General features: G+C 41.5%; 6 protein-coding genes across 11 annotated transcripts; 2 read left to right on the forward strand and 4 right to left on the reverse strand.

Annotated features, from left to right (window-relative positions):
* Window positions 1–350: 350 nt before the first annotated feature.
* EGR1 (early growth response 1) lies at window positions 351–3551 on the reverse strand. Its single transcript, XM_005523727.2, has 2 exons — window positions 3167–3551; window positions 351–2862 (listed from the first exon to the last, which is right to left on the reverse strand). Exons 1-2 carry the CDS (start codon window positions 3399–3401, stop codon window positions 1565–1567), a joined length of 1533 nt encoding a protein of 510 aa, XP_005523784.1. The 5' UTR covers window positions 3402–3551; the 3' UTR covers window positions 351–1564.
* Window positions 3552–21932: 18381 nt separating this feature from the next.
* On the reverse strand, window positions 21933–34677 carry REEP2 (receptor accessory protein 2). Of its 5 annotated transcripts, XM_088063646.1 has the most exons (10): window positions 34567–34627; window positions 34148–34220; window positions 32035–32092; window positions 30492–30568; window positions 29266–29334; window positions 28942–29062; window positions 28282–28395; window positions 27782–27929; window positions 27339–27496; window positions 21933–25382 (listed from the first exon to the last, which is right to left on the reverse strand). In XM_088063646.1, exons 3-10 carry the CDS (start codon window positions 32083–32085, stop codon window positions 25308–25310), a joined length of 813 nt encoding a protein of 270 aa, XP_087919772.1. In that variant the 5' UTR covers window positions 32086–32092; window positions 34148–34220; window positions 34567–34627; the 3' UTR covers window positions 21933–25307. The 5 variants fall into 5 exon arrangements, with proteins under 5 accessions (XP_087919772.1, XP_087919771.1, XP_014108628.1 ...); XM_088063645.1 differs by lacking the exon at window positions 32035–32092 and having other exon boundaries at window positions 34567–34677; XM_014253153.2 differs by lacking the exon at window positions 29266–29334.
* Window positions 34678–39266: 4589 nt separating this feature from the next.
* KDM3B (lysine demethylase 3B) lies at window positions 39267–88581 on the reverse strand. Its single transcript, XM_005523725.2, has 24 exons — window positions 88341–88581; window positions 84573–84740; window positions 82015–82128; window positions 81474–81579; window positions 79897–80021; window positions 78479–78547; window positions 76973–77554; window positions 73361–74603; window positions 72796–72997; window positions 71259–71473; window positions 70066–70218; window positions 68992–69099; window positions 64060–64187; window positions 63119–63398; window positions 61834–62090; window positions 57916–58182; window positions 49719–49890; window positions 46542–46632; window positions 46325–46455; window positions 44907–45026; window positions 44281–44420; window positions 43782–43958; window positions 43085–43219; window positions 39267–41116 (listed from the first exon to the last, which is right to left on the reverse strand). Exons 1-24 carry the CDS (start codon window positions 88503–88505, stop codon window positions 41036–41038), a joined length of 5229 nt encoding a protein of 1742 aa, XP_005523782.2. The 5' UTR covers window positions 88506–88581; the 3' UTR covers window positions 39267–41035.
* A 1981-nt stretch (window positions 88582–90562) lies between these two features.
* LOC102106499 (C-terminal-binding protein 2) lies at window positions 90563–101048 on the reverse strand. The gene is made up of 9 exons (XM_005523724.3): window positions 100920–101048; window positions 100184–100338; window positions 99948–100092; window positions 97868–98074; window positions 97043–97257; window positions 96133–96263; window positions 95792–95919; window positions 95131–95251; window positions 90563–94096 (listed from the first exon to the last, which is right to left on the reverse strand). Exons 1-9 carry the CDS (start codon window positions 100966–100968, stop codon window positions 93925–93927), a joined length of 1323 nt encoding a protein of 440 aa, XP_005523781.1. The 5' UTR covers window positions 100969–101048; the 3' UTR covers window positions 90563–93924.
* A 5911-nt stretch (window positions 101049–106959) lies between these two features.
* LOC102106436 (GDNF family receptor alpha-4) lies at window positions 106960–118818 on the forward strand. The gene is made up of 8 exons (XM_005523801.3): window positions 106960–107051; window positions 110464–110739; window positions 111429–111521; window positions 111942–112287; window positions 112361–112470; window positions 113633–113767; window positions 114725–114855; window positions 115162–118818. The coding sequence occupies exons 1-8, from the start codon at window positions 107009–107011 to the stop codon at window positions 115294–115296; spliced, it is 1269 nt and encodes a 422-aa protein (XP_005523858.2). The 5' UTR covers window positions 106960–107008; the 3' UTR covers window positions 115297–118818.
* A 13968-nt stretch (window positions 118819–132786) lies between these two features.
* CDC23 (cell division cycle 23) lies at window positions 132787–141348 on the forward strand. Of its 2 annotated transcripts, none has more exons than XM_005523723.3 (16): window positions 132787–132915; window positions 133398–133470; window positions 134338–134475; window positions 134712–134754; window positions 135120–135225; window positions 135308–135440; window positions 136433–136610; window positions 136697–136794; window positions 137010–137091; window positions 137656–137809; window positions 137936–138055; window positions 138404–138479; window positions 138749–138810; window positions 139666–139744; window positions 139837–139956; window positions 140827–141348. In XM_005523723.3, exons 1-16 carry the CDS (start codon window positions 132788–132790, stop codon window positions 140995–140997), a joined length of 1761 nt encoding a protein of 586 aa, XP_005523780.1. In that variant the 5' UTR covers window position 132787; the 3' UTR covers window positions 140998–141348. The 2 variants fall into 2 exon arrangements, with proteins under 2 accessions (XP_005523780.1, XP_014108494.1); XM_014253019.2 differs by having other exon boundaries at window positions 136697–136788.
* The last annotated feature ends 1003 nt before the right edge of the window (window positions 141349–142351 follow it).

Here is a 142351-nt window from a genome sequence, read left to right on the forward strand (position 1 = left end):
ATCTAGTGAGATTTCTGACTATCTATGAACACAGCTGAGATTCTAATTTTCTGACTTTAATTTCAGCATTGGAAGAATTGTTTTTCTGTCTAAGGTTAGCTCTGGAGAAGCCAGAAGACAGTAACTGTGGCTACTTCATAAGAGCTGGTGATGCGCCTAATGCAAGGACATGAGTATGCCATCCATGCTTTTTGCAAGCAACTGGACATAAGATTGATTGCCTCTCCTTTCTTTAAACAGGTATTTTTTTCCAGGAGACAGATGGTACATGTGCCTTTGAAGCAACTGAAGGAGTTGGGATTGCTGTGGTGCAGTCTTCCTAAGTACTAATTTCAAAGAAAGTCTAAGTCTGCACAATTTGACGTTTTATTTATTTTTTTTTTTCTGAAGGGTATTGTACAGCAAATATCCCAATGGCAGGAAAGCGCATTCAATGTGTTTAGAAGCCAAACAGTCACTTTCATTTTAACAAACACAATTACAAAGTAAAAATGAACCACAAAATAATGAACTGCATGTTCATAACATACAAAATTTGCTGCCTACTCAGTAGGTAACTACAACATTCCAACTCCTGAATATATATATATATATATAAATATATATATATATATATATATATATATATATATAAATTTACATTTTTGTAACAAAAATAGATTTTAAGAGGTGGTGGGGAGAGGGTGTGGGGGTTCTCCTGTTTGGTTTTTTTGGGGTGGTTTTCTCGTCGGTTTTTTTGTTTGTTTCATTGGCTGGTTTGGGTTTTGGTTGTTTTTTTGGTTTTTTTGGTTTTTGGTTTTTTTTTTGGTAGTGCTTTTTGCCTGTTGTTGGTTTTTGGGATTTTTTTGGTTTTTTGTTTTTGTTTTTTTTTTTTGCTTACTTCCATCCCCTGGCCTTTCCTCTTGCTCCTCTCCCCACCCATTCCCTGCTCTTCCTTACATTCTTTGAGAAACATACCTTCCACTTTAAGGCAAGATGCAAAGCATCCACTCACACAAACGCATGACGTCAGCAAGGCTTCACAAAAAGGCACCAAGACTTGTAACTTTTAAAACAAAACTTCTGCCACATGTGAGTGTCTCATCAGGTGATATTTACATAGCATCACTCCAACATGCTCAAATACAGTAAGTGCTGTTCCCAAAGAAGTTTGAAACTCATTATAGCATTGCCACTAAAATAGAATTAACACTTACAAAATATGGCCCTTCAAACTCCAAATTATATAATATGAATGTGCAAAGATTTTTTTCCACATCAATAGTACCTGAAGGAAAGCAAAACCATGGCACATGTACAATTTACATCAGCTAGATACTTAATCAAAAGTCCTTTCTTCCTAATAAAAGACTATTGTTTATGGGGAAAATTATATTGAACTTATATCCACAGTCCATGCAAATGAAGTCATTCAAGAGAGGTGGAAAACTTAAGCAGCAGTTGATTCAGGCAGCTGATGTTTAAACTAAATAGCCTTGCAACGTATGGTGTTGTGGGAGTAACTGGAAACTCCATGTCTGATAACACCAGTGGAAAAGGTGAATTCTCCTGTTCCAGAAGTTACTCAGCAGATCTCAATTGTCCTTGGCGAAAAGGCTGAGTTCATGTCTGAAAGTGCTGAGGTCACCTGTGAGCTGAAATTGTTGGCAACTCCTGGAGATGAGAAGGAGGTGGCCACTTGGGTCTGAAAAGTGGCAGAGCCAGAGGGGTAGGTGGTTGCTATAGAAGGGGATGGGAATGTGGTGTGTGCAGGGGAGGGATAGGAAGAGGGAGCAGGAGAAGAATACACTGTGCGCACTGGGGAGGGGTAAGTGGCGGCCATGGAGGAGGGGTAGGACGTAGTTACAGAGGATGAATAGGCAGGAACTGGGGAAGCAGTTGAGGCTGGAGCTGCCTTTTCCACTTTCTTGTCCTTCTGCCTAAGGTGGATTTTAGTGTGCCTCTTCCTCTCATCACTTCTAGCAAACTTTCTGCCACAAATGTCACAAGCAAATGGCTTCTCTCCTGTGTGTGTGCGGATGTGCGTAGTCAAGTGGTCACTCCTGCTGAAGTTCCGCATGCAAATGCGGCACTGGAAAGGTTTCTGTCCCGTGTGGATGCGTATGTGCCGCGTTAGCTCATCCGATCGTGAAAATCTCCGGTCACAGGACTCCACTGGGCAGGCATAGGGACGCTCATGAGGAGGTGTCTTGCTGGGACGGTTTGGGTATTTCCTCATCCTGCTGGGTTTGATCAGCTGGGACTGATAATTAGCGTTGAGGGTCTTCAACTCTTGGGAGCCAGTCTGCGTAGCAAATGCCTTAATAGTGGACAGTGGTGTGAGGGAAGGCTGCTGTGCTCTGGTCTCAAGGGCTGGGAAGGGCTTCTGATCAGCTGGAACAATACTGAGTTCACCCTGCTGCTGAGGGAACAAGTAATCCGGGATCATTGGCACCTGAAAGTTGGTTTTAGCAGTCGGATAAGCTGGAGGTGGATACTGTATGGGGGCTCCAGAGGGGTTGGGGAAGGATTGGGTCTGGGATTCAGGGAAAATGTCAGAGCTGGAATTAGGAAATGTTGGTGCAGCTGAATAAATTGGATTGTTCTCGCTGGCTTGGACAGAACAGCTCAATGGGGAGCTCTGCGAGGAGGAGGATGATGAGGATGAAGTAGGCGTAGAAGTGGGTGGTGCATTAGCCATGCCCACCAGCCCACTGACGAGGCTGAAGAGGGGCTCTGGCCATAGTGGGTTGCTGCTGTTGGGGGCTGGCTCTAAGGAGAAGCGCCCCGTGTAGGTTATCGGTGGCAGTCGCGTCGTTTGGTTGGGATAGCTGGTTTCTGGCAGGGTTTTCTCGTTGTTCAGGGAGATTTCGGGGAAAGTGTCTGCAAAGAGAGGAATAGCGATTAATTCCAGCAGCCACTGCAGCTGCTGCCGGTGCTTCGTGAGCCATCCCTCTCACAGCGCAGCCCCAAATTCTGGTTAATTACTAATTGAGCGTAACATATTGCAGCGTCGCTGGCAGGTCTCCAGCCACAGCTAGTCCGGAGCCGCTGACGCACGCAGGAGAATCCCCCCGCGCGGCCGCCGGGACAGAAGCGACGCTGCAGCGCGGAATTCCCGCAGGCGTCGCTGCCCCCGCTGCAGACCGGGACTCCCCGCCCGCCTGGGCGAGGTCAGAGCGCTTACCTGCCGCGAGATGTTCGAAGTGCTGCTCTCCGGGCTCCCCGGCGGCGCCGAAGCCTGCACTCTCCGGTGCCCCGGACGGGGCGAGGAACTGGGGGCCCCCGCCGCTGAGCAGCATCATCTCCTCCAGCTTGGGATAGTGAGTGTCCATGGCGGGGGGCGAGTGCGGGAAGGCGCCAAAGGGGTCGGAGATCTGCAGCGGGGGCAAGAGCTGCATCTCTGCCTTGGCCGCGGCCATGAGGGTGCCGGGCTCCGACTCTGACGGGTGATGGCGCTGCCGCCGCGGAGCCGGCGGACGGGCCGGCTGCGGCGAGGAGGCCGGCGCCTGCTCTGCGCCTTGCGCCGCTGTCGCCCCGGCGCTGCCCGCTGAAAGCGCTCGGCTCCCCGCCCGCCCGCCCGCCCGGGGCTCCCCCCGGCTCTGCCCGCTGGAAGCGCTCGGCTCCCCGCCCGCCCCGACACTGCCTCTATATATCGGGTCTCACCGGCCGCAGCCCGCCCCGGCCCTGACGTACATGGCCATATATGGAAAGCAGGAAGCCCTTATATGGATGCGGGCCGGAGGACCCCTCCTGGCGTCAGAGCCTGGCACCGGGGAAAGCCGGGCCGGGGGGCCCCGCCCGCCCCGGGCTGAGGGCCCCACGTGTGGTGCAGGTCTGACCCCCGCCACGGGCTGCGGCGCCGCAGCGCCGCCGAGGCATCGCCGGTCCCGGGAGATCGGGTCGCCGGCCCCCGCCGGCCCCGGCCAGCCAGCCGGAAGCCCCCGCCGTACTTTCCATATTAGGAAAGAACCTTATAAGTCGCGATTCCGGCGGAGGCTTCCCTGGCCTTATATGGCTATTCCGGCCCCGGGTTGGGGGGGCGCAGAACGAGTCTGCAGCCGGGCGCGCGCCCGCCCCCAGGCAACAGGAGCGCGCGGAAGGCCCGGGCCGCGGAAGAGTGAGGCTGCTGCCCGGGCGGATGGCACAGGAGCCTCGGGGAGCACCCGGCAGATCCCGGGGTCGCCGCTGTGTTTTCGTGGGCAGACGTCCCCCTCGCCCCCGCCCCGTTTGCTCATCTCGCACTACTCGACTCCCCTCCGTCTCCGCGGAGGAGCCAAGCCCCGGCGGCTCACGGTTAGCGGCGCCGCGCCCGCGGCAGCCTCAGCGTGGAGTTCTCTGGGTGCTGGCAGCGCGCCCAAGGCAGGAGCTGCCCGCTCCCAGGAAAGGGGACTCTCTGGGATTCCAGCGGCCTGCGGGGCTCGCCATGCTCCGTCCGCTCCCGACGAGAATGGTGGGGGTCTGCCCGTAGCGCCAGACCGTGCCAGACCCCGGCTCTGTGCGCCTCCTTCACGTAACGGAGAACGAGGCACTGATAAACAGAGAGCCCCAAGTGCTACACGGCCGCAGCCGCCACTGACTTCAGAGCGATGAAAAGTGACAGCGCTCGGGACTCTGCTCTCGCGGCCTTAGGACTGTCCCCTGACACGTCAACTGCTCTTTCCTGCCCTCCCCTCAAAGCGCTGGCTGCGCCCTGCACCCGGTCCCCATGGAACCATAGGCCGTCTGCTCGACTCAACACGTACGCCGAGAAGCCGCGGAAGAACGCTCCCCGGGCCGGGGGAGCCTCCCGCGCTATAAATAGTCGCTCGCCGCGGCCGGCGCTCCGCCCCGCCCCGGCAGCCCCGCCGCCGGCGCGCGGGGCTCCCCTGGCTCCGGGCCAGGCGGCACCGGCGACGCAGTGCGGCCACAGTGCGCGTGCGCGGCGAGGGCTTCCCCGCAGTGTGCGGGGCTCCGGGGGCGGGGCCGCAGCCGTCGCCCGCAGCCCAGCGCTTCGGCGGGTCAGATGCCGGTGACCGGGCCCGAAGCTCCGCGGCGCACGGCCTCCCCATCGCCAGGTGCAGCGGGGGGCTTGCGGGGGGGGCCGGCTCGCCGCCGTCCGCGGCCCCATGTTCTGCCCCGACGGCGCTCTCTCTGCCGCGGAGACGGAGCGTAACGGCAGGCGACTTGGTTCCTCTTCTGGTCTGGCCCGGTTCGTTCGGGGCACCGACCGCGTCGGGGCGCGTCCCGCAGCGCCACTCGGGGTCGACTGCAGAGCTGGCTTTTCTCCGCGAAAATCCTGGCGCCGAGCCGAGCCGGGCCGGGCCACACAGCGCTTTATGCCAGGCGGCCTTCTGCCGTGGGAAGGCAGCTGCGTAAACCGCTAGGCTCTACCGCCTTTGTGATTTATATTCAAGTTGCGAGCAACTTGAGAGGCCTCTGTCTGCTCGCTTTTGTAGAATATTTAGACTTTTGCCACGTGTACGGTTTTTAACTGAGTTCCTATATTTAGAACCGTGCCTTGTCAGTAACGTTGTGCAGTGCCTCTTACACTGATGCATTTCCACCTTAAAATTGGCGATGGGCTGCAGCAACACAATGCCTCCAGGAAAAACGTAGATAGCTTCTGCTTATCTGCAGCTGCTATTGCTCAATGGTAGCTACTACACGTCTGTTCTTTGTTACTTACATAAGGAGTTACTTACTCCTTAAGGAGAGAAATCATACTAGTTTTCACTAGTTTGCACCAGGCCAAACCTCTATTTTGAAAATGTGATTTGGAACTTTTCCTTTTTTAACAGATACCTGCTGCAGGTTTTGTGATGTCCCATACAGAATGATTTCAACTAGTCTGATTTTCATCAGCATGTCACAATATGGAGCTCTGTTAGAAAGGGATGAGTAGCAGAACTTTTTCTACAAACAGCATTGTTTGTTTTGGCTTCTGAACACCTTACTGACATTGCATCTTCCTTGTCCTCTTTTTTTATTCTATTCCTTTTCAAGATCAGAAAGAGGAGCCTGATTCCTAGATAATTTAATTCATGTACTCTGTATATTAAGCCAAATATTCCTTTACAGATATTGAAGGGCATGATTCAGACAAAGTTGGTTTATTGTCAAAATCTGAAATCACAGATGGAAAATCTATTCCTATTTTTTTCAACTACCTTCATTTTTATCAATGTAATTCTAATTTATAAATTCACATAAGAGAAAGCAAGAGACCTGATGTAAAGTTGCAGACAGAGTAGTGTAACTAGCTTCAGCTGCACATAAGTTATAGTAATACTGTTTTGCAAAAGACTGTTTTGGAGCAGTTGCACCATTCTGGTGAGGTTTGCTGATTCAGGGAAGTACTGGAGAGGCCGTGGATGACGTAAAACCTGTGCACCGAGCTAGGAAATTGCCTGTTGTTATGAGTTTTCCAAACTCTTCTTCTGTGTTGCATTTTCTTTTTCTGAATACAACATTAGGTATGTAGGAATTACATTAAAGATGTTATATTTTTACTGTTGAGATCTGTGGACCTGATTGTCTCTCAGCCTGAGGGAACTGCAGGCTGTCAGTGGCAAATCTGTTCCCAAGAGAAAGTTTCTTGGGAGATCTTGCACTCAAGGACAACACTTGTTAACCATCTTGCTTTTCAAAACAGTTCTGCATAACTGTAGATAGCATGATTTCCTCTTGTCCCACCAATGGGACAAGAGGTGGTGTTTCCTTACCCAATCATATTAACCCTGTAGCGTAAGACCCTATACAAACTGAAAAGTTCAGAGAATAACGGCCCCCTATTCCTAACAACTCGTGGTGTGTGTTCTGTGAACCCACACTGATACATCGTGTCCAACAGCGACAGAGATCCCAGATCTGTTTAGCTGATGTAGCCAGACATTTGGGTTTTTTCTAGGTAGTATGATTTGCATGTCCAAAGAATTTGCTACTATAGACCAGTATTTTAAATTCAAAATCTTCCAAAATGGCAGTATTTTAATAAATTTGTAACACTTCCCTTAACGCTCCTGGTGAAAGCACAGAAATGTAAGACACTGCCACTGGATCAGTCACAATTTTATTTGAAAATATAATGGTTCTGGCTCCGATTGTCTAGTGAATAAACATGTGTAATACACTAAGTCCATCACTGTCAAATGTATTTGTTGTCTCTCAATATATTTCAGTGAGAGGGGTCCTATTGCAAGGACACAGAGTGCAAAAACGCTATGAGGTCAGGGAACCCAGAGAAGAGAGAATGGTTCCAAAGTTAAAAATTACCTGAGACGAATCCTTGGTTTTGTTTTGCTTGCTTTATTAGTAGAGGCTGGTACAAACTATTTTATATTCAGCCTCAGCATAACTTTCAATGTTTAATTTTTCACTCTTTTTTTTTTTTTTTTTATTCAAACTAATCTATTGTGCCAATAAAATAATCACTATGCCTTTATGAAATGTTTCCACACGATTACAGATTTATCTCTCAGTTACTTTTTGTTAACTGCTGCTTTCATGATGAGCTTACTTTCAGGTCTTTGCAACTCGTACTGTGACTAAAAGTAAAAAGGTCACTGTTACTGTCGGCACTGAATTAACTAAATTCACCTCTGAAAGAAAGAAAAGTTAGCCAACTTTGTAATTTGCCTGGTGTTCTAACATTAATTTTGTTTCAGTTAGATGCACTTTTCACTTTATCCACGAACATAGTTTCTTTGTGTCTGGAATGTCCACTGACTTTTGGCAAAATTAAGCAATTTTCTTTCAGAACTGTTGTTTTTACCTGGATATGTAATAATAACAGCAGCAATCATAATTTCTCTAGGTCTCTTATTAATTGTTCAGATACACATGCCTCAACTGTCTTTATCCAAAACCTCCGATTACCTCATTCTGTTCTCTTCTCTGCTTTCCCAGGGTACTGGTTTTAATACTCCAGACCATAAAACAAGCTCTATGTGGCTTTTCCTTTAAAAAGATTCATTATTCTCTCATTCTGTAATTCTCTAGTTATTATGTTGTATTACTCCAAAAGCCTGAATAATTAGAAATTAGGGGGGATTGCAGCTTTTTTAAGTAATGCTGCAGAGTTGTTTCTTCCCTCTCATTCTTCACTCCAGAACCAAGCCATCTGACTATAAAAACTGTGACATTTCTGTGTATTGTAATGTAAGATACTCTAAAGATCTATGAGATGTATTTATAATTAATTTTTTCTTTCTGTTCAGTTGCATTCATTACAATTAAAGTCTATCACTTTTACATGGGACATGGAGCGGATACAAATGAACTAAAAAATGAGAAAATACTTAAATTTAAGAAGCCTTTTCAGTCCTATGTGGTGTGAAAACCACATTTTTTTCAGCAATTTTTGAATGCATGGCTCTGATCTAATGAGTGAGATTGACGGCCCTGTGTTTGCTGCAGAATTCTTCCCCCATTCTGGTCTGTGATTCTGTCTGCTCCGTACACAGGTCCAAACTGTGCTGCTCCCACTGGCCGTGATGGTGCTGTCTATCTGTGAGAGGGAACTCTTCCCTGGTATTCAAGAGCAGTGCTTGCTCTACAAAAATTAAATCAAGCATGGAATGTGTAAGAATTGGGCTGCTTGCTTGTTTTTTATCTTAAGCTCAGACATTATAGATGAAAAGATGATGTCATCAATTTTTTTCAGCAATCTAAAGCAGCTGAGGGCTTTCCTCTCAGGCTTTCATGCTCTGATTTAAAGAAACCCTATAAAAATAGTTCATTTGGGATGCATGGATTAAGAAACTTCAAGAGCTTATACAGTACTTGAAGTATTCAAATATCACCCCAGGTGCCAAAGAGCACCTCTGCTCTGCTGAACCTTCATCCTCCAGTTTAGGTAATTTGATTGCAATTGCCAAGAGACAACGCTTACCTCCATTTGCTGTTAGACCTGTGACAAATGGTATTAAGTCTCCTATGGTATCAGGGTGAGTTAGACAATTCACCATATAAAAGGCTGTCCTCTTTGTCCCTGCAGAATTAATACATACGAAGTATTAGAAAGGTAAAGGTAAGAAAGTAGCGGAAGAAAGGCAAAGCAGGTAATGATTATGAGCATTCAACAAATGCTATCGATGAACAAAGAAAACGGATGTCTCTGTCAGTGCTGGGTTTTCATTGCTACTGTTACACAGGCACTCATTTTCTTCCTTTGGCAGTAATAATTTCACATGTTCACGTTGTGCTTCAGAACAAAAATCACTGATGCCATTTACCATATGTATCTTTAGAGGTGAAGGGTTATTTAAGATGCCACGCAGACTCAGTGGTACTGAAGCTGAGGAAGTCTTCTGACTTCATTAAAAAGGAAACACAAATTATAAGCAGATTAAAAGCAAATTATATGCTTTTCCTTGCCTAGCACGACCATTGCCAGCAATCCTATAGCGTGCCGGATGAACATATATGTGGATTGCTATTCACATGGAAGAAAAGACCATAGGGGTTTTATTTCTCTGCAGGACTTTAAAAAACTTTCATAGGTATTACAGTTACTTTCTGATCTGATCTAGTAGTTTCTTTGTAGTTTGACTTACTGAGGAAAAAACAGTAAAGTACAAAGGAAAAAAAAAACAAACCCACAAAACTACATGGATTTCAAAGCCAGGTTGACAGACTCACAATTCTGTAATCAGACACTATGTATACCAGTGGTGAGGAACCTTTATCCAGAACTTCCACAAGGTATGTAAACTTTATTGTGCAGCTCCTATTCATGTATAAAGATTAACTGAATGAAATGTAAGGAATGTAAAAACAAGGGAATGAGAAACTGAGAGCTTTGGTACCTTTTCAAGATTTGCTGTCTGTATGAGGATAGGACAACTAACATCAAAGCATGTGGCACTTAAAATTCCTCACAAGCTTTCACGGCAGAGAAGACCGATTTTCAGGAAGACTGACGGACTGGTAGATAGGAAGTTCTGTGAACTTTGAGTCTGAGCTCTTTTAAATTAGCTCAGTTAGATGGATTGTGTAGGTTGCTGCACCACAGCACTTTAAGAACTACTGCCTACATGAAACTGTATGCCTTGATGTAGGCCTTGTATTCTGTAGGAGAAGTTGGACCGGTGCTAGCGACAGACAGAAAAATGTTTTCAAAGAGAAATTTAATTGTCTGTTTCTAGCACAGTACAGGGAACTCATTCTGCAAGTAGTCTTACATAACCCAACCTTGAGAACAAGCACAACTCTGAGAGCACAGAGTGCTACAAGTTGTGTTTATTTACACGATACCACAAAACCACAGAGGCAAACCAGCCTGACAACAAAAGATTTGGGAGACAGGCAGCAAAACACTAGAAAATTCATCATGGAAATACCTATGAACTCTTTACTGTGCTGCCTTTTTACTTAACCTGAAAAATCTATGCAGAGTACTCTCCCTCTTATATGATAGCTCACTAAGAAACAAAGCCGAAATGCTCACTACTGTGTACTCAGCATGTTATAGCAAGGGTAGCAGTTTATGGTTTTGAAAGTTTGTCTTCTAGTTTTAGAAACCCCATGAGTCTGTTTTTTTTCCCACTGTCACTGCTGGATATAAAGTACATAAAGGATATAAAGTAACACCAAAAAAAAAGACTGTTATTACAACAATCTACCTCGCATTTGCTCCAGCCTGTAACAAGAATTCAGATTGGAGTTTCATTCTTGGATGCATTTCCTAAGAGATTAAGTCTGTCACTTAGAGAATGATCTCTCTAAATTCCCAAAAAAAAAAAAAAAAAATAGCATTTTTTTCCTAATATTTGGGTCTTTCCAAACAAATAATGGCTTTTGTTTTGCTGTGTTTGCTGATGGAGCTGGCCAGGATCTATAAATACCGTTTTAAATAAGTCAGCATAAGAGGTTACTGGGAGTTTGATCGGTAAGAATATGTTTTAGGGATTGAAAGACATTCCTAGTTATAGTGCTTTCCTATTGATGTTATCAGTGTTCATTCTGTGTTTGATGGACTGCTACATGGTGCAAATAAGGTGGTGAATTTCCTCAAATTTGTATCCTATGGCAGATAAAAATACAGTGCTAGTAATTATTTTGAATCAAAAGGGATTTAAAAATGCACATAATTGCCAAATATCTTTCTTCCTCTCACGTGTTTCTAATGTGAGTACATGACCTATCGCTATGTCTGGCAGTGAGCTTAAGACTAAGAACTATAATTTGATGTTTCTATACTGTATTTTTAATTGGACACTTTTTTCTTTCAGTTTTCTTTCATGACTGCTAATATACACATTGCTGCAATCACCTGGGTGAACATCTATGTTTAAACCACTTGGAGCCCTGTACTAGAAAAGGTACTCTGCTCTTACTGCATCCTTGATTATAAATCTGTCCTTACAGACCCCTTGCTATCATCCTCAGTGACTGTCAAAAGTTCAACAGGCTACAGCCTTTCTCTTCCCCTAGTTTAAATATTTTTTGTTTTATTCCTAATTGTGCAAGTCATTTATATTTCTTGTACACAATTTTCTAGGCTGCTAGTGAATAAACATTTCAGGGGACAGTATTTTTTGTCTCTAACTATTCATCAAATGTCCATCTGTCTTCAAATTTTTTATTTAAAAATACAAAATACAGAGCAGGGGGAACAGGGGGGCAAATCCTCCTTAGGAAGCAAGGTTTAGAGAAACTAAGCTTGCAATTGCTGTGAGTGTCAGTGCTGCTGCTGGCTCAGTATCCATGGAAACATGATTTCCCATCTTGCTGCAGGAATTAATTGAAAATCCCAACCCTCTTGCTTAGGGAATCACTGCGATATTAACTCATATCCTGCTATGAGGCTCACTTTATTAGCGCAGATACTCTTTTCATCAGAACAAAAGGTTCAATTAGCTTTCACCGACTTTAAAAAAAAAAAAAAAGAAAAAAAAGCCATGTAAAACCTTTTGAGGCAGTAAAGAGAGAACATAGAGGCTACATCTTGGAGAGCTACAATGTCTCAAATGAAACTTGCCCAAAATGTCAACAACAGGAGAGGGCACAGAGTCAGGAATGCTCTATGCAAAGACCATTAATCTAACCCTAACCCTGAATCTCATGTGCAACATCATATAGTTAGCTGTATTTTTCACCTGTGCTACTAGCTGTATTAGCTTGGGGGGAAAATTCAGACAGTCCTTCTGGCATATGCTGTCCATTCTTCAGTATCAGAACATAACTTTGTCTTCCACAGTAGGTTCTTAAGAGAAAATGGACAAAGCTTCAAAGAGAATAAGCCAAAAGGGACTTTTGCTAGGGATTATTGTTTCCAGCCTTCTCTTTGAAGGCTTTTCATTAATTACAAACATATGCATGTCAAGTTCCCTCTAGGTCTGCTTCTGGATCAAACATCTCTGATTATCTACCTTTGAACTTTCTTTCCTCCTATTTCCTGTTGAATTCCCTAGTTGCTGCCATCATTCCCTTTATTTTTTCCTGATCTCCAAATCATCTTATCTGCTCTGTAATCTTTTCTGTTTGATTTTTTGACATTGATTTTCTCCATTTTCATCTTTCTGATACTTTGTATTTAGCACCTGGTCCTTTTGTAACCATGACAACTACATAATGGTATCAGCAAAGGATCTCACTATTATCTGAGGAACCAGATCTCATTAAATGCCAGGGATGCTGCTTGAACTGATGTTTAGTGTCCTGTACCCAGGGGAGAAGTTTTGTTTGGAGTTTTCTGTATTTTATATGTGAGCCAGGAAGGGCCAATTTCTTATGTTAACTGGTATCCTTCACACAATTGTCCTCCATCTTTTGTTTCCATTATTGAGACATAGAACCTCCCACAAATGTGAACCACTGAAGGAACGTTATCACAGGAACATGGATGGCGAGGACATTATCATATACTGACCATGAAGCCTTTGGATTAGATCAAAGAAGTTATGCTGTGTTGCTCTGTTACATCTCCAATGCTGACAGTTTATAAGCCACTGCTCTCAAACTGTTAATTCCAGGTGCTGCAAAAACTGCATGTACTTGTTACAGAATAGTTTTGGATTTGTGGACATAGCTAAACACCACTGTTTTCTCTGAATGGTAAATGCAGGCAGGGGAAAAGTTTAAGTAATATTTTGAGCTGACTTGGTGGTAACTCAAGACACATTAGATAAATGGTTATGATATAGGTAATCTATATATATCTATAAGGCATGTATTATATACCTTATAGGTAATCAATAAGGTGTATATTATCTATGAAAGTGGTAATAGGATGAAGAAATACCATAGACCAGTGGAAGATTACTGAAGTACAAGGACACCAGTATTCTTAAAGGAAATAATTTCCCCTTCTAGCTGGACTTACATGTTGTGTTTTATTGTTACTCACCACCAAGACTGAGGACTCTATGTGTGGTTAATCACAAACTGAATTTCATACAATTCTATGAAATGCTGCATTATGTAGAGTACAAATATGCAGCAATGCATCCATAGAGTACTACGTGCATGCTGGACCCGGTCTGTAGCTCAGACCAGGTAATGTTGCTTCCAGAATTTCTGCATTTTGCAGGTGAGTAGAGAAGGGAGGGAAGAGCAGTAGTTGTTTTCTTGGATATTTTTGCTTTATCATTTACTATAGTATTTTCAGTTACCATGTATGCTATGATACAAATCAAATACTTGCCTTATTCCCAGACTAAGGAAGCCCAAGGAATTAACTTGTATAGAATACAAGAATTCGACAACACCTCCTCTTGTACTTCAAAAATAAGAGGAAATACAATGTGCCTAAATTGAACTCACTCTGTTAACATTCCCATTTGCATTGCCTTTTATTTTTAAATTTTCAGCTTCAGTGGTAAATGAACGGGAGTTTTTTTTGCATTGCATTCAATAAACATTAAATCCTTTGACAAAAAAATGTCACAGACATATTAACTACTCATCTCCCACCCTACCTCTTCAGTAACTTATTGTTCCTGAACATACATATTTTTTACCTTTTGTTTCTCAAGGCTGATCTGTGACAAAAATTTCGAAATAAAGCACAAGTCTTGCTTCAAAGAAAATTTGAAGGCAAAGTTTACTTCAGAGTTTTGAAAGCTAAACCAGTGCTTAAGTACATAGTAAGCTAAAATTTGCAATCTTCCAATACGAAAAGTCTCACAATAGTTAGAATAGTGGTAGACTTACAGGGTTTTCTTCGTCTTGATTCCTAACACTGAGGAAAGAAGTGTGATTGTAGTAACACACAAACACATCAATAGAGGCAAGGTTCCCCTCCTACTTCATGACTGAAATAGCCCAAATCTGGACTGTACTCTTACCTTGATTTTGGATTTGCTTAAACTGTTCTATTATCGAATGCTAAGAATTCTTAGTGGAAGCTGAGCAAGAACTTTAAAATCAGCATGACTGAAAACTCTCTGCTGCTTCCTCATTAATATGCCAGAAGGACTGTCTGACATTTCTGTGGAATGTCTGTGCTCTTGGGACTGATGATTCAGTGCAGAGATGTTTGGAATTTCTACAGAAGTTCAGCCCTCCTCCCTTCTCAAATGGCTTAATTTTACCTATCTGCCAAGAAAAACTAAAAATAATGGGTTTGTGTACAATTACAAGGGGAAAGATGGAAATTTCGGTACACAGTGTATTAGCTAACTCATTAGAAAGCAGAAACTGCAGTTTCAAAAACAGTGTGAAATATACCTCCCATGTTTAACTTTTTTTTTTTTCTACAGTTAGAAACTATGCTAAAATTTTAAGGTACATAATACTACTTAAGCTAAAGGAGGATGCAATTTAGATTTCTGTGAGCTCAGTTTAACAAAAAGCGTTCTTTGCTTGTCACAGTTTCATGAAAGATAAGGAAAAAACTGCTTAGGGCTAGCAACTCATAAATTCAGTGGTAATTTCCACTGGAGCCTGCTAGCCCAGGAGGAGAAGAAGATCAGCCTCAAGAGTTGCAAATGACTCTAATGAACAGGCAAACTAAAAGTCCAAACCCAGTGCAGCTCATTAACTGCTCCTGTAATCATTCTGCACAGGTCAACTGCTGTTGGAGCGAGTGGGGATATGAAATATTACAGACATATACAAAGAGGAAAATAACCGCATAATTTTCGCATATGCCCAGAAATTTAGTCAAACACTTTCTATTTACTATATAAACATTTCAGCTTTCATCTGCTGAGTTTAGGAATGGCCAATCTGAGCTGGCTGCAACAAAGGAAAATTTGCTTCCTTCACGAGGACATCTGCAAAGACGGAAGGCTGGCAGCAGGGGTTGAACTAGATGATCTTTAAGGGTCCTTCCAACTCTATGATTCTTTGATTCATCGCATTGGCAGGAAAAACTGACAGCAAGGCGGTAAAAGAGAAAGGCTCCACCTACACAAGAGTCTACTTCGGGGAGGAAAAAAAAAAAAAAAAAAGCTAGGCTGAATTTCAAAGCCAAAAAGGATTTCAACTCAATCCACAACAAAGACTCAGTCCACTACTGCTGTTACAAAGTTCCAGGTCGAGACCACAGTTCATCAGCAGAACACCAAGTAAAAAGATGCCACTAGAACTCTGCCACTAGCTGACTTCCTCTCTCATCCCAGCCACTACAACTGCTAGCTCCCCAACTACCCACTTTAGCCAATAGCTGTGTCTGTGGAAGACCAACTGTTACTGATAGCTACAGTAGAAAAATTCTTCTAACAGCCCATTTTTAACTTGCAATTTCACACCCTTTCTGTTGTCTGTACCACAGGTTTTCCAGTAAGTAAACTGAGTTCTTACTACCCGCTCTGCAAGACAGTTATTATTTCCTGACCGCTCTAATGTTTCATGCCTAGGTATAGTAGCTATGTAGTACTGACTAAACATTTGTGCTTCTGCACATGGATCCAGAAAAAGATATTCACCATTCTCTAACTTTGCACACATGAATGCTTTCCAAACTCCATGTTCCCCAGAAGTTATTTGCAATTATACAATTCAGGTAGGTCTCCTAGATGCTTAACAGCAACAGTATTTTATGCTGCAGGAACAAAAAGGCCACCTAACAAATACACTTGTGATACGAATCCAAGTACTCAGTTAACAGCTGGGAAGAGGACACAGCCTGAGAGGCAATATTTAAATGAGGAAACAGTGCAGGACAAAGCAGAATCCCAAAATTTGCCTTATTTTTACATAGCAGAAATAGCAGGACTCTGTATGCATTTTCATGTCTTTATTCATTCAACAATGGAGAGGGGGAAGGGCAGAAGACTAAACACGTAAGACATGAAGATAAACTAAAATTATTTAGGAGCACAATTTGAGAAGATAAAACAGCATTTTTAAAAATAATATCCACAGGCATCAGTAGCAAGGAACTGGGGCATGAGGTGGGAGAAAGGTATGTAAACTTGCTAGCAAAGAACAAAAAGCCATACCTTCAACTCATACACCTATAAGCCTATTCGAATGACACATGTCGATTTAAATTCAAAGTATCTGAGACATTTATCTGTCAAAATAAACTGGAAACAAAAACTGAATAAATAACCTCCAGAACCTTTATCCCCCACCCACATTAATAACTAAACCTTATCACAGCAACTTTTTCTTTAGAGGTGCCATCACAGACTTGTGATCAGTTGTGCTTGGAGCACCACTAATCAGAGAGACCCACATGAGACAGTAGCAAGAAGTAGGGCTCAAAATTTAGTCCTTAGATGATGCCTTTTTGGTCTCATCAGCAATCTTAAGCAAGTGGATACAGCCTGAATACACAGTATAATAATGAGCTTTTCCAAGTACTCTTTAACCCAAACAGAAGGGCTGTCTTTCCATGTTTATGACCCTGATCCCTCAAAAGGGAACTTAGCCAGGAAAACCACTTCTAGTGGAAATGTTAAAATAATTGAGAAGAGAAATAAGGATTAGCTGCCACCCTAAGGAATGAGGGCACATCTGCATTGATAAAACTTTCTATATTACACTCTGGATAGAAACAGAAGATAAGCAATGGGCCCTTTAAAATAGGTTCTTCAAAACAGAGAATGTTAAAAGATACCCAAGAAGGGTCTGGGTATTAAAGCAAACACAACATGAGATTTAGGTTTTGTACATTTAAGTCATTATACTGCAGCAAGTGACCAAACTTAATGAGTACAAAAAATTAGTGACAGAATTCAAACAACTCCCCCTCCCAGGAAAACTCCATTAACCCAGTCATTTAACACCACTGTGCTTCAGCACATGGGTGAAAAGGTGACAGTGTCATGATGAGGTATTTTCCACCATGTGTTTAATTCCAAATTACCCTCTGGTCATCAAATAGACTGAGCAGTAGCAGAGACAGAAGACTACACTAGCTGAACCAGTTCAGTTTGGGTTGGCCTTTTCTCTGCTTGCCCTTTTCAGAGGAAATAGCCTTCCCACGTTACAATGGCTCCAGGCGTCAGTTACCATATTCTTGCGGTAAATACAGAATGGTCACAACAGCTGGCTTTTACAAAAATTAAGCTATTAAATGCTGCTTAATTCTATTTAATTCAATATATTCATTGCCCCAAATAAGCAAGCGATAGCAGCAATGTTATAATTGCTATTCAGTTGCTAGATTCCCCAACAGAGCCTAGAAAAAAGGAAAAGCTTGGAAAAAATCTGTGGTTTGGCTTTGGCTAAACTTGTATCCACACTCTTCCTATAAAACTGACATTGAGTGTTGTCAGTAGAGAGCCTTTGCTCTACACTGGCAGACATAAATACACTAAGTACAAGGCTTAGCCACAAATACCCATTTTTAACTCCCTCAATAACAAGTTAATTTCCTATAACTCCTTAAACCATTACTAAATGTTTTGTAGAATGCAGTACATGCTCTTGGGATGGGACACACCAGGGCAATCCACAACTTGTGCTTGAAATTTAGCACCTGCCCAAAAGTACTGTGTTGGTCTACCTAACTCTGATCATATGAAGGAAAAATAGAGACATATTAATTACATTTTATTCTCCTTGTTTTTCCCTGAAGTCTGACACTGAAGAATCCCCAGGACTACTCTAAATTCTATTTTTCTTTCCTACAGAAACCTCCTGGTATGTCTTGGATCCTCCTTCAGTCTGCAAGTCTCCATCTTTGCTGTTTGTAAGTAAAAGGTTTTCATAACATTGGAAAGAATCTCATACTGTTACGTTATGTCCCTACTAGGATTTCCATGTGTTTTGAGAGTGAAGGTAAAATAACCTACGTTCCTCTTGCTACTTCCAGCCAGTCATCTCAGTTTTGTATTGCCAGGACACTTGCTGACACTTCCCCATCATTAATGGAGAGAATGGGCCTAACCCTGAGGTATGCCTCTGAGTAGACTTTCTGGCACTGATCTGCCCCCTTGGGCATGGCCATTAAGCCAGTTTTTTTCTCCACTGCACTATCTGCTCATTCAGATCAGCTCTTCTATGTAAGAATGTTAAAATCCCTCGGACCCATATGCTCTTGTATGGTTAACAAATACTAAAAGTCAGGTTCTTTTTGTGAAATGAGTGCACCATTAATTAGGTCATTGACTTTAAAAAAAAAAAAAACCAAAAAACCCAACCACATCTGTCTGCCTGTTCTTCAGAATGCTAACTCTCTGTTGCCATGGTCACAAATTACCATAGTAACATCAGATAGATCTGTATTTTTAGATTAAATTTGCTTCTCTTTTCACAGAAAATAAATCCAACTGAAAGAAAATACTCATCCTTACCAGGAAATACTACTAAAATTCAGAGTATAAAGTAGAACAGCACACAGCAATTGGTTAATTAATAAAAAGCGGGGGTGGGGGGGGGGAAGGGGGGGAGCCCCGTGGTGGGGGCTGGAATCACAAACATTGCCATTTTCAGAGCTGCTTCCTGCAGCTAAAAAATGGTTTGAATGTAGAACAAAAGAAAAAAAGTGGGGACAGTTATTCTGTAACACTATTGTCTCAGTGAGCCGCATTGGATAGTGGCTCAATTAGAATGCCCAGAAAGCTTAAATAGCCTTTTCAGTCAGAGGTTAACAGCAGTATTATTTCATATTTCTCCATTAGAGCCTCAGCTTGTTTTGCCCCTTATCCCCAAGTAGGGCCTTCACGCATACCTAGGAAACATTGCTGTTCAACTGTCATAATTGAACTAACCGTTGTGAGATAGTCAGTGATTTTATGTTCCGCTTATACCCTCTGGTGGACAAAGAGTAATCCACAACCCTCGTGGATTAGCACTATGCTAATGGGGACTTCGACATTAAAATGCTGAGTCAAACCCAAGCATCTCTAATTTGAGATTAATTTCAGAAATAATCTAACAGAGGAGCCAGAAATAAAGAGTCCCTTAACTCAGTGCTTTCCCAAGTAAGGCAGCAGCACAAATACAGAAGGTTTATATTCAATACTAGGTTTGATGATCAGGAAAATTCCTCTCCATTTAATAGTCACCAAAATTTTTCAACTTCTTTCTTTTTGGTAAGTTACTAAGCACTACTTGTGATAAAAACTCAGTTCCCTGATATGTAAAACTTTATATGCTTGCCATCCAGATTGACTTTCCTCCCAAACCTGCTACAAAGACCACGACTGAATTTCCTACCTTTCTAAGTCAGTATAGCAATGTATTTCCACTGCTGCCAGAAATGCTTTAGTGTTTTACATAGTCTCAGACAGATATATTACAGAAGACTTGAGCTTTTGCTCCTTTAGTGATCACTTATTGTTGCAGTATTCCCATAAATGTTACTTCTAACATTATCTGGTTAAACACTGACAGAATGCTCTTGTCCAAAGGGTCTGCAGTAAGCACATTTCAGTCAGAATTCACTGCAAGAAAAGGGAAATACGTCAAACTATGCTATTTGCAATAGATGCTCACGTTCCACCTGGGAATCCGGCCTTAGGCCTTGTTGCACAAGTTACATGTATTAATCTAGGTCATAGGTTTAAATAATGAAAAAAGGCTATATTACAGCTCTAATACAGTATATTTCAAATCTCCACAGTCAGTAAAATGGAAGCCAGTCCTTGCTTAATAAGAGTAAACATTAAAAACATAACCAATTCACAGAACAGAAGCTCAGAAAGAGAGCAAGAAAGTAACACATAGCTTGCAAGGGGCTTTAGGCAAAGATTTTAGGCATGTAAATAGCAATGACCTAAATTCACCTGCAAAGTTGCAGGAAAAAAACCCCACCAATTTGCCACGGTTTCTTTTCACTTCATATTATTTTAATTCCTGTTATCATCAGGAATAGAGCACTAGAAATTCTGACACTGAATTTTGGGATTCTACAGATCTCAGTGTGTGAGCACAGCTAAGTCCAGCATTTGGTTCACCAAAAAATGCAGGCTTTGGCAGGGAGCAGAGGGTAGAATTTCTGGGGCAAACATATCTTCTGGAGCTTCCTGCTAGTACTTCTCCAGCATAACACATCTACAAAGTGATGACAGATACTCGATATTCATCTGGTCCTCCCTGCAGATCAGTTGCCTGCTGAGGTAAAAGTCAAACTTTATTGTTCTGAAGGGATGAAAGTTTGAAGAATCTCAGTGTATGTAGCTGAAGCCCAGTTTAGAAGATTGGGGTTGGGGAGGGGGTGGAACGAAAGGGGGAAGGGAGGGAAGGAAACAGACAGAGATTGACTCTAAGAGAGAAATCAGGCTCAAAAGAGAAATCAAGCTCTCATCTGTAGAATGCCGAGTTTAAGTGCTGCTTGAGGCTCAGAAAGTTAGCAATATTTACTGGACAACTCTGTACTATACACAGCTCATTTTCTACTCTAATTCTATCTATTTATGTATCTCATAAGACAGGTTCTTAGCTGCTATGCAATTATTGCCTCCATCTACTGTTAAAACCAACTGTTTTCACAACTTCATCTTCATACCTCTTAAGATATTTTTTGAGGCCTCCAGGTGTTTTAACAATACCTGTAAGGAACATAAGAATGAGTTATGTTTATAGTGTCTTGCAACGGAGCCAAATACCAGATGAAAAGTGACCGGGAAACATTTCTCCTCAGTAACACGAAAGCACATTCTCATGCAGTATATGCATTTCTGCACATACTATCAAGGTCCTAAACATTAAACTCAGTAGATTCTAGACCAGAAATAGCACACAGGAACTGGCAGTGGGCAGCCCCGACTGAGTTGCAAGGTCAAACCAGAGGACCCCCAGAGGCCCCTTCCAACTCTGACACCTCTGTAGTTCCACAAGCTCACGTAACTTCGGAATACTTTCCTGGTTTTTCATGTATCTGACTTTGCAAGGTAACTCACAAAGTAGCACCACAACCTGCTTCAGCCAGACAGCACATTACAAATTCCTAGTGCCTAAAGCAATAAAAGCTATAGTACAGACCAGTTACATAGAGATGTCATTCAGTATCTCCCCAGCAAGCAGTAATGTGACAATACAGTGCCCCCATAAGAATACAACTTTTTTCCCTAGATTTCTCTCCTAGGGAACAATCCACACTTTCTAGCATTACATGCAACTTTGGAAGACAGAAAGAAATCAGCTCAATTCAACAGCTGCTCTCAAGCATACAATGACACTTCACAGTTACCTTGTGAGCCTTCTTAATACAATGCTATGTGTAGATCAGAGAACCAGCAGAGTTCTCCATATAAATCTTACTTTTCTCCTAAGGCACTAAATTTCCTGCTGATTAAGATGGCACAGAATAAATAATCACTTCTGGAAAGTTGTGGTTCTCTAGAAATCTTGCTTTCCAAGAAAGTCTGTTGTGAGGGAGTTGTCCTTCCAAGAGGGATGTATAAAAGAAAGCCCAGCACTGCAAAAGTACAATGAACGGAAATCAAGTCATTAAAATGAGGGAAGGTGAAACTTCCCCAGAACAAGCTTTGCAATTTTAAGAACACTAGCACCCGTCTCTTCATATATGCTCTACCTACCAAGGAAATTATTCTAGTCTAAAAGAAACCAGTCCCAGAAATGTAAAGCCGGAGAATCACAAACTCAATTTTTAAGAAGTAAGTAATAAAGATATTTAGGTAATGTATAAAGGTTTAAAACCTGACAGTTGTCTCCCCTATATTTTCACACTTCTTACTCTCCACGGAGGATTACTGCCAACAAGAAAACATTTTTCCCTTTTATGCAACAAATCATTAAGTTTCTCAGATAGGAAACCGTATTTCACTATTTTCTTATCCAACAGCAGAACACTGACTCATAATACTACAAAGCATGGAAAACATTTCTTTTCAAAAGGCAGTCATGGCTTCAACTTTGTATGTCACGGTACAGGTATTTTAGGATAACTTATAGGCACACAAAGTTTGACACACCCATACCACCCTCTTCAGCCCCCACCTTCAAGAATCATTTTCTCCTATTACACTTCTCTCCGTGGCCAGGCATATTAGGAAAAGGCTCTAAACATTTACCGAACACAATACTGCTAGGTGAAGATTTAACCATTTGCATAATTGCACAATGAAGCCCACAGATGACACTGAAGAGAAACTACATTCCAGCATTTCCTGCTGAAAACACCAAACAGCAGCTGATAAAAGCGTTTTATCAAAACAGCACATTCAGCGCTCTCATTAACAAGAGAATTTCTATGCAAGACAGTGCCATCCAATGCAGAACTGTATCTAGAAACTCACTAAGAGGTCACGTGGGTGGTGGCAGATCTGCAGTGGCTTTGATCAAGCAAAGCACAATCTAGCAGTCACATTTGTACTAGAAGAACAAAACAGTATCCGTGCTAAGACATTGCTCTTGCTCTGGGTAAGTTCTGCTGCTCGACATCATCAGCTTTATACCGCACACTAGATAGTCCCTGACTCTACTGCAGACTCACTCTTGCAAACAAAAGCCAATTCCCCTTGTTTACCCACAAGCTAATGACATCAAGCATCAATGCTAAGTAAAAGCTGCTTAGCACAGGACCTAGCTTAGGAAGACAAAGATAAATCCAAATACCAGAACTGAATCTTCAGAAATTCTTCCTGTGCTTCAAAGCAGAAAAGCCACTACAAATAAATGGATTCTAGAGAAGATTCTGGAAAGCAACTCCGTGGAAACCTAGTAACCACAGACTATCACAGCAGGCACAAGGAAAGGGCGAGAAGATCAGTGCAAGGGGAGACTTGGCCTCCAAGTCAAATCCCTCACAACGATTTACATAAATAATTCGCTATGCAAAATTTTGATTAAAAAAAAAATCAAGAAACATGGTCATAGACATACTTGGTATATAGAGAAGAATGATGCTTCTCTCTTGCTCAGTACAGTAAAATCTAGGAAAGCGATTCCTCATGACTGGATCTTTCACATACCCATGAAAGATTTTTATGCTGTTTGGAGAGAGGAATTTCATTTGGAAATAGGAAGTATTCCTACTTCATTTGCATGCATTTGCATGTGCTAGTAAGACATGAATATGAAGTTTGCTAATAAACCAAAAAAGAGAAAAATAATTGGTTTTTTTTAAACTCAGAATCAAGGATTTCCTACTGGCTTCTGGATAAGGCCATGTGGATAATTTAGGAGAAATATTTCTCACAATATGTAAGTTTCTAACATGGAGTGTAAAGGTTTTTAATTCTTTAAAAGCTATGAAAAATAGTAAACCCAACTTAATTGGCTTCCTGAAATAACTGGTCAATTCAAGAGCAAAAAATTTGCCACCAAGACAATGGGAAATAAGAAAATTTCTTATTTCCTAATCTTCAACTTTATACTTTTGAAAGGCTACAGACATACTTGTGGAGCATTAGTTGCAGAAGTGCTTCTATAGCTTGTCAACAGCAAAATACTGGGCTCTCTGTGAAGAATTCACTGTAATTTTAGAAATGTGACAGCAAAAATATGGGACAAAAACACCTGTATGCAGGTTCCTGTGATAATTAATTTCAGTGAAAATTAAGACCATCTAGTATGCATTCAGACACCCATGTCTATAATGGTGCACCTTCATTATAGATCTTAACAACAAGAACTCTACTCATATATCTCATAAATTTTCATTGACTCAGCTGGCATGTGTACAGGGGATCTCCCCTTAACAACGTCCAAGAGATTAGTATGGCTCGGCAAATTTTCTCTGCAGCACTGCAATTTCACTCCCACAATACATATTCTACATTCCTTGTAGTTTTCTGTCCCAAGTGTTAAGTATTGCTTGAGTCTCAGGACACTGATAAACATGGCACAATGTCAGACAGAAAATCTGTGCAAGGGCTGCAGCAGGATAAAGCAAGAGGACTGATTAATCACAGTATTGTGCCATAGTCCCTGCTTTTTATCCCCCATAAACGAAATCCTGAAGTTAACGGAACTCAACTGTTAATAAATCAACTGTTTCGGTTTTCATGTCCTGAGGATTGACTCTCCTAAAGCTGAGAGGTGAGGGCTTCTGAAATTCTCAAGTATGCCCGCAGACTATTTTGAGACAGATTTTCCCAATCTTCTAGAATAAAAGAATTTGTCTGAAGCAGCAAGCAACACAATGGCATGGGTTCAACCACCAAATGGCAAAGCGAGTATGCTTTCCATGGAACTGCATGGGACCTACTGCACGTGACTGACCTCATTCTGATGCTCTCACGAAGTCAGAGTAAGCATTAGAACCTGAAATAAAATCCAGCAGCTTCAAAAAGAGCCAGAATCTTAGAGATGCCAAACTTTCCTTCTCAAGAGTAACTCTTAACTACTTCATCATATAATGTGCATCTAATAGCACATTTTCTTTATTAGTTTTTCCAATTATCTCCCTTCACCTTCCAGAAAAAATAAAACAAAAACCAATCTCTTCATCTTCCAGTATGAGTAACAGGACTCTAGCATATACCTCCCATGAGCCAGTCCTTTATGTTCAAAAGCACTCAGCATACATGACTTCAGTCACTTTCTCAAAGGCGATGGACATATTAGGTACAGTCAATTCTAAAGGAATATGACTCATGGTGGGCACTTCTTAACAACACACAGCTGCAGGAGAATACCCAGAGCAAGATAAGACATTTTAGAGAGCCACACACCCCGTGGAACTCCAGTGTCTAGTATTTTTCCAGCTTCTGTGCAATGGATGTCTCTAACCCTAGTCGGTTTTTCCAGCAAAGATTCTCAACTAGAGTTAGTTATACAGTGGGAATTCCGAAGCAACTGGCTATGTACAGACATATCAGCATTCCCTCCAACAGAGAGATGAAAAGGAGAAAATTCCTGAGGATTTGTATCCTCTACTCTGCTTTCTGAATCCCAGCCTCCCCCTTGCCTTGGAATGAGCTCTGTAAAGCAGTATCTATTATGTACAAGAATCTCAGCTCCCTTCCTTTGGAGAGTTTCCCCATGAAAGCAAAAGGCAAGTCCCAGGACAGAGACAGGTGCTGGGCGGGAAGGTCGCCTTAGGATGACTCGCCAGAAGCAAGAGAGCCAGGAGCTTTCTTCTTAGGGCGGGCTTTTACACTTCTCACTGGAAGCTGAGGAGAAAGAGAAAGAGGCATCTTAGGCTAGTTTATTTTAACATCTAAATGTCTAACAGAAAGATGCAAGAATGCAGAGTGAAAATAGGACAAAACATGATGATGACCCTATTCATGTCATCTGTTGTCTGAAAAGGCTATTTAACCATTCCTTTTTTTTCATTAAATAAATCACTCAACATATCCATCAAATAGCAACCAGGAGAAGACATTCTAAAGCAGGGTATGTACAGTAGCAAAATCAAAGCCAGCTGTCCAAACAAAAGGTTAAGCACAGATATTTCTAACTGGTAACATTCACATAACATTTCACTACTCTAACTTTTCTGCTTCTTAACTTCCATCACCAGTGCAGTTCTCTGAAAGCTGCAGAAACATCCTGAACTAATCTGCACACTTTACTTCTGTGTCCTTCATTCTAGATATTGGCAAGAAGAGCACATTTAGTCATCCATGATGCATTAATCCCTGCCTGGCAACCTCAGAGATCTCAGTCAAAGACCTCCTACAAGTCCTACATCTGACCCAAAGATCCAACCGTCTGAGCATAAAAATCAATATGCCTGCAAAGGGCTTTATCAGTATTTCTGTATTCACAATGAACAGCATAGAAGAATTCAGTCTGTCTTTTCACAATTTCAATTTGAAAAGTCCTCACTAGGAAGCTTTGACTCAAATTTCGAGCCTCTTGTTTCCTTGCTCCTGTCTAATACAGTAGACAAGAAAGAAGAGGGGTCAACTCAGAAATAAACCACAGAAAGATCCAAATTAAATTAAAATGCATCTGTGGACACAGATGTCCATCCCTGGAGATAATCAAAAGCCATCTAGGCCTGGGAACTGGCTCTACATGAGCAGTGGGTTTGAATCAGATGAATTCAGAGATCCCCTCCAACCTCAATTATTCCGTGATTCTATTACAAGGAGCACTTTAAGCACATGGAAAGTTTTCCACACACTGTAAAATCAGATTAGCAGTACAACTTAAAATCTAATGCTCTAAGCAATTACTTTTCTTCAAACTACTTCATATTTAGCCTGAATATTTGACAATGTGCATCAGTTATATAGCATTCTTTATCTTAGATAAAAATAGTAACATTAGAAATCCAACTTTAATCAAGCAAATAGGACCCCAACTTCATAAAACGGGAGAAGCATTTTATCATGTACAACAAATCTAACTATAAGAAACACTCAAGTAAGAGTCGAGACCTGGAAAGCAGCACCTCAAAAAAGCATTTTCTAGAAAATACACATGAAAATACCTGAAAAAAAGATTGCTAAGATTAAATGATTCTTGTACATGACTGCATTTACTTTCATGTATGGTTTATTTTAATAATAAGAAATCAGGCATCTCATGCCCCATCTGAATGGCTGTAAATACCTTGGATCATCATGTGAACATAAGAAGACAACTGAACAATCACTAGTTACTCAAACTTCAAGAAAAAACCCCAGGAATGGGGTAAGTGGGGAGTGGTGTAATTCCCCATACCTAATGTGTAAAAGCCAAGAGAGTCCTAAGAGGGTACACAACTGCTGCATTTAGATGATGAAAAAGAAAGTGAAAAGTGATGAAAGTGACTGTCCCGGCAATAAATGTCACTGTTATAAATTCAGACCGCAGCAGACAGGAGAGAGGATATTGTCAACAAAACACATTAAAAATATCTCATGCTCCACCCTTTGACACAAAACCCAAATGAAAGAAAAGCTGGGTTCTGGCTTATCACAGAGGCTTACAGGCATGATAAAAATGCAAAAGCTAGAGACAAGTACAGCAAGTAGACAAGTCCTCTGACGTAGGACTCATCTAGCAAAGACAGTCCATTTTATAAACAAAATTTATACATACAGCTTCTACATGCTGAGACTATAAAGCTAGAGCCTTCCAACCAAGTTCACAAATCAACGTCAGTGCTGGAAATTATCTGTACACCAACTCACCTCAGCTTTCATCACCTTTTTAGGAGTTTTGAGACTCTGGGTACGTTTAGGAACTTTGTCTCCTGCATCTTCATCTGATGGGTCTGTTCTAGTGTCTGATGGGGTTCCATTAGACCGATGTGCCATACTGCTCTCCTCTCCCGAGGAGTAACAGGAAGCTAAGGAACAAGAGCAAAAGTTTTCGCAAATCTTTTAAAAAGAAATCACGAGGCTTAAAATGGCCCATCCTCAAGGAACACATGACAGAGAGATGTCAACCATCCTAAATAATGATAATGAGATAAGTACAGGGATGTATTAAATGAGAAGGCTCTAGGAAAGACAATGCAACTTCTCCCAGATGATCTACAATCTTGTACTCCTTTCTGAGACCCAAGGCTCAGGGAAGCCCTCCTGGCTCACCATCCGAGGTCTCATAAAATGGCCCAGCAGGTGCTCTGTACCTGAGTCTTCAATAGGTTCCAGAAGACTCGCACCAGAGCGGTGCAGCTGTGGATCACGGCTTCGCATATGCACAGTATCTTCATCTCGGATCAGAGTGAGATCCTGCATGCTGAAACTTCGAAGCTTCTCAGACAAAACTCCCTGGCCCTAAGAGGACATAAAATTAGGGTGAAAGGCACCTCATCAAGATCATCTCACATGGGATCACTCATTCAGAAGAGGAGCCCTATTCCCCACTAGGATTCTCTGAAAAAAACAGAGAAGGAAAAATGTATGCTCCCAAGAACAACTAAGATGTTAAAGCAAAATCCACTCCACTACCCTTCTACTTTTTCTAAGTCAAGGATGGAATCACCTGCAGAGCAAACTGGAAGGAGGGGAAAGTAGGTTGGTGCCAAACAAATAGTAGTATCCCTAACAGGCCCGTAACACCTAACTGCTGCTACACAAAAATAAATTGCTGGAGAAGTCCTGAATGTTACAGATGGCATTGCATTACCTTTGCAGCTGCAGTAACTGCTGCATTGGCAGCAAGGTTTAACCCTCTCTTGCCAACTCGCATCATCGTTTCGTAGCTCTTGTCACAAGCCTGAGTAATGTATTCATCAATTTCCTAGGAATGGAACATGGCATTTAGCTCCTCATTACAAACACGATCAAAGTTTCCCCATCATCACCCTTAAAAACACAAGGCTCATCTGGGCACTCTTTATTCATTGGTGTCATTGATGATATAACTCGAGTTTCTCTGCTAATTAGAGAAAGTGTGTAAATGCAGCTTTAAATTACAGTACAGTATTTCCAAATGATAACAAGTGAAACAAAGCAGTTGCTTACACCAACAATGCGAAAAAATAGACCGGCTACAGAACATGCTGCTCCTATCACGATTCAAAAGGCTTAACTACTGACAGTGACTGTAAGGGCTCATGACACTGGGTTAGCCAAGCACACTTTCTACGCATTAGGCAAACTATTGGCTACACTGCAATCTTCAGTAAGCTGCAGTATGACATCGTTGTCAGACACAGAAACATTCTGCTTTCACTAAGGTCAGCACAAGGAAGATTCACTGATTTCAGTTTTTATCGTGGCATAATTAAGTTACAAGTCAGTCAGTCCCCAGACAGGTCCATATCTTCCAACAACAAGCAAGTACCTTCTCCTTATTGGAGAGCGTTGGGTGCACAAACTTCCTGTAGAGGACACTGGAACCCTTGGTGTAAGGGGAGAGCAGCCAAATCACAAATGCGATTTTCAGCTCGAAATAAAAGGGAAACCTGAGAGAAAGAGGAAAGAAAAAAAAAGGAGAAGAGAGAGAAAGATGGAGAACTGGAATCAAGATCAGCACAGAGACAGATGGAGGTAACTAGTAGAGAGCAACACAGGCGGAAAGATTGTAGGCAAGGTAAAGGGCCAGAAACAAGAGAATCAATTATCCAGGTCAGAAAAGCAGAACCCTTTTTAGAATCCTAGGACATACCTTCTTCGAGTATCATTTAGTCTTTCATCCATAGCCATGAAAACTCCATAAACAGGGCATCTCTCAGCCCTGCAAACACACCAAATTACAATCTGATAGCTACTTTCATAATTCTGAAGTTTCTTCAGAGAGCATCCAGCGGATATGTTAATGTTACATTAATTTCCCTTCTCAATTTCCAAACTTTTCAACAATGTGTCTTAATAATGTCATATTCCTGCTAAAGCTGAATGGACAGTTTCAGGCTGTTTCTGAAACTTCCAACAGCTACTCCTCAGATAAAAAAAGCAGGCCCAGTGTAAAAGAGCAGGCAGAACACAAGCCTGGCATCTCTAACCCTCACCCAATAAAGTCTGGGAAAATTGTATAGCAGAGATTCTTCAACCAAGTGAATGCAAATTCTGTACTGACTCAATTAGAAGGAAGAAACTTCTGTTTTCATAAGTCCTTTATGTGAATAAGCTAAAGTTCTTGTACTTTTTCAATCTTTGCTCTTCAGATTTTATACAGGTAGAAACAAAGCTGCTGAGCATTTTTGTAAGGCATGTGTAGCAATTCATGACTCTTTAGAAGATGCAACTCTAGACCAACATTGTTTCAGAGATGCACCCAAAGCTCAAACACTAAAGCAATGAGGCAACTGAAGAAACCCTGTTTCATAGGTTCAGTTGAAGCCTTGTAACAATGAATTATCACTTTTGGAGGCCTCCATACTGCCAAGCGTGACACAGAGCACTGAAAGGAGTAAGAATCTGCTTCCTTCTATTCCAATCCCTAGTGGAAGTGAAGTTCATTGTGCAAACCACTCACAGCACAGACATGCATGTGATCTGCTCTTCCACATAAAAGGCTGTCAAAGCAAAATAGGTCCCTTCCTTCTACCATTTTTTTAAGGTGTCTTTTAGACTATCATTTTTCAAACCGTACTAGTTCATATCAACAGCTTCTCAGAAATATTTCAAGTTATAAACAGATGAAGATCCTTTTACAGATACTGTGCATTTACCCTAACTTTGCAAGCAAAGGATTTGAAACAGCTAAGATGGCAGCTACTACCCACAGTATCTAGAAATCTGCTGACTTTTCACAGGGATTGAAAACTCCTAAAGGAGACACAGTTTATTCTTAGCTTAAAAAAAAAAAGGCTTAAAAAAGGTAAAAAAAAAACCCAAAAGAAAGACACAGCAGGAACAAAAAAACCCACAACATGCCACCAAGGAACTCACCAAGAAAGAACAATGTCTGTGAGTGTTTCTGCAGTGGTGAAAAAGGCAAACACAATCCAATACATCATCCACTTCACCTGCAAAACAGCAGTCACTCAATGGACATACACCAGAACCCAGAAAAAAAGTTAAACGTCATCTCAGTATAAATGACTCATCTCCACACATTAAGACGGATTCAAAAAGAAAGCATATATAATCTGTAATGGAGATGGACACATACTAAACGGTACATTTCAGTCTGAGAAAACATGTAGGATTACTGTGCTCTAAATAGAGAAACACATACAAATACATTGATGAATGCATGCCCTGGAGCAACACTATGAGGCAATAGTGTTAAGGTCCCAAATGACTTATCCAAAAAGATTTATCAGTTCACTTTAAGAAGTTACACTCTTCCATATATCATGAATACCGTAAAAAATATATATACACTCACATATGCAAAAGTTTAAGTTTTAACTTAAGAATTTTAAGGGAAATTGCTAGTTTTCTATCTTGTTGAGAAACATGGATATGAGAAACATACTTATGTTGAGAGCATAAATAGCAGATAAATGAAGAGGACACCTTAATTAAAAGCAATTTAACACTCTTAGTGTCATCAAGAATAGGAAAAAATAACTAAATTGAATCAGGTAAATGCCACATATTAAATCCACACATTAATCCATATACTAAAACACATGAACAATTATGTTCATATAATAATGACATCTGACAAGCCTTGTTACAGCAAATACAATAAAAGCAGGTATTGCCCCAAACCTGCAAGTGTTGGAAAATTTGGTGATTTGTTCTTGAAAGACCCTTCACAAGTTCTTCATAAAAGAAAATTAATCTGCCTCCAGCTACTCTAACACAGTGAACGGTTTAGAAAATAGGGGTTAGTAATCCAAATTATTTCCACTTTATTGTAAACTTCCTTTTTCAGAACAGAAAATAGCAAAACTTGTATTTTATGGCTCTCTCCTGCCTTTTTTTTTGTTTTTGTATCATCAGTTTGGACAAGACCAGGCATTGTTCAGCTGATCTAAAGCAACTTTTCAAAATGAATGATTAAGTCCTCGATGCAGCAACATGAATCAGCTCTTGTATGAAGAAGTGTGTGAATAATGATAAATCTAAGTTTGCAAAAAGGGATCCAAAAGGGTGAGAGATTTCAGAAAACCTATACACCAGTAAATCTTACTTCAGCATTAGGAAAAATGAAGGCAATAATAGCAACAAAAGCAATTAGCAAATACCTACATATATGTAACAAAATTAAGATTATGGGGTTTTTTTCAGAAAAAAAAAAAATTCACAAGTGTAGCAGAACACTTAGGTTTCCATAAGCCTGTGCTAGCTATAGTGCTTTCCTTACAGGGCAAGGGTATATGAAGCCTCTAAGTAGTTTCTAACAGGTCTATACAAACACTTAAAAAAACAAAATCATCAAGGATAAAAATGAAGGGACTACTGAGGATTAACAGTTAGTTAAGAAAAGGAAACAAAGGATAAAAAATAAATGGCCACTTTTCACAATGAGGAAAGTTACCAGTGGAATCCCACAGGAATCAGTGTTGAGATCTGTGCTGCTCATCTTCATGAAACATCTGGAAAAGGTTGTGAATAGTAAAATGACAAACTGTGCAGAAGATACTTTCCTATCCAAGAGATTAGGTAGGAGTTGACTAAAGAATTTAAAAAAAGGATCCTGATTGATCTCCGGCTGACATTTTGTCCCTAAATGGGATTAAATACAAAGCAATGAATTTACAGTGTCTGCTTTTTCTTAGTGAAAATTATTGCATTTACATATATTAGCAGACGTCACTCAAAAGGGGTCACTGTAGGCAGTCTAAGCTTAGTGTTCATTTTTCACTCTGCTAACAGAAGGCTCAGGAGCATGAACTGAGAACAGAAAACATTGTTTTGTTACTGTTTAAATAAACTTCACGTTCACATCTTTGATACTGGATGCAGGTCTCTTGCTTTTGTCTCCTTCTGTCACCCTTCACCCTATGCTCTAAAGCCAAAGAAAAAACGTATAGCTCCTAAATGAACTAGAAGGATCCATCTTTTAGTTCCAGAAGTCCCTGCAGATGACCCTGCAGATGCAGAAACTAAAAGAGCAGAAAGCAGATGGGAAGAAGCCCTATTTTTTTTTTTTTATTTATGACAGATTACAAACACCTTCCAAAACTAAGGGTTAAATAAGGCTGCATGTTTCTTTTCAATCCACTAAAAGGAGTCAGGTTTTTGCTGCTCAGCCTGATGATCACCAGCTTCAGGTAATGGAACATATATAGTCTCCCCAGCTTGCACCAAGAACCTAAAGGAATTCGGAAAATGCAAAAGCATAATTGGAATGTAGACTTGACCAACGCTGAAGACGACATGTAAAAAGGAAAGAAAATCGCTTTTAGGACAATGTGAGCTACTAGAGCAGTTTGCCACAACTGCTGGAGGATTTATCCTGAATTTTTATCACGGTAGAGAAGACAAAATTTGCACTGTATTCTGGTGTCACTGATGGACTGTTTGTGGTAGCTTGGTCTCAAGTGTCAACTCAAGCTTCAATACACCACTTTAGCACAGAAACACCTGTAAGACCTTTCTCCACCACCAAACCCTAACCAGTGTTGGTTCTTAAGCACTATGAGCAGGCAGTAGTACATAAAACAGCTGGATTTGAAAATGGGCAGTACAGCATTCAAGTTTTCTGCTGACTTTTCACATGAAGAACAGTTTGAACAGATATTACCCCTTCTGCTGTTTCCCCCCCATCTTTTCACTTGTGTTGAGAAGGAAGAGAAGCGCTTCAAATGTAAGTGAATTAGACAGACGCCAGTCCAACACCTAACTGCTTATTTCTGATGCAGTCCTCTCAAGGAGAAATAATTAATATGTAAGTTTTAGCAGTTCAAATACATTTTCTCGAACCACTCTAGTATTTTCACTGAAACTAAAAACAAAATTATATTTCTTGCTGCAGCAATCCAGACTATCTACTTCAGGAAACCTATGCCATTGAATCACTACACAAAACTCCAAAATTAATGCCATACTTTTCCACATCATAGGTCTTGTCTCAAGTGATCCACTTAGAACATCCCTTCTTGTTAGAAGGCAACACGCTACATCACAAAAAAAGTCTGTTGTTTTAAATATGGCAATTGTAGCAATGGTGTAGACGGAGAGAGGGAAACAGTTCCAGAAGGGAAAGAGAATGAAGTTTTGACCAACATAAAACACTGATCACAAGCAAAATTGATAGGAAGCCACAAACCAAGCATCCTTTTGGAAGAAAACAAAAGTAGTACTGAAAAAGCTATAAAGGACACAAATAAGGACAAAGTTACAAGAAAGAACTTGTCTTAGACTTGCATATGCTTCCAGACTGCACTGTTTCCCCCGCTTTCCCTTCCTCACACAGCATCTCCTGAGAAAAAACAGCCCAGGTTTACGGGTTGAAAACCTCCCATTTCAGTGAGCACCCATCCTTGGCAGCTTTTCCAGAGACGACTGGAGCTGCTGCTCGGGTGGCCTGGCTGACCCGAGCCCCTGTGGAGCCGGAGTGCCATCGTCCAAGGGACAGGCCGGGGGCTTGCGAGGCGGCCGCGTAGGACGAGGCGGGCGCTGCGCCGGCACGGCGAGCCCGTACTCACATATTCCTTTACGTTTTTCGTCTTCACGGCCTTGTAGGAGGAGTACGCGGGGTAGAGGGTGCCGAAGATCAGCCTACGAGAAGAACAGACCCCTCAGTGCCTCGCGGCGCCCCGGCAGCGGTGGTGGGCACTGTCCTCAGGATGCCGGTGCGATGCCGGTCTCCGGGCGGGGCTCAGCAGCCCTCACCGCGGCGCCTCCCGTGGGCCGCAGCAGCCGGCGCGGACCCGCCCGTCTGCGGCCGCAGCCACCGCGAGGGCCTCCGCTCCCCAGCCATCCCTTCCCGGGGCGCGGGGTCCCGCAGGGCAGCACCGACGCCACCGCCAGAGCCCCGCGGTGGGCCGCGGCCCCCGAGGCACCACCAGGGAAGGGCCACGAGCAACGGCCCGCACCTCCCCGCGCCCCGGCCGCACGCACTCACACCACGAGGCGGGAGATTATCCAGGAGACCATGGCGGCACCGGGCGCGGCTCAGGGCTGAGCAGCGGCAGGAGGCGGCTCTTAAAGGGCAGGTTCCTGCAGCAAGTGCAGCTCCGCCCCGTGTGCTTGCATGGGAGGAGTCGACGCGGCGGAGGGAGAAGCCGCAGGGCGCCGAGCATCCCGCCCCGCTGCGGAACCCCGGCGAGCCGCGCTGCCCGCCCCCTGCTAGGGGAAAGCCCCGCGCTCGTTCGCAGCAGGTCGGGAGGTGCGGCGGGAACCCGGGAACGGAGCCCCGCCAGCGGAACGGCAGCAGCGAGGTAGGCATGTGGCGTTGCTGGAACGATGGCAGAGAAGTGAGCAAAGTGAGGAAAATTACAGGAGAGTGCCGAGTTGAGATCACGGGCACTTGGGAAGTGATACAGTAAGAGAGGCCACAAGAAGCCATCTTCCCTCCAGCCGCCTCCTCCAGGGAAATCAAGACAACAGCTATTACATGCTGCAAACAAGGTTGCTAGGTGTAAAAGCGTTTCAGATATCCACAGCTCCGAGTTTCACCCAAAACAGGATGCAAAACGAAACTCAGCTAGCCGATACTGACGTTTGCGTTATCAAACCAGAAGAATAAAGTGTTACTTGTAGTTTCCAGGTAAGATACTCCTCCTCGAAAGCTGAGAGGTCAAAGATTACTTTGTTAACTGTACAAAGGTGAACAGTGTATGTGGGAATATCCTTAGTGCAGGGTGGGAAATGTGTATGCTTAAACATACTGGAGTGCCGGAAACTGTTGTATTTTAACAGCTCACCAAGGAATACTGTTAAAAGAATCTTCCTCCTCAGTCAATGCCAGTTTATTACTGCGTCCCTGGGACCTGTATATATATTAGTCAAGGATTGATTAGGCCCCTTACATAGATCTCTGAATCACACTGAGATATCCATTATATAATACATATATTTACAAAAAATACACTTTTTAAATAATAATAATAAAAAAAATCGCTAGAAATCGACTATGGTTCTTCAGCTAATTAAAAAACAAAAAAACAACCAAAAAAACCCAAACCAAAACACACAAAAAAACCAAACCCGCCCCCCCCCCAAAAAAAATCACCACCAAAACAACTCACATCCACAAAAAACCCCCAAAACAAACAAACAAACAAAAACCCCAAAGTAAGACATTGTGGCAAAGTCTCATTAGTTGCCGATAGTTGCTAAAGAGCCTTTATGAAAAGGAATGCGACCAAGGAAAGAGTCAGAACAAAAACAAAGAGCTGTTCAGGAAGAATTTTCTCATGAATGCATGAAATTCAGTATAATGAGCAGTGATGACAAATACAAAACATTGACAACTTCCCATTACATGCAAGAGATGAAAACACAAATGTGTCTACAGACAGTGACAAAGAACATTTTGTCACAGTCTGCTTTTGGATCTGAATGTCCACAAAATGACTGCATAAGGGACTGCACAATTTACACCGATGGCAAAACTGACCTACTAATAGGATAAAAGGAATCTGCTTTCACATCTCCAAATAACACCAAACACGCAAAACCTTCAACAAAATAACTACATCTCTAACTGCATCAGTTTCCTGTTGTGACCAGCACAACCAACAGGCCTGTTACTTGAGTAATTTGTTTGTGCCCAGATGAGTGGAAGATGCAAACAGAAGAGGGAAAATGCAGAGATCCGGTGAGTAACACATATGACAGTGTGAGAACACTAAATAACTGCAGCATGGGTAATTGACACCTAAATAAAATGTGCCTTAGTGTTTTAAGCTACTTCATGTACCACGGGGCAGTATGAAAATCTACAGTGCATTAGACACAAACGGTGGTAAGAACAACAGAATCTCATCAGAATCAACATCAGTAGAGAAGGTGGTGTTGTAAATGTAAACGGCAGCTCACTGTTAAGTAGCATGTTGAGCTCTAGAACAACTTCAGAAAAGGTATTTTAAACTAGCAATTTATATTTAACAATAAGAAGTTAATTTTTTTTCCCATATAATAAATAAAGATTAATTAATTAACTTACCTTTCCACAAGGAGAAACTACTGGTAGTTTAAGGGATATTTTTGGAACAAAAGTCAGCTAAAGGTTAAGTCAAAATAAAAATATATATTAGTAGTATTCTTTTCATTAAGTTATCAGTAATATTGTATAATGCTCTGTAATAAAGATCTTATGACCTACCCAGGAAAGCAATTCATCAATTGTTTTCAAATTAAGATTGTATGGGGTTTTTTTTGCAGATATGCTACTGCCGAAACAACTCATGATAAACTTGTGTTCTACAAATGATCCAAATAGGCCCCCAAATATCTATCAATCTGCTATGGCTAAGCAATTAAGCATGGAAATCAAACAAGCTGTTCCTCAAGTAGAGCAGCTTAAGCAAAGCTACATTAAGAAAAATGCCAGGTCAGATCCAGAATTCCTGCTGAAGCTGAGGTTCAGGCAGAAGCTGCTATGATGAAGAGGAACATCAATTCATCAGGGCTCAAGAATATAAGATTCCCTCTGGAAAAGTTTAGCAGACTAAATATGAGTCTTAGGAGTAAAGGTGATGTGGAAGAGCACAATGGGAACCCTCTCTGAAGCACAAAGGTGCAGATTGTAGTGGAAGAGTATCAAAAGCTGAAAGAAGTAAGGAAAACAGAAAAAGAGCAAGCTGACCGCCAAAAATGACATTGTAAGAGCTATGGCCCCTAGAACTAGAAATTGTTCTGAGAACATTTCTTTACTGGTTTTGCTTTGTGATTGAAAGCTTTTCTCTTAGAAGACAGTTTCCTAGAGGAAACAGCTGTAATTTGTTGTATCCAGCTCTTGAAACTTTTATAACCATTTTCCTGTTAGACAATATAAAGTCAGTGATAAATAAAAAGCTCCTGCAAGGCAGGGGAATGAGGGAGATAAGAGAGAAAAGATGATTTCTGCCTGGTTATTTTTCAAATGCCTGTTGGGAATGTGCAGGTCTTTTTCAAAGGTTGAGAATAGGAATCTTGAAGACACTGCCAATTGAGAGGAAAGAAGCTGATTTCACATTCTGAGACGCACTGGAAGAGAGTGACCACAAGCGGGCATTAGCATGCATACCAGCTATCTGGATAAATTTGGGGAAACACTGAAGTTGACAATCAGAAGGTAAGATTCTTTACAGTAACCAAAACTGGGAAGATGCACTGTCAATCAGGTTGTTCTATGCTATGTTTCACTCACATCACTACATGTGAAACATGTAGTTTCACAATCATTTTCCACTGAATTAATGCTTACTAGGTGTGCTTGATGCATGAATAAATCACTAGTGTGTCATACACCCCAACCAATACCTCTTAACTGTAGAAGCTCAGAGCTATCAAAGGGCTATCAGGAGTGAAGAAGGAAATTATACATGCAGGAGAGCAATAGTTTTAAATAATATCCATGCCTTGTAACTCCTTTCATATTATTTAGATTGTAGATAAATTCAAGTTACTGCTTAGCACCTAACTTCACTGCTCCAATTCTGATTCCACATCCTCAGGTTTTACAAAAGGCCGTCTAAGAATCTTTCAGAGAAACAACACATGGAATGTAACTTTTGATGTATTAGGTACTTATTTTTTTTCCTATATTTATGTTGCCTTATACAGTTGCCTCAGAGTAAAGATTTAGGGTTTGTAAAATTAAAACTTGCACGCTGTTACATTTTTATTCTGTACCAAGAAAATGAAGTTTTTTGGTTGAAAAGAAGTGAAATCTTCAGAGTGGGGACATTACGCCTTTGCACGGCTGAGCAAACACCAACCTTCAGTATTGTCAATGCAATCTAAATTCACTAGGGCAGGCCAACAGCCATACATTCCTGAATTCTTACTTCATCTTGTCTGTATTTACATAGGACATTGGCTCAAAGACAGCCAGGGTTTAAAGCCGATACTCAAAAATAGTGCTGCCCACTGTCTCATGCAACTCCATTTAGTAATGGCAAGAGAGCATTAGGTAGAACAAGCGTGATGACCGTAGCAAACTATATTAAGACATGTAACTCAAGTTTTTATTCTCCCTCTGCTAAAACCCCTCTGATTTATGATATCTGCTTTAATCTGCTTACATTCTATATAACATACCAGCTGCCCCTTAAAATCTTGAACTAGAAAATACTGTGATAAAAACTACTGATTATATATCTTAAGCCAATTTTCTAATCACTTTGGTTGGCTACTTGTGGTATGACCTCTATATGATGTATGTCAAAACAATTTGATGATCTTTAAGATCTCTTCCAACATAGACCATTTTATGACTCTATGGCACCTCTTAATAATCCCTCTGATTTTGGCTGAATATTACTTCAGGCTGATTGTACTCCATGATTAATAAAAAAGGAAATTCAAAGAGACAGAAGCAGTACTTGATAGACTCAAACTAAACAAAGGTTTAGAATGAGTTGCAAAACTCTCATTGTAGATTATTGCATTCAAAATTACTCATGCTACCGTATTAAATAGAGCCAAGTCTCTGCCTTTTTGATCTTTACCCAATTCTAATGTTTATAAACACACATACACACACAAATGAGAGAAACATCTCAGCTATAATTAATCTGTATGCACAGATAGTGCAAGAGAAGTGCACAAGAAATTGTACGCAACAGAATACAGTGAAACTAAATGATTCGTTGGTCTGGAATAACCCTTTTTATCTCTAGCAGACTGAATTAGCCCGTATTCATCACAGGATAGCTGTAAGGGAACAGGCAGCAAAAGCCTGTGACTGGACTCTGCACCCAATAACCACACTGAGAGGCTGCTAGAATGCTGTATGTCGGTGAACAGAACTGCTGCTGCCATCACAACCTCCAAAGTCAGAAAGCACAGAACTTTTACCACTCCGTCCATATCTCCAGTGGAGAGGGCATCTCTGGACCCCAACCTGTTAGGAAGATAGAGATGGGGAGCACAGTACAAGAGGTGTTTTTTATGACAAGACAATTCCTCTACCCAAAATACCTCGAAGAACCAAGAACTGGTCAGCAGCTTGGTGTGCTCCCAGCACATACTTGACATGCCAAGCTAAACCACATAAGCCTTCTGGTTAAACACAGCAGGTCAAAATTAGTAGGCAGCCTACACTACCAGGTACAGAGGCTGAGACAACCTCAAGGCAGGAAGATCAGTGTACAGGTATGAAAGAAACTGCCCAGGCTGCTACAGTAAATGACTTTTATTTTTTAAAAAATGAAATAACCGTGAACATATTAACAGGCCTGCAAGTGGCACTACAGTACAGCTGGAGATAAGGTCAATACATTTCCCCATGTACCCGGACAATGAAATCCATTGCATCAATGCTGACATTAGTAATTCTGAATACAGTTCTATCAAGCAGGAACATTTTACTTAAAATAGTTCTGGACAAAGTTGACACCAAAAATTAACTTTTCCTTCACTTTGGAAAGGATAGATGTTTTATAGATGTTTTCAGGTAGCACTGGTATTGGATGAATATTGCCTGCAGTCACCAGCGCAGGGAGAGATGTACAACATCTCCACGTGAGAACAGAGTTTATACTCCTTTTTACTTCTCATACTGAGGAAGCAGAGTGGCATAGAGAGAGCGGGGAAGATAGGTGAGGTAATATGGGCAAGGGAGGTGGGATGTCAATTTCTATTCAATTTTCCTTTGGCTGTTTTTGTGCTATTTTAGACTGCTTTCTAAAAATCACTTCTTGATTTTATTGAAAGGAAGACTAAATGTAATACACCTTTCCTTGAAAATCCAGGAACAATTGTGGTACTTCAAAAATACTAAAAATATCTACTTTCATGAAATATTAACTGTTTCACTACAAACCTATTTTTTCACTAAATACACAATTCTCTTATTTCTGGAGTCTCCCAGGGGAAAAAAAAAGTGGGTTCTCCCTTTAGTTCTGCAACTCTACAGTGTATAGAGAAACGGCTAGAAGAAGGGGAGTGCAGAGAATAGTTTTATCCTTTTCCTTGGCCTGTATCTCACACGGGAAGTTTGTTTGAATTTCTGCAGTTGGGCTACTGGTGGTCACATTTTTTCAGCAGTTATCAACCAAGTCTGCAGTAGGACAACCCACCTCCAGCACGTTCTGTCTAACTTTGTGGAGATTAACTAGGCATGAGGGAAAAAAACATCCACACTCTTTATAACATTTCTAATCGTAATATGCAGGAACACCAAGTGGTTTCCATGTTCTTTCAATTTGCAAAAGGCCACAGGAAAGGGATATGGCACCTTTTAGAATCTGGAATTCTGTGACCTTTCATTAGACCTTCAGTGTTGAGGCAGCGTAGAAAACAGTGGCTGAAGAGTGTGTGTAATACTGACCACACCAGCTCCCAGTGAGAAGCCTCTGCTCCTGCAGAAGCAGTTGTGTGCAGTCCCTGTATATACCATGAGCAAAAGGCCTACTTGACAGGGCATTTGGAATTAGCCATTCCTACGATCTAGCTAGTTTGGATTCATGAGCTTTCAGTGTGCCAACAGCATCTTTCACTGCATGGTAGATAATGTTCTTCACCTGCAACAGGAAAAAAAAAAATCAACTTCTACAGACTAACAAGGAGAGCCTTACATAGCTATGCAATCAACTTTGACAGCCAAATTTGTAATAGTTGGCAAGTATACACAAAATATATACTCTTTTTGCTTCAGGATACCAATAGCACAAAATTTAACTGTCACAGATGACAAGTATTTTAGACACTGCACTGATTTATTAACTCATTTTCTGGTCACCCAGCGACATATATTTACTTGTGTTATTTTAAAGTAATTCCTTCTCTTGTGAGAGCTAGGAAGAAGTGCACGATGAAGTTATATATATGAGTTTATTTTGAAAAAGTCCTTGTAATCCAAGTCACTTAGAGATTCACATGAATCAAATCTAAAAGATGTAACAAAATCATATGGTTTAATCCTGTGAAAATTAAGATGAATCATCCTGTTGTCTTTGCATGGAGGCTAGAAATTCTTCAAATTTTTGAATCATGCAGAGAGACAAGCACAAGGTAAGAAATACACTAGTACTCACTGCTATCTTTTTCACAGTTGCTTATCTGAGAATCAACTTTCTGTCTCGTTTCTGATTTTTTCTGATCAAAGTTTATTTTAATTCTGTTTCCAGGTGTTGAAAGGAATAGTTTCACCTCCTAAGTGAGCGGCTCAATTGCACTTGCTTAACTGCCAAGCACCATGATCTTTTCCTGATGTGCATGTGACCTCATTTTTTTGGTATCATTTATGTGGCTGTTATTATCTCTGTGTATTTTAATATATAAAAATATAGACAGAGGTTTATATAAAAATATACATTAAAAATAACAAATAATAATAATAAAAAAAAAAAAATCTGAGACAAATACAACCCAGTATTCCTTTTTAAAGGAATACTGAGTTGCACTTTGTGGGTTTTTGTTTCTTGGTTCTTTTTTTTTTTTTAATAATTAGCATTTTTCATTTCCAGCCTCTTAATTTACAGAAACACTTCTGCATTTGTGTCATTACAGCTGAAGAGGTACAGTGTTAGATGCCCGAATGAGAGCTGATCCTACTTCTGCTTTCCTTTATAATCCCATGGAAATCCACATAGAAATTTATAGCAAACTTCCACTGAAATGGTGTGAGAGAATTAACATGGTAGATTCTGACATCCTTGGGTGACATCCTGGAGAGTGACTATATACTCTGTATTTACTTTGATGAGGACAGACATTCTGCAGATTTCCACCCTCCTTCCTTTTACATACATATGCTTACTGTTACACAAAAAATGCTGACAACAAAATTTGCAAACTGATACTACTGCTTCAGAAGTGTTAGACAAAATCCAGCAACATCTCCTATGGTCTTCTGTCTGTAGAACTTACTGTCTTATATCCAGTGTACTTGTGTACCTGTTATGTTCTGTGCATAATTACTTGAAGCAGTCACGCTTCCTCAAACCAAAACACATTTAATTTTCAGACTAACATATGTTGGATAAGACCTTTAAGACCATTGAATCCAACCACAAACCTAGCACTGCCAAGTCTACCACTAAACTATATCCCTGACTTAAATAAGCCAGCCTTCACTTTCAGAGGAGTTTTCCTTTAGGCAATAAAGAAACAAACGTAAGTGTACTTGGTCAAATAAACATCTCTCTTCAAAACAAAATACTGCTCTTTCCTTTTTAAGAGTGTTTTTTTCTTCTCATTTGCTCTACTCTGCTGTCATTAAGATTCAGCCATTCAAAAATTTATTAATACCAATGCATGCATTAGTCTAGTGGAGGAAAGTTCTCTGGAAATGCAGAAGTCTATTACTAATTTCTGTTTACATAATACTGTAGACAGAAATACTTAAAAATTAAGTAATGTACCTATCAAATGAGAACCTCCAGATTTGTGGGAAGTTGTTACTCTTTCCTTAGACATACATTTCTAGTACTGAACTAAGCTGGCAAAACACAGGATGTATTTTGTATTTACTGACATAAAATGGTTACCTGCAGTTTATCCTCATGGTTTGTATGAGTATTAGACAGATGCCTGAACTCCTGTGTCAGACGGAAGCAGTGCTTCACGTGTTCAGGAGATACAAAATCTTCTGCCACTTTAATGCAGCTGTACAAATTATGGACCTAAAAACCCATATCAAATGACTGATATATCAAGACAAGGAACCATACAAAGTAAAACAAACAAACCCTCAAAACCCAAAGGAAACAACAAGAAAATCCACCAAAAACCAAAACCCCCAAAACCCCCAGTACCCCTCAATGTTTTAGGCTCTGCCACATTTACTCATCAGAACCAGAAATTGACAGAATTGTATCTAGTAGGAAAACCAGAACAAAATACATGATATCTAACAGGCTTCCTATTCTCCCATATACATGAGTGTTCGCTAAAGCAAGTTCTCGTAACTTTTGAATTTGGTTTCCTTGGCGGAAGTTTCACTACATGGAAATGTTTTCCCTCCATTCACCCCAGCTTTTTTTTCCCCCCTGTAATTTCATCACAGTTCTGTACACACACATCATTCAGATATTTTCATAACTTTTAGTAATGTAAGAACTGCATATGTAGAAAAAAGAAATCTTAAGTGTGCAATATCAATTACCAGTTATTTTAAAGCTGCAACTCTCTTGTGCCCCAAAGTAAATTCTATTTGTCAATATGGCCTAGAGTTGGTATAGTTACCTGATGGGGAGCACCTGCAGGAATGAACACAGCATCGCCAAGGAACTGCACTATTGCCCAGCCTTGCACACCATACTCATCATAGAGTCTCTTACGTAAGGTCTGGTCCAAGTACCAACTTTGGTCGTGAATGGGGTCATGATCTGGAGGATTTTCTTGGCCTTGTTCTTCTCCAACCTAGGGCCAAGATATGGGGTGAAGGGAAACCATGACACAGCTGGCTCATAAAATAATCTGTACCAAAAACCGTAACAAACTATTTCAAGGCAGAACATTGTTTCCATTAAGGTATTTTAGGTCTTAAATAGCAATATGCATTAATATGAAGATTCCAGACCAGGCTGAAAACTTGCGAGCACAATAACTATCAATGCCCTCAAAGACAGAAGTGCAATACCTATGCACTTGATGTTGATAGCAATTTGTAACATTCAGCTGCTATAAGCAAGCTAGTCAAGGAACCCTGTAAGCTCAAGCTCTCTTTGCGTAACCAGCATACCTTTCGGAGAAGTTCCCGTATCTTTTCAGCATCCTTGGCAGCGTAGATGTGCCACAATGCTCCAGGTTTCTCTCTTCCTTCATGGATTCGCTGCTTTGTTACATCATCAGCATCTCCCTCATCAATTGTTTTCAGAACCTCTGAAAGGGGAATCCGTGTAAAAGCAATATGATTGCAAAGCTGCTCGTTTTTGACGTAGATAAGAGGAGCTACTAAATTCAGTCACACTGCAACTGCTGCATCATACAGTGCCCTAAGCTCATCAAGCTTCATTTTAATAGAGTTCAGGGAACCTGTCAATTGACGGACAATCACAAAGCTCAGCCATTTATTTAAACTGAGCTACAATTATTCAAATACAAGGAGAAGACAGGGTATTAAGTTACTCTTTCTCCTCCTTTCTTCAGGAATGTACTAATTTCTAGCAAAACTCTGCTGCTCCCACAGTTGGAAACTAATGAAGCATCACCGCACTTTTATTTACGTGCTGCGAATGTAGCAAACTACCTCGTATACTTGAATTATATCATAGATATGACAAGCTTAAACAATAAAATACACAGTCTTCTTACACACACAATTGATTTTTAGTGTACAGAAAACAGCTTTCCTTAAGCATTAATTACCATCATCATGGGTCCCTTCCCCAATGGGAATCCCAACATACACCATGACGTTAACAGCATCGGACACATCCAAGTGCAGGTTTGTGGTACCAACTCGTCTGTCTTCTGCAGTAATTAAGCCTATAACAGAGTGCAAAATAAAACCAAATTCTGTGACTAATCTCTTATAGAAATAGCCTAACTGAAAAATCTGTATGGAAAGCTAACTTTTTACAGCAATGAGAGCAGAAACCAAAGACAAACAGCAACTGAAATAGGTATGTTCATGTCATGTGTAGCATAAGCAAAAACTTCACTTAAGTAAGTAGTATTTTAATTTTACAGGAAACAGAAGTAACAAACCTAGTTTACCCAAGTCATGAGAAAACAAGCATTTTAACACCAAAGCCAGAACTTGTAGTTTACAGTTTTGTCTTTCTGAGGGTCATTTATACAGTCTGTACTACAGAACTTAGATATGATAAGCACAAAGCAAGTCTTCCTTTGCTTGAAGGCATGAGAGAACTGCTTTAAGTGACATCAGCATCCTACTGTGTGCAGCAAGTTAATGGACTGTTAGAAGTATAAGCCTTCAGCAGTTTTTTATTTTCTTGTACTAATCTGTGAAATCCATGACCAGTTGAATTCACAGCAGTTAGTGATCAACTCATCATTTTCGATTCAGATTACAATTCAGTAAGGAAAATCTCCTGCACACTCAAGTGCTTTTACCTTTGTACGTTGAAGGAATTTAAACCTCTCAACTGACTGTAAGTAATGGAGAAAGATTTCAAATGTTTGCTTCTTAATTATTTGACCTTCTTATTAACATGTTCCCTTTTTTTTAATCTCTTGCACTTCAACAGCAACCTCTCTTTCTACTTCTGCTTAACCATCTCTAGCAAGTAACATGGCAGAGAATTAGAACATAAGAAGAAAATATCTTTGTATCAGCAAACACTAACAGAAGTGTGCCTCTAAGAGTTTTTAGGATCACCATTTTATTTATCTATTTTCTGTTTCAAATACAAGTTTCTGAAGTTAAGAACTCAACTCACTGAACAGTACCTATCATAACAGGCCAGAAACAGATCAAAGTGCCCAGAAGGTGGATCATTTTCCTCTTTAACACTTCAGTTGCTCTGAAAAAGATATTAACTTTTCCTTGAACCCTGTATTGGTATTATGCCTGTTATATGTATTAATAATTGTTTGCAAACTTACTGTATGTACACCTCTTAGATATACAAGGCAGAAAAGAGCACATCTGACAGAGAGAGGGCAAATGTAAGAATAGATTTGAAGGACTAAATGAAAAAAAAAGTAACAGCAGGCTCTGGGATAAGCACTGAGTTTTGACTAATGCCGCAGCCTTGTATTTGCTCTAAGTGTAATTAAGAGTCACAAAAACCAGCATCTGCAGAACAGTACTCACATACCATATGCATTGTACATTTTGGGACCCAAGTCAGGACGGACAAAGTAGCTTGGCAGCCTAGAAGCCAAATTCAGTCTGCCATCTCTCTTGGTATATTCAGGAAGAGGAAGATTTTCCATCAAGTCCTCAAACCTAAAGAGCAAAGACAGAAAAAGGCAGGTTATCCTCCTGTAGCACCTCCAGCAGTCCTGTCAGCACTAATACTAAAGGTTACTTACCTCGTAGGCATCATATCTCTGAAGTCCTCCCCTGGAGGCCAGTCCTTTAACTTTAGTACCATTGGCTGACCATCATCTGACCTGAGCCGCTCTGCAAGAAACAAATTAAGATTTCTGCACGTAATATCTTTTTACCACAGCCCACTACCTTGTTAAAGCTGTAAGGGTTTTTGTACCTCTTACAATGCACAGCAAAAGGGATCCTGGTTTTGTTTTGGGCTTCCACGAAATATCATAGTATGACCAACAGCAGTTTAACAACGATAGATAGATGACAGATAGATAGATAGATAGATAGATAAGATAGATAATCACCTACAGCAGAAGTTTGACAGCACTTGTACAGATGCTAAGTTTTAGAATAGTTTCTATTCAACTTCAAAAACAAGCCTTTCCAAAGCATTCTTCCTTACTCCTTACTCCTTTTTACCAAAGTCCAAGGGAGTTTTATCTTTAATTTCAAGAGAAGTGGTATTTCTATAAAATTATTGATTCATGTTCTGAAATCAGCCTTAACTTCAGTGTAAAGCAAGAAACTGGGGTACACCACATCCAAAAAAGCTAAAGGGTAGATGGTCACAAAGAAAGAAAGCCTTTCGTTTTTTTTAATTCTTCTTTGCTGGAGGCACTCAAATTAGAAGAGTGCCAAAACCAAACATTTGTTCTTCAACGAGTCCTGACTTGAAACAGAAAGCAGGCAGCACAGAAAGATGGCATTACACGTGCAACAGTGGATGTATTCTATGACAGCACTGACCATATGCTGTTTTACCTCAGATCTTAGGGCTACCTTAGATCTCAGGGCTAAGACAGTCTATCTGGAAGCGGTACATGAGTAGCTCAGAACTCACTGTAACATTTAGAGAAAAACAAAGTTCGCTCTTCTACCAGATTTTTCACAACTCTACATGAGGCCACCAATTGAAAAACTAGGTCTATAGCAGTCTTAGCACTTTAGCATCCCCACTTCCCCAGAGAGTAAGACCCTTCACTGCTTCCTACCTTACCAAGGATTGTCAGCCAAACTGATCTAGCAGAGCTCTTGACAGCATTGGAAGAGATAGCATATCTAAGAAATTAGGACTTGGAGACCTGTAAATCACATCTGCATTACATATCAACAGGCTACAGAACACAGACTGAGTTTGCAATATAAAAAATATTTTACTGAAATTGAAAGGAAATAAGAACTGCAGATATGCAAACTGAAGTGACTGATTTAAAGATAACTAGCTTTGATTGGCTGCAGATTTTAGAGAGGCGAGTGAACTGAAAAGCTCAAGGACTTGAATTTAAAGATGTTTCACAATTCCCCATACTCAAGATGTTGAACTCAGCAAGGATCTTTGCTCTAAAAAAGAAGCAGCTTGTAGGGAGGCTATTCAGAAGGGAGAGAGTGAAGAACTACCTGGATGAAAACATATAGATCTGACAAATTACATGAAACTGGACAAGCCCTAGAAAATATCTCATCAGCAAAGAAAAGCAGGTGTAAGAAGGATTAAAACAAAAAGTCAGACCTTTCAGAAGTCCACTTTGAGCCCAAAAGTATTAAAAGAAACAGCAAAATATTAAAATTAATTAAAGTATCATACAGAATAATCTCAATAACACCTCCAAAGTAAGGGGCTGTTCTACATCTCTTTAGTAACTTAATGTGAGAGTGGTAACCAGCCACGTATTTCATAAATTTAGAATTCATGTAATGCAGAGAAGTCAGAGATATTAGGTAATTTGACAACAGTTTTCATAAGAATTAGCATGTGAAATCTCTGGACTAGTAGCAAATACTCCTCTATATTAGAGACTGAACATAGCTGAATAAATTCTAAATATAATGTACTTAAAAGGAACTATCAAGAGTGATAAGGTTTGCCAACCTAGGTCACTAATTTTTCTCATGTATAGTGAGATAAAGGCTTTGTCTAAAAGAAAACCCAAAGCTGATTTTGCTGAAAGAAGCTTAGCTGCCTGGAGACAAACTACAAGTAACATTTGTCAAAGGTAACTTGACCCATACAAATTCACTATTTTCATGAATGACTCCAGCACAAAAGTGAACAGTTTGTGAACTTTCCCAATTACTGTCAATACACAAAGACCACACCATTATATCCTCCAAGGCCATTTATTCCTGATTAATAACAAAAACAGTATGAAATTTAACAGTACAAAATACAATCCTCTGTACTAACCATTTAAAAAACAAGTCAAAAGCTGAGAATTTTTTTATTAGAAAATAACTAGGAAGGGAATATTCTTGGTCTGCAAATCTATGATTTCATTGACTGTTGAATGAACATTCCATTAAGTCATCCACCAATCACCACCATCACCGTTTCTGCAATATGCACACAGCAATAAATACAGAAAACATTTTATATGCAACTCTAAAATCAGCAAAAATGCAATGAACTTTTACAGCTCTAACATCCGTAAGACCATTAAGATCTAGGTATATACAATCTAAAATGGAGCACTTTGCTTTTCAGAAGCTCTTTAACCTTATGTGCCCAGAAATTTTAGCTGGTTAGTTTCTCCATCCACACTTGACAGAAGATTTTCTCAAAGAACTAGAGCATTAAATAATGTGTCATCATGTGAGGCATGCACATACATAGCATTGCTATTCATAATAGATATAAATTTGTATTTGTACTCACAGATCATCTACTACAAAAAATAATCTGCAGCGTCAAATTTACTTGACTGATGTATTCCACCAAACACAAGTTTTAGTATCAAAAGTCTCCATCTGTTTTAGCTGTGCAGGTTCCCTTTAATTTTACAACAAAAACTGAGGTTGAAAGGAGAGCAAAGGTAGACATATTACTTACTGTCTTAGAAATGGTAGCTGAGGATTAATTTCACAGGGAAAAGTTAAAAAAAAAAAAAGTACCTTCCCATGAAATGGATCATTTTTTGACACATGAAAGTAACAGACACCAACACAATGCAGTACAGACAGCTCTCTTGGACAGTCCTGCCCTAATCTTCAACAATAAAGCATTTTCTAAGGTGTGCTACACATGAGGAGCAATGGCTTCTTTGGATGAGACTGACAGGTATTCGGATTTTTTCTTAATTTATTTTTTAGGAGAACAGGTGGAAAATGAAGAGTTGAAGGTAGGAAGACAGACTGCTCAGGTAAACTAGTCAGCCATAAATATTACTTACTAGATATTATCTCAAAGCCATCCCAGAAGTCACGCACTTTCACGTCTGAAATTATGGCACAGTTCCTGCAGTTCACCAAATCTACATCTTGATCTCCAAATTCCAGGCTGAAAGCTTCTGGTTTCCAGAGCTCTGACTTCAACTTCTTATGGACACCAGATACCAGCACGGGCTGAGAATACAAAGATGAATGCTTACTCCACCATAACCAAATTTCTTACACATGCAGCCAAACTATCTTAAAAGAGCCAAGACTCCTGGCTACCACCATACAAAAGACACCACAAGTCTATTTTCATCCACGTCCGGTTTTTGTGCATCAAGCTAATAACCAGAGTCCAATAACCACGCCATGTGCAGTTCCCTTAGAAGTGGTGCTGGATTAGACTTGCCAAGGCAAGTGCATCAGGTCTCCATGGCAAGGTGTTGGCAAGCAGGTGTAGGCTCTGTGAGAGGAGACTGGGAGCTGCCCCTTGGTTCCACCTGGCTCAAGACCCATCACTGGCCAAAGTTGAGCCCATAGTTGATGCTTGTGGCATCTCTGTGATAATGAGAAAGGGTGAAAAGTTCTCCACAGCTGACACGCATGTGTGTGTGAGAAAGAGATGGGGGGACACACAACACATGAACAGCAGGCAGGGAGAAGGGAGAGAAACAGCTCTGCATGCACCAAGGTCAGTGATGGAGGAAGTGCTCACAGCCCATCAAAGAGCATGGTGAGGCAGGCTGTCCCCCTGCAACCTGTGGAGGACCATGGTGAAGTAAAGATCCACCCGCAGTCCACAGAGGATCTTGCACTGCATCAGAGGGATATTCCCTGGAGGAAGTCCATGGAAAGCCCATGCTGGAGCAGGCTCTGGCAGAAGCTGTAGGGAGAATCCCACTAATAAGCAAGTGTTGTGGCAAAAACTGCTCACTGGGGACCCACATTGGAGCAGCCCATGGAGACAACTCATGTCGGAGCCATTTGTGAAGGATAGTATCCTGTGAGAGGAACTCCACACTGAAGCAGCAGGAAAGCGTGAGGAGGAAAGGGCAGCAGATAGAGTGTTATGAACTGACCACAACTCCCATCATCCCCCCTGTGTCACTCCAGGGGTTGTGGTGGGAAGGAGGTAGAATAGTCAGAGATGAGAGAGTAAAGTTGAGTCTTTAGGAAAAAGGTGAAGTGAGGGGGAGAGGTAAGGTGTTTACTGATTTGTCTTTTCTCTACCATCCTACTCTATTTTTAATTGGCAATAAATTCAACTCCTTTATCACAATATAAACCTGTTTTTCCCATGACAGCAATCACTAAGGGATCTCCCTGGTTTTATCTTGACCCAGAAACTTCTTCACCTGATTTTCTTCCCCTGTTCAGTTGAGAAGGGGGAGTGAGAAAGTAGCTGGGTAGAGCGGTCTGGCAGCCAGACAGGGTGAATCCACCTGTGGTAGTAGAGTAGGTGCAGAATCCCACCTCCTGTCCTTTTTCTCAAGCACACGTGCAACTACCACTAGAAATAGCATTTGTACTGAAGCTTTCTCATGTGAAATTTTAATATTTTAATATGAATTCTTTAACTATTTTACTTGTTATTTATGTATAATCACAGATCAACATTAATTCTGTACGACAAAATCACATAGTGGAAAAAGGTTGCTCATCTGCAAAAGGGAAGATGCTTAGGCTAATGATGTACATATATTCCACACAGATATTTCAGTGGCCTCTCCCCATAAACACTCAAAGCATTTGCTAAACTGACAACAGATGGGAAAGATATACCAGACAATCCTTCCAACACTGCCAAAACTTTTGTTATGTGCAGTCATAGGCTGGAGACAGAAATCACGACTCGAGTCTTCTTGATCATGAGACAAAACAGCATGTTTTATTGTTTGGAACCTTCTTATATAGTGAGTTTAAAATTCCCAGGTTTAGACAACTGATTGGCCAAGGTTTTAGCACTGCCCAGCTCTTTGATTAGTGGTATGTCTGCTTTCTGGATTGAACATGATTGGCTGAGGTCCCTGCTTGAGTTCGCATTTAACTCATCCCTGCGCCATCTGGGGACTTGTTTTACTTCTATGCTGGTTGAGTTTGGGGGTCCGATACAGCCAAATTTATTGGTAGCTATAAGCTAGCTGCCACTGTGACACAAAACCTTTTCAGTTCCTCTCACCCTACCATCTCAAAAGAAAGCTACCAAACTTGAGAGAAAACAAAGAGGGTATGAAGTCAACTTGCACATGGACTATTCCCACTGCTACCTATATTCAAATGGCAGTTCCCATGGCTACGTAAGTTTGAATTAATTCCAAACTGTGCCCTATAAGTTAACAAGGATCTGATAGTGGGTCCTGGTTTATTCACACAAAGAGCTCAGCATAACCCTGAGAAACACAGATGTCCCTAGATGTAGTATCCATGTGTTAGGCAAAGATACCTACAGAGCTATATACAAGCAACTTCAAAGTTATGCTGCTTAAAAACAGCATAACTCCAGTAACTAACTGCTGCTTCCTTTGTATTGTTCAATGGCCTCTAAAAGGCCTAGTTTTGATTTTAGTCCCTAAATGAGGACAACTATTGATTCAGGAATGAATGGAAAAAACTCTGGGGTAACAGAAATGGCTTTGTTTTTCAAATACAATATAACACAGCCATTAAGTTCTAGAAGGCAGCAATGAAACCTCAACTCCAGAAGAGTGAGATTTAAGAAAACAAAAAGGGGTTGTTACTTTACTCCTGTGAATTTCAGGGGAATGAAAAAAGCAAAAAAAACCCCATAGAAACAGTTAGATTGGAAATTATTACCCTCACAACGAGAAAGAGTATTTTCTTGTGTTGAAGCTGAACTTCCTGTACCTGCTCCCACTCGTCCTGTCAGTGGCCACTGACAAGAGCCTTGCTCCCTCTTCTTAAGATTTCCTTCCCACACTCTCCTTAGCCTTTTTTTCTCTAGGCTGAACAATCCCAGTTCACTCAGCCTCTCTTCATCTAAGTGATGCACTAAACCCTTCATCATCTTTGTGACCTTTGCTGGGTATCCTCTAGTAAGTCCACAACTCTTTTGAACTGGAGAGTCCAGAACTGAACACAGTAAGGGGAACCATCACTTCCTTCAACTTGCTGACAACTCTCTTTGTCATGAGGATACATTCTTGGCTCATGGTCATTCCCTTGCTCACTGAGACCCCAAGATCCTTCTAGGCAAAACCACTTTCCAAACAGTTGCTTCTCAGCAACTGCTATAGGATGTTATTCTTCCTTGATGCACAGGACATTACACTTTTCCTTGCTGAGCATCACCAGATTCTTTTCAGTCCAGTTCTCCAGCCTGTTCCGAATAGCAGCACGACCATCTGCTCTAGCCATCATTCCTCCTAGTTTTGTACTGTCCGTAAACTTGCTAAGGGTCTACAAACCCTATCCCATCTAGGTTACTAATGACATGACATGACAAGTACTACTCACCCCAAAAGTGACCCGCTATGATATACCACTAGTGACAGTGGTCTCACACATCTCTGGCATTTCAGTCAGTTTTAAGTCCATCACACTGCTCACTTACCAAGTATGTGCTTCACTTTGTCTGATGACATTATGACAGTGTAAAAAGCCTTTATTAAAGTTAAGATTAAAAACATCCAGTACCTTCCCTTCATCCATCAAGCCAGTCATCTCATCGCAGAAGGTTACAAGGCAGGTTAAGCATGATCAACCAGTATTCCTGAGCTCCTCTTTAAGACCATATCCCCATGGGATTTTTCCAAGCAAGTATCTGAAAAGGTGAAAGCCTGCTCTCCCAAAGCCCAGATTTGTGATCATGATTTTTTGCTTTGCTCCCTCCTCTCAGAATCTTGATCTGAATGCCACCATCTAATAGTCACTGCAGCCAAAGGTGCCCTGTATCTCCACATCAACCAGTTCTTCCTTGTGTGAAAGCGTGAGGTCCGGAACAAGTGCTCTTCCCTAGCTGTTTCCTTGATCAGCTGTCTCAGGACACTGACATCAATGTAGTTCAGAAAATTTCAGGACTGCTTGTGACCTGTTGTGCTGTTCCTTCAGGAGGTTGTCAGGGTGGTCCCACAAGGTCCAGGAAATGTGAACACAGGGCTTCCGCCATTTTTCTGAAGATGGCCTTATCATGTTTTTATGGACAGTTGGCCTGCAGCAGATACTTGCCATAATGTTGTCCATGTTACTCTGCTCACTGCTTCTGGCCCATAAGTTCTTGGATGGCTCATCATCAGTTCCTACACAATTCCAAGCACTCTAGCTGCTTCTTCACAAAACAGCAATGCTCCCTCCTCACCTTCCTGGCCCGCAATTCCTGTGTTGTCCTTCCTGAACAGCCTCTACCTATTCCTTCCCATACTACAGCATACTACATGAGCTATCCCACTAAGTTGTCATACCAATGAGACCACGGCTGCAAAACTGCACACTGATTCCTCCTGTTTGTTCAATGTGCTGCATGCATTAGTGTACAGGTACTTCAGAAAGACACCTAGTCACGCTGATTTCCCAGAAAGCGTGAGAGCTTTCTTCACAATGCTGTGATGCACACATCCTTACTTACATGCATATGCTTGAGGTGGACATCTTTCATCCTTGGTTTCTTGAGTATAGGATTACTCCTGTTCACATCACCTCACACTGCTTGCTTGCCAAATCAGTCAACTAATCCCTTCCTTGATCACTGGTCATACTCTCCTTCCCTCGTTCCTGCTTACAGCTCTCCTCTCCTAAGGTTGGCCAGTCTGTTGGCAAAGATGCTTTTTTTTTTTTTTTTTTTTTTTTTTTGCTTAGATGGATCCTATCTCTTCCAAGCAACCCTCAATCCTCACAGAGGTTTCCATGATCATAAAAACTCTCTTATTTAAAACCAACTAAGGCTGACATGCAGGATCTGTCCACTCCCCTACCCCTCACTGGCATGAGGGCTCCATGGCCTTGATTAATACTCCCAGACCCATGCAGTCACTCGATTTCCCCAGTAGTACTGTTTGTACCATTACAGAAAAGCAGCAGAGGGCACATGTTTGAGGGACAGGTAAGCTGTGGTAGTCTTTCCACTATGTCCCAAATGTGACACCCTGACAAGCAGCAAACCTCCCTAAGATAACAAAGCAAATACAGCAATCTCAAATCTTAATATACTCCCTCATCACAGCAAAGAATGGTAACATTTAAGGCAATAAAAAAGTTTAAGCATATTCTAAAACAAACACTAGGGATCATGTATGAGTAAAATAACAGTACCTTTCACAGGATGTGTAGAAAGCATTACCTGGTAGATTTCAAGCTGATGGATAAACCAGCTGTCTTCAGAACAGAAAAATTGCGACATTTTGATCCCTGTTGTATTCACTTGACCACTTGTAAACAGCAATTAAAAGAAAGCCCAAAACAACCGAACTACTTAACTTAGTAGAACCCTTCTGGCTATTAAGCAGCAAATTTGCCATGGAAGAAAGAAAATATTCTCTCTAGTGAAGAACAGAGATAGGGCTCCAAGATAAAATGACAGTGGACTTGCCTGGTAGACATCTCCTGCCAAATCTGCTCTCAAACTACAGATAACAACAACAACAAAACTCCAGTACTATACCAAATCCTAGCATGAAAATTCAGAAAATAACAGGTTGCTATAGGGTGAGAATCCTAGCATACCCCCAGATGAGCAACGGCCATCTTCAGGAGAGCAAAATGCTCTTGAAAAACAACTTCAGCAAGAATTACTCTTGTGGTCTCAGTGAATTCTGGGATATTTCTAAGATATGTCAGTGAGTTCTGACAATTTCTAAGACAAAGGACACCAGTGTTTTTCAGTGTCGCTCCTTTGGAGTGACACTGAAAAAGTGCCATTTATTATCTAAGCATTGAGGGAAAATAATTTTCTCTTTTAACAATTTGGGGTGCCACCATAGATCTTCACATAGTACAGACCTAGTATCCAGTGTGCATTTATTGTGCCGGGGAGGGTGGATAAGGGGTTTTTTCCCAATAATCTTTTCCAAACCACAAAACAAAGAGGATTTGGGAAAATGGTGGTAGAATTAATGTTCTTTCACTTCACCTTTAAAGGTGCAGCTAGGATGTACAGGAGGATGTAAGCCAAGAAAGAACTGTGACAGAGCACAGTTTCTTGAGAGAGTCAATGCTTGAAGAAATTCTGTTTAAAATAACCTCGTTGAAACCATAACGCCTGCCTGGGTCACATGCTCTCTCTTATGCAGGAACAAGGGAGGTTGTTCCATCCCTTTTCACATTTCAACAGGAAACTCCAGTGACTGTAACACCACCTCAAGGATTGCTGAATGAGCAAATGATTTGCCCAGTCTGTTCCTACTCAAGGGGTCCTCTGAATGATAAAATGACCCAAAATCATCAACAGCATACCTTAGGGCAAAGCCTAAAATAGCGGGTCACAAAGAGTACAAGAGTATAGCAGTTGTAGCCAGAGCCTCATGGTGTGCACCAGCTTGGAAGGCGATGCATACTGCAAGCTACCATCGGACACAAGATCCATAATCATATCTCTAGATTCCTCAAGCAGTCTCTCAAGACCCATTAACAGTCAAGAACTCCACTGTCACAAGCAGCATCTTGCACATGGTGATTAACCAGTCTCATTGTCAAAGAAACTGACAGGCATATTTTTTGCAGGCATTCTCAAGATATTTAGGATACCCCTAGGAGAGACAGTAGTATTTCCTGACAGAATGGGTTGAGAAAATTATCAAAGTATACTAACCAGAGACTACGAAGCTCTTTGCAAAGAAAAGCAGATTATGGACACCACAGCATTGCAAAAGAATGATCTGAAATCCCTTGTAAATCAGAAAAATACAACAGGATGTAAAATAAAAAAAAAACCAGAAACAAGGAGATTCCTATGTGCCCCAAAAAAGTCAGGACAGGAAGGCAACTGCACTTATTGGGAAGCTGGCAATGAAGTTTCTAGTCAGACAAGCGAAGGTGAGCTGCACAGTACCGTCCTAACTATTAGGAGCTGGCCAGAGGAATCATGAACCGGAATGCAGCTGGTGGCACAACAGTCATGTTTGCAGCTCTCACAGCAATGTGCTAGTTGTGCTTGTGCCCAAGGAACCCAGAGAATGTGCAGTTCCATGGGACAGGCTACACTTAAATGAAAAGTACTCCTGTCAGGAATGGACTCTGAATGCCAAAAGAGGTATGTGCAGCCTGCTCCTCCACCACACCTCAGCATCTTGTGAACAGCCACAAATAAGTATAGAATGTGACTTCCAAGTGCATTAGCACTGTAACAACAGACTAGCTGACAAGTACTTCTCCAGAGAAGATGATGAGGGACCTATAGGTCTAGCTCAAATGGTCTCAATTCTGAGTTGTGAGTGAAGGTAAGTGTATCAGAGGCACCTACAGAACCAAGTGCCAGGAATACAGTTTAAATAGCAATGGACATCATGCTCTGTTGGTACACTTCCTTTGCAGCAGCAATCACTTACCCGTTTTTTGAGATTCAGGTTGTCTGACCAGGCTGATCTTACCGACTCTCTGGAGAAGTCTGAGCTGAACCCCTACAGACTGACATCTGAAAAAATGGCTATGCTGAGAGTAGGTCTAAGGTACAGTCTGTTGTCTGAAGGCCTAGTCACTTGATGGCACCTCAGACAATCCACTAGAGCGCTATATACGTGAGTTGTTGAGCCCAGAACAATATTGGGTTCCCACTGGCTGTAGTGCTCAGGGTGAGATCAAGTACATCCAAAATTCAGTAGACTACTGCATGCAAGATTTTCGGTCTTGCACATTCTGCAGCTGGAAGGAATGAACCATTCCCTGAGGCTATAAAGCATGTATGTATTGGGGGGTAAATGCTAAGATGCACACAGGAAATCAGAGTGGATTCACTACTGGACTGTACTAGAGCAGAGCAGGTTCAGCACAAAGCACACTACAACTAAAAGGGCTGTCACAGCAAGCACTTTCGTGATAGTAAGCTGAGAAAAGCTCAATATGCAACAGTGTATGGGCTTGAGTCAATACAGCATACAGTGACCAGGGCTGCTGTGTCCCCTGTTTATAAAGCTACAGTTGAAATATTCATTCACCATATTCACTCAGGAGAAACTGGCCAAAGTTTGAATAGACTGTTTTTACCAAGGTAAAGACTGCAATTTCTGGACACTTATAAGCAGCAAGGGTAGGATACTTATCACCCACCTGGCCTTGTTTCCAGCATTCCCTGAAGATCTTCCAGTTGTTTTTGTTGCTGGGATCATGAAGGCAAAGAAGTCTACCATCACACAGCCAAGAGTGGGAAGTGTGTGGATCCAGCACATTTAATCCCATTACCATTTCCTTCACCTCTCTCTGTGTGTCAGCTAAATTACTAGCTCGTTTTGCAGCATCAGACGTCTTCTTGTTTTCCACCACAGAAGCAATGATATGGTCCAAGAAGTTTGGCAGGCTGGCTTTACCTTTGACCCCCTAGAAGACATAAATCGGGAGGTGAGTTTTGTCTTGCAAGAGTATAAGTATTAATGTATATCTGCTCTCCTTCAGACTTTAGTCACGAACAACCTTGCGCTACTAGGAGAACATGCATCAGAAACAAACTGGCTCAGAGACAGACTTGTATCCAAGTAAGAAAAGAAATGGCTATGGCTCTGTTTTACAATGGTAGAAGTTAAAATAACCGACTAAAGGCTACCTAGAAAAATATTATGCAGACATAAAAGAGAAAACTTTAATGATCTAAATTCAGCTACATAGATCGTATAAATAGTTCATATTTTTCCTAACTTCATTAATATCCCAACTCTATTTGCCCGTTTTCCTCATCCCATTACCAAGGAAGTGAATTCAACCTTGGGACACGTAAGCTGATGGATATGCGAACACTAAGTAAACACTGCTAGAGAGAGGAGAAAGTGCTTCCTATATGTCAATGGAACCACTAGTAGACAGACTCTCTGGTTCAGATTGCCATGATCCTCAAGGGACATTTAAAACTCAGGGGGTGTTTAAAATTCCTACCAGGTTAGAAACAAAATCTTAAATTATCTTTTAACTTAAAAAAATAAAAAGCCTGTCTATAGGCATTATTTATAGCAAAATACTTAGGACACTAAATGTATTTCATATATTCAACAGAAGATGAACACTTATTGGATCTTTATTCACACATTTGTTGGAGGGGTCAGGGGTGTGACAGATTTCTGGTAGCAAAAACCTTCTCATTGAAGTGAAAAAAAAATCAAAATAAACCAATCAACACCACGCCCTCCCCCCTCCCAAAAATTCTAATCTTCTTAAAAACTAAAGTTCAACAGATAAAAATTTATCATATACAGAGCTATCAATCTAAAACATAACATTATTCATTACTGAATATATTAATTCAGTAAAAAATAGAAGTAGAATACAGTACAGAATATATTAATACAGTAAAAAATACTGTAGAATACTTGTAGAAGAGTCTAGGTCTAGCAGATCTAGAGATCATATGATGTAAATTTCTGTTGAAATTAGGTTTTGTTCCCCTGGGCTGAGTCATACCAAACTTTAACTTTATGGGGAAGGAGATGAATTCACTTCTCAGGGCAGCCTATTCCATTGTTTAAATGTAAAGGGAGAATTTTTTTCTTATATCCAGATAGAATTTCTCCTGAAGCATCTGGTATTGCCCCTTGCCCTGTTAACCATGCATCCTTATGAAAGGAGTACCTCCATATTCCCTACAACCACCTTTTAGATATGGTAAGACTGATCAGATCCCCAATGCATTCTCTTCTCTAGGATGAAGAGAACCAGTTTCTAGAACCTTTCCAAATGCGTCGAGCTCTCCAATGCTTTAATCATTCCCTATGGCCCTTCTCTGGATCCCGTGCAATTTTTCACACTCATTCATTTCACTGTCATTCTTCACCTGGGGAAATCAAAACTGGGAACAGTGTTCCAGGTGTAGCCCAACAGGGGCTGAATGAAATAACCACATTTCTTGATGAGCTCCAGCTGTATGCTTCCTGATACAGCCCAGGACTGTTTACCTTTGCAGCTACAGGTGTGCAGTGCTGCCCAAGGTACAGCTTGCTGTCCACCAGGACCCTGGGCTCCTTTAAGAGGCGCTGCCCCAGTGGTAGTCTGACTCCACTCTCTACTGCTGCCTGGAATTATATTAGTTTTCTACAGTCCATCTTACCCAAATAAGACTAGCTCATAACATCATCTGCTTTGGATGGTCTTAAAAATGTACCATTACTCTGACTCTCTAGAGGCTGTAAGACAGATAATATGCAGCTTAACTATTAAAGACAATGCTTATTCTTCACAACAGACTATCAATGGTCTAGAAAGATCAAGATGTCTCCCTGAGCAGCAGTCTTCCTTCTATCAATTTGAGTGACACAACTGTTGTTTCTCAGGTATGTTTTTTTCATTCTATACGAAGCATCGAGACATTCAAGCCAGGAGCTGGACCAGATTTCTCTATAAGTTCTTTAAATCTAAATTACTAATTTACTAATTAGTAAATTAATAATTTACTAATTACTAAATTACTTAATTAAGATCAGAAGTCAGGAAAGCAAAAACACACATTACACAATAGATCTGATTATATGTGGTGAGAGAATGCATAGAGTTGCCGGGACAGGGATACAAGTTCAGACAGGCTATCTCAAGCCTTGAAGGAACAAGTTGCTTTAAAACAAGTGACCACAGTTTCTTTTCCTGTACTCAGTGATGACAGGCAGAAGTATTCTTGGATTCACTTTCCTGTAGCAGCATCATATTTTCATGTACAGTTCCCTCTACTAAAACCAACCACCGTGAACTACTATCAAGGTTCCAGCCAGCCAGCCTGCCTGGCAGAGAGTTGAAAAAAAATCTACTATGAGACAAACCACTTAGTATTTCTCCCTATTCTGTCTGCCTAAGCTTTTGGAGAAAGTATTCACCAAAAAGAGCTAAGTGTTGATAAATTCCACAGAATCTAACCTTCTCCTTAAACTAAATGCTTCTAACCACTTCAAATAGCATTGATTTGTTCAGGTTTTTTCAAAGTTATTTCTTCTAAAATGGATTAAAGTATCCTTATTCCAGAAAAGGCATTCAGAAATAGCAACTACACCTTAAACTCACAGAATCACAGAACCATAGAATATGCTGAGTTGGAAGCTACCCATCAGGATCACTGAGTCCAACTCCTGGCCCTACACAGGACACACCAAGAATCCCACCCTGTGCCTGAGCACGTTGTCCAAATGTGGTGATTCAGCTGTCCGCTGAACATTTTGTCCAGAAGCATACTGAGAGAGACATCATCAAAAACTTACTTCCAGAAAGATTACATCTACTGGCTTTCCTAGATGAATGAGGTGGCCCTGTCATAGGAAATCACGTTCAACAAGTAGGACTTTCACCCACACAAAGCCATGCTGGCAGCGACCGATGACTGCATTGTACCCCAGCTGTTTTCCAGTACTTCCCAGAATAATCTTTTCCATTATTACACTGGACACTTAAGTGAGACTGACACACCTGTAGTTTCCAGGGTGCTGCTCTTTGCCCTTTTAGAAAATCAGGACAACATTTGCCAGCTTCCAGTCAGCTGGGACCTCTCCAGATTCCCAAGACCACATGAAACTCACTGAGAGAGGCTTTGCGATGACATCTGCAGCTCTCTGAAGGTTCTCAGATTAATCCCATCAGGCCCCATAGATTTGTAGTGAAGCAGCTGGATCTGGAGCAGCAGATCCTGCCCAAGTATACTCCAGCTCAAATGCTTTTCAAGTACAGGTAAGTTTAAAGAACTGGTTTGCTCTTAAGTTTTCTGTGGTATGCTCTTACAGTATTTTTAAAGATGTGAAATTTTAAAGTGAGCTTTTGTAGGGATGCTGATTATCAACTAAACAATATAACCCATTTTCTTGGTCTCTTGAAAAAAATAGCCTCTCCTCAGCAGTTGTAAACTAAAACCAAAAATTCACATGAAAGCTCTCTACACATCTGTGGAGTTGAGAGTTTTGGTGAGGTATTACATTTGTTTCAACATTCAACAGCAGAATACTATAAAGACATTTAGATGAAAATTCTTCCCTAGAACAGATATTATTGAAGGAATACAAAATTATTTACCGTAGAAGCTGCAGAAAAGACTGGAGGAAAGGGGATTCCTGTGTCTGACGGGACCTGAGGGAGCTTTCCTGGCCCTGTGTGTAGCAGATCTCTGAGGCTGGAGCCTTCAGCTTTGTTGCTAGATGTCACTGGGCCCAACAAGAGGCTATTAAACAGCTTTGGGGTTAGTGGGGAAACCTTTGTACTGGAGTTGAAGGAATCTAATCCAAAGGGTGAATGGGATTCTTTATTAAGCACTGATCTCAGTGATCCTGATTCTGCAAGATAAATACAAACATTATAGGGAGGGGAGAGAAAAAAATCCCCAAGAGGCAAAGTTAAAATGATCACAAAGTTTTCTGAAATTATTTGCTCTTGCATTAAATAGGGTATTAACAGAATCTTGTGGTAATGGTAAATTATCACCGTAACAGTGAATGAGGCACCTCAATGAGAATCAGAGACATTAGATACTTCACATATTTTGCCCTTCATATGCTGCTAAGGTTTTGTATAGCACAATAAATTTGATCCAAAAAGGTCTGACACATGCAAATTTGTCACACAATTTCTTAATAGATTCAATTAAAAAAACATTTCCCTGACTTTCTGAATTGATGTTCTGATATTAAGTATTTCAAATTTTAATGGCAGTCAAAATATTACAGTGACTAAGACCTGCAAAACTTGTGAGTGATTCACCAACATTTAACATCAACATGTTAAATAGAAAGTAGTTAAATAAAGCAGTAAGTAGTTAAATAAATAATAAAGTAGTTAAATAAAGCAGTCCCTTCTAGACATATGGACAGGAATAAATCCTGTGTTAGTCATGCTACCTCTGACATCTAGGAAGTGTATTCGCTCCAACTACTGAGTATTAAAGATGCTCTAAGCTTTCATCTAACTCTCCAACTGGACTCTAGTCTCAGTTCCTCAGAAATGCACTCTTCACATAGCACACAAAAGAGCTGCACTTCCTTCAACAGTTAATAAGTGACAAAACTGTATGTGAAATTAACTGCTATCATTTTACATCAAGATATCAACTTCTGAGAAAATAAATATACAAACTGGCACAGAAATAAACTGAGTGACAAGACAGTATTGTCTGCAGCTGTATCATCTTTCCAGCTTTACATTTTTCTAAGCCTATAGAACAAAACTGATTCCAAGAGGCAAAGGAAGAAAACTTATCTTTTTCTTTTCTATTTAGGGCTAGACACTCTGACAAAGTATAGCAATCAAACAGTATGCTACCATTTATCTTTTCACTCCAACCCCAGACAGCATTTCTTCTGCTCACCTTTTGTTTCCTCTTTTGCTTTTTGCGTTGCTAGATCTGCAAGCCAGTGTAAAGCTGATGAAGGAGCTGTTTCTGGACAAAGTGGTCTGTTAGTCTTTACTTCCCCAGTGTTACTGGTTGGTAATGTCTCTGTTTTTGCAGATTCTTCTATTCTACTATCAGTTGCTTCAGATTTTGGTACAGTGTCCATTTCTACTTGCCCCACTCCTGCTGTCCCTGCTCCAGTGGAAAAGGCATTCTCATTTCCAGAGACTGATGCACTAGGATTTACAGCTGGAAGCTAAAACAAAAAAATAAACTGCTAAATGTTGAATAAAGGGAAGAGTTCAACTTGGAAGACATTTTCGATATCCTATGCATTTGGTTTTGTCTGTTGTTTTTCCATTTGCTATAAGCACACAGTAAAATTCACTTATGCTTAGGTAGCAACAGAATACAGGAGCTTCTTATCTATGTGTATTCACCTCTGCACTGTGATGTGAATTCTTGCCATGTTATCTTTTAGTTATCTTTTAACATAAGCCAAATCTTTTTGATTTCTTTCCTTTTCTTTGTTTCTGTTTTTTTCATTACAGGAGGATTTTTTTGTGTCAATAGTTACAGAACTGTTCTAGATTCCTTCAGGAACCACAAGAAAATAAAATCACATATTGCAAGCTACTCATAGTGGTTTGTTTTAAAATACAGCATCAATATGAATGGCTTCCTACCCAATTTCTACGTAAGAGTATTAGCCCAAATAACCACTTGGTAGATAACAGATGCTGCTCATGTCCCCAAAAAATGACCCAGAAAACTTTTGCTAAACTAAAATACTCAGAATACATATGAAGAAAGTAAAACTCCTGTTTCACAATAGATTAGCTTAAAAGATCTAACATCTTAATAGATCTTAAACAGGTAAATGTCAAACAAAGTAATTGCAGCTTCAAATTACATACCTGTGATATTCCATTAGTGACAGCTGGTCTCAATACCGATTTGTTCTGTCTGTTAATACATGGACAATTGGCTTTAATACCCCATTTGCCTCGTGCTGCATGAACCATGTCTCCAATATTGTAAAGCGCTGTAAATAAAGTTAGGTCTTTAATATCACATGCAAAGAAATCTAAAAAAAGGCCTAAACTACATCTTCAAAGGGGTGGGGTTTTTTTAGTATTATTGCAAATACTAAAAGGTCACATGCTATATAACAAGACATTGTCCCTGAACAGTACAGTGTGACAAATGGTGGTACTGCTACCTTCTGTATGTAACAGAGACTGTCAAACCTGGCAAATCCTACAGATCATCATCTACTTCTACTATTCGATGCAGGGTCCAACGATACTGCAATGAGGTGACTTTGAACCACCACAAGAAGCTATATAACCCTTGAAGCAATGCTGAAAGGATCTGGAGCACAGGTGCTCATCTTCTGGTACACAGACAGATGTAATGAATTGACCAGGTGAATACCTGGCTGCGTGGCTGGTGCCATATGCAACAGTTTTGCCTTCTGTGACCATGAATCTACATCTGAGAAGTCAGGACTCTTGGGAGCAGATGGGATTCACCTGGCCAAGCAGAGCAAGAGAGCTTCTGCCAACAAGTTGACCAGACTTGTATGGACAATTTTAAAATTACATTTAGTGGGGAAAGGAAATGCAGATTTGAGCAATAGACAAGAGCCAGGGACTACTGATGTATTAGGAAGCAGCAGGAACAACCTGTGAAATAACTCAAAGGAATTTGGGCATGTTCCCGTAAAGACAGGTAGGGTTGATAGCACAGCTGGAGGGCGTCTTCATACTAATGTATGCAGCTTAGGCGATGAGCAGGGTTGTATTACGGAATAAAGACTTTACAACTAAAATTGTAAAGTGGTATGCTTTATTCCAGCTGGAGAGACGCATGGAGGATTCTCCACCATACACGCATACCTGGTTGAGACAGGTTACAGGCTTAAATATACATTGATACCATAAGCCCACACCTCCCTGCCCACCCATTCTCCTTCTTGCACTTCATATTATAATTAATCTTTGGGGGTGCCACGCCTCCTGGTGGTTGCGGGCAGAGGTCTTTGTGATGAAGTAAAGATGTCTTCCTCAGTGTTCGATGGTTGACTCCCATCTCTGGGCAGGCACAGTGGATGTTTGGCTTTCTCCAAGGTCAGTTTGCCCCGGCCAAAACCAGGAGCCTGGATCCTGCTGTATTCTTAAACCACAAGTTCTGCTTTATCAGGTTTTCACAATACCTAAGTGTTCCTTTACTGGTTTTTCACAACATACATCTTATCTTTATGTCCTTTACCTAGCAACTTAATTCCTATGTGTTCTGTTACAACTTGGTTCTACTTTTAAAACAAGCTGTATTTCTGTTTCCCTCCACCTGCTTAAGCACTTTATAGGCTTCTAAAATTCTGAATTTTCATAAGCATGTATGTTTCCCATATCAGGAGGAGCCAGAGTCATTGTGCAACTAGAAAATGACAATCTAATCTTTCTCACTAAAATGTGACAGAATTAATTGTAGAACTGGTGCACTGTGGGGAGGTGCTCTCCACACAAAACAACATATTGACCACACAAAGCTTTGAAAAACAGTGATGAACAGGTCGAGAACTTATGGGTAAAAATGAGGGACCAATCCAAAAAAGAAAACCTCACTGCTGGGTTTTACTCCAGTCCACCCACCCAAAGGGAGCCTGTTGACAAAGTGTTCTTACTTCAGCTACAGGAAGCATCATGCTCACATGATGATTAGGGAAATTCAGTCAGCTTGACATCTGCTGGAAAGGCAACATAGCAAGCTGCAAGCAATCAAGGACAATTCTGGAGTGCTTTGAGGATAATTTAATCCATGATATAGAGAGACTGACCACAATAGAAGCATTACCAGACCTGTCATATACCAACATAAAAGAACTAATCAGATACATCAAGACTGGTGGCAACCTGGGCTGCAGTGATCAGGCCCTGGTGGAATTTACAACCTTGAGGGACATGGGCCCTCAAGATCAAGAGTAGTCAGGACACTGAATTTCAGGAGAGCAGAATTTAACTTGCTTAAGGAATTAGTGTACGGGACACTCTGGGAAACTGCCCTCAAGGACAAAGGAACAGATCAGAGCTTGCAGCTCTTTAAGGACATTTTTCTTGCAGTGTGAGCACTCTCAATTCCCCCATGTAAAAAAATCAAATAAGGAAAGCAGAGGAAGAACATGGGTCAAGAAGGACCTCCTGATCAAACTAAAATCTAAGAATGAAATGCAGAGGCAGTAGAACCAGGGACACATAATCCTGGATGCTGCCCAGATGTGCAGAGATGGCATCAGGAAACCTAAGGCACAGATGAAAATGCATATTACAAGGGATGCAGAGAGTAATAAGGGTTTCAACAGTTACCCTGGCCAGAAAAGGAAGATTAAAGAAAATGTATACAACACACACCATCTGCACTACATAAGATCTCTGAGCAAGTGACAGCTGACACGGAGGAAGCTGATGTACTCCACATTTTTCTTTTTCCCATCAGTTTTCAGTTGTATTCCGTCTTCCCACCTCCCTCAAGTCCCTGAACCTCAAAGCAGAAGCTGAGGGAATAATGTTCCTCCTCTTGTTGAAGAACAATAGAGAATCTCAAGCAGGATGAGGACCATGAGGATCACTGAGAACAACTTCCTGCTCCTCAGAGGACCACCTAACACTAAACCACATGACTAAGAGCATCATCCAGATACTCCTTGAACCTGACAGGCTTGGTGCCCTGACTACCTCCCTGGAAAGCGTGCTCCAGTCCCCAACCTTCACCCTTCTCTCAGTGAAGCAGTCTGAACCTCCCCTGATGCAGCTTCATTCCATTTCCTTGTGTCCTACCTACTCCTGGTCACCAGAGAGAGGAGATCAGCACCTCCTCCTCTGCTGACCCCCTTGAGGAAGCTGTAGATTGTGATGGGGTCACCCCTCAGCCTTCTCATCTCCAATGCATCCCAGGGTCATGAGGGATTGGGCTGATGTAGTTGCCAAGTCACTCTCCATCATACTTGGAGAGACCTGGCAGTCCAATGAAGTTCCCGGGGACTGGGGACAGGGGAAACATTAAGCCCATTTTTAAAATGGGTCAAAACAAGGACCCCGAGAATTATTGATCTGTCAGCCTCACCACAGTATCCAGGTAAGATCATGTAGCAGATTCTCCTGGAAGACATGTCAAAACACATGGAAGTCAGAGTAGATTGGAGACAGCCAGCACAACTTCACCAAGGGCAAATCACACTTGACTAATGTAGTGGCTTTCTTCAGTGGAGTGACTGCATCATTAAACAACAGAAGACGAACAGCTGTAATCTACCTACACTTCTGTAAGACCCTCAGTATAGCACCCCACAACATTCTTTTCACTAAATTGGAGATGTACAATTTAATGAATGGACTATTCAGTGGGTAAGGAAGTGGCTGGATGATCACATCCAAAAGAGTTGCAGTCAAAGTCTCTGTGCCCAATGGGGAACAGGCGTCCCTCAAAGGTCCTTACTAGGACCAATACTGTTTTGTGTCTTCATCAATGACATTGACAGAGGCACTGAGCACAACCTCAACAAAATTATGGATGACACCAAGCTGAGCTGTGGAGTTGATTCTAGAGGGAAGGGACTGACACCCAGCATGACCTTGACAAGCCTAAGGAATGGGCCCACCCAAGCCTCATTAAATGCAGCAAGTCCAAGTGCAAGGTGCCACACCTGGTTTGGGACAACTCCCAGTATCAGTACAGAGTGGGGGACTGAATGGATTGAGAGCAGGCCTGCAGGAAAGGACTTGGGTACATGGAAGACGGAAGACATAGATGGAAAACTCTAGACATGAGACAGTAAAATACACTTGCAGCCCAGAAAGCCATCCTGCAGTCTGGGCTACATAAAAAGAAGAAGCATGGCCAGCAGGCTGAGAGGTGATTCTTCCCCTCTACCCTACCCCACCTCCGCACCCAGAGTCCAGCATTCAACTCTGGGGTGCCCAGTACATGAGAGACATGGACCTGTTCAAGCAGGTTCAGATGAGGCCATGAAAATTAGGAGAGGGCTGCAACTCCTCTCCTGTGAAGAAAGGCTGACACCGTTGATGCAGTTTGGCCTGGAGAAGAGAAGGCTCTGTGGAGACCTTGCTGTGGCTTTTCAATACATCGGGGGGGGGTGATAAGCACAGAGAGAGACTTTTTACCAGGGCCTCTAGGGACAGGATATGGAGCAATGGTTTTAAACTGAAAGACAGTATGTTTAGATTGAATATCAGGAAAAAATCACTCCCTGTGAGGGTGGTGAGGCACTGGCATAGATTGTCCAGAGAGGCTGTGCTTGCCCCATTCCTTCAAGTGTTCAAGGCCAGGTTGAATGGGGTTTGTAGCAACCTGGTCTAGTGGAAGGTGGTCCCTGCCTATGGCATGGGGGTTGCACCAGTTGATCTTTAAATGTCCCTACAAACCCAAACCATGCTATGATTCTATGAAATTTAGGACCAGTTATGTAAACAGCCAAGAAAATGGTCACCATGGACCATTTAGTTTCCTTCCCCATCACCAGAGAAGAAAAAAAATCCAAACCATCTCCAAAAAACTCTTTCCTGCTAGTAAAACAAATTTACTTAAAACTTAAAAACAGCTGAGCACAATTCACAGCTAATGCTAGAAGGATGTGCACTTCAAATCTACAGCTTGGTCTCACTTGGGTTACCTTCCCTTCAACCCTTCTGCTGCAGCAAGTGGAAGTGTCCTCTAAATTCATGGCAGAAAAGGTATCAGCTACGTCACCTATGTTTGTATTTTTTCCACTTGCTTGCTCAGAACTAACACAAAATTTTCTATTTTTCCTTTCATGTTTTAAGGATTACCTGTACCAGGGATGATCTGTGTTGGCATGAGATTCTCTGGTTCATGAGACTGACCCTTTGCACACTTCAGCCATGAGAAAACTTCTTCATCACCAATCTCCTCTGTCTCTGGCATAAAGAAAAGAAAAATATTTTGTATTAAAACTTTACAATACAGAATATTTGTGCATTAATATTGTTTATTTAGATTCCTTAAAGTGAGGGAAATGAACCTGGTGATCTCAGAAATAAAATATAAATACAGACCATTAGTACTGGGTATACAGCAACTTCTGCCTCTTCAGACTATATATAGCTACCACAGTAATTTTCCTTCAGTCATCTCTAGCAGCTTATTTTCAATCACCTAAAAATCTTGGCTTCTAACCTCAATTTTTAAAATACTTTCGTTACTTGATACTTTTTGGTTTTTGTTACTTTTGATAGTTTTGTTCTCATTATACTTTTCCAAGTTATCATAATGAATAGACAGCAATATTCAAACTTATTAATATCCAGTATTTTATACATCTGCTCCACCTAATAATGTAACTGTCACTAACTAACTATACTGAGATTGCCGTTTGTTCGCATCCATGCCACCAATGTGGTCTCAATACAGTAAAGTACACAAAAAAGCTCAGCCAGGTATCTACTTTCTCATGCTTCTATTTCTTAAAATTGAACTTACTGAACTCCTTCCTGAATTCTGGTGTGTCACAGAACAAAAAAAAAAAAAAACAAAAAACAAAAAACCAAAAAAAAACACCAAAAAAACCCAAAACAAAACAAACAAAACACCACCTTCCAATCTAACTCTTTGTTAAAGGCAGCAGTTTTCTGCAGTGTCTGCTTACAACACTTCTGAGCTGTTAAGATACTTGATTTTTGTTCTATACTTTCTGAGGAAAAGAACTACACAATCAACTGTCTCAGTAGACACTCTATGCTTGCTGATGCAAGACAAGCTCCATGCAGCCTTCCAAGCTGATACTCAGTAACTCTCCCACAAAACCTTCTGCAACTTTCCAGAAACTATTCCCCGACTATAGTCAGTTCAAAGATTACACTGGATGAAAAATGTCCAGTACTCACCACTATGTGGACGGTTCTTCCTCAGCCGGTAACAGTCCAGACAGACCCCAAAACCACACTTCCGACAAACCCAATGAATATTGAAGAGTGTTGTCTCACATACATCACACATCTCCCTCACACCACGTACTGCTCGCTTCCATGCCACCTTCTCTATAGAGAGAAGGCACACTATGAATTATTGCTTTGACATTTTGCATTTCTCTCACCTAATTTGAGAATATCTCAGCAACACTGAAAAATTAACAGCAACATGACCTGAAGGCAGAGTATAGAAACACATGCTTTTCACATTCATAGCCCCATTCTTTGAATTGCTAGTCCAGTGACACTATTAAAATTCCCATTTCTAGGAATTGGTAAGGTCAGGTATCGAAATGCACACTACAAGGAAATGCAGCACCTTACAGTGCTCTGTAATAACTGAATTTATTGGAGCACTAATGGAACTTACAGCAAAATTACAAATCTTCTGCTAGTTTTATGAACAAGTGACATCAATATATAAAACCATAAAGAATGTGTATTTAGTTTCACTAATCAGATCTCTGCCAACTATTCAGATTCTAAACCAACATATTTGCCAAAGAAGGTGCTCTCACGGCCCGTGTACTAAGGAAACTAGAGAAACTAAAGGGAAAAAAGCAGATAGTCAGTTATCCATGTGATAAGCTAAACTGGCTACCTTTTTGTTTTGTTTTTTCCCCTAAACCCTTCCCCCCCCGAAGTGGAAAGATGGAAACTAGTTGCTCAGTGAAGTCCTTGCGGGCTGAATTAAGTACTGCTCCCTCCCTAGAAAACCCTGAGCTTTTACATGATGTCCCCGGAGCGTAAAAGGATCGGAATCATCCAGAAAATCTGTTTCTGTCAGTGTGGTAGGTGCTCTGGCTTATTTCTATTTTCTTAGGAGTATGAGCCAGCTGATTTCTGTATTTAGTTATTGAAAAAATAATTTAATGTCTGGGAAAGTTACCATTAGCTTCCTTGGTGGTAATAGTGCACTGATCCAAAAGAAAGTCTCAAATGCTGGTCCCTCAGTTACACCCCCAAGAGGTGAATATAGCTTCTCTTTGGAAGAGCAGGAAAAGCATTTCAACAAGAAATTATATGACATTTTCAATTCTATTCTGCTGTATTGTACATGCATTATACAGAAAGGGTGGGAAAAAAATCATGACGAAAGCCCAACTTACGATGTGGCTCTACCATCATCATTGCCTCCTTCTCTGACATAACAAGCTGGCAAAACTGGTCCCCAACATTGGCCAGGATATATTTAGAAGTTTCCAGGTCAATCCCCTCTGCAGGGGCAGTAGAAGGAATCCATAGGCTCATAGCATCAGGGTCACTTTGTTGTGGGTTCAAGAAACCTTCTACTCGTAGTATACCTTTCCGGGTAAATACCAGCCTGCAGCAAATAGGATGGATTAATTGGGAAACTGCTCAACTGCCTTTAATTAACTTATAATGACATCTGTATCAGAACATAAACCCAGAAAGGGGGAGAAAAAGACTTCGGCTAGAGTGCTATATTCTACAGACAGTACATTTATTATGCAAATCCCAGTAACACAGAGAATAAGGCATACAAAGCTGTGGCTGTAACACCCATTAGAACGAGTGCCTAGGTCCTAGTAAACATTGGCAGGAAATTCCACCTAAAAGAAATTGCTACAGCTTGCTAAATCCCATGTCTCTATCTTATTAATGGAAAGAAATGACAAAATTCAATTTGACCTGCTGCATGATGCTGCTTGCAAAACTCTGAATGGCTGTCATTCTCAATTTTAACTCGTGAGAAAGTTTTTCCCAACTCTTAAGAAAACAGTATTTCAGTTTTGGCGAGGGCTGCCAGCACTTGGCAATGCTTCTAACAGCTCACATTATGGTATATGCAAAAATCCTTGTCGCACTGGTCTCCACATAGATGAATCACTACTGTTTTACCAGTAGCTGTTGACCCTCCTAATCCTTGTGTGGTAAAAGGTGTAAAAACGTATGACAGAACCCCAAACATCTCCTGTCAATATCAAAGGTAATTTCAATTTTAAGCATAAACCGTCTTATCTTTAACCTCAAGCTAGATTAATTTTTAACAAGTTTAGGGAAAGAAGCAGCATGCTTTCCGGATGGGTGACATACTAAAAATACACTTCATCCTTTACATGCCAAAAAGTCAGCTAACTACTTTTGGAAAGAGATGCGTAGCACTTGCTAACTTACAGTTAAGGAAGACAAAGAGAAACACAACAGGTCGAAGAAGTGTAAGACATGTACGCAACACAGAGGGAACATGTAGTGTTCCACTCATAAAAATTAGTCCTGTACTCAACAGAATATGGTCAAGCATTAGCCTCATGCTGGCAGTGTTTAGTTACTTGTTGAGTGGATTAAAATTTTACCTTTGTTCTGAATGCCTGACAAAGGAGGTAGAATTACTGCATACAAATCGCTACCCAAAAGTAAAATTCTACCCAATAAAGCAAATCTGATTTCCTGAGGCTGTACCTGGAGGCTCTCTTAGTATCCTACAGCTTTCTCTTTGAAAAGCAGCTCTTTCTGGCACAGTGAGGGAATTCCTCTGAGGTAATGCAGGGAAATGCAAGACACTCAAAACCTTCATTATTGTACCCAAGCATATTTAATAAGTAAAACATAATTACTCTGTGCTTGGACATGGCCCAAGCTCTGCACATAAGCTACATATGAAGAAAGGAAGAATTTGAGCACCTCCGGAAATGGAAGAAGCGACAGGCCACAGTTGAGTCATCCTGCTCTTGCTCCTTAAATTTGCGGTACCGCTCCAGACGGCACTCCCGACACTTGTGCAGATGTGGAGCTACATTGATGCAAGAGCCATCCTGGAGAAAAGGCTCACCTGACTGCTTCAGCTTCCTCACCTTACTCATATCTTTCAGCACAGACTGGCCAACTGGGTGAGGCAAAGTAGAAGTAAAGATCTATTAGTTAACTGCAACAGCAAAAGGATACTGGCTCCAATAATCATCTTTTCAAAGACTGGTATGTTTCTCACCCATGTAAAACCAGTAAGACTGTTCAAGCCTGCAGCATACCACACTTCTGTCCTGACACACATGCTTAAACATTTATCAAAGTGAACACCAAACTCACATACAAACATTAAGCTTCACTCTTGTAAGCATCCTGCGTGCTGCCTACTGAGCATGAATGAGGTTTAAAACTGTGGTTAGTTTACACAGTTCATTACACACAAGATAACCCAGTATCCCACCTCCTTGTGCTTCCAAAACATCATCTGCATTCAAGTCATCACCTTTTAAGGGAGCTGTGCGGGGCCGGCCCTTTGGGGCTTGCTTCCCCTTTCCTTTACCCAGCAGCAATTCTGCATTGCGCTCCGCATTGGGGCCTAGCTTCACCATCAAGTGGTCTGGGATACCCTTCATACAAGCCTTAGCCTGCAACTGGTCTTCAGAGTCACTCAAATCTGACAGATCACTATTTGTACTGGAGTCGGAGTCCTGTTTGGACGTTAAACTCCGCTCATCTAGTGAAAACCTTTTCACAGCTTCAAAAGGGGCTTTCTTCTCCTGTGGAAACTCTGCCTGTGAAGAGAAAAGGGTAGGTGGATGTCTGCCAAAGACATTAGAAAACGTTTTCAGAAGAGGATTGTCCTGCTGCCCAGGCCCGACAGCTGGTTTTTCTTCTGTTGGGCTGGAGGAAAGTGTGGGCATCTCAATAGGCTGTGTCAGGCTGCTGCTTGGTGAGCTGGAACGGCCATTCCCTACAGTGGAAGGGCTTTGAACACCAGCAGCAGTTGTTGAACCAGAAACACTGGAGATCATCTTTGAGGAGTCAGTTGTTATAAACAAGGTTTTCTTCTTAGTTAAAGAGTCTGTAGAGGTGACTGATTCCGGCCAGCCAGAAGTGACCTTATGACCCACAGGTGTTGAGGGAGCACAAACGCCTGTCTGAGATGAAGATGCAAAGCCACTGAAAGGACTAAGTTCTGCTTTCTCAGCAAATGCCAGGAAAGGGTTTGAGGGTTCCTCTCGTGACAGCTTTGGGGGCTGTAAAAATAGGTTTTCATGACTATCAGGGGGACGAGTATTCAGCAGACTTCGTGAAAAGGCTGGAGTAAGGGTAGGCATAGATTCCACAGGCAACTTCCGCTCTACAGAACTACCAGACTGGGCTCCTGGCTTACTGTCCACTGAAAGAATTTTACCTTTACAAGTCCCAGGACCCACACTCTCTGTACACTGCTTGAATGAGTCCCGACTAGAGACATCTTCAGTCAAGCTCTCTGAAACGACCGTGAAATAGTTACTGGAAGGAAGATTTTGGGACATGCACTGAAAAAACAAGTTCTTGGATGAATCTGAATCTTTCTGAGCCTCTTGTCCAGTACCAGAGCCAAAAGGAAATCCAGAAGGTTTGCTTTCTGGAGCCATCACTCCATTTGATTGGCTCCTTCCAGCCCCAAATACCAAGGAGGACTGGGAAGCACTTGGGAGAGAAACTCCAAATCCAGAAGCCAAAAGTGAACTTCGGGAATTCTGAAACAAAATTAATAAGCATTAGTCTATTCTAAGATTGTTATTTGATTCAAGAACACTTTAAATCATCTCACTGTACCATTAGTATTCTGGTTACCCATCAGGAATAGAAATTTCCAGCAGACTTACTCACAATGAAGAAACTTCTTTAAAGGATTCCTACCCACAAGCTACTGAAATTGAAGACATGCAGAGAAAACTAATACTTAATGTCTTATCACACTTTAGAACAAAGGTGAGACATCAGACAGGTGAATTAATTCATAGAAAAGTTAGTAAAACTGCTGATCAATTGAATTCAAATCAACGAAAAGGAACCTTAATTGAAACTGCCTTTAAATACCCCCCAATCTTTCACCCTCCCCCAAGAGCATTCTGATAAGCTTCACCTACTTAAGTAGTGCCCCTGAAATAAGTAACTTCATTTGCAATTAATTAAACAAAGCAAGCCCCCTAGCAGTTAGCAGACAAACTATTCCTGGTCCCTGCAAGCTACATCTGCTGACAGGTAGATGCCTAAGATGTGGAGCCTTCCAGGGAATAACTCTGTAGAGGTTAAGCACAAAAGGCTTAACTTTTATGACCATTAAATATGTGAAGGTTTTGTGAATGGCAGATTTCTACTAGAAATAACTGTGATATGGAATATTCACTTGCTCTCTTCTCAATTGGTACTTGTTCAGGTTTTCCAGTCCTGACAGTCCTACTGTGATTATATACTGTGACTTAATTCTTCATAGAATCATTTAGATCAGCTCTTCTCCTTCTCTTTAAGTTTCCACTTAGAAATCTGCTCATCATTAACACAATTTTAATTCAAGGTCATGTTGAATACAAACACAGACTCTGTGCAACACATCCTACTGGTCACTAGTGTACCTGCACACCTACTCTACTGCATACTAATGTTGAGCTTGTTCCTCATTACCAATGTCCAGCTGTAATAACTTTCATAACCTATTAAAAGTTCTTCTGGATATTAGAAGTTCTGACATTTCTTTTTAGAGATTAAAAAAAAAATAGAAAACTGAGTTCTAATAGTTTTTAAAAGAATATGGATTTGAATGGAAACCCAGGTTGTGAAGTCATCTCAAGTCTCACTATGATATAGTAGACAGTCTGAAACAGTAACATATGTGAACTATCTACAACACTCTTACTGATTTATGTCAGGTTCCCTCCCTCAAAAAAAAAATAGTTTAAAATGGACTAGTGGTCTGCCTGCCAACTCTGAAGCCAAATTATTAATGTTTTAAAAAAATTATGTGGGGTTGGAGAGGGGGAAAGATGGAGAGATTATACCAAAATTTCTCAGTACAATTATACAATCTGTAGTTGCTTCAAATTCTGAATTTATTTATATTTTTGGGGGCGGGGGATAGAAGAGTTCATATTATATTATATTATGTTCATCATGCAACACTCCTGTTTCCAACAATTCTATTTCTCCTTTACACCTTACCATCTAGGAATCTTTATCCCAAGGTAAACATCTAACCTTCCCACCCATTCCATTATCTAATACAAGACAGGGATGATAACAATGCCTTTAACTTCCTGGCAATCACACTGGTCTTTCTTAATGAATCACCCATTTTCTTCACTTTTTTTATCCAGCGAGATTCTTAATTTTTGTTGTACTTACTGAGGTGGGTTTCATTTTTGTTTTGTTTTTACAAACCCTCATTTGATTTATTTAAGAAGTCTCCTATTTTGTTTTTAACAGGGTTTCCCTTCTATTTTTTCACTCTTTCCCTTGTAAACAAAGACATAACTAAAAGGTCTTCAAGCTGCTTCCAGACTGAGCTCTCATCTGAAATATTTTAATTATTTCTTTGATTTTAGTCCTAGATAGTATACAATACAACTGGCTCATTTTTCTATTATATAGATAACACAGGTCTAATACGCAAGACAGGCATCTGTTAGAGGTCCTCTAAATGTAGGCTCATTGTTTTTCTGGTTTTGAGGCTTTTTTTTTAAGTAACTTGAATGTTCAACTCAGTGTGCATTTTCATGCAGATTTGTTTATATAAAGGCAAGAGATTTTAAGTAGGTTATCTTTTGTAGGACACAACAAAATTAATTAAGTGCAGTGCTTAGTGTTATTTTAAAGCTTCATTTCTCAGATTAAGGCTGAATAAGCATAAGAGTGCTACACAGTTATCTCTTATTACTCCTTCACCAATTATCTTAATTTTCTTCTGAGTCATTTCTTAGGGGGTTTTCTTCAGGAAGAGACAGAATCATGAGAGAAAAAGTACTTTTTTCAATTCCATGGGCACACATTTTAACAGGAGTATGTTGCAGAATTATCAGTTGCAAACATGTAAATCTTCCTAGAACACATTGGATCATGAGCTACTCACCTCTCCCTGGGTTTGTGATCGGCCTGTTTTTGATTTCTCCTGTCCAGTAACAGCTGGCAAACTGGTATCAGAGATTCTCACAGTTGTCGGTGTCAAAGCAGTTGTAGTAACTGCAGTTGCAGAAGTCACTGTGCCTTGGCCAACCTGTTCCAGTGATTTTCCTGCCTCTTTACATCCAGATCCAACTAGTAATGGTTGTCCAGCCACAGAAGAAAATGGAGTGAAGGGCAACGGTGTGTCACCACCAACTGGCTCATCTTGGACTACTAGTGTTCTGCCATTCTCTTTGGTGTAAGTAGCAAAACGAATATTGCGATTAATCTGAGGAATAAATGAAGGCAACTGCTTGGCCCTCGGATCCAGTCCTGTTTCACTACTGGAGACTCCTTTCCAGGGACCTCTGCTTGCCTCACCTCCATCACTACCATTGCTATCTGCCTCACCCCTCTCCTTTAGCTTCTTTGTTGCAGGATCACAACCAGGATCTGATACATTTTTCCTCCTCCTTCCATCCTTTCCCTCCAGGCTTTCTTTCTTCTTTTTCCCTTTAGATGATGATTTAGCCACTTTTAGGCCCCCTCCCTATAATAGAAAAACCCATGCAATCACTAAACAGAACAATCCAGATACTCATGCAAAGTACTTTTTTCTGTTAGAACCGAATCTATTATACTGCTCTGATGTTTAGGAACACTTCATCACAAATTCAGACATCTAAAGAGAGACGTTATGTGAGCACAGAACACAAGCATTAAGCGCAGTCTTGTCTTTTTTTGTACTAGAATAAGATCTGCACAAGCAATTTTTTAGCTGAGCTACCTTGCTGCAGCATGAACCACTTCCTCGCAAATTTTGAGAAATATGCAATACTCCAACAAAGCTCTTCATAACATATGAATACCATGTGCACACTAATTTTTGCTCCAAATATAAAACCCCATGATTCTTTTGAAGGGCATGCTTTTTGTCCACTACACAAAGCCTACAATATTTAACTATGGAAGACAGCTTGCCCTTTAGCCTAGGGTAAAACATTCAGGTTCAAAAATTGTCATGGAACATCTCAACTGAAGCAGTGAAATGCCACAAACATACAAGCCTGCTCACAAGGCAGAGCAGCCAGATGGCAATTTTTAGAAATGCCTTAAAAGGTCTGTGAAGCAGCACAGAATGATCCTGTTAGAAAAAGGCAGAAACACTACACCTTAAAATGGGGTACAACCACCATGGTTATTATACCACTACTGATCCCCCCTCCAAGATCTATGGTAAACTTAGTAAACAGGCCTGAACAAAAAGAGATTGCTTAGAGAAAGCTATGACCATCAAAATAGTAAACAAAATTTTCCTGTTCCAACTTTAAGTGGAAAAATATTAAATTTCTCCGAAGTCCACAGTCAACACCGCATCAATTTTTAGTCCGTTACAGATTTTACCTATTTCGCATCAAAAATTTTATGAAGTTTCACACTGTATATACAAGACCTGAATCAACGGCTGTAATACCTCGCTTGAAGAAGTGTTATCCATCACCACGTGAATCAGTCGAGGATCCACCGACTTTATCTCACCACTCTAATTTTTATACAGATTGATAATGAGGAAGTAGGAGAAAGAAAAGCTGAGGTTAATTTTTAATTCAAAGTATATAGTATCAACAGACCTAACAACAATTGACCTAAACACACAGTTACTGTACAGGCTCACTCCCATTTACTTATATACTCCCATTTCTTATTGTCTCACTTCCTTACTACAGTCTTCTAGTTTTCCTTCTATTCTTTTGCTCCTTCTCTATTTCAAAAATGTTCAGATTTTATTCCTACCATGTTTTCTCTTGTGTATTTATTCTATTGAGCATTTCTAAAGGTATTCAGTGCATTAAACTAAGCTCTTGAATTTAACATTGTTACATGCATGTTCACTCTGCTACACGTAGAAAGAACTACTGGAAGAAGAACATCAGTTTAGCCTAAGTATCCTCATTAGTTTCTCCCCAAAAGGAGCAACTCACAACCAATCTCTGTAACTGTTCTTGGAGGTTACCTTTTATTTCACAGTAAGTACACAAGAAGCTTTGTGCTTCCTAGCATGTATCTGCTGAATGCACCTAACCCCACAATTTCTATGTCTCCCCAAAGTATTATGCTGATTCACCATATATAGTATACTTTTTTCCCTGTGCGCCAGCAATAGCAGAAGTCAGAGTGCAGGATTACTGCATATTCAGTGCATTCAATTTACACACAAGAGGCTACAGGGGCAGTGGGCATGAGGCACAGGATGGGACCTGAAAACCAAGACGAGTGCTGCTACTACACAGCACCATGGACCCATTCCTAGCTGTTCCTGAAAAAAGAGCAAGCCACTGGCAAGACTGAACTACCCGTCAGACCACACAGAAACACGTAATAAAAACCAGTAACTCCAGCAGTGCAGACTCTCTGTGCTGTACACAGGTTTACTGACAGGAACAGGGCAAAAGTAAATAGCCTGAACTAAAATACATAAATCAAATTTATTTATACTAAGACTTCATCTGCTTTGCTACAATTGTTTCAAACCACCTGCACAGTCTGTCAGATGGAAAACAAGAGAAGGCATAGGAAGACCACAATATAAGAGATCCACAAGGTAGCTTTCTATGCAGCAGCACACTTTTGCTTCTGGAGAGTCACTTTCAGTATTTTTTCTTACAGCACTCATTTCCAGTGAAACTTTTACAGCTTTTTTTTTTTTTTTTAACAGAAGTAGTCTGTGTGACATCATTTAAAAATACTGTGAATTGCAACACAAATAATTACTCATCTTTTAAAGCAAAAAACAATCCAAAATAACAGGTTTTGGCAAAGCTGTCATTCTCCACATATAGATAGTGAGGAATGGTATTTCAGGAACACCAAAGCAGTGCTTCATATTTTTACCTTAGTCACAGACACCTCCATAAGACGAGTTATTGGGTCTTGGTGGCTCACAATACCACAGAGCCAGCTATTTTCATCCTCTGGTTGATAAACTTTAACTCTTTGGCCTTGGACACTGTAAGGACCTGGAAAAGAAGGACTTTGAGTACATTTTCCAAACAAGCTTTGTGTCATACTAGTTAAGAGTCATACAATAAAATGGTTCTGTGCACTTAATTAGGGCTTGAAGTGTCATCTTCCAGGTGGAAAAAAATTAGAACACCAGAGCTTCTGCTGCAAATCCTGTAACCAGGCATCTTATCCAAAAAAGTCAATAGGCCCTCACTGCTGTAACTCAAAGCTATTGTGAAGACAAAATAAATACAATTTATACATAAAAAACCTCAAATATGAGAGACCAAAATTAACTCACTCCTTTGACAAAATCAAGCTACATGTGGGCTCCTTGCTAACTAAATTATTTTGCTTTCTAACCTAGAGGTTAGTAATTATGCAGCATCCATCCAGTGAACAGTCCCAGTATTCTTAGTCCAGATGTGTCAAATCCCAGAAGAAATGCCATGCATTTCAGAATAGAAACATGTATTTGGTTATCCAACATCTCTAAACCAACCAGCCTTAGTTCTTTCACACAGGTAACAGATAATCTACAGAACGGTTTCCTCTCATGCTGCCCTTGCTCTCCACATCAGCATGCTGAGCTTTCCTCCTACCCTAACTCCAGACAAAATTAACCATTGCTAATCTTGGATCATCAAAATCCACATGATCCAACAACCTGTGTGTGACACAGCCAGAATCTGGCACTTTAGAAGAAGGCTTCAAACTGGACAATTCTTAAGTTACTTGCTCATGTAAGAAAAAATGATCTCAGAATTTCTATGAATACACCAAAAGGCACCAAATTCCCATTAAGAATTACATCATCCTTCAAATGTAAGACAGAGGTCTGTCTCTAGGGTGACTCCCTGGCACATGAACTCTAGATAGAAATTATTTTAGCACTTGATCGAGATGACCCAAATCTGACAACAAAAGCCACAATCAGGCTTAGCCCTAATACACAATCCAGACAACAGATATTAACTCTATGCTGACCAGCCACATCCACACATATATTCAGATGAAACAATTGATGTATTAATTATCAAAATCTCAAAATTTGAATTGCCATTACAAGGAAAGTTTCTGAGGATCAGCAACTACAAAGGAACTTCACTTCTAAATTTCCACAGTTACAGAACAGAACCATAGAAAAGGACCAGCACTTTAAAAACACAAAACTGAAACTTAAAATAGGGAAGTTGTAAATACATGGATATTGTCCTACTTTAACTACACCTTAAGTGACCATTCCCAGTGGGTATTTCTGGTTGTATCTCAGCAACTGCTTACCTGTATCTGTGATAAAATAATGTTACTTTGTAAAGAAGTTGCAAAATACAGAAAATAAAGAAAAATTTGACCATCCAAATGAAACAGTAACAGATAATATTACTATCCACCTTCACAAATTCCAACATAGTCTTACAGCTGTTGAACAACAAAGTAGCTCTGAGACAAAAAACACTCCTCACCTCTACTAAATATCTCCTGAAGCTTCTGGTCACTGATCAGTGCATTGACAGATTCTCTTAGTGAAGGCTGCTCCTGCAGAATCTGATTTTGACTCTCTGTTCCCATCTGCCAAAAACAAACAGTTTTAACGAAGTATAGTCTTCTGGGTAATAGAAACATTAGTTTTTTACAAGTCTTCTTGGACTGCAGACAGACTGACAAACAAGGAAAAAAAAGTAAAATTAAGAAAAATATTACTGCACATGCCAGGAGGTAAAAGAATTAACTACGCAAAAGCTGTTGCAAAACTTCCACTGTAATTATCAACTACATAATGACAGCTAGCTCTCCAATTGAACAATGAATATCAGTACTTTTCGCATGCAAATGAATGTCACCGTAAAGGACCTGGAAATGCAGGGAAACAAACACAAATATGTGACAGGGCAGGGAAAGGAGAAAGATAGGTATGTTGGTGGAACAGTAAAAAAAACCCAAAACTAATCTGACAAGCACAGCACAAGGCTAAATTTACATTTTAACTGAACACAGTTCAAATACCTGAAATAAACGTAATCCACTGGCATCAGACAGGAAACGTAAATGTCTGTCCAGAAGAAACTCCACTGGGACTACAGAGCCTAACCCCAGTTTATCTACTAGAGGAGTGAAGGTCTGTGATGAATAACAAAAAAAAGAAGTTACCAAAATGACTGAGCACACATACACGCCAACAACAGTCAATTTCACATGCTATTTAGATTTCTAAAAATTAAAAATTTTAATTTCTCAACTTGTACCACCAGTTTTTGACTTTAATGAAAAATATTAGTCATTATGTCTACGCCAATAGTTCTTGCATTACAAGCAGGAATTACAGACAACTGGATTCACTTTTTTATTGGATCTTAAAGCAGAAATGAAAACAACTGTGGTGGTATTTGGTTTTTCATAGGTAAGCACCTTCTGATGCTCAGGTTAAAAAAAGAAAAAAAGCTTTGATTAATAGTTCAAACTATTGAACATATTTCAGATATAGCCTCATGAAAGGACTGTTTTTTTTTCTCCTACAGAAGTTAGCTGTAAGGAATTTATAAGCTTATTATTAAATGAGAGCATTTTTGGCTAGTGTTTTGTAAAAAAATCAAAGTTCATAGCAAGTGGACTACTGATGTTCAAGCTGCAAAGCAAATCACTCAAAATACCTAGTGAATTCAGGAATCCTGTAATAGCAGAATCAGACAATCTTATAACAGAACTTGCTGATGGAAGAGAAAGTTGCCAACCAGAGTCCTTGAGTTATTTGTCTCATGCTCACACTTAAACACAACTATTCATGACATTTTTCCCTTAAGAGCTCTCATCAAGTTTGTTTACACTCCATTCTCCCCTACACAACAGTATAAGCATAAAAAATTTATTTTCTCAGTTTATGCAAAACTATCTCCTGAAAGCAAACAGGACTACAAAAAAGAGACAATGAAGAATGAAAACATATTCATAAGTGATATATCTTAAAAAAAAAAAAAAAAAAAACACAAAAAAACCAAAACAACAAAACCCACCATCCCCCACACCCCTGAAACATACCATTCCCCTTCTAATGCTAAGTAGTTGGTTTCCCATTGCAAGTATGTACTCTGGTGCTTTGACTAACTCCAATCTGCATTCCCATGCAGTTATCTGGGTAGGCCTGTATACCTAGAGAAAGCTTCAATGCTCACGTGGCTGTTCAGGGTACAGATAGAAACATTTTTTCAGCAAGCCTACGGATAAAGCTTGAATTGTAGTGGAAATAGTTTGGAATCGTTACACAGTCAGCATGCAGACTATGGCAACACCCCCAAATCACCCAGATTTTGACCAATTTGGAAATCATCTGAAAGATGCTTTTCCTGTGCAAAAACAGTTTCCCAGATGAAACTAACTGGAGTTCATTCTTGGAGACATGCTGAAAATACACTGAAAGGAAAACTTCACCTATAGAAAAAACACTCTACAGAGTCTCTGCTGTAAAAGCCTGGTTTTCTTCTGCCTTCAGCCAAGTGCAATAAAGAAATCCTCAGAGAAAGATTCAGTGATGAACTTACTGGTTGAGCCCATGTGCCCATTTAAAATACTAAATTCAAATTCTGCCAAGGCACAGAATCCTTGACAGGAAAAAATGCTTCAATATACCCATGCACAAAATTGGGTGCAATTTTGCAAATTGCAAATGTTTTTTGCAAAATTTTTGCAAAAATGCAAAAAAGCAGAGAGTAGAATTCTGAACAGTCCAAGGACTGTGGGAGGAGAAAAGAAACAAAAGAAGGGGTAAAAAATAAAAATTAAACAGCATAAAAATGAGGAAAGGAGTATCACATATAATGATCTTTCCTATTCAGAAGCCACAAAGAGAAGAAATATATTAGGAATGCTCTTCACTATATACTACTCATCAGCATGTTTGCAGAATGAATATATTCAGATATGCTAGCTAAAATATACTGGCTTTGTTTTCAAGTGTCATGACATGTAACTGCCATGTAAATAGCAATACAGTTAACCACATCAAGAAACATGAGAAAATTTTACATGTTATGCTAATTAATGCTGACAACAAAACTGAAATAAAAGTTTTAGATTAGGAGTGGCCAATTTATGTTTTTTATGTCAGGAACAGCACACAGTCTATTGTCTTCCCCAAGATGCCTTCTGGTATACCTATTTAATTGATGCAACAGCCTTTATTATACAGAGCTCTGGAGAGTGCTTTATAAGACCAAAAGGCTTATTCTCACAATTCAGAAAAGTCTAACAAACACAAAGTTTTAAAATAGGGAAAAATAAACTTTTCAGATATACAACACATTTCTTCAGAGAGTAACTTGTAAATATCACTTTTCTGTACAATATGTTATATCAATTTCTGGGGCAGGAACTGGAAGCATACTGCCTCTCCAATGCCTTCCCAAAGGCCCTATTAAGTGCCAGTTATGGAACTACTATTAGTAAAAGTCCACCCCCAAGCAATTTTTGAATCTGCAAAACGGTGACCTGTACAATATCCAAGCCTTGAGTATCACAGTGGAACTGATGAAAACCTCTGAGAATTTAAGGGCTTCTGGTCAACTACTCACCAGTGCAGGCCACTGTGCCTGCGAGATTCGAGTCCCCTGAAGCATAACTGGATCATTTCGAGGTGCCCAAACCAATGATCCTTCCAGCAGTAACACTATAACTTCTTCAGCATGGACTTTCACCCATGCATGTTGGCTCCAGTTACAGCCATCGAATTCCACATAGATCTGATTAAAAAAAATATTTAGAAGGTATTTCATCTCTTTGCAGACATTTAATAGAAAATAATATTCCTACAATCCTTATGGAAAATGAGACAGCAACTTTAGTAAGAAAGAAATCAGGATAACTATTGCAATGTTAATACTGAGAACACATCTACATAGCTATGGGAATCAAATTAACAATTATTAACCTATGAAAAATTACTTTCCCCAAACATACATCACTGGCTCCAAATGCTGTGTTTTCCTATACAAAATTAAAGACATGAAAATTGTTCATCCCAAAATACAGATGATGACCCAATGCAAGCCTCTTTCACAGCAGGATTTTTTAGAGAATTTCAACACTCTTCTTTGGCACTTCAACAGACAGCCTGTATCAGTATGGTTAACTGACATTCACAGAATTAAATGCTTCAGCCTGCAAGGTTTGTGTTTGCAAAACTCACTCTAAATCAGAAGCTTTGTCTTGTCTTGTACATTATTAAACTCCCTGAACAAATGCAAATATTTTGAATGGCATGAGATTACCCAGAATTACCTACTTGCTAGATTTTTAATAACCTTATTTACAAGTGTAGCAATATAAACCACACTACAAATCTAAATCACTATTCTGAGATATCATCCTCTTTTTTTCCTATCACAAAGGACAACTGCTAAAGTCATTTGAAATTACACGGCAAGAATGCTAAGGTTACAAATCTCATTCCATGTTCCAACAACTGGAGCTATTAATTGTTAGAAAAGTCACATTCCTATCTCTCATCTACAGAACTTACACACTTGCCAAATATAATCAAACATGTCAAAGGAATAGCAAAAAATTACTAATCAGTAAGGAGCACCTTAAGCTGGACAGCCAAAACAGGGTTTTGTAACCATTACAAGATCACTGGAAAGCAATAAGGCACTAACTGGAGACAGACAGGTCTCTGCTTTACCAATAAATCCTATTAAAAGTATTAGAGACCACTTACGCCACTACCCCACTCCTCCCCCCAGACTCAAAAGCTCAAACCACAAGGGAAGAATATGAAGTAACTTGATGAATTCTTGAACTCCATTACTGCTTAAGCTGTCCTGATGAGAAACAGTACCAGACCTTTCAAGATATCCTTCCACCAATTCAATCATTTTCAGCAATATCATGGAAACTAGACTGAATACCTTTCCATTTTAAGTGGGCCTATAGCTTTCTTAATATTATATCTGCGCCACTTTGCCAGTAGTCCCTACTCAAAATACTTTGTATCCCAGGCCTCCTAACTTTCATGGTACTGTAGAGCTTGCCTATCCATTAAAACAGTTATCGATCATACTTCTGTTCCACATAAGAATAGCAGTATTGCCCTACATGGGACACACTGAGTTACTTTGACATCAGCATGTCAAAGTAACTCAGTGTACTTTTAAAAGTACCATGTACTTTTACAATATTAGGAACTGAGTGAGATAAAGCTCAGTAGGTCTTTAATGATCCCGTTCTAGTAAACATTTTGAGAAAGAGGATAATACCTATTTCCATTTAGAAGAGGCAAAGCTGTTTTATAATAGCAGCACAGTTTCACCTCAGGATTTCTTCTAGATGCTCTAAAGATGGGCCAACTAGGACTGACCTTTACATGTATTTTTTTTTGTGGACTAACCACAATTAGATTACTCCCCATTATATGAAAGGAAGAATGTCTAAGAGCTACTCTCTGTAACCAGAATTTTACAGGGGAAAAAAAAAAAAATCTAAAAATCTTTCAGAGGCTTTACCAGGAAAACAAAACAAACCAAACAAAAAAACAAATACCAGTCAAAGCCAAAAAAAACCCACCAACAAAACCTATGCTTTTAAGTTTTATACTTGTCTGCTCCCAAGATTTCTGCCCTTGAAAGGTGCAGATATTCAACTGCACTTTTGTATTTCTATAAGCCAGACATGAGACTACCAGCTAGTAATTGAAATCATCCTTATATATGAGAAAGGACAGACTTAGGTAGACCAAAGTGCAGAAAATAAATTTTTCCTAGCCTTTATCACACCTAGTCCACATTATTACCTTAGAAGAGTATTTCCTAAGCAGTGGTTCACTGTTTGGTGCCAACTCATCACTTTTTCTGACAGAATGAATTTAAAAAGAAGTCTTCTCTGATAATATGTCAGAATTATCACAGCATAGTGATAGTATATATCATTATCATATAGATAGTATTTATCATTGTCACAGTAGTATTCATTATGCATGGAAGAATCCATGAAAATGCTGAATGTCTCACATTATTCTAAATTCCACCTTGACTATTTTACACAGTTCATACTTTACAGTTCTTGCATAGATTTTTGAGAATATACTGCTTAGAGACAGCTACACCTCTGAAACAGCATTAAGTGGAAGCTTATTGATGAAAGGAACTGGGGAGAGAACTGCAGTGCTGAAGGTAATGAATTCACACATCAGCGAAAATGCAAGAATACTGATGACACACGTCCTATGCAGTCTGCTACAAGAGCAGCTCTTCAGCTGGATCTTAGCCCTGACACACTTCCACAATCCAGAGTCTCAAACCTTTGACACATTTCCCTTTTGAAAAAAACCTTTCTGCATATGTTTTTCTTTCCTCCACCTTGAAAAAGTTAGGCAGCAGCTAGAGTACATAACCACAGCTCCCAACTGCAGACACAGGGTGCCAGGCCCCCCAGGTTTGCAAAGCCAAACCCAGCACACTGCTTTCTGCTGACCGCCATAGGTGCAGTTCTAGAACATGGCCAAAGAAAGCAATATCAGAGAATGGATGTCAAGGAGACAGTTCAGAGTTGGAACTCTGCAAACAAGCCCAAAGAACTTATAGTAATTACTAATTTTCAAAAAACTAATCATAAAGAGAACTAAAACTCTTCACAAGCAGAGAACCTCATTCCTGCTACCATGGGTCACTAAATCAAGACACAGCCCTGCAAAGCATGCCAGCACTTAAAGAAAGTGCCTGCAGAACTGACACATGCAAAGAGAAACTCCACCAATACATTTCAAGAGCTCTTTTTAGGATCTCCACCCAAGCATTTCACTGAGCTATAATAGAAATAAACCAGACGAAGGCTAAACAGCCCAAATTCCTACAATTAAAAACAAAATCTGAGACAAAATCAAATGGATGAGCCTCACTCAAAACTCAGCCCTCAAAATATATTTTCATAAATAATTCACGCCGATCGAGAATATTTAATATCTTCCCGGTAGGAAAACAAAACAAAACAAAAAACCCCAAAACAACGCTTTGAGGTTATATACATACAGACACATCAGCACCAGAAATGTCCCAGACGTATCTGTTTCACATGTATGTTACTTCCAACCACCGCACCGGCGGTGCCGGACCCCTCAAATCGGTCGCTCCGCCCTTGCACTCGTCGCAGGCTGGGCCCGCCGCTTCCAGCCCCGGAGCGCGTCCGACGGGCCCGGCGCTGCAGGAGGGCTCGGGCCGCGGGCACAGCTCGGCCGCGGCATCCCGCCCGCCCCCAGTCTAGCCCGGCCCGTCCGCGGCCCTCGCAAGAGGCTCGACCCGCGGCCCTGTCCACGGTGCTGTGCGCCCCGCTCCTGCCCCCGGCCTCACCGCCAGGTCCTGGGGCACCGCTCCGCTCATGGCTCTCACGGTGCCGCTCCGCCAGGCCCGTGCGGGCAGCGCAGGCCCCGGCTCCGGCCCCGCCGTCTCGCCCTCGCCCGGCGCCAGCAGCAGCAGAAGCCGCTTCCCCACGGGAGAGGCCGCCGCGTCCGCCATCCCCGCCGGGCAGAGCCGCCGCCGTCGCCCAAGCGCTCCGGCCGCAGCCGCTGCCCGAGGCACCGAGAGGCTCCTGCCCCGCGCTGGGCCCGAGCGCCGCCCGCCGCCGTCCCGGCGTGCACTGCGCGATCGACCCGGCCCCACAACGCCCCGCGCGGGACGGGCGGGACCCGGACGGTCTGAGGGGCCGTCTGGAGAGACTGGCCCTGCGGCGGAGCTGGAGCGCGCTCGGCGGGCATGGGCCTTGTCTAGGCAGAACCGCTCACGACCGCCAAGTTCAAAACCTGGAATTATCGCAGAAATTAAGGAGTTTTAACCTAAATTTCGAGGTAAACACACAGAAGAAGCGGTGCCTGCGTCTCAGGCTGGATCCCACACATAGCATGAGGAACTGCTGCCGGCCCCAGAGGACCGGCAGCGCCGCACGGGGCGGGGTGCTCCACTTTCCAGTGAGCAGATTTTGGAAAGGGGGTGCATTTAGGAAGTAATTAAGATGCAAAATCAGTATGTGGATGAATTCAGCTGTCATGATGAGCTAATACATCTGAACAGTTACCAGGTAGCATAGCACGATGTCCTAAACCTGTCCCTTTTCAACATGAACCGCAAAATATTTAAGCATCCTACAGTTAGAAAAATTACATGCGATTTTATATCTGTTTCTGCTTGTGCAGTAAAGGCACAGCAGCAGTGATATAAACGGGAATGAGGAGCAGATACTATGCTCCATACCAGCACAAGGATACTCTTGGGGAAGTAGGTTCTTTTGCATGTATTGTTCCTTCACTCCGGCAGAGTACCATTTTACACTGAATTTGCAACAGCAAAGGCAAGTTGATTGCTTTCACTTCCATTTATTCAAATGATTGTGCCCACTTGTTTTAAGTAGGTTTAGTAGGGTTTAGGTAAGGCAATGCCCAATACCAGTTGAGCACCTATACAAAACTTCAGAATATCAGCAGCATTAGCACTCAGTGTTCTCCTCCTGTGTTGTACAGCATCTCAGAGTTTTGATTTACTATACACCACTAGATTTACTAACTCCCCTCTGCCCTTTTTTTTAAGTACAGTACCTACATGAAACATTACTGAATGGTAGCAGAGCCATTATGTCTTGCATCTAACTGAGTGCCATGGTAAATCCAAGATCAGTATTACATTCTTTGAAGATCAGTCTTTGCCCTCATGTCTTCTTTACTGAAACAGTAAGATCATCAGCTGCACACCAGAAATAGTACCACCATATGAAAGATTCCAGGTGTTCCTATGTCCCTTCCCACTCTACCAGCTCAGTCTCCCATTGCCGTGATAAAGCAGACCAGCATTTCCTATCTCCCAAGCATGGTGCTGGATATTCCAATGGCATACAGCACCAGGTGGGCCAACAGTGATAGAATCCACCAGTACTAGGGGTTTCCTAAGTGTCATTAATGATTGATGCAGACAGCATAGGCTATAAAGCATGAATTAAATTAAATTTGTGAAATACCTAACAACTTTTCTATGCCAATTCTGTTGCACCAACCTCTATTCCAAGTTAGAAAAATTAGTTTAATGAGCTGTGTGTTAATTTCAAATACCATTCTACTGTGAAAGGGTAAAGACAGCTACTGCTGTTAAGCTACATACTTACATGGCTGCAAAACCAGACATCACAATTTCAGCTTGTGAGAAATCAGGTAAGTAACCACCAGCCTACATCCAAATGTGTCTCTTAAGCACTGAAGATGGCCTCTTCTCCAGACTGCCACCTCCACAGCCTTGACTGATGGTCAATGCTACAGCATACCAAGAAAGTAATTTGCCAGAGTGGCTGATCCAGGGACTGATTTTGTGGAATTCACATAATTTGAGAAAAGTGGGACTGATGCAGACACTCACCTGTACAAGTTTTCAACCCTCCCTTTCATTACTGCATCTAAGGCTACCCCCTTCCATAGACAGCAGCCATGTTCTTTGGAGAACTTTATTAAAATATATCCAAGAAGTAATCAAACATTTTCTAACGAGCCAGAAGAGAACTAAAGTGAGGAAAACATCTGTACAGAGGACAGTGCTGTTTTTGTTTACATGCTTTATTTCAATGTTTCACAGTTTAACCATTGTCTACAAAAATATATTTCTGAAACTCTGAGTCCTCTATAAAAAAAGCTGGTCAGCAGTAGTGACCCAGCAGTGACAAATAGAATGTACCTTGGGATAGTGTGAGCACCTCCGGTAAGCAGATTAGTGTGGCTAGGGAACTCCTGCCTCACCCTGGGAGATTTCTGCTCTTTTGGGATTAAAGCTCTGCACTAGTTCTTAAGGAAGGCATTAAAAAAAAAGTCATTCCACTTCTATATACTGCACTAAGCTTGGGAGGGGGAGCTGCAAGTTATCACACAACAAAGAGTGCTAAGAAAGCACTTGGCACTCAGGGAAAGAAGACCTCAGGATGCTTTAGTACTGGTAAATTTTTCTTTGAGTTATCTGTTCAGAACAGCCTTTGTCTGGTGATAATAGGTTCAGGCTGTCAGCAGAGGTACAAACAGCACACAAGCAGAGTAATCCTATAAATGCAAAGACAGTCCTTCTTTGAGGACAAGATCCTGTTCATTTTTACCTCAACATTTTCTGCTGTGGCTTTAATCAAGGGGAAAGTTACTGTCATATCCATTAACAAGCCAACATCGTGTTGGATAGAATGGAGCTACTATCAATGCTGTCAGCTTCAACTTCTTGGTACCCAAAACTGGGAATATTTCTTACATCATCAGTCATTTAATTCCTATGCTTACTAATCACTAGTGTATCTAGCCACCAAAAATATGAACTGAGAAACTCAAGCTTCCCCCAAATGAAATCTTTCTACTCTTCCTCTGCTCAGTTGACTGTCTATGGAGATACTTGCAGTTAAGAAGAAAAAAAAAAAAATAAATTGCCTCTTCTAAAAAAATAAATCTATCTTGCATTGTGCTCTAGAAAAGACAAGGTCAATGTAGTCTGATCCTCAAACCTCTTAACTAGAAGCCCCTTACCACAAAATAATCTCAGACCTGAACCCCTAAGCTGGGCAGGAATTTTCAGCAGCAAATAAAGAGACAGACTGCTTCCCTAATGTGGTAATAGAAGATGAGCTCTCTGAAAACTTTTCCACACTTGACTATCAGAAGATCTTTCTGAGCCAGCAGATTGTGAAATCTGAATTTCCTAGAGATTAGAGAATTCAGGAAAGTGCTGATAGTTATTTTAGGTACATCTGCAATCAATGGGCTTCTGAGCTCCAGGCTTTCGTTCAGAAAAAGTTCTCCTGTAACTCATGCCTACCACCAGTCTCAGTCTGGTCTGCTAAACCTGAGCAGCCAAGGAGGTATATGAATTTGAAGTAGAATCAGAATCATCCACAAAAACACAGAAGACAAGAAACTTCACTGAGACAAATATATTATCAAAAAAAGACATTCAGCGCTAGAAAACTAGTCTCATCTCACTAATACTAAACAGCTATAGTGTAAAATTTGTAAGAAAACACCTGAAGTTTACTTCTTGACTATTTTACTTTCTTGAATTGCTGTGGGGAGTGGAGAAGGGGAGGAGAAAGAAATGAATCACTGTATTAGTAGTAAGTCACTATAGAGAAGGCAGTATTGGAGAAAAATTTTAAACAAAGAAAAAAAAATCTGGGAACTTATTTATTCTGAAAGCTTTCCTTACATTCCTAAACTAAACAGCCTAAACAGAGGACTTTGTCCATACTTTAAGTGGTTTTTCCAGTCTGTTCCCATCTGTTCAGCTTCCAGTCATGGACACACAACAGAGAGAATAATCAAGGGAGGCAGAGAAACCCACACATAGGGTATGCCTCCCATATAGCACCTACTTTAATATATCCAAATGACATGAACAATCAATCAGATATTGTTACATCTTGTGCATGAAAAGGCTATAACTGAAGTGTAACAAGATGAAATTAAAGGAAGACGTGGAATTAAAGAAAAATCTTCTCGTGTGGAACCTCTTTTGCTGAAGACTCCACACCCCTCAAAGAAGTGATTCATATTCAGTCATTTGTGAAATGGAGAAGACTTGCCAGCAACAATCCTGCCTTGGCTGCAGGTGAAAAACTGAGAGTATTAATTCCCCTGTTAGTATCACAAAGCTTATTCATGTAAAACAAACTGCTGTCTTTTGTTGCCCTGCTGCCCTACCCTGCCACAGAGATGCAATATATCACAGAATCATAGAATTGTTGGAAGGGATCCTATCAGGATCATGGAGTCCAACTCCTGGCCTTGCACAGGACACCCCAAGAATCCCACCATGTACCCGAAAGCATTGTCCAAACATTTCACAAGATAGGCTTGGTGCTGCACCAGCCTCCCTGGGGATTCTATTCCAGTGCTCAGCCACCTTCTAAGTGAAAAACTTTTTCCTGACTGTTAAAAGCTGCTTTCTCCACCAGCACAAACAAGTGAGATGTTACTTCTAGCTGATGCAATTATGCAAAAAGAAAAAAAAATGTATCTTAAAGCTTAGAATTCTAGTGTGATGGATCCCTTGTGGATAAACACTGCCATAGACTACGAGGTACTTGTGTGTGAGGAACCAGCAACTGCAGCTGCACATTATTGCTACTTGCTGTCTCTCAGTGCATGCTTTTCCTATTTCTGCATTTTCTTACATTCTCCAAGTTTTAGACTCCAAGGTGAACAATTCTGAAGGCTCACCAACATGGTGGCCACCAAAATACATCTGATGACATTTTAACCCCTTCCAAACTATTTTAAAGGCTGGCTTTGACACTGTTACTTTTAACTTCAGGCCTACGACTGCATAGAGAAAACTTTGTATGGTCAAGAACTAACAGTGCCTGCACTATGCCTGTTCTCACAGGAAACATTAATTAAAACAAGCAAAGTAACACACAGAGCTTAGCCTGGCTGCCTTCTACCAAGGGCATAACAAAGACAATAGTTACAACTTCTCCAATTCACTAATATTTTTTCTAATATTCCCCATGGCTACACTTAAAAGAAGTTCACCCAAATTAAATGTACGCTAAAAGTCACAGCTGAAAAGTGTGCATTTAAGTTTGAAACACCAAGGACCATCCCCGATCAGGTGGCTTCACTTCCATTTTCAAGCACACAAAGACAATTCCCTGTCCCAGACAACTGTCAGACACATGGGAGAACTGCTTCATAAGCCAAGGGGAGGCAAGGTCACTGCTGTCATGCCCCAGAGAAGGAGACAGTTCATTAAGAAAATTACAACTAAAAGGTTACAAAATAAAGGCAAGAGCTAAAGTCTGTCCCAATGAAATGCGATCTCCGGTTGCATGTGAACAGGAAACAGTATCTGTAGGGTCTTAAAGAAGGTCCTAGGAGGAGATGCCCTCCTACTTTTTTCTGCTGCCAAAGGAGAGGAGAGAAACATGCTGCTATTGGTCAGCAGGAATCTCTCTGTCTGCATCCAGTTTGCTTGTCTCTCCTGGGGAAGGGGTACGTGGTGCAGAGTGAGAAACAGGAGGGATCCCATGAGCTACAATCCCTTCCACTACTGGTGGTTCTGGTAGCCCAGGGTTGGCTACTCCCACTACTCCTGGAGGAAACCTAAAACCAACAAAAACATAGAAATTACAAGCTTGTCCAACAGAGTTATTCAAAGGAAAAAGAGCAATGCCCTCAGACGTGCTGAAAACAAATCCCTCTTTCTAACAGAAACACTCTGAGATAGAAGAGAGGAAAAGTCTCCAGAGCTGAAGAGCAACAGTGGTATCCTAATGCCAAATGAAACCTGTTTGCAGACAGACCCAGACAGTCCAAGGCCACGCACTAAGCATTTGAAAACAGATACAAAATTTACCTCCAGTTGAAAATATCGTGAGGCACTCTATGAAGGCACCTGGAGGGCTAGGAATTCTCTCCCCATCAGCAGGAGGGGAGTAAGCTGCAGTTATCCTTCACTGGGCTCCAGGACAGAAAAAGTAAGAAGCTGAACTAACAAAACAGCTAAATGCAAGACGAAAAAAAGGAGAGTGACAGTCATGAATTGCTAATGAACTATTCTTCCATCACTTCCATTCTGTTTCCATATGCCCTCTCCATAAATACGTCTCAACTTCTGTAGAGCTGTCATAGAAGGAAAGAAAATGTATTTCCTAATTTGCAGATGGAAGACAAACAGAAGGGAAGCAACTTGCCCACAATCACTTAGCAGGTTTGTAACAGATAAATACACTCTGTTTAGACTACTGAACAAATCCACTGGACGATGTCTCAGGAATAGTCCATATCTGGGCTACACATAAGAATGGTGCTTTCTTTATATAGCCCTAATGATATGCACAATTGTAGAGTTGCAGTCATTTTTTTGAGACATTTGGCAGGCTTTCTTATATTAAGGTATCTCCTGGGCATGTCCTCTGAGGATTTGGAAATGCTGACCAGTATGCAGCTGGAACTAAATATGACCAAGTACACGTTAAATACTCGCACAGCTTTAGAAGTGCTGCTGTTAAGTTTTGGGAAAGAGCTCATACAGAGTACATAAGAACAGAGACATACCTCTTTGCAGGTACAAGCAGTTCTCAAACCCCTGGCCTATTTCAGCAGGAAGATATGCTTGGATAACCTATGTATCTCACCTGTAAGCTGCAGCTCCGTTGAGTTCTGGGTGGACAGTTGCAGGATCAATATTAGACCACTGAGCTGCTAACAGCAAGTACTCCTTATTAACACAGTTTCTCAAAGCATCAGGTATGTGACCTGCAAGGGCACAAAGAATGACAAAAAACAGAAAACAGGTAGGAGAGAATTGTCCCTTGCAGTATTTACAAATGAAAGGAGAAAGGAAAAGTGCAAAATCTTTTCATCCACCTCTACAGGACAACACTGGGTATAGGAGACTCTTCTCTAAGCATCTGATGTCTGGGGATGGCTAGAAACTGATATTTTCTTCCCACTTTTATGATCGTATGAAAATTACTGCCACACACTGCAACTGCCAAGCATCACCTTTTTCAAGAGACAGCAGGTACTACTCAAGGAAAAAAGCATAGAATAAAACTGTCAAAGGAATTATTGCAGAGGATTTGGAAGACCTAGGTTAAAAGGCTTTACCAGGAAAAAAGCCACTCTGGCATTAGATACAAGAATTCTCAGAAGACAAAGATACAATTATCAACTTACACTCCAGTTCTAGAAACTAGTTAATAAGTCTAAGTTTTCCAATCAATCAGCATAATCCTTCCAATGAAATAACAGAAAAACACTAATTCAGCAGCAGCTGCAAATCTTCTTCATTACCTGTAATAGCTCTGCGGATCTCTTTAGCTGCATCTTCTCTGGATTCAATGGAAGCCTGTTCACTGTACCAGGCAGTGTGAGGGGTGCAGATAACATTGGGTGCATCTTTTAATGGCCCCTGAGCGAAACTGGGGGGAAAGAAGAAGGATTTTTTCCAGAAGTGATAGCCCCATCTGTCTTCTTGGGCATCACTGTAACCCAAATAACAACACCACCACCACAAAACAAAAACAAACAAAATGAAAACAAACAAAAACACAAACAAACAAAACCAAAACCACCAAAAGAACCATCCAGTTTAGGTGAATCACCAGACAGCAGCAGGCATGCAGGTACATTACCTGAAAGGCTCAGACTCATGCACATCCAATGCTGTTCCTCTGATTCTCCCCTCTTTCAAGGCTTGTGCTAAGGCTTTCTCATCTACCAGCCCTCCCCGGGCTGTGTTCACTAAGAAGCAGCCCTGACGCATCTGAAAGAAGAAAAATAGTATGTGCAATGAGAATGAGACTTTTCATGGAAGCTAAGTGAATCTTGGGAAGTCTACTGGAAATGAGCAGAAGTCTGCAGTGATTAGATGAGGCCTGGAGGAACTAAGAGTGCTTTCATTGCAAAGCTTACCACAGGGGAAATGCCTGCAAGCAATGCTTGAGAAATTTCCTTTAAAAAATCAACAAACAAAACCACAAGACAGCAAGGGCAAAAGTGGAACGCTCAAGTTCTGCACTCCGTATTCATCCTACTACATTAAAAAAAAAAAAAAAAAAAAAAAAAAGGACAGGAATAATGAATTCAGTATCTAGCTATACAAAACTGGACTACAATGTCAAAATGTCTCTCATGAAAGCACTGGAGAGCATTCATAGACTAGTGGAGTTTAGCCCGAGACTGGCTTTGCAGTGGGCTTGGGCAAGAGAGGCTTTGGCAGTTCTGTGTAAAACAACAGCCACACTACATCTAGCTCTAACCAGCACACTAAATTATTTTAAAGGTAATTTGGAATTATGGAATCACCTAAAATATTAATTATAAAGGAAACTACTTTGCAACCCTATTCTTCTCTTAACATAAAATTCTGTACAGCACAAAGCACAGGCACCCGGATCCACACGCTCCCAGCCTCCAAAGGCAGCAGAAGGCCCACAACAGAGGCAGCAGGATTCACACGCTCTCAGCCTCTGTGAAAGCAGCAGTTTCGGTTTGCATTCATTTCCACAGTGCTCTGTGGGGGAAATCAAGCTCCTGCTGCACCTGTTTAATAGTGAAGTCATTGATGAGGTGATGGTTATGTTCATTCAGGCTGCAGTGCAATGTGATGCAATCGCTGTGCATTAGTAGATCCTGCAGGGTTCCTACTCGTTGTAAACCCAAGGATCGCTCCACTCCATCCGGCAGATAGGGATCATAGAAAATCACGTTGAAGCCAAAGGACTTGGCTCGCAGAGCCACTGCCTGTCCAACTCGGCCTTCACAAAAGAAAACCCACAATCATCAAGGAAAGGTAAAACAAACTTTAAAGACAAGATACTGGGGTAGACTGGGAGCCTACACTGATGTTTACTGCCAGGGCCCAAGGTACTGCAACCCTGGAAACCCCTAGGATTGCCACAGGGATCCAGAGGAGGCTATTCAGTGCTGCTCCTATGTAGGTAATTCTAGTTCTTCCCCATGCAATAGCCAGAGCTTAGTCAAGAAGCTGTTCTGTTTTCAAACCAAATCTAGACTCTGAGTCAGAGAAAATAATCTGGCTACAAGAACTTGGTGAAGGAACTGGTAGCCACCTTTCAGGCAGCTTTGTTACTGATACAGAACCTAGCACAGAGGGAAACAGTCACTGAGAAGAGCTGTATGAATGTTCCAATTCTTCTAACCATTTGAAATCGAAAAAAGAATACCCAATCCCCTGACATACACCCAAGTCTTGAAGATATCCAGAATAGGGCACTAGCATTCCTTAGGAGTCAATGTGTTTCACAAAGAACAGTTGTAGAATTATCACTTTTCTCAGTATGTGACTCTTAGCTTCCCAAAAACATTCACAGTTCTCTTTTCAGTCTAACAATTCCCATCACTTACCCAGTCCAATGATGCCCAAAGTCTCCCCACGGATACGCACAGCACCTCCAGCCACCTCTCGAATCTGTTCTACACTTGAGGCTCGATTCCCTTCCCGCAGAGCCTGATGTAGCCAAGTAACACGGCGATAGAGGTTCAAGATGTGGCAGAGGGTAGAGTCAGCAGTCTCCTCTACTGAGGAGGAAGGGATGTTGCAAACTGCAATGCCTACAAAGCCATAGAGGTCGTACAAGATTTTTAGCATCACAATTCTAAACCAACATAAAGCTCTTTAAGCACAAATGCTGAAACATAATTCAGTATTCCAGAATGCAAGAAACACAGAATTCATTTCAGAACCTCATTCTACAATAGCACAGATGTGACCAGCCATCTTCTAAATCCCCCATGAAATACCATTCCTTCCTTATAAATAAATATCTATTTGATTGACACACAACAGAAAAGCAAACAAACAAGCTGAAATGAGAAAACCAGGCCATACAAATGATACAAGCAACTGACTCTTTTAAGAGATCTGCATTCAAAAAGATGCACTCCTTACACAGATACTCCTGACAAATTAACAAGCAGACTGTAGAAGAATTGAGACAGATGGCTGAGCTCTTCATGACTCAAGGTCCAGATGCTCACTGCAAGCATCAGTCTCCTCAGGAGCAACAATAAGTAACTAACTCATTAAATGCAGACAGAAGCTCAGGAGCTTCTTTAAATCCATTTGAAGTTAAGCTTAAAAATAACAACACATAACACTCCCACTCTAGAATAACATACAACCACAAGGACCATAAAACCTAGGGCTACAACTATCAGGTAAATTAGTAACGCAAATGGAGTTGGAAGTCCTAGAAGCAGAAAAGGCAAAGATGGAACACTGTATCAAAATCTGTTAAGTCTTGAGCAGTCTTTGAAAAAAAAAAAAAAATAGGAAGGGTGAGGCAGGACACGTACCATTTCATTCCTGCTACCCTTTGTTCAACAAACCAGCCAAGAAATAAAAATAATTAGATGGAAAAATGGTCTCTTCCCAAACACAACCCTAGTCACTTGCCAAACCAAGGCAACTGTTCTACCTCAAAAGTCCACCCACCACCTAGCTAAAAACTGGAAATAAACTCTAGGCAATGGTTGAAGACATCATGGTTTCGTAAGCCTAGTCAGAGGAGACATTTGGCTAAACTCAGAGTGTGCTTTCTCATGAGAATTAGGAGAGCAAAGGCCATAGACAATCCCAAACTTTGTCTCATTTCACTTTGGTTTAATGAGTGTGCAGCGGGGGAAAACGGAAATCTTTGAATCTGAATGAATCAAAGATATGGATGGTGACCTTATGTAGAGAAACGTAAGGCTAGGTTAGGTTCCAAACTCGGCACAAATATTTAAAGGCTGGATGAAAGCCAAGGACCTTGACAGGAAGTCTTGAGACTATTCCTTTGAATCATCCAAACAAAAAGGCTCTTTTGACCTAATTCAAGCACTAGCCCAAAAAACTTGTAAAACTTAAAAAAGAAGGGGAAGGGTACTTAAGTCATGCATTTCACCTAGGAGACTAAAAGGTCCAGAAGTCTCACTGCCATCTGTTTAATAAATAACACCTTTTTGTCACCTGATCCAGACACTTTTCACATGCCTAGGGTTCTAAAGGTATAACTAAAAAAGTTTTGTATCAGAACCTACTTGCATATACAAAATTAAGAAGAAAACTCATGAAGCATTTACAGTGAGTTTATCCTGCATCAGCATTTGCAGGTGGCTTTCAGACATCACTTTGCTCAGGGGTCACAAAAAGACCAAAGTCACCTCACCAAAACTTACCTAGACACCATATTCAGGTTCCTGAATCCTAAACTACAACAGATACCAACATCTATAGCAGAGCAATCTGAAAACTGAGAATCTTTAAGCCACCTACCAGCCCCTCTATTGGTCAGCTTCCTAAAGATACCTGATACTGAGCAGCTCCAAATCTTTGTACATAGAAGTTTTTAAATGCACTCAGCTACAAAGCACAAAAACATGTGCAGTGTTTCATTTCACACTCAGTTCTGATCACAACAGGCACCTAATGGTGTTATCATACCTAATTCTGCAGCAGATTTGATGTCGACATTGTCGTAGCCACTGCCGATACGCACAATGACCCTGAGGGCTTTGAATTTCTCCAGATCCTGACGAGAAAGGGTAATGGTGTGATACATCAGAGCTCCTACTGCCTCATTCAGCACCTATAATAAAAAAACAGTCCAAATCAATATCTAGTTTGGTTACCTAAAAGGCAAAGCTCTGCTTCTGAATCTTGCACATCTTCTTGCCTACCTTTTCATGGATTTCCTGAGTTGACTGAGCATCACAAAATGCCACTGTAGCAACATCCTTCAAGATGGGCATCTCCACAGTACAATCTCGTCCATCCAGGAGTGCAACCAGTGGCCGTGCTGGCATTGGGCCATTCACAATAGGAGGCCGTATGCCTATTCAGAAAGTCAGCTGGAGTGATTACATGAAAGACAAGAATTCTGGGAGCCTCATCTGCTAGTCCAATAAGTTGCTAACAGTATTTAGGAATAGGTAAGGCAAAGCAAAAGACACAAATAGAAACCAAATGCGGGGAAAAGACGTCGGGAAAAAAACCCACAACCACCCCTGCCACCACTTAGATGAGGGAAAATAAAGCATGTATTATCAATAGTAATATATTAGAGGTGATCTACTCAGCAGCATGCCATCTTATTCCAGGTTCTTGAACCGAGTGACAAAGTCGCTTCACACCTCCTCCCCAGTGACCTGCCCCCCCTCCATCCCAGCACGCCCAGATAATATTTCCCCCTTAAGTGAGCAGAACTTGTACATCCACAGAGCCTCCGACAGTCATTAGCATCCGCTCCTTTCCAGAAGGCTGGAGACAGCGCCTCGGCGGGCGGCGGGGCCGTGCTGGACTCCGGACGGGCGGACGCTCTGTCCCACAGGCGAGCAGCGGCTGCGTCGGGTCCCCGCGGCATAGGGCAAGTACCGCTGCCGCCGCCGCTGCCGAGGGGCGCCCGCCCCGCCTTACCTTCGCAGATCCGGTCCAGACGCTGCCGCTTCACTTTGTGCCGGTCCATGGGCCGGGCGGGTCTGCGCCGCCCTCGGCGCCGCGGAGGGACCCACGACCCGTCTCTCGCCGCCCGCGCCGCTCCGGCGGAACCGGAAACACGCCACTGAGCCCACGCGAGCGGCATCGCCGCCACCGAGGTGCCGCGCGCTTCCGCTTCCGGGCCGCGCATCCTGGGCGTGCGGGGGCAGCGGGGCCCGGCGGGACGGAGCGGGGCCGGGGCCCGCTGCTCCGGGCTCGTTCGCTACTCCCGGGTCACAGCCGGCTTCGGGCCGGCTCGGGCTGCAGGGAATAGAGTAGGAGGGTGATTACAAAAAGCTGGGAGGTGGATGCCGGGATGTAGCTTCAGGTCTTCCTGGAGAGCTCTCTGTGCGTGAGACAAAACAGGGAGCAGTTCGAATCGTTTTGGCTTCTGTTTTGCCACCTTTGCAGCCGGATCTCCCACACCTCTCCCGTGCTTCTGGGAATAGATCAGCGCTGCAATACCCGCTCCTCCTGAGAATCCACTACACAGATCACGACGAGGACATCACTAAGCGAGTTCTGTGCAGTTTATTGAAGAATAAAGTAAAACTGCTTATTACACAAACGTTCCTGGTACCTGATATGAAGTCCATACAGTTGATCTACTCTCATACAGCCCTTTTCTTCAATACCTCCCACATTCTATTCAGATATGCCACGATATGTTTTAACAGAACTGTGTGTGTTCCTCCTGCTCTGTTTGAGTTAGGTGGGCAAAAAGCAACGTGATAATTGGAACCGCCAGCTGGTGACTATGTGTTGGGAGGAATGGGTTAAAAGTAGATGACTGCCTGTGGAGGAGGATTGTAATCAGGAAGTTGGGCATAACCCTTGCTAAGCCGGTGTGAACACTCCGGTGGTTCTCTGGCATGAACCCAGTTTAATGGTGCCTGTGTCTCCCCTTGTGTGCCCCTGCCAAGGGGTTGCCAAGGGATCCCCCGGTCAGCAAGGGAAAGGAAATCGATTACTTTTTGGGGTTTAGCCATGGGTTTGTGATTGTCCTGCCTGCTGCCTGCCTGTGCTGACACTCACTCGGGCAGTTAAACAATAGCAAGGTAAGAATATTTGGCAAAGATAGAGTGCTTAGAGAAATGTGTTTCAAGGCCCACTGGGTTTGATGACATTTAAATATCTCAGATTATTTCATGAACTGGTTGAAATAGTGACAAAACCATGAAGAGTGACTTTGATACCAGGAACCTGGAAGAGGCAAAAATGCACCTGTGTGGAAAGAGACAAGAGGATAGGCTCTATGGAATATGAATTAATGAATTTGCCTGTAATTAAAAAAAAAAAAAAAAAAAAAAAAATTGGTGCATGTAAGTTGTTTGTGGCAATTAATGAGACTACTACTCGTTTCCAACAGATTGTCAAGAGTTAATCCAGTGTCTATGCAATATGCAGCTACTTAAAAAGAAATTGGGTAGTTTTACCAGTTTGGTTTGCATGCTAAACCTCAGAGGCAAGCCTTCTTGCCCAAACAGCCCTAGTCTTCTGGAGCACAATTGCCTATGGCCCAGGGAGTCTCTTCATGTATGTATATAAAACCTCAGTTAAAATTTCCCTGAGTGCATTCAGGTATCCTCCTCACCTGTCAACACTCTTGCTGGTAGCTCTTCAGGCAAGTACTTTGTTGAATGCTTAAAAAATCACAAGGAATAGGAGGCAAGAGAGGATTTTTCTGACGACAATCAAAGAAATTGAAAATCCTAGAAACCTTGTTTCCAGGGGCAAAATTAGTAAAGAAAACTTCATCTGTCTGGGTACAGCAACTCTGTGCTGTGGTCCAAAGTCCTGCCATGTATCAGAATGATAGAATAATAGCATATGCTCAACTGGAAGAGACCCATCACAGTCATCAAGTCCGACTGCGCAGGACACGCCAAGGATCCCACGATGAGCCTGAGAGCATTGTCCAAACTCTTCTTGAACTCAAACAGGTGCTTGGTGCTGTGACCACTATCCTGGGGAGCATCTTCCAGTGCTCAACCACTCTTTGGGTGAAAAACCTTTCCCTGATACCCAACCTAAACCTCCCCAACTCAGCTCCATGCCTTTTTCTTGAGTCCTGTCACTGGTCATGAGAGTGAAGTGATTGGCATTTGCCTCTCCGTTTCCCCTTGTCAGAATGTTGAAAACTGCAATGAGGTCTCCCCTCAGTCTCTTCTTCTCCAGGCTGAGAAAACCAAGTGACGTGAGCCATATCTCGTAAGCTTCCCCTCCTGTCCCTTCTCCATCCTCGTGGTCTCATTTGGATGGTCTCTAGTAGCTTAATGTCTTCTTAATATTGTGCTACCCAAAAGTGCACATAACACTCAAGGTGAGGCTGCACCAGTGCAGAGTAAAGCAGGACAATCACCTCCCTTGACTAGCTGGCAATGTTTTGCTTGCTGCACTTCAGGACATGGCTGGCCCTCCTGGCTGCCAGGGCATACTGTTGACTCAGCAGGAGCAGCTTGTACCTCAGTCTTTCCTGGTAGTCTCTAAAGCACATAATGCTGCTGATAAGATGGAAAGTAAATAGCCCCTGTGCTACTGCCCTGCCATGTGCTCATCTCTTTTACAAGCAAAGATGGAAAATTTACAGGAGCGATTAAAATAAGAACCTGCTGGCTCTGGTTCTCTGTTCCACAGCACTGAAAGGCAGTGAAGGTGTCAGCAGAGTGGGAACACTGATCTTTGTGGCCTAATGGGGCTTTGAGTCCTCTGTCTCACAGCTTGAATGAATAGAAGTCCAGTCCGTTTCACTGTGGAAAGCAGCTGTAGAATGCCTGCTGAAACAAAGGGAAATAATCTAATCCATATTCTTTAACTTGATTGCTTTGACACCTGTTTAAATACCTTCCCAGCCTACAGGAAAAAAAAAATCTTTGTTTTGGTTCCTGTCCTGGTTTCAGCACGGATCAGTGGGAGGAGACATGGCCAATACCTTAATATTGTTTGATACCACCTCACATCATTGCTGGGGGCAGAAAAAGGAACTCTCACTTCTGAGGAGAAGGGGTTCCTTCTATCTGGGAAGAGCCAGTCAGTACTGCTGGACTTTCCATGCAAATAATTTCTTTGTCTTCTATCTTTAGTTATTACACCTTTGTAATACTGTTGCTGTTACTGTTCCATATCTCATTCCTGTTTCTTATCTCCACCCGTGATCTCTGCCTTTTGTTCTTCCACTTGAAGGAATTTAGGGGAGCAAGCAGTGCAGTTTTAGTGGGAGAATTAAATTGGGAGATACTTTTCCAAAACCATGACAGTTCCATTATTTTTCTGACTGCATTGAACAGCTACAACCCCTAAGGCCTGGGTCTGTCTTGCCACTGCCAAATCCACTGTCTTGCAAACTTATTAAGCTTCACTTGAGACAAGGAGAGACGATATGCATCATGGATATACCTGGATCAGAAAAATGGGCTCACCGTGCATCACTTAAATGTCTTTGAATCAAAAGACAGTGTAATGCACTACTAAAACTACTTTGTCTATGTTCTTGCCTCTGAAAAAATTTAGACTTAAGGTAGTAAAGCAGCGCTGTTCTAAGGTACTCCTCCTTTCTTCTCTTGAAAGAGTATTTTTGCTTTCCTTTTACAAATAATTTTTCTTCTGAGCTGCTCATGCCCTAAGTTGCTTCTGTCATCCAAGCATGTGCACATTAACCATTGCCTTAGCCAGTTGGTGAAAAAGGGTACCTGTTGGGTGGTAGTAGATCATCTTTGAAATTCTTTGCCAAGCAAACAAGCCCAGGTCTGATAATCAATTTATAGGTCATGTGCTACCATCTTTGTAGCACTCCACTGGACCCTCTCCAGTTCCTCCACATCCCTCTTGAACTTCAGGGGCAGGAAACTGCATACAGAAGTCCAGATGTGGCCACAGCACTGCTAAGCAGACATGAACAACTTCTTTCAGTCTCTGGCCATGTTCTTCCTAATACAGTGTGCTGTGTGGGTTGTTTTATTCACAATCACATCTTACTGGTATCCATGGCAACTTCCAGGTCCTTCCAGCAGGACTGCTTCTCATCCACTCAGTCCTCAGACAGGAAAGATGCATGGGGTCACTGTGCCCTGTTTCAGAACTTGGCTGTCCTTCCTAAACCTCATAAGGGACCTGTTGACCGAGTTCTTTAATTTCTCAAAGTCCCTCTGGACTGAAGCTATGTTGTTCAGCATGTCCACTGCTCACCTTGAATCTTTATTACCATTTCTTCATTCCCTTTTCCTGTAGAATAACTTACAATTATTCTCACCAGAGATATAGTCTACCCTTTGAGCTGTGTGACTGTACCTAACCGGACAGACACCTAGGTCTCTGACCTTCCAGCTGTGAACCACACTAAATAAAATACAAGAGCAGCTTTGAATTCTTTACTCGTATGAACAAATGAATAAAACCATCTGAGCCAGAAGTGGCTAAGTATCCCAGGAACTGAAGCACAAAGCTATAGGTAGCTGCTATGGATGTCAAGCCCCTGAACCCTTTTTGGCAATGAGCAGCCAGAGATGTCTAGGGCACTAGCACTAGCACTCATACTAGGAAATGGAGGAGGTTTTTATTTGGTTTTCCATAAATATAGACATCAACTTCTGCTGGGTTGTTTGCATTAGGTTAATATTTCTGTAGTGTACAGGTGTTGCTATTACCTGTGAATGTCTGCTGCCTGTCTCTAGCCCTGTAAAGAGCAGACTGTGGTGCTGTAAATATTAGCCCAAGCAGAGAAATGTTTGCTCAGCCCTCCTCTGTGCTGCCTCCCTCAGAGTCCTCTGATAGTACTCCTGACAAATGGCCAAGACAGCATCTTTTGCACTTTCCAGTAACATGCTCTGGTCTTGACTCAAGAAGGGTTGTAGTGGTCAAATCCTGAAAAAAAAGCAGCAGAAGAACCAGTATGCTACAATCTTCATAAGGTTAATACTATACAAAATAAGGTACAATTAAGTAACTCATCACCTACAGGTCAAATCCACTCTTCACTGGCTGTGGCAGTCATAGATGTAGAGATGAAATGTCTAGCATAGCACTGGAACTACTATTTGCTTTAATATGACGATCTACAGTAATCTTCGTGGAGAAAAAATCTCTTGCAGCAGCTCCCTCCAGTAAGCAGGAGAACTAATGTTTCTTAACTCAAGAAGAGGAGGGCATCACTGAATTCAGTTGTGAATATTAATGTATTTGCACAGTTATTACCCTTTCTGTTGGGGTTCTGGATCAGTCAGGGGTCTACTTATGCAGACAATTGACTTAAAAACCGTTTTCATGTACTAATTAATATTTTCATATACTAATGTTTGACATGCACGTGTTGGACTGTAACTTTTTTGCACTGGTTAATTTGATCTTGGGACGCAAATTAAAACGAAGCATATGTTCAAAAGAAGAACAGCTGCCTAAATGCCATGTGGCCTCAGAAATTACATCTTTTGTGTGGGTGCAGACAAGCAGCTCAATCAAGACAGAACCAGCAACAGGTAAGAAACTGAAATAACAGCCTTCACAACAAAGACAAAAGGAAGAAGCCACAAGCTCAGTCATTCCTTCCACCGAGACCCAAGAATCACTTGGGGAATCTACTCAAAAGCCAGTCAACCTCTGTATCCGCCAAGAACACTCCCTCCAGGGTGAAGGAGACTCTCCTAAGTTGGAGACTTACTGTCCTTTACCCCCAAGGGTGCGCAATCACAGCTTTCGGTACTCAGGTGTGCTACGAATCAATAAACAAACGCCTTGCGCAGCCCCTTCCAAAACGCCCCTTTTGAAGCGTCCCTGCACTGCCCAGCCCCGGGCCCAGCAGCTCCCCGGTCGCCCTAGGGACAGCGGCCGCTGAATGATCCCCGCCAGCTGCCCCCTCTCGCAGCAGCCCGAAGGCAGCCCGACCCGCCGCGGGCGGGTCCCGGACCCGCGCTGGGTCGGGCCGGAGGCGGCTCCGCCCGCACCTCGACGGGGCGGGCGGGGCTCAGCAGCGGCGGGCGGGGCAGCGCGCAGCACGCGAGCCGCAGCCCCGGCGCTCGGAGCCACCGACCGCCAGCATGGGGCTGGCGCTGCTCCTGGCGCTGCTTCTCTCCCGAGCCGGTAACTGCGCCCGCGGCGCGGGGCGGGCTGGGCAGCGCGGCGCGACACGACCCCCATCCCTTTCCCGGCGGGCAGACCGGGCGGCATCGCCCGCACCCCGGTCCCGCCGCGGGGCGGCCACGGCTTGCAGGGGCGGCGCCGGGTCGCGGTCGCTGGGGTTGACCGCTGCTCCCCCCCGAAGCCGGGCGGACGCGGAGCGCGTCCCGAGCGCGGCGCTCCCAGCCGCTGCCCGGCTCTCCCGGCCGCCGGCTCCAGCTGTCCCGGGCACAGGCGGCGGGTAGGAATTCGCGATTTAAACAGGGAAAGGCGGCTGCTGCTTTGGCCCGAACGGGGAACCTCCGGTGTGGTTGTGGCCAAACTGGAGGGACGCTCTGGGGAGGGGACCGTCTACCCTGGAGGCGAGTCGAGAGGAGATGCCGGGAGCCGATCACTGAACGCCCCCGGACGGGCACAACGCGGGGATTCATTCATCTGAGCCGATCCTGGCTGCGCCGCGCTCTCGCTGGCTTCGCCCCGAGCAGTTTTTGATACCTATCCCCCCTACGTTCGCCCTCTGGAATGCTTAAGGCCCATAGTTTCCCGAGACTAGGCTCGGTTTGCCAAGACCAATCCAAGGAACTCCTGCAGAGATGCAGCTGATTGTTCTACTCTGCCTCGTACTAGGGCCAGATCACAAGAGCTGAGGATTGAAATTATTCCTTTTTCCAGTCTTCAGGGGCTGATGTGACTAGGAATAAGGAAATTAGAAACTGCTCTGAATCATTGCTAGTTTCTGTCTTGGGGTGCTTTGCACTCAGAAAAAGCTGCAGCTTTTTGACTGCTAAAAGACAGGCTGCTCCACTTAGACCACAGTAGCAACTGGAAGCCCCACGATTGCAAAAGATTTCCCATAATTTGCCATGTCCAAATGCCAATGCTTTTCTGGTAACTGTGTTTAATAAAGGAAGGGCTTCCCTTCTGTAACTATTGTCTCTTTAAATAGCGTGGTGCACCAGGGACAACAAGATAGACATCTCTATGACAGGACATTGGAAAGGGGAGAATAAAGGTGTATTGTATTACCTATCCATTTTTTTCTAAGGCATAAATAATCATAATGTGTTAATTGGTTATTACTTTTTTTGTAAACTACAGATGGGATTCCCATATACATATATCTTTAAGATGTTCTGCAACCTAAACCTATGTCTAAACCACAGATCTAAAAAAAGAATTAGCTTTCTCATTCTTTCATGTTGTTACTGAACTACTAAGTCAAGATTTTAAAAAAAAAAGAAATAACTTGCCAAACTTCAGGGCTTTCAACAATGCACAGCTAGTAAATGTTGTCTATAGAGGAGGACTATTTTGAAGTTGAGGTTTAGAGCAGCTTCACCTGAACCCTGCATACAAATGCTGCATACAAAGCATTCCTGATGAGAGGAGTTTGAAAAGTCATCAGGTCTCTATGTAACAGCCAGGTGAACTACAGAGTACAGTAAGTTGCTAGAAGAACAAAGAAAGTTGTACAAATGAGACAGAGGTACCTAGATAATATTACTGGGCCGTAGGAAAAGTAGAAACTTCGAGAAGCAGGCTGGCATGGAATTCTGCATTCTACTGCTTACAGCAAATAAACTGATGAAGCTTGCAAAAATGAAGTGAGAGAACAAATTACAGGGGGAAGATGGTAGACTGGGAAATATGAGTACCAAGATTTCCCCCTAATTTATAGTGATGGCAGATTGAAATAGTACTACTCCACCTGCTGAAGAAGAGAATGATAGGTAAGATGATGTACCCAAAGAACACTAAGGTAGATGTAAGGCTCAGCACAGTCATTTCCTAAAGCCAGGCAAGGAATATTGACCTGAAGGGAAGAAACATACCAGGCTATATATAAATCTTACTAGGAAACTGTCTTGTTTCAAGACTTCATTGTACTTGTACTGTAAACATAGGTTCATATACAGCAGAAATGAAGAAAGGTTACAGACTGAATTCACCTACCCATGACAACATAATCATAAAATTATAGAAGGACTTGGACAGGAAGGGACCTTAAAGATCATCTTGACCTAAGCCCTCTGCCATGGACAGGGACACCCTCCACTAGACCAAGTTGGCCCAGGTCCCATCCAACCTGGCCTTGGGCACTTCCAGGGATGCGGCAGCCATAGCTGCTCTGGGCAACCTGTGCCAGGCCCTTATCACCCTTTGAGTAAAGAGCTTCTTCCTAACAGCTAATCTAAATCTTGCCGTTTTATTTTAAAACTGTTCCCCCTTGTCCTATCACTGTCTGCCTGTATAACAAGTTGCTGTCTCTCCCTTTTTATGAGTCCCCTTTAAGTACTGGAAGGGGGCCCAGTGGAGGTCTCCCTGGAACCTTCTCCAGGCTGAATAACACCAGCTCTCTCAACCTGTCTCAGAGCGGGAGGTGCTTCAGCCCTCGGAGCCTCCTCTGGACCCATGCTAACAGGTTAATGCCCTTCCTGTGCTGAGGGCCCCAGGGCTGGATGCAGCACTGCAGGTGGGGGGTCTCACGAGAGAAGAACCTACTCCCTTGATCTGCTGGCCATGATGATTTTGATGCAGCTCAGGGCATACTTTTTGGGCTGCAAGTGCACATGACCAGCTCACCTCTGAGAACCCCCAAGGCCTTCTTTGGAGGGCTGCTCTCAATTGGTTCATCTCCCAGTCTGGACTTGGGTCTGGGATTGGCCTGACCCAGGTGCAGCACCTGTACTTGGACTTGTTGAACTTCACGAGGTTCTTATGGGCCAAGCCTTCATCTGCATTTTTGGCAGGGATTTTAGGGACTGGGTTCTACGTCCTTTAATTGACTGCATATCAAGCCCTTCTGTATGAAGCCACTGACATCCTTTGTTAAGGATTAATTTTATTATGCAAAGAATACACATCCTTAAGTCTTCAGGCTCATTCAAGTGGTTGTTTTTATACCCTATAAATGGTTTTCTCAGTACATCTCCTAATGACCAGCATCTACTTTAGTAACTGCAGCAGCACTGACTCACAGTACACAATATGGTGTTACTATGTACTTACTGCACTGTGGTTTTCAGTGCCCAGACAGAAGAGCTTCTTCAAAGCAGGCCTCAGCAACCCCAAGGTTTCACAGGGATTTACTAGTCCCTAAAATACAGAGCAATCCCTGATCCTGGCCAAGCTGAACAGAATTATTTTGGAGCCTTTTATTTAAACTTTTGTTCCCTCTTTCTTTTATACTCTCCCTTTTTTTTCCTAAATGGAAACAGCTCTTGCTCCTTAACTATTCCGTGTGAAAGATCCCAACAAGTTCTGTTTCTTGCAAGGGGTCCTCGTTGAAAACAGCATCCCTGCAGAACGATGACAAGGTGCTTGTGTGGCATTCATCTTGACTGGGGTCCTAACAGTCTTTTCTCTACTTGATCAGGAGACCTCATGACTCTGCCCAGCAGTGACTGTGTCATGGCAGAGCAGCTGTGCCTCTCGGACTCCGCCTGCAATGCTACATACAGGACTCTGGAAAACTGTGCCCTGGCCAAGACTCGCCTCCTTTCACTGGATCATGACAGCAGGGTCAGATGTCTGAAGGCAGAGCTTGACCTTGGGAACAGCTCTTTGCTGCACTGCAAGTGTCACCGGCGCATGAAGAGACAGGAGCACTGCTTACGCGTTTTCTGGACTGTTCACTCCAGCATGACAGATGGTGAGATGAAGTAATAAAAATTTACAAGTTACTAGTAAGGCTTACCTCCACCCTCTAGCTGAAAACAACCATGAAAGTCCACTTCCCAGCACTGTAGGGAACCATATCTTCTAGTAGAGAGAATTCATTACTGCTCTGTTTGATAAGCAGAGAAAACTAATCTGGTATGGGACCAGTCCTTCAAATACACCAGCAACCCCAAGAGACAAAGACAGCTACACTGGGATAGTTAGATTTAGTGCTGTGAAAAATACCTCAAAATGGTCCTGTCTGTCCATCGCTGAAAATGCATGCGATTATGACACTTATTGCCATGGCATCCCTAAGTGTTCCGCTGCTTTCTTTTGTGGGATGCTTCTACTTGACCTCCCACTAGAGCCTGCCTATGCTGCTCAGCTCCTCACACTTACTGAAGCTGAAAAATCCAAATGACAACACAGACCAGTTTCAAGCTGGACAAAATGTAATGAGGGTTTTACACAGTAATAGCTTCTCATTTCCAAAAGAACCATTCTTGGCATTTGGCTTTGAGTGAAACAGAGCATTTCTGAACTCCAGCCTGAGGAAAGAACCAGACATAAATAAGAAAAATATCCATTTAAGAACAAACAAACAAACAAATAAATAAAGCTGGTCACAGAGCATTTCTCCCATCTCCCACTGCATTAAGTATCTTGTATCTTGCCTAGGTTATTTCAATTTGGAGACCTCTCCCTATGAGAATCCAGCAAATGAAGAACACTGGAAGACAGATTATAATAAACTGGCAGCTCTGGTATCAGGTAAGAATTGTAATGGTTACATGATATAATGCTGCCCTCTCTTATCTTTTCACGGGTTGAAGATTATTAAGAACAATTTGGGGTAATGGCCCCTTTAATCAGAGGAATGCCTGCTCTGGCTACTTGCCTAAATTTTTCACTCCTACCAAGTGTAAATATAGCCACAGACACAGGCCCGTGAAACCAGTAATAACCCATGATCCATTTTCTGAAACAAGCACCCTACTATGAACCAATAAAAAAATACTCTTTTGTAACTAGTGTAATTACAGTGTCGTACTGCAGGCACATAGAAGGACCGGTTTTTGTTCTTTTTGATTTTTCAAATCTGACCATCAAGAAAGAAGTACTCCTGCTTCCATACAGAATCTCTTCTGGAGACTTGCTTCATGGTTTTTGTGGGTTTTTTTGGCTTTATAGGTTCACAGTTAGCAGGAGATGCAAGAAATCCATGTCTGAGAGCAACACATGTCTGTAATCTGAGCAAGAAGTGTTTTCGACTGCGCACAGACTATGCCTCCATCTGCACCAAGGGAGCAGGAAGTGAGGATGTGTGTGACCGGCGCAAGTGCCACAGGGGGCTAAGGAATTTCTTTGAGAAAGTTCCTGAGGATTTCACCAAAAGGATTCTGTTCTGTCCATGTCAAGATGAATTTTGTGGAGAAAGACGTCGTAAAACTATTGTTCCTGATTGTTCCTTCCAGTATAACACTAAACCAAATTGCCTCTGGCTTCTGGACTCCTGCTTAGAAGACCATATCTGCAAGTAGGTGAGGTAGCAGAGGATATTATCCAATAGAGCAGCATCAACACTGATGGTCTCATTTTCCTTCCTACAGATCCCGACTAGCTGACTTCCAGCAAAATTGTCAGCCTGTAGACGTGTCTCCGGATGGCTGCTCTGTGCACAACCATGCTGCATGCCTGCAGGCTTACATGGGCATGATTGGTAAGTGATGTCCCCGGGAACATACAGAGTGGATGCTTTCAGGCCACAAACTTGAAGGCACTCTTTGATGCTGTGAAGGACCGTCCTGGTCTCCTGCAGGAGGTAGTGCTCAGTATACCGGTGAATATGCCTTAGTAATCGATGCTAGTGCTCTCCTTTGCCTCGGAGGTAAATGCAGTCCAAAGAGAGCGCTTCCATGGCTTTTTTTGCTGTACTTTGCCCCATCCTTGCCTGAGATTTCTGGAATCCTCTTTGCATCATCAGCTAGTGCAAAGCGCTCTAAGTGCCTCATCTACAGCACTCTGTGGGTTTGTGTGAACTGTCATTGTCATTCCTAATGCTGGAGTTACATGCCATCATCAGTGATTAAACACAGCATTCCGTCATTGCCTGACTTTTAGACTCCTGATGACTTGGTAGTTTTGTGTGCACTATGTTCTCACAGCCAGAACATAGGACTACCAGCTGTTAGAAGGAAGGTCACCTTTGGTTTTAGTTATTTTCTATCTACCAACTTACTAAAACATTTTCAGAGTGGCTCAAAAGAGGATGTAAAGAGTAGAAGTACCTCAGAAGCTGTAAATCTAGACTGTACCTTCCATTTTTCCAGATGGCTCTGCTGGTTTTTTTGCTACATGAACACTACTACCTGACTAACACTACAGGTGTGCAGCATTTGTTTGTCAAAAGGCACCTGGCTACACAGTGTTGCCAGCTATGAAAGAAGCAAGATTACCTTTTGCTGCCGTTTATCAGTACCACAGCTGAGTCCACACAAGTCCTTCACATTCTAAAATCAAAATCCTTCACAATTTAATGCTTGCACCATTAAATTGCTTTCCCCCCATCAGTTTGCATTGAGCTCTGCAGGTACAGTTCTCACCATTGCTTCTGCTGTGTACACATCACAATTTAATGCTTGCACCAGCTTCAGTTCTCAATACATCTCACTGAGTGCCTGAGTCAGGGGTAGCAATCTCAACACTTTCTCACAGCTCAGCAGACTTCAGTTAGGTTCATCAAGCCTGGGCAACCTAGCTGACACTCCTGGCCTCGCCTGGGTAACATGCTTATCGCAGTAGAAGGCTTCTGCCTCCAGGGCAGTATTTCCTTTAGTACAACATGATTCATAATGCTTCTTTCATCTGGGGGTTTGGGACAGGCACACCCATGACACCCAACTATGTCAGTAACTCCAGTGTGGCGGTCTCCTTGTGGTGTACATGTGAGAACAGCGGCAACCAGAAGGAGAAGTGTGACCAGCTACTCAGCATGTTTGAGAGCAACAAATGCCTTGGTAAGCATCAGGCACATCACAGAGAAACATCTCAGCAGAGAGCAATTTAAATCCTGCGGTTTCAAGGTCCTGTGTTGCAGTGCTCTTGTGTACAGTTCTATCTTCTGCAATGTCTCTGTGATCTCCTCTGCAACCTATGGGACCAGCCAGGATCTGCTCTGTTTCTGTATCTTTTGGCAACATCTCTGTTCATCTCAAACACCCTTGAAGCTATTTCCAAACATCACTCAAATGAAGGGCACTGCAAAAACATCACCAAGGCGAGGTCAGACATGCTGTATCCATAGGTTGCTGAGTAACCACATCTGTGCACCAGGATTATGGGGTCAGGATTCCCCCCCTCCCCATCCTCTGTATCTGTATTCATCCCCGGCCCTCAGTCAAGACAAGCAGCTCCTGATGCAGCCTGTTGCTAGATTCAGTACAGCAGTTGCAAAAATCCTGTTACACGCAACTGTGTAATCCTAAATTTGTATTTCTTTTATCCCGCTAGCATTTCAGCAACATACCTTAATGAGATTTAAATATTTTATGTTTGTAAAAGCTTTAACAGGATATAAAAGAAAACAGCATAATTACATAAGTAATTAATATTTAAACCTACCTCCTGCAGTATATAAAAGCCTTACACCCAGCACTATAGACACATCTACAATTTAATCATCTCATCTGAGATACTACAAACCTGCCCCTTACAAAATATGGAGTTGGGAAAATCACAGAGGAACCCAAAGGTCTTCAAGTACAGTTCAAACTGTTTTTGCAGTCTGCTCAATCTCACAAAAAAACCCACAAACTGACAGGCCATTTATGAAACAGAATAAGTATTCTCAAAACCAAGGCCACACGGCCTGTGAGAGCCTTTCCTAAAGTAGCTTCCCTAGACTTCTGTTCACTAGACTCCAAGGTGTGCACAAGAAAAGCACTGTAAGACTCTTACTTTACTTCTGTTTGCAGAAAGTACCATTTGGTCTCAAATGCACCTGAAGCAGACAGCTCTAGGAAGACAGGAAGACTTACTTTATTCATCTTCCCTAAGCTTCCAAGGAGACAGTGCCAGCACATCTCTCTCTTCAGCAATGTCCCAGGTACGCAATGCTTTGTTGCCTTCACAAAGCAGTGGGTCAAGTAGCCTAGAGACAGTAGTTGAAAAACCTTGGATCTGGAAATATGTGGCTTTTGATATCAAACCAATGGATGCCACGTGCATGCAGAACGCTGGACTACTCTACCCTAAGTTACTCCTTCCACAGATAAGCAGAAATAGAAGGCTTTATGTCTGGCCACAGGAGTTTCAACAGTCACACATTAGTGCTCAGAACTAGAGGTTCCGCAGCCAGAAGTTTGAGCAAAATGTGTCTAACTGGGATTCATCCCTCCTTTTTATTTCCTAGGTGGCTGAAGGGAAGACACAGCAAGACAGCCCCAAACAGGGCAGTATGCCTATGGCCTCCTCTGTCTATTCTGGAACTGCTACTTCCTGGCCTTCTCTGGCTCTGTTCCTGCCCCTGTTGCTGAGCCCACATTAATGTGGCATAAATGGAATATTTTCTTCCAATATTATTAATATTATTCCATATCCAGGCATGTCCCAGTACAGTTTTACCTTTGGGAAACAGAAGGCTTTCAGACAAGAAGAATGGCCTTAACCCAGAATGGCAGTCACTGGAAACCTGCCACATATTTGCACCCTGCTTTCCCCCTGTCAGTTTGCACTGAGCTCTGCAGGTACGGTTCTGCTTCTGCTGTGCGCATATTTTGAGTAACAGGCTAATGTTCCAACTTAATAGGTTCAATCAAAGGTCTGATTTCTTTCAGATCTTGTGCAGGGTTTGGTTTCTGACTCTAGGGATGACCTGACAATGTCTCCAACCACCCCACCATCTAGAGCTCCTCCTCAGGCAATCATTGCATGGTTTGGGTTTGAAGGGACCTTAGAAAATCATTTAGCTCCAACATCCCATGCGTGGGCAGGGACCACCTTCCACTAGACCAGGTTGCTACAAACCCCATTCAACCTGGCCTTGAACACTTGAAGGAATGGGGCAAGCACAGCCTCTCTGGACAATCTATGCCAGTGCCTCACCACCCTCACAGGGAGTGATTTTTTCCTGATATTCAATCTAAACATACTGTCTTTCAGTTTAAAACCATTGCTCCATATCCTGTCCCTAGAGGCCCTGGTAAAAAGTCTCTCTCTGTGCTTATCACCCCCCCCCGATGTATTGAAAAGCCACAGCAAGGTCTCCACAGAGCCTTCTCTTCTCCAGGCCAAACTGCATCAACGGTGTCAGCCTTTCTTCACAGGAGAGGAGTTGCAGCCCTCTCCTAATTTTCATGGCCTCATCTGAACCTGCTTGAACAGGTCCATGTCTCTCATGTACTGGGCACCCCAGAGTTGAATGCTGGACTCTGGGTGCGGAGGTGGGGTGGGGTAGAGGGGAAGAATCACCTCTCAGCCTGCTGGCCATGCTTCTTCTTTTTATGTAGCCCAGACTACAGGATGGCTTTCTGGGCTGCAAGTGTATTTTACTGTCTCATGTCTAGAGTTTTCCATCTATGTCTTCCGTCTTCCATGTACCCAAGTCCTTTCCTGCAGGCCTGCTCTCAATCCATTCAGTCCCCCACTCTGTACTGATACTGGGAGTTGTCCCAAACCAGGTGTGGCACCTTGCACTTGGACTTGCTGCATTTAATGAGTTTTGTTGGTGTCCACTTCTCAAGCCTATGAAGGCATAGAGTAGACCATATCATCCTAAAGACCAGAAGCCTGTGCTTCAGGGTGGGTTGCAAATAATGCTCAATAAACATACATGTGAAGTCCCTGAGAAACACCATCTCTGAATTACTTTCAGCTCCCTTTTCAAATCCCTTCTTTTAAATATATGAAAAACACCTGTCCAGATCAAGAACACTACACTAGAGTTTATGCTCTGTTCTGTTTTGTCCCTTCAACTTATAGATAATCCATTACAGCAGCTAGCAACACACTTGGGCTTTGTTGTCCAAGATGAATGGTGCTCAACTTCAGTAGATTTAGGCTTATCTAGCAAAAGATGATCTTGCTGGCTTCAGGACAAACGTTCTCTGTAGAGAGTGCATTTGGCTCATTGAAGGTGCATTGACCACAAAACCCTGGGACATTCAGTTGCAACAATCTCCCTCTACCTGTCCACATATTCAAGTTACCATTGTCCCCTTCCAGCCACCTGCCCCGTCTTCCTCCTCTGCCAAGCACTATTTCATGACCTGCTTATTCTGAATGTAAATGTGTGCGCTGTGTAATTGCTGTTAGTTTGTACTGCATTTGTCTGTTAAAATGTAGTGTTAAGTGAATATTGATTCCTGAGCATAGGTTAACAGTCTGAAATCAATTGTGTACAAGAGTTGCCTCATCAGCCAGCCTGCATTTTGAAATAGTCAGAAACTGAGCTCAAAGCAGCTCCTCCACACACACATGTAGTGCCCATTGCTCATCCTGAGAGGCAACAGATCTGAACAATACTATACACATCCAAACAAGATTACAAGCCTGAACAGAGGCAGAATAGCCGAGTATTTATTTTTATCCTGTGTTTTATCTACTGCCTGGGAAACACTGACTAGGTAGTATGCTGTGGTTCCCAGTCACTGTCAGACACCTTATTACAGACATCATAGTGTGTATCAAAGTAATTATCCTCTGCAGTGGCAATATTTACATTTCCAATTCCAGACCTCTGTTTATTTCCTGTGCAGGTAGAGCAAAGAAATCATGCATGCAGCAGCATCGTCTCCTTGTCACACAGAGAAGCAATGTATTATTTACATGCAGTAGGAACGAATATGTCTTAATAACCAGGACTACCAGTACTGGTATTTCTTATTACCAACGGAAATATGACTGTTTGGAGCAAGAGACAGCACTGTTTCCACATGTTTGCTCCCATTAGTTAATAAAAACAGAGCCCATGTAACCCTAATATAGTATCTACATTAGACTATCCTCCTCTGTATGATGGGATTTAGAAATGTGTCAAAAACCTTGACTGTAATGTAATATCATCTGTCATCTCTGGAAGTTAATGGAGAGTGACAGGGAAGAAGAAAGTGTTCTTCTTTCCACTATTTCACACAACAGAGGGAATATTTGTGAGAATAATGGAGTAGATTTCTGAGTGATCTGTACCACGCACACTGGTACACAATGTACTGCATTGATCTTCCGCTCATCTGCATTGTGATCTTTCCTCTTTCCCAAATTTAGCGGTGTAAGACAGATTGATCTAGAAAAAGGGATTAACATTTTCTTGTTCATGTTTAGGGCACTAAATCCCTACTAAGAAGGTTATTGATTGCAATTGCAGTCTTCTGTCGTATCCTGAATTGTTCAGGAAAATTCTTGACACTTGGACAAATTGTGCTCTAGACTGAAATTGAAGCAAAACATCTCAATTTGTTTGGTCTTTTCCCAAGTGCTCTGTGTCTCTTTTTCATGCACCTTTATATACACAGCTGCCTCTCAGCTTGTTCATCAATACCTGCAAGCAAAATTCACTTCTAACTACACCTTTATTCACAGGTACTCACACTGTTGTATGTACAAACCCATTTTCACTTAGACTTTTCTAACACCTGATCTCCAAATATCATGGTTTTTCAACTACGTAGCATATATGCATGCACAACTTAACGGCTACTGGAAATGTCATGCCAGTGTCACTATCAATTCAGTTCTGTTAGCACCACCAGTGTTCCAAGACTGGCACATTTCCTAAACCCATTCAGAACAGCTTACTAACCATATGACAGGGCAACTAACAAGCCCCCCTCAGCTTATTTTCCTGGAAAGTGGAAAACAACATCCTGTGAGCACCTGTGGTCTCACAAAAGATAATCCACATAACACAAAAGGTTATCCAATAAAAATTCTCATCCAGACAGTCTTAACAATGAGCATTCAGCAAGCATATACAAGGAGGGAACCTTCTAATTATTGTAATGTAGATTATTTTTTAAAGAGTAAAATAATGTGAGGTCTGACTAATAAAATTCGTCTTGCAACTCTAGAAGTCTCCTGCCTTCCTTTGCATTTCATACAAGCTACACTCCTTGTCTCCACTGCTGGGGTCATTATGGAACAGAAATGTAAAGAACAGAATTTAGAATCTCTTACAAAGCAATCTTGACAACTTTTACAGGCGTCACTCATGGTCAGGTACTTCAGATGTGGCTTCTAGAACTCTGATAGAGCCTTAGAACTTTTAATACGATCTAATGTAGCATTTACAAAGGGCATTCATGTAGTCCTCCAGCTGTGAGCTCAGCCACCTGTTAGATACGTGGTTTCTTGTGACACGTGGGAGAAGCAATTTACATTTCTTGCCCGAGGTCATAAGCAAGATGCTGCCAGAGATAAACCTTGATTTTGCAAGTCCAAAATTAGTGTCCTCGCATCATTCCCACTGCCTCCAAGAAATGCCTATGATTTAATAAGAATCAAGTGGCTGCAGTTTTCCTTTTAGAAGGGGGAACAATATGTTATTGCAGATGATGAAAACTCAAGCACCGTTGGTTTCAAACAGTGATTCCTGGCTACAGATCCCTGGTACACCTCTCAAAATCAGCTGACAATAAAACGGAACTTTCAGTTGATTGGAAAGGCTTACAGGTGCGGCATCTATAAAGAATGAAAGTATCTTTTTCAGTACATCCTGAAAATCATGTCACTCTATTTGCCAAAATGGTAGGCAACTTTACACAAGAATAAAAAGGAGAATTATCAAAGTAATCTTTGAGGTGTCCATGAACCAGAGAAAGCTTTTGGGGACAACAGTGAAGAAAGGAAGCCAATCAGCTCTGCTGAGCTCCACAGGATCGTTCAGCACTGCTGTGGAATCACAACCCACAGCTATTCCACAGCTGCTTCCCCCAGTGAAACAGATCCTGGTAAATACAATCAGAGGCTAATCACTTCTACCCCAGAGACTTTGTGGCTGAACCTTTTTTCATTTGAGGCAGAGTCAGTTGAGGCTGAGCTTGGTTAGTCTCTAATGGAAGCTCTTCTGATAGGTGATTAGCTCTCCTCCAGGAAGTGTCTTGATGTTTGGGTTTCTTGCAAACCCCAGGGTTAGCAGAGGTCAGGGGATGCTGCACTTTCTCCAAGTGCCTCCATGAAAATAGCCCCACATACTTTCCATTTACAGCTGATCACCTCCATTATCCCCAAGCTCGGAGGAGATGATCAGCAATTGTTAAGTGCTTGAATCAGACTAATATCTCACTGCTAATTCCCCCAGTAATGGGAATCTAAATTCCTGGTAAACAAACGGACTACTTTTCACAGGCAGGGATGAATGCCAAAAGCCTAATATTAGAGCTTTGGAACTAAAGCTTTTAGAGCAATCTTGTCCACTCGAAGATGTTTAATGACATTATGTATTGAATAATTAGAAAATGAAGGCCTGCTTGGAATCAATGGGTTACTGTCGATTAAGATGACAAAGGGGCTGTACCCTTTTTTAAACAAGTTTATACTAAAATGGTGTACCTGATAAATGGGTCTGATAACTACGTCTTTACCTTTGGGCAGAACAAGCAGACATTAAGCTTGCACAAAATAATTGTGTGACTTTTGGCTCATCTTTCTTCCCATTGGTCCCACCTGTTTTCCTGTAAGGCATGTGAATCAGATGTTCCTCTCCCCATCAGATGACAAAATTTATTAAGCAATGCTCAAATTACTTACTCTGATGGAGAGAAAATCATCTTTGCCTTTGCTTTACTGTATGGCCAGAATCACAGAGTTCACACCATGAGATACTTGAAGAGCTAAGAGGTATGGACTGGACCCTTTAGAGGCACTTTGCAAGAAGAATTGCTACTGGGCCTGAGAACACAAGAGAAGATTATTTGTTTACAGAGATAACTCTAAAAGGACTGAGAAATGTTCTATGATAATATGACTGAATCAAAATTGATTAGTAAGTCACATGACATCCTTATCTCCAAATTGAAGAGATAAAGGTTTGAAGGGTGCACAAATTGTTGAATAAGGAATTGGCTGGATGGATGAAACCAGAAAGTTATGGTCAATGGCTCTATGTCCACACAGGCTGAGCAAAGTACCGCTGTACTCTCCCCCCTTTCAGCTTTTTTTCCCCACCAGTCTAATACTTAAATTACTTTATCTTCAATTTAAGTTTGCCCATTATATACTGGTATTATATGTCACTGAGCTTCACTGCAAGAAACTGAAATTTCTTTAACCATCTGTGCACAGTTACCTGTTCTCCAGCTGTTCTAGCTTTCCAAACCATCATCTTCTTCCTTTTTTTTTCCCCCCTCTCCCTAAAGTATCTTTTGATTAACTGAAGTCAATTCTGCTAAGTGCTAGTGGCTCTAAGAAGCTTGTTTTTTCAATAATCCCCAGGGTTCCATTATGTTTTCAGGGCTACAAAACAGGAATTGCTCAGTCTTTCTGAAGAAATGCAGCAGCTAATTCTTCCAGACACAAGCTCTTTGGATTTCACACCCATCATTCCAAATAAGAGTATGTGCACCTGTTATGATACTTCTAGCAGAAATCAGCTAATAGATTTCCCATCTTTTTTTCTCAATTTCAATCCATTCTTGTGCAAAAAATTTAATGCAAAAAGAATCCAGTTCCACAGATACACTACACAACCAATTGCTATTCTACTCCCATCTAAGAGCTGCAGTGGTATCACAACAGAAGCGCTGTTGTGCACTGAACACTTAATTTTTAATATGCAAATACAGATCACAATGTAAATGGAACTAATACAGAACTACAAGCCACAGTGAAAATGTCAGTTTTCTCACAGAAAGGCCCTGAGAGAAAGATTATGTCTTGTTATGAAGCAATTTACTAAAATATTTGGAGTAATGTCTGAGCTGGTTTATTCATACTATGTAGGACGTAACAGTCCCCCTACAAGGTTGAAATGTTAACACTAAGAGACCAAGGCTGGCCTGTCTTCTCAAGCGTCACTGAGTTACATCTTCTGTCTGGTAAATCAGACACAATAAAACGGTAATGAAAGGGAAAAGATGTTGCATTGATTGATTTACTAGACTATTTTTCTTTTACTTTTAACTGATCTCAGCAGATGTCACCAGGAGTCCTGCTATTATTACTCATGATAGCACAGTATTGCTCAGGTATCCACCCGAGTCTGTATTTAATTCAGATTTTCAAGCGTGAACTTTTGGATTCAGATTCCAGTTGCCCGTGGTAAGGTATTTCCAAGACTGAATCTAATGCCCTGTTTTAATTTTTCCTCTTCAGATGTCATAAGAGAGATGCTCCAGTCCCCACAGCAAGAGAAAACAGTTTCCTGCAGCACTTGTCACTGGGTTTGAAGCTTCTACAAAGGTGAAAATGTGAGACAATCGATGTTCAATTCACATAATTTTTCCTGAGACTCCTAAAGAAAAATGGGAAAATACATATCTGGCAACAGCATACATAATGAACCCAAACAGCTGCTCATGATGAACTTCTGCAAACTAGTGTCTTTAACTTATTAAGTAATGAAAAAAAACCATGTGTTTTATTTTTTTCATATGTTGACATCAAAATATCCTGAGAAACTGAAAACTGAGAATTCGTGGCTTGTAATTTTGGCAACACGGTTTCATGAGCAGATTTCCTATTCCAATCTAGCAATGTTCTTAGCTTAAGTCACTTACGTCTCAGTTGTTTCATAACCTAAACCATACAAAATGACCCATTATCCTCAGGTCTTCATAGCCCATCTTTATCTCAATTTACACCTTTCTTGGCAGCCTCAAATCAGTCAAAGGAGCTAATAGGAAGGAAAGGTTAGAAAAGCACCCAGTCAGTGAACCTGCTCTGGACAGGCCTCCCAGCAGCACAAGCCCTGGAGAAACAGAGATGGAGACAGCAGAAAGATAAAGTTGCTTTACAAGGTATTTGAAAGGAAAGTCAATCCTATTGATGGTCTGTTTTGCACAGACTGACTGACTGACTGAATCTGGGCAAAATTTAACAGAAGGACACACTTCATAACACAAACAAGCGGACAGCTTCAAGCATGAGGCTCTTTTTCAGCCTAATGCAGATGTCAGTTAATTAGAGTAGAAGGGTATATGATTAGCAGCCAAATCAATATAAAAGGAATTAAGAGCTTGAATAGCAAGCTTTCCTGCTTCCCAGCACGGCACCCGGGGCTGTATTTAGCTAAAATTCGATCCACATTAGCGGACAATCAGTATAGTCTTGTGTAGTCTTGTATGGGGATGTCTTCTTGAAATATTTTAATTGGACTCTCTAGTGTTATCAGTGCTAAACAAGATGTCAGATTAATGTAGATGACTTCTCAAATGGGACCGGCAGCCCACAGGCTAGAGAAGCACATTTACTTCTATTAAAACCTCACTGGTTTTCCAACATATATTAATAGTATTATTTTCGCAGCTACCTTAAGAGTGGCTGAAAAGCATCTTTACATACAACTGCTCCATCCTGTACAACTCAGCAGACCCAATACTGGTAGCAGTAGATTCACCCCTTTTTGCCATTTCAGGCTTCATTACTCAAGAGCCCATCAGTCATACCACAATGACTGTTTCTACTCTGTATTTAACACCTCTGCAGAGAGTTTAAATCTAAATTGAAAGCAGCAAATCTAAAATTCTCACCTGAGAACTCCTGTAACTGGTATGAGATTTGAAATGGCAGCATTACATGTTGCAGCATACACTTCTCATTACAAAAATTGAATCCACTTCCCATTCTGCAGCAACACTGTCTTGGTCCCCTAATCAGAAAGTTATTTTTACTGTTGCATTTTATCTTTTAAGGCAGCTTACAGCAGCTACACTGCAAATTTTCTGCACTGTAGAGTGGATGTTGCAAAACAAAATTAAATCTTTTCCCTGAAATGTTTTATCTAACAAGATCAGAAACAAGTAGATCTAGAGAAGGACAGTAGCCAGTGAAAATTCCTAAGTTTATATCAATGCAATCTGTGTAGCTTTACAATGTCATATCACTTTCATTCTGTGCCTTGGAAAAAACATGAAGCCATTATTTCTCCCCAGTAATAAATCATCTAAGCAATCTAGTACTTTCTGTAATGGAAGAGCTATACACTGTATCTTCCATTACCTTCCAGTTTAATTAAATATCCCTTGAATAAATCTTGTGCTTACACTCTTGTGACATGCTACCAGTGCTGACTTCTCCATTTATAAACTGGCTGGATTCAGCCCAACCATCCCTGCTTACTCTACCTGTCACTCACTGAAAACTCCAGACTCTCAGACTCAGTCCTTCTTGGACCCTTCTTTGCTAGTTACTGATTTGATGCGTGTGTAGAACTGAATTAATCATGCAAGCTATGGTACCGACATACCTCTTACAGCTTGCTTCTTTGGAGTGGCCAAGAGATTGAAGGAAGACAGGCCACCAACATTTTTTGAAGTGAAAGTACTAGAAGAAATGCAATTTATGAAGCAGCAACACAAGCACTTGGTTTAGGTTCAGTTTTCTGTCAGGCAGAAAACATTGATTCAGTCAGCAGGAAAAGCCTCCTCTTTGCTTTTGAATACAGAATCTTCTTGCCCATCTCCCTTAGTTCAACAGCAGTGTGGGAAGATGACTTTAGACAAATATTAAGCAATTTTAAAACATGAGTATCCTTCAAATGGCTATACATTTCTAGCCCACTGAAACACCATGGTGATTGAAGCTTAACCTGCTTTGCTTTTAGTGATAACAGACAAGAGGAGAATATATGTTCAGCTGTCTTCCTTCAGCAAATGAAGGAATATAATTCAGAGAGGATGCTGTAGTAGTGTAAATCACTATTAACTTAATGATTTTAGTCATCTGACCAAATGACAATATGCAACCTTGGAAGAGATGGCCTCAAGAGCCATAAAAGTTATTCCAGATCATGTCAGCATAGAATGAGGACAAGCAGCAAATCATGTGCCACTGGGAGCAAACCTACATAAAGAGGTATTTTTCTTTCGTGAACCAAGGCAGTTAGCAGGAATTGCTGTAATGTTGTATTTTGATATGTGCTTATGGTTACTGGGATTCATCCTAACTTTTCATAGTGATAAAAAAGTAATCTAGTTTTGTCAAAAACACCCCTACAAATTCCCATATATTGCATCTCCATTATAGAGATGCAATCTAGTAGGCTTTGTGGGGATTTTATATTTCCTGTTCTTAAAAGGGAGGAAAAAAAGACATAATCCATGCACATGTTTAAAATACTTTAACAAACCGGGCATCTAGACAAAATTCACAAAACTCTCACAGAAGTAGTTTAAAAGCATGAATTACAAAAAAGAAATACTTCAATGGCTAGAGGTAGCACTGAACATATTAGTGTCAGAGTTAAACTGGAAGCCCTTATTACCTCAATTTCTGTTGGCCTGTGGAAAATTCATAGGAAGCAAGCTGTCACCAAAGCGACTATTAGGATTTTTGGACTTTCTAATCCATCATAACTCAGCTAGCATGAGACAATTTTAATATCCTAAATTCTGTTTCAGAACAGTATCACTCTGAAATAAAGAAAATAAAGTCAATTTTGTGCAGAACATACTTTATAAATACTTAACGTAATTTTCCTCGGGATGTCTAATATGATACACTGATACACCAAGGAAATAAATTTCGCATTTGTATCAGATCCAGCGACAACAGAAAACACTTTTGCAGCAACTCATCAACATGGTAGAAGTCTACATGCCCACTGCTTTATCTTCCATCCAAATTAGTACACCTCAGTTAACAAGCTAGCAATTTTAATCTAATTAGCAGAGGTTAAAAAAGCCTTGTAATCTAGCACTGCTACTCCAAGTATTTACTTGGATACTCATGATGTCCTCAGAAATTCTTCACTTGAGCAAGGTGTGCAAACCATTATGCTCCAAAAGAACTGGTGAAATTTCGAGAATCATCACAGCTATACTGAAAAGTTTATTAGAATTAATTTTTTCACCACAGCAGTAGAAAATAACCTGCTAAAAAACATTCTAAACTTCATTCTAACAACAGACCTATGAAGCAGAAAAAAAATTACTTTCTTAATACGCACGCACATTTATGCTGGGGGCCACCCAGCTAGAAAGCTGCTTTGCAGGAAAGGACCTTGATCCTGGAGGCACCAGGCTGCACACAAGCCAGGAGTGTGCCCTAGCTGCAGATGGAATGGGATGCATTAGGAAGAGCGTTGCTAGCAGGTCGAGGGAGGTGATCCTGCCCCTCTACTCAGCATTGGTGAGGCCACACCTGGAGTGCTGTGTCCAGTTTTGGTCTCCCCAGTACAGGAGAGACATAGACCTGTGGCAGAGAGTCGCACAGAGGGCCACAAAGATGATGAACCAGAAACATTTCACAAATGAGGAAGGTTTTTATAGTAGTTCAAAAAGCTTTCTAAAGTACCATGTTTTATACACATTTCTTTCTATCACATACAGGTTTTTTTCCTGCAGGAGTAAAGGACAACACACAACCCATGAGTTCTGTTTCATAAACTCTTGAACTATCCTTCATTTACCCACCTGCTGAACTTCTACTTACTCCGGCTATTAAAAAAACCCTAAATCAAACAAAACCAAAAGCAAGGAAACAAAGAAAAAAGCAAAATCAAATCCAAATCAAACCTAGGTGACTCTCTTCACTTTATCATCTTGCTCAAACATTAGCTAGGATTTCTGCTCTTGAGCAGTGATGATGATGCTCACCAACTCTCATAAGCTATCCATAGCTGCCAAGGTAAGCTATTTTCAAGGTAAATTCTACTAAGGTATCCAGAGTACCAACATCTTCAGCCTATTTGTGAAGATGGTAGCCACATCCTTTGGACAACTATCCACCTCTGTTTTGGTTTTGTTATCCAGTACATACAGCTCTACTTTGCACTATGCCTTCATTTGCCTCACAGGAACTGTTATGTAGAAAACAGTCAGAACATTCTTTTCTGGAAATTCACTGGTTTTATAGCAGGTATATAAATAATTGCTTTTTCACTGACACAGTATGCAGAAAATACTAAACACTAAGGCTCAAGAGAATGTTAAAGAAACGTGTTTTATTTGTAAAGATCAAGTTGATGATGACATCCTTCCTATTAAATATATCCTCTCAGTAACAAATGTGCAATGGAAATACTACCAAGCATTCTGGTTTTGTGTTGCACTGAGCAGCCGTAAGTCCCGTCTTACAATCAGGAAGAGCTGTGGGTACCAGGCATTTAGTTATTTTGTAAGGTCAAAAACTGTATAAAATGGTACTGCCTTAAAACATAGTAATGGATTGCTGTTCACCATGAAACATCCTTCTCTTTTCTCAAATGGAGAGTAAGTATAATGAAAAGGGGGGGGGGGGGGAAAGTGCCTGAACAGACCAACTATAAATAAGCATTTGCAGAAAGAACTTCTAAGTTTCCTGACATTAGAAATCTATTCGGACTTGCTCAGTAACAAAGCTCACACATAAAGAAACTACCAGCATCTAAAAATCAAAGCATCTAAAAATACAAGCATAAAAATCAAAATTTTTATATTTTTTTTTACCAGCAGCACTATTTACTTCCCTCCTAGAGGGAGGGTAGGAAAAAAAAAAATATCAGTGCATATCAATAACTTCTATTTATTCCAGCATAAGCTTTCACCAATAACAAAAGGGGCAGTTCTGCCTTCCCAAATTCACTTGCCTCACTCTTGACTTCAGTCGCCCTAAGAAAAAACAGCAATGGATTTGAAACCAAATTAGTTTTCCATTACTGCCTAGTTACACAGTCATTAGCAGTGAAGGGAGGATGATAGGTGTAGGACAAACCTTCTCAGCACGCACCACACACTTGTGTCAGACAGCAGTGCCAGTGGAGCCACAGGCTACAGGACCTCAGCACTGCCCAGGCTGCTCAGCAATTGCAGATTCCAGCTGCACATGTAGCAAAATGATCCTTGAATACTACTCCTTGTATCGTCTCCAGACTCCCTCCTTCTCCTCCTCAAGGATGCACAGCAGCACACCAAATGCAACCCAATCAAACAAATTCCTAGTTCCTAACTAGGAATTCAGCCTAATCGTAATTTTGACAACTGGTTAAAACAAAATTATTGGTCTCCTGAAAAGGGAGCAAGTTCATGCTCCATTAAATAGGGAACTGCAGTTTAGCAAGAATATGAAGGTTCTTGAATAACAGCATATTAAGTATCTGCATGATTCTTTACAAACTCACTGTGATATCCAGAGGTCTTAGTGGGCAATATGCTAAGAAAATGGTGCATACTGGTTTTCTCAGAGCATATGGGCTAGATATGCACTCCTAACTGCTACTTCCAAGCTCATTGATTAAATCAAATCAAATGAAATTAAATCAAATCTCTAACTAGAGAAAATCTCTAACTAATCAAAACTAGAAAATATATGGCATGAGTCAATGAATTTTTCAAATATGGAGAAGTGATTCAGGCACAATAACACTTTTGCTGCATTAGTCCATGCATTAGTCCATGGCCCTCAGAGGCATTTTATGTCACTTCATCTCAATTAACCTCCCAAGAAAACAACTGAGATTTGAACAAGAGAGAAAGAGAGGGAAAACAACATTACTGACTACACAATAGCCTACTCTGATGTCATAATGCTGTATGAAATGCTGTTGAAATCATAGGCAGATTTCCTGGAATTCAGGTCTTCTACCTTTTGAAACTATCCCCAGTTGGTGTGAATTTATTCCTTCGTCTCAATTTAAATAAAGTATAAATGGTTTCCCTCATACTTTAGGGTCACATGGTTTCCAAGTTTTAACATTAATGATGTTCCAGCAGACTACAAAAAGCAAAAGTGGGAGTTGCATTAACTATGCTAAATGGAGAATAGAACCAATAGTAGAAAAGATGTTCTTATCACATCAGACTTCTCAGTGTAAATTTATTCAGGGAACTGTAATCATAGCTGATCTTTTAAAAAGTTAGCAGAGTTTTACGACATTGTAATAAAGAAGATATTATATTATTCTCTGTCAACAGATGAAACTAACTGTATTGGCAAGACACTTCACTTGGTAAAGACCACTTACATAGGATTTCATCAAGCATCAACTGTACATCTGAAGATCTCAACTTTAAAAGAAAGAATTTCCTTTTAAAGTACCTACACAACCCATTGGTATGATGGACACAATTCCCACCCTTCCATCACCGACCTTCCTTGTTTTTGTCAACATGAGGGACTAAGAGACAACCTCGTCCAGGTAGCTGTGCAATAACATGGGGCACAAGTTCCTCTCTTCCTAGAGCCCCCAGTTAGTACTGCTCAGTTAATTAGTATTTCCCCAAGATACTATCTGTTTTCACGCACAGAGGATTTAATTAGTCTCCTGGCTCCAAAAGCTAGTTCAGACCCATCTATTACAGAATGGAATGTCAGGAAGAATTACGAGTTCTCATTATGAAGCAAGTCTTAAGCAATTGAATTATTGAACTCAGCCGTCAAGAGCTTTTCTTTCACCTCCTTTCTGCTTCGAGAGCGCAAAGCGCCATCTCCTGCTGAGCAGCTGGAACCACAAATACTGATTCCGGCAGCTGATGAACTGCTCCAGGGACTCAAATCCGTCTGGTTAGGTACCAAAATTAAATATGTTTTCTTACTGAACAGCTCAGTATGTCACAGCTGCCAGAAACGCTGTTCTTCGAGAGGAGCAGTCTTATGAACAGCTGGATCACAGCTGCTCAGGGCTCACACACCAGGAACGTGACACAAAGGGTATTTTGACTAGATTTCAGCAAGAAGACAAGCAGCACTTTGTGTATTTTTGCACCAGGTTCTATATTTCATATTGAAATCTCACTTCGACCTCACACACACATACAAATTTCTTTAAATATCACTCTTTGTATTCACATAAAAACCGAGCATCCTTAAATTAAAACCAGCAGAGAATCACAGAATCATTTAGGTTGGATGAAAGTTCTAAGATCGTTGAGTCCAACTAAAGGACCGATGTAATTATCAAACAAATATCAAATACAACGTTTAGGAGCATAGAACACTAACAGCTGATCCCCACATATGGAGAACATAAAAGAGATGGTAAGTACAACAAAAATTTATCATCAGAAAAAAAAATAATTCTGAGGCCCTTTTCACATGTGTTTTGGGATGGGGCAAAGAGAGTGAGAATGAGGTATGAGTCAGGCATTGTGTTAACTAGATCCATCTGTGTAGTAACAACAATAACAAAGAAGTTTTTACATTTTGGATATGTGGTCTGGAGAGTAATAGAAGTATTTTCTGTCAAAGGCACAACTGAACTTGCAACACATCTGGCCAAAATTAAGAGAAGGAAAAAACCCACGTAACGCTAAAATTATACTTCAAATAATGGTCTAATTCACTTTGTCTATTTGAAAGGCCATGGAAGACTATAACTGATCATTTCCCACTTTAACAAAAAACTGGGCATTTCCTATCTCTGTAAACCTTTGTAGAACAACCTTAATTTCGGCAGGTGGCTCCAGATGAAATAGTTCCTGATCAACACAACATTGAAACTCATCAATAAAGTGAAGGCAAATGGTAGCCTTAGACTCTTTACTGGAGTCAGTGTAAGAATTAGTGACATTCAGTAATTAGCTCATCAAAAAACCAAAGATCTTTTCTTAGAGAATAGCAGATCAAGTACAATGACACCATGCTCAGCAGTGACACTCCTTTAATCACCAGTGAACTTGCTGCCAATTCAAACACTGAGTCCTCTGGTTCAAATCCTTTCTGCAACAAAAGTGTCTCAGTTTAGAAGACAGGCGTCTGCTAGGGAGGGCAGGAGCCTCCCTTGGAATGAAAACGTGGACTCCTTCTCTCTCCGAATTATTATAATTTCGAAATCAAGGTACTCTCAGGCAGAGATCCGGGGATAGGAATAACAGTTCTTTACTAGTATTTATAACAAGGCAAAAACACAACAATAACTACAGCATTAACAAGAAAACAGAACCAGGGGCCCCGTGACAGCCTTCTCGGCTGAGACGGGAAGGGATGGAGGAGAGGCTTTGTTTCACAAACCCCCTCGGGCAGTCCCGGTGCTCCTGCAGGGCTCTGAGGAACACTCAGCTGGATCAGCAGGGATGAGCTGAGATCCCGGGCCGGTGGCTGAGGTAGAACAGCAGCTCCGAGGCGGTGCCTGGCATTGCCACATGTCCCGGCAGGACAGGGGGTGTGAGGCCACCAATGAAGAGGGAAGAAGGAGAAGAAGAAACAGTAGCTCTGTCTGGGTGATGGCGAATTCCCTTCTCTCCGCAGCAACAGCTCCCAGCAAAGTCTCCTCTGAAGCTGAAGAAACCAGCCAGCCCCCAGCTGCCCCCCCTCGTTCTCCCTTTTTTCTGCTCCCCTGCCCCCCCCGGGCCCAGCTGAACTTTTCGTGTTTCTCAAGCACTCACTAAGTACCAGCAATCAGGTTTTCTCTGCAACTAATGGGTAAAAATTCCACAGGTGAGCCAGAACTAAAGGAAGGACACCTAACCCCCAACAAAGTGATTATGAAGGACACTTTCATGCTACAGAATATTTATTGCCCTTACCATCAGAAGAAGAAAAAAATCAAAAAGTGTAACTTGCAAATGAGATGCAAAATGAAATTTCATACTATTCTTTCTTCACTTCTGATTTAAAAGCCATAATTAAAGTTGACAATTCTGACCCTAGGTTGAGCCCACAGGTATACTGTTACTTTTCCGGAAAAGCTTAAAAAACTGTGGAGCACAACCATCCCAAAACAAGTACTTCAATTTGTGAAAAACGAGGTTCACATCTTTTTAATATAAAATCTAAAAAGTTTAATAAAAATACAATTAGGAGATAGAAATAAAACAAAATGAGCAAATACGGCTGGGTGCCTCAGCATTCAGCCAAGCGCATACCTTACCAACAAAGGATTGTCCCTTAAGAACACAAATCTATTACAGAGTCATAAATTCTTATACATGATTCAAACATTATATCGAATATCCTCTTAAGTTTTAGATGTCCCTTTGTTTAGCTTCAACTCCCCCCATCCCCTGTAGATAATCTTCTTGGCTCCGCTGTGTGTCACACTCCCCGATCAGAGGTTCAGTAAATTCCTCCCTTGGAGTTCTTGCCACTGCTGTCTTCATCTGGATAAGATAATCTAAGAACGCAGGGGGAGTTTCTGACTATCTTTTCAGTCTCTGGGTTCTATGAACAAAAGCAATCTTTATTTTAATACCATGCTATGGCCTAAAATATATATATATATATATATATATATGTATTACACCACTATTTCTAAGCTTTATCAATAACAGAAACAAAAGAAACTGTATTAGTACAGCCAAGTTTTCCAGCACTAAATATACCGTTTTAATGCTTGCAAAAAGCCAATAACATGCATTTATAACAAATTTTTGTATTGATTGTATGATCTGTATTGAACCAATTTATTCTACTTACTGTTTTTAAATTGTGATTTTTAGTACAGGATTTTTAGTAGCAGCATGTGAGTAAAAAATTTGAAATTATACTAAATGAGGAGGTATTACCAGTACACAGGTAAATTGAAATACCTCCTTAAGAAACAATCAACTGATCTTGACAACTAGAAGCTGAGAGCAGGGTGGCACGTGAGGAGTATTTCCCCTGTCAGCTAAGAATTAAACGAGAAATTAGGAAGCCTGGTGTTTCTCGGTGTCGGGCCCGACCCCTCACCGCCACCGGCGCCGACTCCCTGAGCCTGAGCCCCCCGCGGGAGCGCGCGCCCTTCACAAGCGGCCAATCAGACAGCGCGGCTCGGGGGCGCGCCCGGGATTGGCGCGAGACCTCTCGCACCAGCCCAAGGAGACGGCTCCCTATAGGGGCGGGGGAGCGGGCACGCAGTGTACGCGGCAGTGATTGGGCAGACTGGCTGATGGAGCTGTGATTGGCCGGGCCGGTGGGCGGGCACGCAGTGTGCGGTGCTGTGATTGGCTGGACTGGCAGACGGGGCTGTGATTGGCCGGGCTGAGGCGATGGCGGCGGCGGCAATGGTGGCGGTGGCGGGCGGTGGCGACTTCTCGGATCTGCGGGAGATCAAGAAGCAGCTGCTGAGCGTGGCGGAGCGGAGCCGCGAGCGCGGGCTGCAGCACAGCGGGAAGTGGTGAGCGGGGCTGGGCACAGCTGGCCGGGCCCCAGCTCGGCGGACCCCGGGCTAACGTGTTCTGTGCCGGGAGGGAGGGTGGGACGGAGCTAGGTTTGTTTAGTCTCGAGAAGAGGAGGCTCGCGGGTACCTCATCATTTTCTACAACTCCCTGAGAAGAGGTTGCACTGAGGTGGGAGCCAGTCTCTTCTGTCATGCCTGCAAGAAAGAGACCAGAGGAAATGGTCTTTAGTTGAGATAGGGGAGATTCAGTAAGATATTGGAAAACTTTTTTTTCATTGTCCAGGTTCTCAGGCATTGGAATAGATTTCCCAGGGAGGTGGTGGAGTCACAGTCCTTGAAGGTGCTTAAGAGGTGTCTACATCTGGCACTAGGTTATGTGGTTTAGGGATTACATTGGTGGTGCTGGGCTGACGGTTGGACTTGATGATCTTACAGTGAACCTTGATGATTCAGTGCTTCTAATGTTGATTTTCCCTCAGGGCTGCTGAACTTGCATTCGCCCTGGATCCACTGCCGCTGAGTGAGCTGCCGCCTCCCCCTGTGCTCACCGAGGTATGGGCCCAGGCTGTGCTTGGGGGAAAGTGGCTGTGAGCTCTGGCAGAAGGTGCTGCAGCTCTTGGGGTGGGCTATTTAATTTTAACTGTGGAGGAAAATACGTGATTGCAGTCTTCCAAATCCCATGGGTGGGAGTCTGTGCTGAGCTCCAATCCTGCCATAATGCTGGGAACATCCTTTCCATAGCGTGTTCAACGGGGCGATAGAGCTAAATGTGCTTTGCCAGATGAAAGCATTATCAGTTGCTGTGTCTTAAGTGAGGCACTCTGTAAGCCAAATTTGAGATCACACGCATGCTACTTTATTTTTATTTCTCTTTATTAAGGTGAAAATTTATTTTAATACAAGTTATGTTTTGCCATTAAACTTGTGCTTGTTAGGACACAAGAGAGAGACAAGTTGTGTCTCCATCCCCACCTCTGTAGGAACACAGTAGAACTCATAGGTATGTGCCTGTGCTGGTGTATTATAGAAGTGTTACGTGTCATAAATGCATTTCAAGGTATAACTGCCAAGGAAGTGTTCTTTTCATATTGATCTCTAACAGATTAATATTTTTTTATATGGAATTCCTGAGCAGGTTTCTTGTTTATGGTCCTTCATACTAATTGAAGAGCTAAGTCTTGCCTTCTGGCAGCTTGTTTTAAATGCTCGTAAATAGTCTGTATTCGTTATTTGAGAACTGTAGAATCAGATCATGTGTGGGAGTGGAGGAACTTTTCTGATAGTACTGAAACCATCTATAAAGATGGATAAACTACTTTTTTAGCTTTTGTAGCAATTTTATTTCTGTGTTTGTAACCATGATTTTCCTGAAGTATGTCAGAACTTCTCGGGTCTTAAAACTTCTGTGTGTCCCTGCAGGAGGATGCTCGTGATCTGGATGCCTACACATTAGCCAAGTCTTACTTCGATCTCAAGGAATATGACAGGGCTGCCTACTTTTTACAGGGCTGCAAAAGCCAGAAAGCTTACTTCTTGTACATGTACTCCAGATACCTGGTAAGGCTGAACTCTGCCTCCTACCTCTGCCTGGCATATCGTATTTTTTTGCTTTTTCTGTTCCTAATGACCACCTTGAAGTCCAAATTCTTTGTTGGGGTAAAGAAAGATAGGGCTGTTCTTTTCAGAACTGTGCTGTCTTTGAAGACTCAGTTTACACACTGCTGCAAGTGCTGCAGCAAACATAGGAAATATATTATTGTAATGTAATCTTGGATTTCCTTTCTTTTCCACAGTCAGGGGAAAAGAAGAAGGATGATGAGACAGTTGATAGTTTGGGTAAGTCTCTGGTGTCAAGAAACACATGATGAGATAATGAAGCTTTTGCTGTTGGCTCTTCATGTAACTCCTCTTGGGTCTATAGCTTTCCCTTCAATTTTTTGGATAATAGTGTGTTGTTATGTGATTTCTTTCATTGTCTTTTGATTCATTTGCTTAGTTACAGGTTACAGATTTTCATCTGTTAGGTCTTCTTTTAAACTGGGTGATCAGACTAAGCAATTTTCTTTAAAATGAGGAAAATAAACACAGACTGGGAACCCTTCATGTCATGTCAGTAATAATTCTGAATGTGACCTAGACTTTGCACTGCTATGGTGAGACTCCTTATTGAAAGCTAGCTGTGTGACTTTCTCTTCATGTAGGACCTTTGGAAAAAGGACAGGTGAAAAATGAAGCTCTACGAGAATTGAGAGTTGAGCTCAGCAAGAAACACAAGGCACAGGAACTGGATGGATTTGGCCTTTATCTGTAAGTGCATGTATTTCTTATACATTTGTGTGGATATGCAGAATTTAATGGTTCTTGTCAACCTGATACTTTTTTTTTACAGATATGGTGTTGTGCTGCGGAAACTGGACCTGGTGAAAGAAGCAATAGATGTGTTTGTTGAAGCTGCTCATGCACTGCCTTTGCATTGGGGAGCCTGGCTGGAACTTTGCAACTTGATTACAGATAAAGAGATGGTAAAACTTTGTAAATATCAAGATGTGGTAACAAATCTCAAGAGTTTGGCCTGATTCAGTGACCAGTGTTTCTGTTGTCACAAGATTGATGTTGCCCATTGCTTCATTCTGTAAGACACTGTCATGCAAGGCAATCCGTGACTGTAAATTATACTGTTAAATCCTCTTTACCTTCAATTGCTTGCCATGCTGTAGCCTGAGAATCTTTATACAGGCAGGGCTAATTTCTTATTATTCACCGACAAAGTAGTTTAAGAAATTCCTAATTTGTGTATTTGGAAGGAGTTGTCACTGTGGTTATCACCTTGTCACATGAAGTAGATCCTCCTAAGAGACTTCCCCCCTTTTTTTTTTTCCTTAATCTGGTTCAAATTCCTCAGTTATTGAGCACTTTTGATAGCTTGAAAGGATATATAGAATCACTGCTTTCAAAACTGAAATAATAATGTACAAAGCCACATATGAGGTGAATTGTATCAAAGAAACAAACTTCAGATATACAACCAAAATGGATTTTTTTCTCTTTCTGCATGGAATTGGAGTTCACTCCTTTAATTTGTCAGTAAATTCTGGCTGGTGAAGTATTCAAAACAGTACTTTTAAAAAAACCCCATCATTTAAAAAAGTGATGCAGAAGAGAGTATTACCAATTTGTGGAAAAAGGGAAGTGCATTTTTTATTATATAATTTTGAGTCTGCTCACTTAATTCATTGAAATTAGTGTTAAGATAATGATGTTCAAACATAGGAAGAAAGTGCAGTCTTTCAAAGGACTTTTGAATTCAATGGCTGAAGCAAGAGCCAGGTGATGTCATATTTGAAGACAATTTCTTCCTCATTGACCAAATGGGTTTAAGAAAGTGACTGAAAGCCTCCTGCCTCAGAACCATCTTCTAAATCATGGGAGGGAAGATTATGGATTCTTTGCCATGTGTAGCTTGTATAATACTTCTGATTGTCATCTCTTCCTTCTTCTCTTTGATTCTTGCTAGTTGAAGTTCCTGTCCTTGCCAGATACATGGATGAAAGAGTTCTTTCTTGCACACATTTATACAGAGCTGCAGCTGATAGAGGAAGCTCTGCAGAAGTATCAGAGTCTCATTGATGCAGGATTTTCCAAAAGCACTTATATCATCTCTCAGATTGCAGTTGCTTACCACAATATAAGAGGTCAGTGACACTAAGTAGGAATGACCCTCTTAATGCCAACTTGTCATTTATAGTTGTTGGTGTCCCATATGCTGGTCTTTCTTCAGATATTGACAAAGCTTTATCCATCTTCAATGAGCTGAGGAAACAAGATCCTTACAGGATAGAAAACATGGACACTTTCTCCAACTTGCTCTATGTAAGGGTAAGCACTTTTCCTGTAGCCTGTCCATAGTGATGGTGTTTGTTGGAGGTGTGTTAAACACTGGCGAAGCAGCTGGTGCTGTCTGGCCTCTCTGAATACAGGTTTTCTGCTTCCTGACTCCATGGAAGAGATGCACTGTATGCATTGTCAATTTATTAGGTTTTCTTTCAAAACATAATGTACTCTCTCATCACTTTAATCTTTTGTTTCACTAGAGCATGAAGCCTGAGTTGAGCTACTTGGCTCATAATCTCTGTGAGATAGACAAGTACCGTGTTGAGACCTGCTGTGTAATCGGTGAGAGCCAGTTCTTTCACATGTTATTTTTACATCTTATTTTGTTGTCTGTAGTCTGTGTAAGGGAATCTTGGAAGCACTTGTGGAAGTGATCAGCCAGCAAGGTAACCAAAATCACCACTTGGTGAATGTGGAGCCTGAAAAGCAGACTAAATGACACAGTACCTCATTTCTCTATGCATGCTGCTGTAATATTACTAGGGCAGAAAGGAGACCCATGTACCTGAAAATCCCGTTATAGTCTTCAAACTCCAATGGAAATAATTGTGTGTCAGGAGCAGGAAATTAATTTGTTAGATCATGACATTCCAACAGGATGGAATCATAAATTGATTGTTACAGCTTGGAAAGGACTGACCAGGACACTGGCAAACAGAGTGCAATTAGGTCTTTTGAGGTTTGAATCAGTTCTGTCTTTATTAGGACTCTTCATATTTTGTTAGGAGGTAGTAGGTAATATGCATTACATCCTTTTTTCTGTTTCTCTGTTGCTGTTGGCTTCTTTTGTTGGTTGGTTGGTTATGGGTTTTTAAAATTTATTTAAATATTATGATTTTACTTTAGGAAATTATTACAGCTTGCGTTCCCAACATGAAAAAGCAGCACTCTATTTCCAGAGAGCGTTGAAACTGAATGCTCGTTATCTAGGAGCCTGGACACTTATGGGACATGAGTATATGGAAATGAAGAACACATCTGCAGCTATCCAGGCTTATAGGTACTGCTCATGTACATGCACAAAATGGTGTTTGCTTCTGAAATATCTTCTATTTTTTCATAGTGTTTTGCTGGACTTGATTTTGATTCTTAATTTCTGTCTATTTCATCTCCTTTTCTTTGACAGGCATGCAATAGAGGTGAACAAAAGGGACTACAGAGCATGGTATGGCTTAGGACAAACCTATGAAATCCTCAAAATGCCATTTTACTGTCTCTACTACTACCGGCGGGCCCACCAACTCAGGTAGAGTTAAGAATGGAGCCATGTTTATTGGTCTTTATTCTGATATGGTTGATACTGGCTGAGGAATTTACATACAAGAACTAAATTGAGGAAAGATAAAAAATATCAATGCTTTGTGATGTGTGCAGTCTCACTGTTACAAATCCTTTTAGTTGTGTTAGTTAATTGTTCACAAAAGCTTTGTCAGTTAAATGTTGAGGATGACTGGTCAGGAGTATGAGTGATGTTTTATGCAGAAGGATGACAGACTGCCAGGTATAGATTATTTTTTTCCCTTGACCACCCCCCCCCCCCTCACCCTGAGATCAGCTGGCAGTCCATTGAGCTAGCTGAACTGCTCTTTTACAGACCAAATGATTCTCGTATGCTGGTTGCTCTAGGAGAATGCTATGAGAAACTCAATCAGTTGGTGGAAGCTAAGAAGGTGAGAACTGATGTGTTAGGGTCTCTCCCAGAACACTGGGTGGAATTGCACAAAAATATGTAGCTAATGCTACCTAAACTCGTTGGCAGTTACAGTTGGGGAAGTACTGCTGCAATGTAACTAGAGCAGCTGATAAGTAAGGAGTCGTCTACAGATACGTGCCTCTTTTGCTGACAAACACTGTAGTTTTTTGTTTCTGACTTGCATGCTGGAGTCATGAGCTGGGGTAGTTTTTGTGGCATGCTTGACTGACTTTTCTTCCTTGACAGTGCTATTGGAGAGCCTATGCTGTGGGAGATGTGGAGAAAATGGCACTTGTGAAACTTGCCAAGTGAGTATGTACCTTCACTGAACTGTCAGGGTTGTGTTAAATGCAAGTTGCACTTTGATACCTAATGATAACATACAGAACATAAACAAGTGGAATTGCTGTTAGGTAGTATTACTTTTTGAGCTATGTGAGAATTGGTATCTTTAGGGCTATAGTGACTGCAAATTTTGGCATCCAGCATTATCTTTGTTTCTATCAGGATAACTAGAGATTGATAGCATAATGTGGGTTGCAAAGGACTTCTGAGGTGATTCCTGATTTGAGCAGGCAGTGCTAGCAATTGTATTTATTGTATTACAACTTAAAAGCAGCCCATGACAGTAGATGATGTACAAAATTGTAGTTTGATTTTATTTTTCCTCTCTAGTATATGGCTGTGACATTGGAAAAGGTCTAATGTGAATACTGTGACATCAGCACTAATTTTTTTGGTGGGGATAAAGTAATACAAAGTGGGAAAAGCAAAGGGGAAAAAAAGGGCAAGTGAAAAGTGAAACTGCTGTACAGATTTGGGCTGTAGCAGGGGAAGAAGGAGCACCGGAGGAAATAGTGAGTAAGTAGAATGGCAAAGGTCTGTTAAAAAGTTTAAAATGCAGCAGAATAAACAAAGGCCCCTGCTTTGGTTGTCACTGCTTCTAGCTGTCTAGTCACTATCTGACTACCTCCTTGTCAGCATGAATGCAAGCTGGATCATCTCCTTCCACAAGGGGCAGTACATGTTGCGTGTCCTGCAAATTCGGAAGGAAAAGGACCTGGCATTAGTCCAGGTCAGGGTGAGCAGGTATTTTCTCATAGACCAAGAAGGTCTTCAACAGTGCAGTCTTGTTCCAGTGACCCACTTTTCTCCTTTTCTAGGTTGCATGAACAGCTGAATGAATCTGAACAGGCAGCTCAGTGTTACATCAAATACATCCAGGATATCTATTCCTGTGGGGTAAGATGATATCTTGAGAACAAAAAAAGTGAACATGGTGTAGAACTACTTTGGAAGGCACTTACAGATTTTTTTTACCCCACTCACTGTAGGAGGTAGTGGAGCACCTGGAGGTCAGCACTGCATTTCGTTACCTCGCCCAGTACTACTTCAAATGTAAACTTTGGGATGAAGCCTCAGCATGTGCTCAGAAATGCTGTGCCTTCAATGATGTGAGTACCTGTGCGGTCTTTGGTGCTTCTTTCTTAGGGGATCTGTGACCTTGATCTTGGCTCCCCTCAGAGCAGAAGGAATCTTTTATGAAGGAATGAGGGCTGTCTGCCATACAGATCACATCCTGAATGGTGGTTGTCTTGTGTACCTGATTAGTCATGCTGAGTATGGTTGATAAAAGTCATGGAATGTGGTGTAGATAGTGAAATTGAACCATATCTCATTGGTACTCATTAAGTAAAATAATTTGAAGCTTCATATGGTAGTCTTAAGGCTGCTAAAAATTTTGGTGGTGAGGAGGTAGTTGAATGGTCACTCCCACACACTGTATAGTGGTGGTACTTCAGAAACTTCTTTTTTCTCATCTTCAATGTGTAGACAATGCAGAGAATATAATAGTACTTGAGTTTAGCGTGCAGCTCCTTACTCTGCGATGTTACGTATCTGTAAGTGGGCTGTTCGGGATTTTTAATTTCAACCTAGTGGTTGACACTAACCATGAGTGCACGGCGTTTGGCCTATCCTTGACAAAGCTGCCTGGAGCTCTCTACAACCTGAATTCACCTTATTCAAAGTTTTCCCAATCTACTTTTGCTGGAATATTTAGAGAGCTTTGGTGGTTGATGGTTCTGTTCTCTGAAACACCCAAGAAACATACCAATCAAAAGGAGGAAAGACTGAAACCGAGAAAGTAACTTACCTTAACATTTTTAATGAGCAGAAGAAAAAAAGAATTGAGAATGGATTTTATAGCTTGTAGCCTTACAGAATGACAAATTACTTTAAATTACACTGCTTACATACAGAATTTGACTCAGAAACCATCCATTCATAGGCATATTGTTCTGTTTTCTACAAATTAATTTCAGACTAGAGAAGAAGGAAAGGCCCTGCTGCGCCAGATCTTACAGCTTCGCAACCAAGGAGAAACATCATCCACAGATGTTGCTGCTCCCTTTTTCCTTCCTGCATCCTTGTCAGCCAACAACACTCCCACACGTCGTGTCTCCCCTCTCAATTTGTCTTCTGTTACACCATGAGCAATTCTGATACTTCTAACTTGTGCATTGGATGTGACACTGCAGATGGGGCATGCAATCATTTACTTCTTTCTAGGGAAATTCCTCCTTTTGTTGTTGCCCTCACGTGAAAGGTAGGAGAGTTCAGTTAGCAGAGTTCACAGGTGAAGACAGATGGGCCCCAACAGACAAAGGGAAGCCTGATGTGAAAGTGCCTGTGCTGCAATGTGAGAACCTGCTCTACTTCTCACCAAGTCGTTCCAGTCAGAGGGCAGACATGCCGCACTACACAGGACTACTCCTAAGTAAGTCACTGGGAAGAGCTTGTCTGCTTGATTTAAAATACATATTACGTTTGATTCTCCCAGGTTACCTCTGGTCTTTACTACACTTCTTTGGATGACCTCGTAGTGTTATCACTGCTGTCCTCACCAGAGACGGGTACCTACCTGTCTACTTAATGACTTTTTCTTGTCTTGAACTATGTAGGAAACGTTTCACTAAAGCAGTAGAAAAGGTACTTAGAGATAGGTCCCATGGGGATGGTAAAGGATTGGCAAATGTCAGAGGAATCCCAAGTAGCTGCAGGTGACAGCTGTCTTGAGTTTTCACTGTAGATCTGATGGATAGTTTTGGCTTTCAGTAGAAAAGGAGTTGGGATAGCACAATTTAAAAAATAATGGTGAAGTTACAGTCCTTGGACTTCTTTGTGGTGCAACTTCCACGTGTACTGTAGCAATGGAATCAAATGAACTATAGTGGATCATTTTGTTAAGGAGGCAAAAAGGTAATTATGCCTTTGTTTCAGAATTAGTGTCCTTGTTCACCCCTAAGTCTGTAGCCTGACTTTAAATCAAGGACAAAGCATTTTAAAAATCCTTTTCCATTTAGCCATAGCTTCCTGTGTTTCATGAGACAAATTATACAGGTGGGCACATCAGGAAACCTGCAGGTCACAGCCCTGGGCCCTCTCTGTACAGTGCATTTGCATCATGTGCACAGAGCAGAGGGAACCTATGTTCTTAGTTCTGGTTATCTCTAGAAATTACTGTCTTACATTCCATAGTATCCATTCAACAACCATTTCTCCTGCAGATGGTTTTAAATAGTAAAACTGGATCTTGATGTATTTTGCAAGAACTCTCCTAATTATCCCATGCAAACCTGAGGATATGAATGAGACCATTTGTAAAATTGTTGTCCCTAGGGGCAAATTGTGCTTGGCAAACTTGGTGGCCCTCTACGTGCTAATGGATAAGGGAATAGTGAGTCACGTCATATACCTGGGTTTGTGCGAAGCATTTGATACCGTTGCTTCCATACAGTGACCTTGTCTGTAAGCTGGAAAGACAGGGATTGGATAGGTAGAGCCCAG

This window comes from Pseudopodoces humilis, chromosome 17, assembly GCF_049639895.1.
Source record: "Pseudopodoces humilis isolate 2021_Gansu_Grassland_sample_001 chromosome 17, ASM4963989v1, whole genome shotgun sequence".
NCBI lineage: Eukaryota > Metazoa > Chordata > Aves > Passeriformes > Paridae > Pseudopodoces > Pseudopodoces humilis.

Coding starts and splice junctions, on each gene's coding strand:
- EGR1 (XM_005523727.2), bottom strand. CDS start 3,401: ATGGCCGCGGCCAAGGCAGAGATGCAGCTCTTGCCCCCGCTGCAGATC. Junction 2,863..3,166: donor CTTCGAACATCTCGCGGCAG/GTAAGCGCTCTG, acceptor CTCTCTTTGCAG/ACACTTTCCCCGAAATCTCC.
- REEP2 (XM_088063645.1), bottom strand. CDS start 34,598: ATGGTCTCCTGGATAATCTCCCGCCTCGTGGT. Junction 34,221..34,566: donor ATAATCTCCCGCCTCGTGGT/GTGAGTGCGTGC, acceptor TTCTTCTCGTAG/GCTGATCTTCGGCACCCTCT. Junction 28,396..28,941: donor CGCTCTCCAATAAGGAGAAG/GTACTTGCTTGT, acceptor TTCCATTCCTAG/GAAATTGATGAATACATTAC.
- KDM3B (XM_005523725.2), bottom strand. CDS start 88,505: ATGGCGGACGCGGCGGCCTCTCCCGTGGGGAAGCGGCTTCTGCTGCTG. Junction 70,219..71,258: donor GATGATGGTAGAGCCACATC/GTAAGTTGGGCT, acceptor TTCTCTCTATAG/AGAAGGTGGCATGGAAGCGA. Junction 44,421..44,906: donor GGAAGGGACCCATGATGATG/GTAATTAATGCT, acceptor TTCCCCTTTCAG/AGGTTCTGAAAACAATTGAT.
- LOC102106499 (XM_005523724.3), bottom strand. CDS start 100,968: ATGGACCGGCACAAAGTGAAGCGGCAGCGTCTGGACCGGATCTGCGAA. Junction 98,075..99,947: donor CAAATCTGCTGCAGAATTAG/GTATGATAACAC, acceptor ATGGCTTTGTAG/GCATTGCAGTTTGCAACATC. Junction 95,920..96,132: donor CATGAGTCTGAGCCTTTCAG/GTAATGTACCTG, acceptor CTTTCCCCCCAG/TTTCGCTCAGGGGCCATTAA.
- LOC102106436 (XM_005523801.3), top strand. CDS start 107,009: ATGGGGCTGGCGCTGCTCCTGGCGCTGCTTCTCTCCCGAGCCG. Junction 111,522..111,941: donor ACTGGCAGCTCTGGTATCAG/GTAAGAATTGTA, acceptor TTGGCTTTATAG/GTTCACAGTTAGCAGGAGAT. Junction 112,471..113,632: donor GGCTTACATGGGCATGATTG/GTAAGTGATGTC, acceptor GGTTTGGGACAG/GCACACCCATGACACCCAAC.
- CDC23 (XM_005523723.3), top strand. CDS start 132,788: ATGGCGGCGGCGGCAATGGTGGCGGTGGCGGGCGGTGGCGACTTCTCG. Junction 133,471..134,337: donor CTCCCCCTGTGCTCACCGAG/GTATGGGCCCAG, acceptor GTGTCCCTGCAG/GAGGATGCTCGTGATCTGGA. Junction 138,811..139,665: donor GCACTTGTGAAACTTGCCAA/GTGAGTATGTAC, acceptor CTCCTTTTCTAG/GTTGCATGAACAGCTGAATG.